The 139074-nt window shown below is 40.2% G+C and overlaps 5 protein-coding genes across 13 annotated transcripts; 1 reads left to right on the forward strand and 4 right to left on the reverse strand.

Annotated features, from left to right (window-relative positions):
• Window positions 1–11411: 11411 nt before the first annotated feature.
• On the reverse strand, window positions 11412–18310 carry COQ3 (coenzyme Q3, methyltransferase). The gene is made up of 7 exons (XM_062488695.1): window positions 18306–18310; window positions 16994–17117; window positions 16473–16625; window positions 16206–16305; window positions 14431–14673; window positions 13069–13228; window positions 11412–11660 (listed from the first exon to the last, which is right to left on the reverse strand). Exons 2-7 carry the CDS (start codon window positions 17005–17007, stop codon window positions 11452–11454), a joined length of 879 nt encoding a protein of 292 aa, XP_062344679.1. The 5' UTR covers window positions 17008–17117; window positions 18306–18310; the 3' UTR covers window positions 11412–11451.
• Window positions 18311–21743: 3433 nt separating this feature from the next.
• PNISR (PNN interacting serine and arginine rich protein) lies at window positions 21744–47363 on the reverse strand. Of its 5 annotated transcripts, XM_062489895.1 has the most exons (12): window positions 47290–47363; window positions 34841–34959; window positions 33421–33606; window positions 31413–31636; window positions 29569–29755; window positions 29107–29297; window positions 28326–28463; window positions 27167–27266; window positions 26406–26459; window positions 24955–25125; window positions 22334–23435; window positions 21744–22090 (listed from the first exon to the last, which is right to left on the reverse strand). In XM_062489895.1, the coding sequence occupies exons 2-12, from the start codon at window positions 34926–34928 to the stop codon at window positions 22060–22062; spliced, it is 2472 nt and encodes an 823-aa protein (XP_062345879.1). In that variant the 5' UTR covers window positions 34929–34959; window positions 47290–47363; the 3' UTR covers window positions 21744–22059. The 5 variants fall into 5 exon arrangements, with proteins under 5 accessions (XP_062345879.1, XP_062345881.1, XP_062345882.1 ...); XM_062489897.1 differs by lacking the exon at window positions 34841–34959 and having other exon boundaries at window positions 47290–47354; XM_062489898.1 differs by lacking the exon at window positions 47290–47363 and having other exon boundaries at window positions 22776–23435; window positions 34841–36239.
• Window positions 47364–53357: 5994 nt separating this feature from the next.
• USP45 (ubiquitin specific peptidase 45) lies at window positions 53358–102259 on the reverse strand. Of its 3 annotated transcripts, XM_062489900.1 has the most exons (18): window positions 102198–102259; window positions 93922–94031; window positions 91655–91824; window positions 90039–90142; window positions 89545–89645; window positions 80795–80940; window positions 79454–79549; window positions 77247–77377; window positions 68664–68751; window positions 65225–65306; window positions 64145–64236; window positions 62117–62173; window positions 60632–60775; window positions 58696–59362; window positions 56930–57027; window positions 56457–56543; window positions 55858–56011; window positions 53358–54471 (listed from the first exon to the last, which is right to left on the reverse strand). In XM_062489900.1, exons 2-18 carry the CDS (start codon window positions 94019–94021, stop codon window positions 54338–54340), a joined length of 2451 nt encoding a protein of 816 aa, XP_062345884.1. In that variant the 5' UTR covers window positions 94022–94031; window positions 102198–102259; the 3' UTR covers window positions 53358–54337. The 3 variants fall into 3 exon arrangements, with proteins under 3 accessions (XP_062345884.1, XP_062345886.1, XP_062345887.1); XM_062489902.1 differs by lacking the exon at window positions 60632–60775; XM_062489903.1 differs by lacking the exons at window positions 64145–64236; window positions 77247–77377; window positions 79454–79549; ... (4 more) ...; window positions 93922–94031; window positions 102198–102259 and having other exon boundaries at window positions 68664–68750.
• A 2227-nt stretch (window positions 102260–104486) lies between these two features.
• On the forward strand, window positions 104487–107012 carry TSTD3 (thiosulfate sulfurtransferase like domain containing 3). Of its 3 annotated transcripts, XM_062489905.1 has the most exons (4): window positions 104487–104565; window positions 104705–104860; window positions 105074–105233; window positions 106599–107012. In XM_062489905.1, exons 1-4 carry the CDS (start codon window positions 104487–104489, stop codon window positions 106660–106662), a joined length of 459 nt encoding a protein of 152 aa, XP_062345889.1. In that variant the 3' UTR covers window positions 106663–107012. The 3 variants fall into 3 exon arrangements, with proteins under 3 accessions (XP_062345889.1, XP_062345890.1, XP_062345888.1); XM_062489906.1 differs by lacking the exon at window positions 104487–104565 and having other exon boundaries at window positions 104574–104860; window positions 106547–107012; XM_062489904.1 differs by lacking the exon at window positions 104487–104565 and having other exon boundaries at window positions 104574–104860.
• A 1540-nt stretch (window positions 107013–108552) lies between these two features.
• Window positions 108553–126126, reverse strand: CCNC (cyclin C). Its single transcript, XM_062488696.1, has 12 exons — window positions 126021–126126; window positions 125031–125137; window positions 121461–121545; window positions 121146–121215; window positions 119675–119726; window positions 116983–117038; window positions 115666–115701; window positions 114165–114256; window positions 113368–113435; window positions 113008–113087; window positions 110925–111043; window positions 108553–110270 (listed from the first exon to the last, which is right to left on the reverse strand). The coding sequence occupies exons 1-12, from the start codon at window positions 126050–126052 to the stop codon at window positions 110216–110218; spliced, it is 852 nt and encodes a 283-aa protein (XP_062344680.1). The 5' UTR covers window positions 126053–126126; the 3' UTR covers window positions 108553–110215.
• Window positions 126127–139074: the final 12948 nt, after the last annotated feature.

Genomic DNA, 139074 nt, shown 5'->3' on the forward strand with positions numbered 1-139074 from the left:
CAAGTTGGATATTTTATTATGCCATTGGGCAAGAGAAATTACCTTATCCTTAACACAAATGGACCAACTTTCAGTGTCCAGGAGGGATGGATGAAGTCTGTGACCAGGACTTTGATGCTTTACCTCAGGATATGGGACAGCTGGGACAAAGGAGGCAAATGAGGAAGAGGAAATCCTGAGCAAACTCATGAAATTAAGATCCATAACTATATGGACTTCTAGTGCCAGCAATGGCCAGTTTTGCATTTAATATTGCTGTGCAATATCAGTGAGAGTTACTTGAAGCTGTCAGGAGAGGTTCAGGTTGGATGTTAGGGAGAGGTTCTTCACTCAGAGCGTGTTTGGACACTGGAGTAAGCACCCCAGGGAAGTGGTCACAGCACCAAGCCTAGCAGAACAAATTCTCAGGTGTGATTCTTGAACTTGTCCTGTGCAGGGCCAGGACTTCTGTGAGCCTTGTGGTCCTTTCCATCTCAGGACATTCTATGATTCTCTATCTCTGCCTCCTGCCTGCATTCGCCAGGGAAGACTGCTGTGCTCTGCAACTTTCCTTCAGTAGCTCCTTGCAGCATTTTGTTTTGTTCTTTGCTTTTCGCTGGTTGTTTACACATATTCAGTAGCCACAGGCTGCCGTGCAAGTATGTGTTTGATACTGTGCTGGTATTGTGCTCTCAGGAGTCGATGAGATCAGAGAGGTCACAGTAAATCTCATTCCACATACGGGCTGTACCCTCCAAAATGCACTGCTGCACTTCTTTGCACTCATCCTTAGCAAGGCGCTGGCTGAGCAGCTTCTGCACAGCTTTTGGGCCATCCCACATGACAGGTGATGCACAGGTAATGAAACAAGAGTGTAAAGTGAGAGCAGCAGCCTTTTCATGCCACAGCTGATCATTTGCAGCATTTGGTTTCGTTAAATTCTTACGACAGGGCAATGAAGAGACAAAGAAGAGAAGTGTGTTTCTCTGCTACAGCACCTGCAAATCTCAGGCTGAAGATTTGTTTCAAGTGGCAGCCTAATAAATCTGGACTGTCACAGCCTAGTAGCTGGTCTCAGCTTTTTTTCCTGCATGGGAATTGCATGCTGTGTTACTGATAGGGGGGATCCAGTTACAGATGGGATCTAAGTTTCTGTGAGGGCAGGGAAAGGTCCTGGGCATCCACATCCCAGCTGCTGCCACTGCTTGACTTTCAGAGACAAATGAGCTATCCTAAAATCTGTGGTTTTATCAATGGCCGGCAGAAGTGGGGAAGACGTGGGGGGAGAGGAGAGAGAGAAGGTCCCAGTGCAGACCCAGAAAAGTTAGACAAACCTGGATGCATTACTGCAGTTTATGCTCTGAAGATCAATGCTTTGTTTTGGTAGTCCATCTTATGCCTGGTTGCCCCAGGATTCTTAGGGCAGGACTTCTGTCTGGTGTTTAGCATTTGCTCAGTAAGGGCACTGCTACCCTTCTTTTGGAGGAGGGCTCTATGCTGTGTTAATCCCATTTTGGCTGCAGTGTTGCTTGGAAGCTGCAAGGTTCCAGAGCACAACGATGCCTCCTAGAACAATGTGGGAAGCCTCAGCAACAGAGCACATGTCCCTCATGGTATGTCAGATGCAGATCTGCATAGAAACTCCAGAAGCCTTGCTGTCCTGCTCATAAACAGGATTTTTAGAGGTTGATTATGACCTGGTGCTTACCAGACATGGCCATTTCAAAGGTGCAGGTCCCAATGTCACAACTTGTTTGCCAGAGTTTAACAGCAAATAAAGAACACGGGCAGAACACAAGTACCCTCATACCTGTCCCACACTAGGTTGTCTTGCTAGTGGTGCTCTGCCAACCTTTCTTCCTTCAGGTTTCAAAGATTTCTGCCAGCAGATATTGAATCCATTCGGCCTGGCAGTCTGGTAGTCAAGCTTATCTGCAGGGAAAACAGCAAAAAGCATATCCTTAGCTTGCCTTTTCCCTGGCTGTGGAAGAATGCAATGTCCATTCCTTCAGACACTGTTGCCTGTGGCAAATGACTTGTATTAAAGAGGATTATTAGCTGGTAGTAGTGCCCATGAACCCGAGTATAGTCTTCTGCTCCTGTGCATTGCAAATGCCACAGGCTGGGTGGTTCTGAGATATGGCCTGATTTTCCAAATTTGCCTCAAAGAGGCTCGCAAATGATGCCCACTGCACTGGCAGCTGCCTCGCTGTCTTGCTCAGGTAGGATGGGAATCTGGCTAATTTAGCATGTTTGCTAAATTACCACTGTTCACTTTTTTGAGTGTGGAAAAAGAGAGCTAACAGTGATACACTCAAAGCCTGTCTGGCTGCAAACACACACCAAGTGCAGCACAGTCTGGAACAGTCATCCCTCTGATACATCACACAGAGCAAAACAAGATCTAATACATTAAAGTACACTTCTATCTGTAATCTGTTCTTGTGCAGCTGCCTAAAGGAAGAGAGAGTAACAGAATAAAATAAGTATATTGTTCTAGTTAACATAAATCTAAGCTTATTATATAGCAAGCCAGATTTTTCTTCTGAAGTCTGCAATTTGATTTGGGGGTAGGAAGGCACTTAAATGTTACTAAATTCTGTACATTGGCATCAAGACTCTTGATCTTCATTACTTTTTTTTTCCCCCTGTGATGTCCTTGAGTTCATTTCACATCTTTAAAAAAGCCTGAGGTTACCATGGCAGACTGCCCAAAAAGGTGGCATCGGGTATGGAAACCACAGTCTGAACTCAGCGGTTGTGATGGGACTTTGCAGAATGCCAATGCACAAGCTGTCCCATCTGTGATTTAGCTCAGAACTAGCTAAGCTTTTTAAAAATCAGAACTCATGCTCTGAGCTCATGCCTGCCACAGGTTTTACATTCATGTACTGCAGCCAGCTGGGTTTGAACAGCAGTTTCACCCACCAGATCTCCCCTGAGGCTTTAAGAAATAGGGCTACCCATTTTCCACTCACTTCCCACACTGGTATCCATCCATGGCTCCTACTTGCTGCCTCTCTTTTTTTCCAAGTGCTCAAAGTTTGGGCAGCACAGAGCTTTAAGCAGCTCCATGAATCAGTGTGGGTTGGTTTTACATGTTCTGCCTGAAGCGAAAGCACCTTGCTGTGCCCTTGCACAGGGACTGGCTGTCCCAGCTCAGGCTGGGCTCTCACTTTGTGTGCTGCCAGGGTCATCATCCAGTGGTATGGAAACGCTTTCCTTCTTTTTGAAGTAGCCCAGACTTACTGAGCCCTTCACTGCAGATGTCATAATTTAATGCATTTTGTGGTGAGGGCTGAGTTTATGAGAGGGTGAAAAAAAGGTTTTTCATCGCCAGAAGGCTTCCAGGATCCTTCTGAAACAATCACTGACTGCTGCCAGGATTGGTTTTATTGTAATATTAATGATCTCTCAGGGCAGCTTGAGTTTCATAAACATGTCTTTTTAATTATTCGGATAAAATTAGTCAAGGTATAGACGCAAAACAGTAATGTTGTGTTTCAGTTTGAATTTAGAAAAGGAGTTGATGATACTTTAATGACCTAAAGATACAAATGCAAGAAAATTAAGAAGATCAAAAATCTAAACTACTTCAGTGCTGTATGAAAGGGTCTGTGTGTAAGTCCACATTAAGTGCAATTCCAGTAGATCTTCAGACTTTATTTTGCACTTGCTCACTTGCTGGTAAACAAAGCCACCTTCTAAGGCAACACATACCCTGAGACTGCCCTAAATGATGTAACTCAAGTTCCTTGCTTTCATGGGGGAGAAAAAAAAAAAGGCTTTGCATGAAACCTTATGTTTTCTGCAGGTGGAAGCACTCAGGCTGCTAGCTGAATATAGGTGACTGCTGCTCAGCTCACAATTCTTTACAGTTTCACAATTCTTGTCTTTACAGTCTCACAATTCTTGTTTTTAATTTTATTATTCTGTTTTACAAGCTTTTTTGGACAACTGACAACCCTCACAGTGTCATGGGGGCAGTTACATGATTTATAGTCAGATCTTTAATATAAAACTTTCTCAATAGAAGAAAAGTGTTGAGAACCTTCTACATACAGATTGCTTGTCATAGCATGGTACAGTGGTTCCCAGTCTTTGCCCATTTATAAGTGCTCTCTGATTTACTACATTCTCAGAAGAAGTAAGATTTGCAGTACGTACTGCCGTGACCTGCTGGGTATCTCAGTTCATATTTAACTAATAATAGAGATGTATGAAGTTTTTGCACAGATTTCTTTTCTTACACCCATTTCCTTTCCTTGCTGTATTTATTTTATTCAAGAGATATATATGGTCTTCAGATTTTACCCTGCTAAGTAAGAACTGTGGTTTTTTTGTGGAAAAATGAGTTGCTTCAATGCATCTGCCTTTAATTTGGTTGTAACTACCTAAAGTGGTAATAGAGGTAAAAGCACTGACTGCTGCAGACACTGCAAAATGGAGCAACTTACCATTAGGGAAAACAAACCCTGCCAGTCCAGAGCAATAGGGTCACAAAATGGGAAGAAGAGATCATTCCAGCATGACACATTTGTCTGCATATAAAGTCTCAGCTGAAAGCAGTGAGAGGAGAATGAGAAGGGATGGGAACAGGGAAGAGGAGAGACCCTTCCAGTGGCCATAATTCTGAGGCCAAGACTGTGCTTTCATCTCCCAAGGGCTTTGGAAATAAAGACAGATGGGAGAGACGGTGGCAGAGACAATGGCCTACAGTCTGCATCCTGCAAGAAGGTGAACTGTTGAGCACTGTAGAAGGTAGGAGGATTTTGGTTTATTATAAATCTGGTACTGGGGAAAAAAAATGCTTGTTAAGTAATCCTGTAGACAGAAATTGTTTTCTTATTCACAGGTAAGATTCAATAAGGGTGGGATGCTGCACATCCCACATGGGAATGCTGTCCTGCCTAGACAGGCCAGGTAAAGTTTTTTCATTACCTGCCATGAAGTAGCTTCCTCCCTTAGTTATCCTTCAAGGGACACCGTCTCATCTGACAACACCTTCAGAAACTTTGGTGTCCTCATCTGGGGTCTCACACTTCCTCTGGAGAAGGCAAAAACAAGGATTCTGCAGAGTACTTTGTCTTCAGCCATAGCAGTGTGACCCAAATCCCATCCTACACGCACATACTTCTTAGCAGACACTTTGGGTTGGCAGCTTTGGCAGGACTTTTTTTACTATGGTGTGCTGAGAAATGCTGCTTCTGGTGATTCTAAATTCAAGGGGTTGTTTTCCTGGCTGCAGAACAGAGGCCTCTGGACAAGTCCATGATCAGAGAACCACCTCAGTGTTCCAAAGCTTTGTGCTCTTCAGAGGTTAGATGGCCTTGCTGTTGGGATTGGGAGGGCTGAGAGGAGGGTAAGGAACACATACCTCTGTTTGACATCAAAAGGCAATCTGGTAGTGCTTTGTTTAGAAAGAACAGCATAGGGTTTTACTGGTTTTTAACATCCCTGAGTGTGGGAGAGACACAGTTCTCAGTGTTCCTGCACCAGTGGCAAACACTGGGTGGCTGTGGACGTGCCCATCCAGGTCCGGACCTCCTCAGTTACAGCTGGGAACCAAGGATCCCCTGAAGGGATCCCCCAAGGGCAGCCAGGTCCCATCAGTTTTGTAAAGTGTAACTTGGAGGTGGATAGAGGAAGGCCAGGTGCTGAGCTGCCACTTCTGCAACAGCTGGAAAACATAGCTGGAAACTAAACCCTGTGTTTCAGTGCTGAGACTATTATTCATCACAGGCCATTCAAGGTAAATCTGCTCACTTACATTTGAGCTGGATACATCCTTCTGAGGTATCCTTTATTGTATGTTTTGTTTACTTCAATAATTTTATGTCTGCAGGTATTATGTGCATAATCTAACTCAGGAAACTAAACACCATGTCATTTTCTCTATCCTCTACTATTGTAAGTTTTTATAATACAATTACCATACAAAGCAATGTTAGCAATTCAGTCTCCAAGTTATCTTGGGATTTTTTGTTTTGTTTTGTTTGTTTGGGGTTTTTTTAACATACCTCATGGGAATGCAACAGAGATTTCAGATTTATTAATGGAACACTAATGGTCATCACAATCCTTTTAGGAAGAAAAAAAAATACATCTTTTTAGAACAAGTGAATATTGATCATATTGCTGGAGTGACTCCATGGGGGAATACAAGCACAGTAAAGTGGAGATCAAAGTATAAATCCTGAATTCCTAATGCACTGAGAGGTGGCTGTGCAATTAATACTTGAATAAGTCGAGACAGGTCAGGTTATTTTACAGTCTAGGTGAAATCCTAGCCCTTCTAGCTAGAATATAACATGACATTTTATATTCCTTCAGTGGAACATGTCAATAAAAATAAGGGTTACTGTCAGCACAAACTTCAAGTGATTAGAATTTTGTCCTGTAACCTGGAGAACACAATGAATGAGACATCTGTCCCCAGTTCACAATTAGTAAGTCACCACCTTTCCTTCTAGGAGCTCAGCAAGGGTGTATGCATTTGGAATGTGGTACTGGAGGTTAATGTGCAAAAGCAAGTGGGAGTCTGTGAACACCTGAACTTTTATGCTTCAGTCTGACACAGAGCCACTCTCCCAACCATCAGTAGTTCCTCTTCAAAGGCACACTAGAACCAGACTGCCCTCTATACCTCTACTTCACATTTCTCCTGTCCATCAGAATCATACTTATCTTCCAGGCATTGCTCATACTCCTTCTATTTCTGGCTTTTGAATGCTCTCACCCATTCGAGGTACTCCTAGGTACCTCTCAAACCCCTGCAAATACAGTATCAGCACCTCATAGTCATTCATGTTCTGTCTCACTTTTTCTCCTCCAGTCTGCTTCATCAGGCTGTCTAGTTACAGACACTGAGTCTTCTCACTTCTGAACTTCTAGACTTCATGGAATTATTCCTTTCAAGCATTTATTTAAAGTGTATGGAAAATAAATTTGTTTGTTGCCTTTTTTTTTAATCAAAGCTGAGATTTCAATGTAGTGAAAAACTTCCAAAGCCATTTTCAGAAAAACTTCCAACAAGATATTCATTATTCTTATCTCAACTCACAGCTGCTGCACAATTTCTTCCCCACTCCTTTCTCTCTCTTTTTTTTCCATCCCCGAGGAAACTGACACGGGGTGTTAGTGGAAATTGTCAAGTCCTGCAAAAATGGCCATGAAATGTCACTGGACCACAGAGGAACAATAGGCAATAAGATAGCATAATGGGAACCATGGAAACTTCAAGTATTTTTATTTTAAAAGGAGATTAAATGCAGATCTCCTCTGAGGCTCTCGTACTACTCCAGCTGGGCTTGAGCACAATTAATGTTTCAATTATTATCTAAATGTGCTGTTCCACAAGTCAGGCTGAGGCAACCTAAAACCCTACTGCCCCTCAAGGAGTTGTTCTGTCCCATCTTCTCCCTGTCCATTTACTCCCAGTGCTTACCTCCCAAATGGCACTAGTCCTTCACACTGGGAAAATTCAGCTCCCTGAATAGCACAACCACCAGCAGCATCCCAGGGAAACATAATAAAAAAAAAAAACAGGAAAGAAAGAAAAAAATATTTACACCTCAGACAAGAATCAGTCTGAGCAGAGCTGGCACCGGGACCATGTGGAACAACGTGGGAGAGATGAAACAACACAACAAGCCAAACCACAGCTGAATAGCCAAGACCACCCAGAACACCATTGTTTGCTGCATTTTTTTATTTCCTTTTGCAGGATCAGCTTCTTACTATGATGTTTTGTTGCACAAATGAATGGCTGGTAACAGGAAAGTCAAGGATATACAACTAGAAATAAACACAGAAAAAGACCAAGCCCCAAATACAGTTTTCTCTATCTCAAGGCAAGAATCACCTCTTGCCTCACTCCTAGTCCTAGGTGCATGCCTGCTGCAATTACATTGCTTTTTTCACCTCCTACCACCACTGTTCCTATAAGCATTGAAGCTGTGGCTCCACAAAAAAGAACAAGTTGCAAAGTGAAAGACAAAAAAGATTTGCAAATTTATTTTGTTTAAATTCTGTCCATTTCAATAGCAACTATGAAATATCTGCAGCAGCTGGGCTAAGAGAGGTGTGAAAATGTCATTGGTTTTCTATGCACAGATTTTAAGAAAAAAGCTTCTGGAGCACAAGTGCATAGTACATATTCACTGGACAGTAGTGAATTTGATTACACTGTGCCAGTTGTACATTTATGAAAAAGGTAAGGATGTAAAGCACCAAAACCAGTTCACAAGTGTAAGATATTTTTGTACTGTTTCTTATCTCATTAAAATTATTTATATCACATTCTATCATTTCTGCATTAAAACAAGGTTGTTTTAAACAGAGGGATAAAATATAGCCAGAATAGTTAGGATAATCCCCAGGAGAAGAAAACTGATGGGTAAGGACTGGGGATGGAGCACATCAGGACATCTGGAGACATACTAAAGTTGCAAGGAGCTGTTGAAGCAGTCCCAATTCATTTGTCCTCAAACCTCTCCCAGACTGAAAGGACTACAATACACATGTAGGAGCAGATTAGGTGCTTGCGATAAGGTTTTTGTCAAAACCAAAGGTATCCATGGATAACCAGCTCCATGTGCCTGGTTCCATGTGCCAGCCATTGCTCATTAGGTACAACTTGTGAGCTTGGACAGAGAACCCAGACAGCATCAATGGCTTTTTGTTCTATGTGCAATAGAAATGACAGTGAAAAAAGCAAAACACCCTTCCCCTCGGTGGTTCACAGTTTAATTAAAAACTACAAGGAAGTAATAAGTAATTAACTTCAGAGTTGGACTTAATCCTTGTGTGTCTCTCTCAATTCAGAATATTCTGAATGAGGTAAAACAGAAAGGATGAGAAAGCCAGGATAACAGTCACACAAATACCTGGACTTAGGCCTCTTAAATAAACTAAAAATCAGCTCTTTCTATGCCAGTTTTATAACCTTATTTTTATTTCACTTGACTCAAACCAGTCTCAAAACAAATCAGTGGCAGGGGGGATGCAGAGAGGGGGATGTTTCTTGTTGGCTACCTCAGGAGTCTGTCCAGGTCTCAGTGCTTTTCAGAGCTGCTGGTGAAATTTGAAACAAGAACCATACAGCTGTAGTAACTTTGATGTTGGCAATTTGGTTAGGGGAACTCGCTGGAGCCACATGGTTTATCATGCCTGAATACAGTTAGGAGGAAAGATCACTTGTTACCTTTTTTGACTCCACATTTTTTTTCCAGCGTCACTCCTCTCCTAAACACTGTGCAGCACACTGCATACATGACAAATGGAACAAAGACTCCTTTGCAAAAGAAAGGCAGACAGGGAATTATGCAGCCAGTTCCACTGCCATGCTCCAGAAATGTTTACCACAGAACTTTATGTGAACTCAGAAATCACATGTAGTGGTAATAGCTGTAAAGATAATCTCAGACTACTTATCTAAGAGAAAATTAAGGGGTGACAACACAAAACTGCAGCTCACAGAGGTACTTAAGTGTAAAAATGAGAATGTTATATCACTGGTGAGATTCCAAGGTTAAACTGCTTCAACTGAAGAACCTTTGGAACGATTTTACTGGTGCAGTTGCTTCTCCATCACTGAACTCTTAACATGATGATGAATCTTCTTCTCAAAGCCAAACTACAGCCAACAGAAATATTATGAACAGAACTTACTGTCATGGAAGTGATCACACCAGATTCTACTTCTTAATTTTTGTCAGCTATTAATTACTATTATTTCCATTATAAATTAACTATATTCTTCTGGGCATCCTGAAATCCATCAGGAAACTTGGACCTGAAGGCAACATGCAGATACAGCAAAGCAGGAAGAATACAAATATGTAAAAAGCTAATTTAACCCATCACCTCTACAGCAGGACAAACGCACAAGTAACTAAAATGGAGAAAAAGAAGAGGGGGAAAAAAGTTTAATTTTCATCCCTGCAAACAAAAACAAGACACCTTTCTAGATGTGTACAAGTTGAAAGAAAAAGGAGAAAGAAGGAAAGAGATTGAGTCATAGACACACACATGACATTTTATTTAGAAAGTTCTGTTCCATTGTAAATGACTTCTCCTTACCCAGGCTGTAGAACATTAAGAATAAATAGGTATGGCACCGCAGTTATAGGATAGACTTCTAATGTGTCATTCTTCTAGCATAGTGCTCTGGTTGCTTAGTAAAATTTTACCTGCAGTTTCTCTTTATTTGGGCAGAGGGAGAAAACTGAATAATAGGCACAGATACAAATATCTTTATGGTGAAGGGGCTTTGATAGCTGAGGCACTCTGGTCTCAGGGACTCTTTTTCCATTTCACAGTTACTTCATGTCAACTGCAGAAACAGCAGGACTCAACAATAAAGGTTTGCTATTTTGTTTCCCCTCCTTAGAAAGGTGTATTATGGAAAAGAAGTGTTTGTAGATCTTAAGTGTTTCATATATTTTTACAGAGTGGAGTATTTTAAATACTTAAGGCATTTTATTTATTGTACAGTGTGGAGACCCATAGTCTTGCCTTGGAGGGATGTCCCTTGAATGGGATGTCCCGAGTGGGCTGTGATTAGCTTATCTCAACTCTCCCGGAAGGATGCTCCTTAGGCTGGCACACCTCTTCCTATCATGGTGAGCTATCCCGAACAGCTTCTGTTACCCCACCATGCCCTAGTACCCATGTTAATCCTTTGTAACCCATTGGCCTTTCCACCTTGGTACCACCCTTGCTCTCCCCCATAAAAACCCCAGTATTTCCCCCAGTTCAGGAGGGAGCAGTCATTCCTGGCTCCCTTCACAGAGCTGCTGGATAATAAAGGACTCTCTGTGGAATCTGCCATACGACACTTCCCATCTCTCTGTCCCTGAGTTGGCCTGGGATAGCCGGGCAAGCAGAGCTGGAATCGCTGAGCTGAAATCACTGACCAGAGCTGATCACCTGTGGCCACTGCCACCACTTGCTGAGGCTTATCCAGTGGCTGGGAGACCAGCCAGAGACCCCCCCAGAAGGCAGTTCCTTGTGGGACTCTCTCTCTGGGAAGGCTGGGGGCTTCCTGGGTCCAGAGCATTGAATCTTCATGGACCCCCTAGCAGCCTTCAAAACAGCACTGTGGTTTTTAACTCACTCTACCTCTATGCCTTTATTCTTATGGAGATTGAGTCCTAGCAGGACTGAAAATGCCACCACATAATAAAACTTCCTCCAAGCTATCAACAGAATAATTTGCATTCCCCTGTCCAACAGTTTGAAACTACTTTCTCATGGAAATACTTATTCTTCAAAAGCTTTGCTCATTTCAATCTTAAAAGATTCCTGAGATAGTGGGCATTTGACTTTTTTGAGACCCTAAATATTTGGCCAAAAATAGCACAAGTATTATTGATACAAACAGGAAGCTTGTTGTTAGCAAAGGTTTTATTGTGTCCATCTGAGTAAAAGCTCATTTTCTGTTCTGGTGACAGTCCATCACCACACATGTCAAACAGTGCCATCTGGAACAGTGCCAGCTGTGGCTGAGTGCTGCTGGATGTCTGTCTCTGGTGGGGTGTCTGTGGAGTGTGACTGTGCCTGAGCCCCAGACTTCACTGCATGCACTGCATAGTTCAGGCTCGTGCTCTCCGCCCAGCTCCAGGAGCCCGAGAGTGGATTATACAACATCCCACTCACAGTCTTGACTGAAAAGCCATCTAGAAAACAAAGAAGCCATATAAATTAACGGATGTTCTTAAATACTGTAAGCCACTGCAACATCAAGCTCTTTAGGACAGCAAGTCTGAAACATGCTTCTTCCTCTGGGCTGGGGAGCAAGCTGGCTTTGCCAGAAACCCCCACATGCAGTGCCACCAGCATCGCTGGTGACAGCAGGTCCTGCTCTTGGCAGTGGCTGCAACAGCTCTGTGCCAGGCCATGCACCACCAGCAGCTACAGGGCTCTGCTGAAAACCCTAGCCTCACACCTCATCTGGCTGACTGGTAATGTTTTCTGTAGGTGGAGATGTGCTTCAGGTAGACATCACACACTCCAAGATCAAAATCTGAGCACATGTTTGCAAGCATTCTTCAGATTCCCTTTAGGAATGGAAAAGTGTAAGAAAAAGGCACATGACCGCCATAAAGGACTTGGTGCAAATAAAGAGTGATTTATCAGTCCTGGCTGAGCAGCACTCAGTTCACTGCATGGATCTGCTGTGTCCCAGCAGGGTGGAAGGCAGAAAACAAACACCCTATCAAATCACTCCACTGCACCTGCTTCTTTCAAAAGAAGAACTGAAAGAACCACCAGTATGTGAACCAGTATTAGTCATATTCCTTATGACATTACTGCAAAGTGCCAGAAAGAGATCGTGCCAAGAGAATAGCTTCACTCATACTTCAGCTTCTTTGCAGTGAACTAGAGCAAAGTGAAATATTTGGTGAGAGGGTTTTAAAACATATGTGGTGAAGGAGGGCAATGGGCAGAAGTCTTCCCAGCTCAGTGCTTTGTCTATTTTAAAAGCAAACAGACCAGGGTAATTTAATTAGAAACAATTAAAGTCAATATCACAGAGTTTCTCAGGAACTGACTAATGTACTTGTGGTAGGTTTGATCTTCACATTTTGGAAGAAATCCTTTAGTAACGTAATATGAATAGAGAACGTGGAGCAGCAAACCAAAAATAAAAACGCCTCCTCCCAAAGGATAGGCAACAAACAATGCAGTGGCAGCAGTGCAGTCCCAGAGTGCCAACACAGTTATTTCCTCAAACCTGACCTAGAGCTTATGAACCACTTCAGAGCATACATTCTGTCACCAGAACATAACGGAAAACAGTGGATTTTTTTATTTAGGCTATTAAACAGAGGGCAGCTGCAACAGTGATTTTGTTCAAGTAATCACTGCATTCTTTGGATTCCATTTAATTTATTTTATGAAAAATCCAGTAAGCAGCAGTGTCTTTAAACCAGGAATGACCCACTCAATATACGACTGTTAACTCAAGCAGGAAAAACTGTGTGTTATTGCTAGCACTCACCCCACCTAACTTATCCCTTTGCCATTTCTACAGGGGCCATTTTGAAACCTCTCTGCATTCCCACCATCTGGAATGAAACTTACTTGATTCCAGGAGACGCTCCAGCTCTTCAGGGGGAACAAATTTCTCCCATTCATGTGTTCCTTCTGGTACAATCCCCATTATTTTTTCTGCAACCACAATTCCCAGGACATAGGACAATTGTGTTTTATTGATTGTCGTAATGAATAAAGAACCTTCAGGCTAATTAAAATATTAAAATGTTCAATTAGAAGAATATTTCTGTTTTTTAAATTGTAAATTTAATCACATTAAGACAAATAATTCGTCTATGTCAAAGTCTAGACAATGCAAGAGTAAGAAGTAATTTCATCCGGAAATTACATTTATCACATTTTAATACAAGGAAGAATATAATCTTCCAACAGTATGTCTCAGGAATCGTCACAGAATCAACATAATCAGGTGTCTTGGGTGGCCCAAAAACTACTCCTTAACCCAAAGAACACCTAGAAAAGTCACTTATAGTATTTCCTGCCCATGAAACTGATAAATAAAAGGTATTAAAGCACACACAATATATATTGTTTAAAAAAACAAACAAACAAAAACTCCCCCCCAAAAACCAAAAATCTCAACAAAGCAAAAAAACAAAATAAAACCACAAACAACTTTTTTAATTGAAACCAAAGTAAAATGTGAAATGCTTCCTTAATTTTTGAGACTGATGAATGCCATGCTATGCTTGTTTTAATGATTACATGGGCAAAGAAATAAAGCCAGAAACAAATTCTAAGTCCTTAAAGGACTGTTTGTTAGAAATAAGGGATAATTTCTTTGTCCCTAGCAGGCTAAAATTTACTAGTACATTCCATTGAAATAACTAAAATTTCTTAAAAAGGTTAAAGAACAGCTCCCATTGTGTGCTGAGCCTACACCATCCTGCTTTGCAAATGGACTAGTATGAAGATGAATAACCACCTGATTATCACCAAAGCTTAACTAGGAACCTTTAAAAGCAATCCAGGATATTATCTGATGTGATGCTAGTGCTGGAATAAAATCTTGTGTCAGAAGCATCATTACAGAGTTCCCATGCAGTCCGAGCCACAGTTGTCCATCAACAGCAGCACCGCCACATTTCCTCTCACCTGAGTGAAATCAGATGCACCCAGATTTCCTGATGCAATGCAAACCTGCAATGCTAGGTAATGCCTTAACACTTTTCTGAGGCTGAGTTGAGGAAATAAATTTCCCTTAAATGTGGTTACTGAACTTGGGAAGATGTATTTGCATCATGAAGAAGAATGGAAGGCACTTCTAGAATATGCTTCTGACTTAGTGGAGAAATGTGTGTAATGTGTTTTCACACTCCTTTTAAAAAAAAAAACATAATAATAAAATAGAATAAATATTCTCTATAATGAAAACAAAAACTGTCTTACCTTTAACACCTGAGAGCAACACTTGATAAACATTTCAAGGTCAGCCACATGCTCCACTACTTCAGAAGCTACAATTACATCAAAGGTTTCCATAGACTCTTCCACAATCTCCTCCAGTGAACTGGACTTGTACTGTACTCTCTTCACCAGGACTGGATCAAATGACTTGTGCTGATCTGCTGTTCTAATGTTGTCCTCCACAGGATCAATTCCAGTAACTGAAGCTCCCAGTCTACCTAAAGGCTAATAAAAAAGAGTGCAATTTATTCTCTGCATGAAAACAATTTACTTAGAGGTTTCTGAAACTTTGCAATGTACATACAAGATGCAGAAAGCATCAACACAAGACAACACTAAATGGTGAGCTCTGATCTGGCAGTTTTATTTTAAATGCTTATTAAAGCAAAAGCACCCTTAGATTTGGGAAAGTGGTGTTAATTTTCTTTAAAAATTATATACTGGACTATGCACACATCTAAATTATCTTTTAGAATAATTTATTCTCAATCCACTTTGTTACACCAAATAAAGATTTCTTTCACTACTACTCTCTGATAGAGGAAAAACAAAGGGGGGGAATCAACACAGTAATTAAAGGGGGGGAACAATGCTGTATTTAATTACTGTCATTACTTTCTTCAACATCCACCTGTAATGGTAAATCCTCATATCTTTTTAATGGTTACTTAATATAGGATTATCTCTGTGACTTTTTCACTGCTGAGAACTAAACACTGATGTTTACTAGGATAGCATCAGCCTTGGCTGTCACTCAGGTTTCTCCAGTGTCTTCTTACTCCAAGGTTAACACCTTAGTCATCACCTCTTCTGAAACTGAAACAGGCTGTAGAACATGACCACATGTATGATATTCCAACCTGAAATTCACCGGTTGTTCAGCCTGAGGAGGTGATGCAGCACAATGGCTTTGCCAGCATTGTTGGAGAGACCCCTCTCACAAGACTGCAGGATTTTGCTCAAAAGAGGAGAAAAAACAAATAAAGAAAACAGGAGAGATTCGGGTCCCTTTGTAACACCTCACTTCAGATGCTGATGAAGTTCCCTGAGTAAGTCAGCCATATCTGTAACCCTAAATTGACAAACCATCCCTAAGCTATTGATAGGACACAGAGCCTGTTTGGAGCCTGTGTGGACAGTGCTTCTCAGTCCCAGGTTTGTGCAGACTTCTCTGGACGCCACTGTAACATCAGGCCCTGTACCACAGCAATCTCTACTGACACAAGAGAGGTATGATTTGGGTGCTTGATGTTATTCCATGCATTTCCCATGAGATCAAATCAAAGGTGAGAATCCCCATCTCCATGTAAAACATTGAAGATGAGCAAATCAAATAAATGAATGTGTAAGAACAAGTTCATAAGAAAAATTACTTCTTTGGTAATGAGGATGTTATGATTCCAAGTATTTTCGCCCATATTCATAACGTGAAAAAAGTAAAACAAAGAAAGAAATATTCAAGGATTTTTCATCATTCTTCCCTTCTCATTTACTTTACAGTGCTTGAAATCTTATTTTCCTGATTTAGAATCTCAGAATTTTAGAATTTCTCATTACCAACTCCCTCATTGTCTGTAAACCACCACCACTATGCTAACCAAACACTCTATGGGTTTTTTCGTAAGAGTGCATTGCACTCTACTCAGTAACTAACATGTCATAGAAAATGTCCTCCTTGGAGGATTAGAAATTAAGCAGCGTAATTAGTACAACCTTGCACACCTTTTAACAAGACAACAGAGTACACTGTTGCTTACCTCACTCAGCAGTCCTCCGCCACACCCCACGTCAAGAATCTTAATTCCAGAAAGTGGATTTCCCAGATGATAATTACTACTCATGCTCAATAGAGTATCTCTGAAAGAAAAGGGATGTGATTGAGGTCAAACCCACAAGGTGATTGAGTAGATGCAATATGTAGTTATCTTAAGTACTGGTAATTGGCTATTTTTTTTTTTTACAATATTTTCTGAGGTCATGCAGAAATAGTACATATTAAAAAAAATATGTCTTCTAAACCATACCTAATAAATGGCACTCTAATATCATTCATAGAATGAAGGGCTGCATATTCTCCTTCTTCATCCCACCACTTATGTGCAAGGAGCTGGAATTTCTTCACTTCCTTTGAATCCACTGATGAGTGTGAAGTGCTGAAAGGTCTCTTCACAGTGAACCTAAATAATGAAAGCTGAATGTCATTAAACCAATACCAATACTTCATGTCAGCTGAAATACGGGAAAAACAAATACTGCACTGGAAAATGCAAAAAGGTAAAACTCATGTTTCTTTAGAGATTTGAGTAACACTTGTTTAATAGCATACAGACATTATACACTGTATGGGAAACATATCTTCCCAAACAGATGGCTGCATGCTGTAATTTTTAAGGTGGCAACTGGTAAAACAAGAACAGGCTACATCAAACATACAAACGTGTGAGATATAAAAATGGCTCCACATGACACTGTCATGAAGTCAAATTAAATTGTTACAGAAAGGGTAGCCCTTATCACACAGGGTTATTTTAGACACAATACTTACATGTTGCTTTTCATTTCAGTCAGAGAGACAGGCAAGCTACTACTGAGTTTCAGTTGTCTTTTCCTGTCGTAGTCCTGAAGGACACCTCTCAGACCTCTCTGAAAAGACAGATCTGCACCGTCATCTGCATAAATAAAAGACAACCAAATGGAAAACATCAGCTTTACAAGAAGTCAGAGGCAAAACACGTAGTTGTAAGTGTGCTGCTCTAGCAGAATACTAACCATGCAAATCTTTGCACATTTGCTCACTATTGCACTTACGGAGTTGGGAATTACATAAAATAATGTATGCTAGTTCACCACCCCTGTACTCCTCAAATTATGTACAATGCTACATTCAGATACTGAAAGGAAAAGAGATTTTTATCTAACTATAATGTTTCAGTTAGTGTGTATTTCCGAAAATGTTTACTCTGACCGTGAGCTACAGACAGACAGACAGACAGACAGACACACACACACACACACACACACACACACACACACGCTCAGCAGCGCTGGGTTTATTATGTGTTAGAATCTGAGACGTACACAGCTGCACACTCATTTTGCATTGTACGAAAAAACCCCTGACGGACGGTGCACAGGCAGGTAATATCCTGCAGTTGCTCTGCACTCCAGCTTAGCCGACCCAGGGCTCCCCCAAGCACGGCGAACGCTCGCTCACATCCAGCTGCGGCCCCGAATGACAGCAATGCCTCACTGCACCCAGAAAAAAACACCCCCGAAGATGATTTTAAGCCACAGTGAGCGATGGAGCTATCTAGACACCTCTGAACCGCAAAGGAGGCGGCAGGGGAACAGCACCTTCCCGACGGGAGGTTTGCGGGGCCCGGCAGTGAGGGAGCCGGTGAAGTCAAACCCCGTCACGCCGCCCCTGCCGCCGGTCGCGCCGGGGCCCGCCCTCCCTCCCTTCCTCCCGCCGTTCCTCCCGCTCAGCCGTGCCCGCTCACCGCCCGCCCGCCGGCGCCGCAGGGCTCCGGCCAGGGCTCGGGTGAGGGCTCGGGCCGCCCCGCCGCCCCACATGGCCGTGGCCGCCGCTGTCGCCCCGCCCCGGTCCGCGGCCGGCGGTGCCGGCTGCCTCGCCGGCGGGCCCGGGAAGGTTCCGCCCGGCGCTGGGGCCGGTGCGAATGGCAGCTGCTACGGTGGCGTTTGTCGCCAGGGCTTCACCGGGAGCAAGTCTCCGCTTAAATGTGTGCCCCCTCATTGCCGTGTCTTGGAACACGAAAAGACCCGCAAGCAGAGTCTCGTTCGGATGACACAGCGACGAGCCCGCAGCTCTCAGTCCCTTTCACTACCGAGAAACACACCGGGCTTGCGGGGCGGCACGAAGTACAAGAGTCCTCGCTTCGGGGCAGCTCAGGAGGCGGCGGTCCCAGCAGCCGGCACTGCGGCCTGCAGCGGGACCTCTGGGCTCCAGCGCGGCTGGGCCCGGGACAGGCTCCTCATGGCTTGCTGCTGCCGCTCTCAAAGGCTGCCGTGTCACGGTTTGCAGGTTAAATCCAGGCTGTGGCGCAGGAAGGAGAAGGTTGCCTTCCTTCCCGGCTCCCTCGCAGGCGGTGCTGCCCAGGGCCCCGAACCGAGGCTCAGGAGAGCAGCCCTGGCAGTTCAGGGCTGACACACACAAACGGCAGAGAATTAAACCGGTTTTATAAGATTAGTTTTTCTGACACTTTATTGACCTGCAGGTTCAACAAGAATGCCCAGTGAAAACCAAAGCTGTCTGGAAGGTCGCAGTGCGGAGCAAGGCAAAAGGAAGCCGTGAAAGCAGAGCTGGCAGCGCTCCCGTGCCTGCCCAGGCAGATGGTCACCGGCTGGGTTCCCTGCCTGGCTGTGCAGATGCTGGCATCTGAAGGCAGGAGGCACGGCCAGCACAAAGCCAGGGGCAGAAGCATCCTCCAGGCTGCAGATAATTTGGAGTAGTATAACCAGTCCTGTCTTGACTTCCCTCTAGTGCCAGCCTGCTTTATGAACTGACCTTGCTTGGTACTACAACCCTTACTGCTTGAAATCTGCCTGTTTCCAGGTCTCCTGTAAATACAGTATAATTCATGTAGTAGTTAGAAGTTTGGATTATTTTCTTTTTAAAGCTAAATAAGGACTGCTGAAAGGGTTCAAAAAAGCTTGTCTTGACAGCAATTAAATATATGGCAAACCACCTTGGTATGTACCTGCCTTGCTTTTCTACTTACCTGCTTTCTGTCCAACAAAGCTCATGGTGCACTGGAGTTATGAATCATTAGTAACATCTTAGAGCTACTGAAAAAAAACAGAGCTCCAACAAATCCTTTATGCTAGGATAGTCTCCTTGAGAGACAAAACTAAGCCTTCCTTCAAAGCATGCATCCACAAATTTATTCAACTTTATTACTTGTCATTCATTTAGCAAAGCAAACACAAAATCTCAGCAAGAGAACTAAACTTTACGTTGCCATTACTTTTATGTTTGTGATTTTAAAATCGGTTACAAACAAGTAAATACATGCACACTGGCAACGTATTCTACTGAACAAGACAAGCTTGTTTGAAGCCAGAAGTAGATATTCTACGAGACAGAGCCTCAAATACAGAGCAGAGTTTTTGTTATTGGGCCATATTTCAAAACACATGTAGTTGCTCAGTCTTGAAAGTCAGAATATTTACTCAACTACTCTTTTTTGGCCTATCCATGGCCACAGCTAATTCCTGTTCTTACATGGTGCAGTGGGCACCTTGGAACACATATGGACATTGGCTTGGTTGTATTCACCTTCTGAACAATTTCCATGAAAATCATTGTCCATTTGATTCCACACCATCCCTTAGTTGTTGATGTTTTCAAGGGAAATGCCTCCAAATGTCACATTCCTGCACAACATTCAAAATCCTATGTAGTGCTTTCCTGTAGTACACTGAAACTTTTTTGCAGCATTCATTTTAAAATTATATATTCCCATTTTTGTATGTATTTGCACATTTTAGGATCACTTTAGATCCATGGAATTAAAAGAGCAGTTGTTATTTCAGCCTCTTCTGGTGAAAGACATTCATAAGGGGAGTTTCCAAAGCCCAAAGTTTAATGTACTGCTGACAAGAGTACCAATGTGTATTTAGCTACTGAGTGATGAGTAGGCCGTTATAGTAAGATTTCTGAAACAGTTAAATACAGAGAACGTATGCTCTTTTTATTGGCATACAGTCACTACCCATATAAGTGCATTTGTGTCAAAAAAATAATTTTCATATTTACAGGAAGTGACAGAATTCCAGTTGTTGGCAGAGTATAGAAAGCTTTTCATACATAATCTTTTTATTATTAGACAGAGAATATAAAATCTGAACTGAAAATCAAATTCAATGCATCCTGGAAACTGTATTCCTCAACAACTTTTCTTAAGCTTATTTCTAGTTTCTTTCTGTCTCTCACAAGATATCCTTCTAGGACATCTAAATGGTTATGCTACCTAAATGCTACCTACATTCCAAAAATTCCTCACTCTTACCCAGAGCCAAGAGTGTAGTAAGATTAGAGCAATACATCATTATTTGTATTCCTACCAATGCATGTCAAAGTTGTGTGTTGTAAATTATGCCTTATTTTGCTAATAAATATGACTGCTTACTGTATGTGAAAGATATAATTGAGGGGGGTGTTATAATTTACAACTGATTATTTATCTGTAACAGTGTTTTGATAAACATGCACGTACTCTCTAGCAATTAGCTTGCTTATTAAACACATAGTTAAAATGCATTTCTTTGCACTAAAGCAGTTTATTTCTGCATCTTATTTATGAAAAAAAAATAGTGGAAAAAAGCTGCACAGCTGAATTCTGATTTAGTTAAATGGATTAATCTGTTCATGAAGACATGCTTTGCAAGTTGCCTGTACTAGTATAATTTTTTCTTAGAAGATACAGCCAGCCAAAGAGAACTTATTTTGATGTTAAGCTTTTTACCTTTTTCACAACTGGTGTCATACCAGACCTTTTAGGCACAAATCGCTCCCTGAATTTATGTCGTCCTGTAACAGTCACTGCCCTAGAGCTGGGTATTGTTGGTTTGTTTTTTAACTTGTGTTATTTCACACTCTTGTTTTTGACAGCAATAGTCAATTTCCTTAAGTAGGTAATCAGTAACCTCTTTCACTTTATGGTAATATTAAAATAAAAAAATTAGTGGTATTGCTAATACATCAATGTATTAGCTTCACACAAGTCATAATTCTTGTGACACTAAGAACCAGCTATTTAATATTTACTATGCATTTAATGCACGTGCCAAAATGTAAACTTAACCTACTGTCAGTTTTTCAGTGTGTACTGAGTGACATTTATAAACATACTCCATAAAAAGATCTAAAATTCTGAAATGTGTGTAATATCCCTGAACATCCAAAGATCTCTCTGAAAACTGGGTGAGGAATATAGTTCCAGAGCTTCACACTGCCACATGAGATCAGTTAATCGCACATACTCCTAATGGGGTTCAGTCTGTTAAGGTATAGCTTGTATTACAGTCACCCATATTTTACACACACAGCATATAGTACCATGTCTACATGTCTAAAGAAAACATGTCTAAAGAAAAATAAGATGTCTTTTCTCTGTTCTTCCACACCCCCAAAAATCTCATCATGTCCATGGATTACAAGTGTTGCACATTAAATCTTTTTCAAGTACTTTAAAAATCTGTTATACCAAAAAAGCTGCCTTTTTCATTTTTTTGAAGTACTTTCTACCATTTACCACAAAATTCAGGTGCAAGAATTTTAAACAAAAAATGAACTAAAGAGCTTTATTGACATCACAGTACATTCAATAGTAATTTTAAGAACATTACAGCTGAAAGAGAATGGCCTGTTTTATAGTCTTAATAAGCACTACCGTTCTTGAAAAAATGTAATACAAAGAAATCCTATAAGGTATTTAATTCTGAGCAGCATTTGGAAAAAATACACCTATTTACAGATAAAAAAAAGGATTCTGGTTTCACCTACATAGCCACAATGTGCCTCTATAATGAGACAAGCCTTTTATAACTCATGGAATTTTTAAACATCATAGCACTGGTGCCATAAATTCCTCAGCGTTTACGACGGAGAGGAGTTGTTGATCTGAAAAATAAAGGAAAAGGGGGAAAAAGTTAATTGGAAAAAATAAAAGACCCCCAAACCCACACACACTTTAGGCTTAGTAATTAATAGTTTTAAAAGATTTTCCAAAGTTACTTTTGCCTAAGACAAAAAGTTTAATAAACACCATACTTTATTTTAAAAGTTCATATGCCGTACACATGAAGACGAATATAAAAAAAAAACTTTTTAAAAGTCAGACAAAATACTTAAAAAGTATACTACCTTGATCGTGACTTAGACTTGTGTTTGCGGCTTGCCTTCTTACCAGACCTTTGAGATTTCTCCATGGAGCATGACCGAATATGCTTCGATTTCTTAGCTTTCTTTTCTTTACTGCTTCCTGGTGATTCGGAACTACTCCTTGCACTAGATTCAGAACCTGATCGTTTTTTGCTATCTTTGGTAGTAATTTTTTTGCTTTCTTGTCTGGAATCCTGTCTTATTATTTTCACACATATTGAATCACTGCGAGAGAAAGTTCTTTCGCTGTCTCTTTTTCTCTTTAATCTACTGTCATCATGATTGCCAGCCTTACTTTCTTTTTCCTCTTTTTTGGGCTTATCTTTTCTTTTGTCCTGATCTCTCTCCCTTTCTCTGTTCTTTTTTTTGTCTTTATCTACACCTCCACCCTGCTCCTTCTTCCTTTCTTGATCTTTACTCTCACTTTTATGTTTGTGCCTATTTCCAGGAGGGCTTCTACGCTGGTCTTCGGCTTTACGTCTGTCCCTGCTCCTGCTGCGGCTCGCACGGTTGGCTCGCCGGTCTCTTGAGCGGCTGCCGCTTCTACGTCTATCCCAGCTTCTCTCTCTCGAAGGACTCCGATTTCTCCGCCTCTCCCCTCTTTCAGCACTGTGATTCCTACTAGACCTTCTCCTTTCCCTTATTTTCTCCCTGCTCCTACTCCTCTCTCTCCTGTTCCTATGGGAATAACTCCTGCTTCTACTGCGCCTAACTTTATGTGACGGCGTCCTACTGCGACTGTGCCTCTTCTTCCTTTTGGGAGAGGAAGAACGTGAAGTGCTGCGACTGCTGCCTGAGCTAGTGCTATATGATGAACTGGATACTGTGCTGCTACTGCTGCTGCTCCTGCTGTTGCTGCTGCTGCTACCACTGCTAGAGCTTCTTGACCCACTCCTTCCTGTCCTCTCTTTACCCTCTTTCTTGAGTTCTACATCAGGTGTGATTGCATTTGGAGATCTCTTCTTTTCATGAACCATATCTGCTTCAATTTCTTTTGCCTCCTGTGATGCTAAGTTACTATTTTGTTCTTTGCTGATAAATTCATTCATCTCTTTTGAAACTTTTTCATTTTGTAGCTTTTCTTCTGAAAAAAAAAGTACACAGAAAAAAAAGCCACTAATTTGGAGCAATAGGTCAGTAATTTCCACACGATTACATTGACAAAACCAAGTTTCCAGGCACCTCTCATAATACTTATAATTAAAACACTGCCACCATACCAACTACTTAACAAACCACTTTTGGGTTTTTTTTTCTTGTAATTCTAGAAAAGTTGTCCTCTTGGTTTAAAAGAAGTGTAGAGTTCAGTCATTTTAGATGTCTTGATGTTATTTCATGTTTTAGTGGTTTAAGATGAAGTTCTCAAACAAATATCCTGGAGTACCAAAACTCCCAAACTGATATACACACAAGACTTTTACCTTCTGCAACCCTTCTGCACACCTCATTCTACTTTGCTCCTTCCTCCAAGACTCCTCATCAGTACAGCAGGATGTACTGATGCTTCCTGCCTTTCTTTGAGGCCCATTCATCTGGGATTGAGGATTACTGTCTGGTCTGAAGAAGTTGTATTTCTCACACTGTGAGACCCTCAAGGCATTTTCCACAGGTTTCCAAAATAAAAGTTATTTTTAGTCAACCTAGGATCCTTTGCATCACTGCCAACTTTATTTCCTCATTTTAAATTGAATCCAGAAAAAATAACTGACATTTGTTTTTTGCCTAAAAATGGCCTTTTGATGTGGGCCATCATTTCCTGAATTAATTTAGGGAATAAAACTGCATCCAGAAACCCAGAGTGGTCCAAATGGCAGCTAATGGTCAAATTTAACCCAGAAAACAATTCCAGCTGGTCCCCCATTTATCAGGCAATACAGGCAGAAGACAGTGTATATTAGAAGACACTGTATCGTCCTTTAGAAATTTTATGCCTTTCCAAAACACTGCTACAAATGAGACTCCGCAGCAGCATTCTTCAGTATTTTGGATGTATAAAATGAGCTGCTTTACATTCTAGTTTTGTATTTCTGCATAAAGTCCCATGGAGATGTCTCCACACTGACATCTGGCTTCCTGTGCTAGGAAGAAAGAGGTCATAGGCCACTGCTCAGTTACTCTCCATATGGCTATCCTTTTATGCATACATCTTCAAACACTCAGAGACAAGAATATTAAGACAACCCAAAGTTTAGCTAGTCCAGCCTTTTATTAAGGGCTCCATATGTCTTATTTTCAAGCCTTTAAATAAAAAGTTAAAGGAGGAAAACTTCAATTTTACGTTCTATCACAATAGCACTTTCTCCTCCAGTCCGTGAACTTCTTAACATTGCATCCATCTCTAGACAGCTCTTCAGCACTGAGAGGTGACTGTGCTACCCTTTTGGCCTACATTATTTGTACAAAAGAACAAACCTTACCTCACTTGGAGAAGCAGAAGTAAATCACAGCGTTTGGGTATTTTTTTAAATTTGAATTAAAAATACATTATTTATAAATTTAGTTTTGCATTTTTTTGCTTAAAATATGTTTCTTTGCCATCAATTTGCATACACTTACTAGTAAACTCCATATACAGTGGCACAGTAAGAAGACATTGTTTGTACCTTCTAGCTGTTTTTCTAGTAGTAGTTGCTGTTCTCTCTCTTTTCTCCAAAATGCTTCCTGTTTTTGCCTTATTCTGTGTCGTAATTCCTCGTCATCAGTATCAGATGATTCAGAGCCTCTGTCACTCCTCTCATCTTCACTGTCTCCTGATCCATAACCACCCAGTCCACCTGCGTGCATAAAGTCCAGTCTATCACGAGGAAAGATTAAGCTTTGTTCTTAATACTTCTGTGAGGCAAAGAGGAGAGTAACATTGCCCTTCCTTCACTTCCTCGTCTCTGAAGAAGTCACTTTATTCTGGTAAGTGCCAGTGCTGTTTGCCAGTGTGTTCAAGGCCCCAGTATCTGCATTGATGGTCACTGTCTGCTTCTACTCCTTCTGGAACAGCTTGTCTATTTTCAGCAAGCAATCACTGTGACCATGGTACTTTTTCCATTGTATGGAAAGGCAAAAAAGCTCCCTGTGGAGACTGTAACAGTGCCTGCCTCTGTATCAGCAATGGGACAGAAAATGCCTGGGATCTTTCCCAGAAGACATCTCTGAAATGACTTCAGCTGCCTCCATAGTCCAAGGCTACAGAAATTCTGAATGCCATATCAATTTTTCCATATGATTTAGAAAACACTGCACTTTGACAGGTAAGGAGATGGAATAGTAACAGACTTTCTTCTCCCCCAGAAATATTTGTAACTATTTGACTGATAAGGACAAAGTCAATTTAAACATCTGACATGGATTTCTTTCAGTTTGAAGTCCTTAGGCTCTTTACTGAGTCAGTTCTGAAACGTGAATACTTGGGATGATAACATTCAATCTAATTCATCAATATTCCACGTAATGAACACATAACTGATCACTGACACTGCTGTAGCATATTTTAGATGGTAAAAAGTCATGCTGGGAGAAAGCTCTTGCAGGTGTGTCTTAAGATGGAATTTCAATCTCTCTTTCCTGTGTTGTTTCTGGTAGTATATGATATGGGAGCCTTTGCGTTTATGTAGCTTTCCAATAAAATAATAATTACAAAGATGATAATATTTTTTATTTGTAGACTTCCACATTACTTTTCTAACAACTTTCCCCTCTGGTTTGTATGGATCAAAACAGAAGAAGTATGAAATAGTATTCCTTTCTTTGAAGGCTGCAGTGTGGTTCTGAAACTATCATACTTTGAAAAGTAATCTAAAATTTTTACGTATTTTCAAAATAAGGGCAAGATTCTCATACACTAAATCACACTGCCTAGTCCTTTACTCCAGAAATTATCCCACTTATATATCAGTAGGATCACCTGTGGAACAAACAAAGGTGCTGATAATGATAAAGTTACCAGAAAGTGACCCATGCTCTCAGGCAATTAAAATCTAGTTTCAAAATGCAATTTCTAGAAACACAAGGCAAAAGTGAAACTCCCCCTTTAAGCCCTCTCAAAAATAAGGAACATACTTACCGAGTCCAGTGAGGGAAGCCAGTGCACTGGACTGTGCCAGCTGTTTTGCAGGAGCTTTGTATCACATCAACAACAGGAACAACATGTTAACACAAATAGCCACGATTTCATAGTCATGAGTCTATGGTATTGTTAAATCTACTACTATTGCTGTTCTTTGGAGGGAGAGAAGAAACATTAAAAACGCATCATCCATTTAAAACCACTTCTAGATTTTTTTGACCATGAAGATTTAGAATTTAACTGCAAATTAAAAGTGAACAGAAAAAGCCCAAATATATACTCATAAATCACTTTCCAAGTTACAGCATCTGCACAGAATTTTCAACTTCAGTAGTTACATACTTAGATTAACTCTGTTATGTTAAAATAATCTGTTCTGTAAGTACAACACATGTTAATAGCGAAAGCAAATTAATTACTAATTGAGGACTCAAAGTTCATCTCTTTTCACTTCTGAACAGCTTTGAGATAAAGATGATAGTAGTAAGGAACAGCTACAACTCAAGAGCCATTGACACACAGGTACCATTTTAACTGAAATGAATTGTATGAAAAAAATGGAATAACTCAAGTAACTCACAATACATTGCACATGACGACAGTACATGGTTACTGGATTTGAACTCTACCAAGTTGGATGCATTATACTGGAATTGTTCTTGAGGGAGAACTATGGAGGTTAAATGTTCTAGAGACATGCAAATACAGAATTTTCGCAGAAGAAACTAAAAAGAAAAAACCTCCCAAACCCGGCATACCTTTAGTTGCTTTACGGTGAACATCTTTGGCCACATAATAGATTTCTTCATTTGTGACATCTAAGAGAATCTCTGTCAGCAGCATTTTTGTCAGCATCATCTGAAGAAAATTGCATATACAATTAAAGGTTAAAAAATCTTGAATAAATGCTGCATTCAAATTATATCTATACAGCTTCACTTCTTTTGATGACCATGAAAGTGGTCTCCTGCACATTTTATTTAATGACTTCTTTTCAGAGACATGACTAAAAAACCAAAAAAAATTGAAGCTGTTTAAATCTGACCTGATTTCACATTAGAGTTTGTATTTTGACTGTGAACTGTGTCTGCACATATCACCCACAGCTATCCAGGGCACTGATCCTTATGTCTAAGATGATATAATAACAAATGAATATGTAAATCAGAAGTGTACTTAGGATTAATTCCAATTATTCTTCCAAAAGAGGAAAGATTGCTTTTCTGACTGGCATGCTGCCTGCAATATCATCAGAGGTAACTTATACAGCATTTTATTATTATATATTTTCTACAAAAATTAATTGCTGGTAGTTATTTCTCCAAGTTGTTTATGTCTGCCCACATGCTCTACAAAAAATATATTCATCAAACTTAGTAGAATTCGGGGCCTTAATTAACTAAGATTCAGCTCTACAATTTTTATTCAACTGTGATTTCAAAGTATGAAGGTTGTGAAGACACAGTGCAACCGTTGCTGATCTAGGATTTAGGGTTGTAGCACTTCCTTGCAAGAATACATTTCTCAAATGCCCTTTCATAGGAACTGAGGTTGAAGTACAGATTTTAAATGGGTGCATTTAATCCCTAAAAGTTTCCAGAAAATTGATAAGTGAAGCAAAAACCACAGAAGTAATAATAATGATAATAATAATAATAATAATAGAAATACCAATGCAAATATTAGTCATTACATTCTTTCACTATTGTGCTAACTATAGGTTATATAACAGATTCTTGCTTCTATTAGAAAGACAGCATTATGAAGAGACATGCAAATATAATCCTGCTTTACTGTACAATGCATACTGTACCTCTCTTGACAGTATCAGGCACAGAAAAAGTGATTTACTTTGACATGCCTGAAAAATATGAGCAATTAAACAGAAATACTTAGTGAGAACTACATCATTAATACCATTTGATACTCCTTTTCTTCTTCTGTCATTTCTGGTTCACTTTGCTCCTCTTGAGGAGCTGGGGATGGACTCCTGCTGATTTTCCCAACACTTACAGCTTCTGTGTTTTCAGCATCTTCATCTTCCTCATCGCTGTCCTACAAGAAGAGCATTATGCACTTCAGGAAAAAACTTAAATATCAAGCTCCTTATTTTCTATTTGTAATAGTCAACTTAATTTACTTTGTACAGAAATCTGTGTTAGTTATCATGAAACCATTTATTTTGTCTCTTCCTAAAATATATGCAGGTACCTGTACCCACAGAAGCTAAGAAAATACTTAGTTGTCAGTTCTTTGCCAGACACGTACTTTGGACTACAAACAAGATAACTGCTAAAATGAAGGCAATGCAAGTTTTCCTAAATTGATTTAGTTTAGTTAATACAGGTATCTGATTTTTTTCAGCTGCTGATTTGGAGTTCTGACTCTCAAAGACTCTGTACATTCCGAAAGGAAGAAGAAAAAAAAAAAAAAACAACCAAAAAAACCACCAAAAAAACAAAGTCCAATTTCATCCCTGTTTCTTTGCTAATACAGATCAAATTATATACTTCTACTTCTTAGCCATTAAAAACTTCAAAACATAAGTAATTATCAACAGAGCAGCAGCTTAACCTTACTTTACACAACAAAACCAATGAGGTAACCAGGAACAAAGAGTCTTTCCTTTAAAGACACCAAAAAGCTGATACATTCCAGAAAATACAAACCTGAGCAAAAAACAAACCCTTCTACTTACAAATTTACTTCTCTGAGGTAACCGTGGGCCATCCCCTTCTTCAGCCTCCTCGCTTTCCTTTTTCTCTTTTTTAGACATCTGTGAACGTTGCTGTTCCATTCTCTCTTTTTCCAATTTTTTCTGTTTTTCTCTTTCCATCTTTTCCAGGCCCTCACGAATCCAGGCAGGCAGAGTTCTACGCTTCACAGCATCTACATAAGCAAGGTTTACAGTTTTGCAAGATGAAAAAACCTTCCCCCCCCAAAAAAAGGAATAAAAATATCCACCAAAACAAAGAAGTAAACCCCCCACCCCCATCAAAACATGTCCCACATCTGATTGTGGGGGAAAAACCATTTATAATGGGCTTTTTCTTTTCCTGCTTTTTTACTTTCAATTAAAAAGAAAAAGGTCTTCACATTTTGAAATTCTTTACAAAACACAGTTTTTACATTCTTTCATTAAGGAGTGGTTAACATGTACCAATCTGGGGAGGCTCCTGCTTCACAGGCATCGCAATAGGTGAACGCTGTCGGTCTCTGAACGAGGGTCTTTCCCTTCGATTTTGAGTAGGTGCAGGAGGTGCTGGAGGACCTGGTGGCCCTGGTGGTCCTGGCTGCCAATAAGGTGGGTGAAATCCACCTTGAGGTGGACCAAAAGCAGCCCCATGCTGAAAGAGTAATGCAGTTTATTTTTCTTCACATGGTAACACTAAATGCAGCATGTGAGTAAGTCTGTCTACAAAAATCCATGCAAGCAGGGATCCATGATTTCTATGCTACTGAGATCTCTCAACCTCTTTTACTGTGGTCCCCAAGAAACAACATTCCTTTAAACATTTAATGACTAAACTTAGACTTAAGCAGGGATACTTAACAAACCTGAAAGGGCTTCAAGCAACTTCCTTTCATATTGTGCTAAACACCAAGCTCTATAATCACTATCTCCACCAGTTCCGTGCCAGCTTAGCATCAGAGCATGCAGTTTAACAACGAGTGTACAAAACCAAGATTTAAAAGTCTAGCTATGTTAACGGTCTTTTAACTACAGCATGAGAACAAATATTTAAAGTTCAGCCTTTTATTACAGAAGAATTTTGCACTGTGTACTTTCCAGTAATCCTACACAGATCTTATTAATATGGCTGATTAAAATATGAAATGTATAAATATGCAATTTTAGTACAGATCCTGGGTCCTGGACAATCTGTATACAATCCAAAAGTTGTAAGTCTTGAGGCATATATGAGGCTTTATTTTAGTATTTACTGCCCAGAAATGCCTAATGAAACTAAGAAAAGAGTGTTTAGGAAAAAATATATAGTATGAAATATTCTGAGTATTTAAGTCACTAGTACTAAAGCACTCTCCACTACAATTTCAGGTTAAGCATCTCTCTCTCATTCACTGTAAAACAAGTTTTCTGTAGTGTTTAGAGAAACTAATTTTAAGAGTTTGTCCCATGACAATAAACAAAAATTATAGTAAACTCATGTATTGAAAAATTATTGTTTCCCTATTTAACAATACTGTTGAACAAGGGAAATGTAAGAGGAAAAATAATCTAGAAGATAAAAAATAGCCTAAAAGATAACAAAGAAAAGATTTCTACCCATTTTCCCTTGTATTTGTTTATGAACAAGTACAAGGTTTTCAAACAGTTAGTTTGTTGTTTACATGAGGAGTTTTAAAAGAAAAATACTGAAAATACAGGGAAGATACAAAACTTCCTTGTGTTTAAAGATCTGTGCAATGCACCCTGCTATTATTAGTGATAAAACCACCTACATGTTTATTATACTACACAACTTATATGCCAGAATGAAGAAAAAAGTAGATATAGTTTGGTTTTTTGTAAGAAATACCATTGTTTATTCAAAGAATCACAGTAGATAGATATGGAAAAGATCAATGGATCATCCAGTCTATCTCCCTGCAAATGCAGGACTGTTTCCTGTGGTACATTATCTAGCATATTTAAGCGTATCTTTCTGAATTTTTTTTCCTTCTCTTTTTCTTTTTTTTTAAACACAAAGCTACATAATATTAATTTATATACTGGAACACAGTGATTCATTTTAATATTGCAGACAACAATTTCTCATTACTACTGTAGAAAAATAAAACCCTTTAGCCTCTGAACAGAACTGAGAACTCTAAAAGTCTCTTCTGTAAAGTGTTTGGTTAAAATGTATCTTAGCAGATAACAGATTCTGTAGATGTTTGTAGAACTGAAGAATGAAAGTCGCCGCTAGATGATATTAGAGGAACACATCCATGGAAGGGACTCTGCGCGTCTACAATATTAAAGCAACAAATATGTTTCACCTGATAGTCAAACTGGTTCACTGGCCCCATTGCAAAGTTATCGGGAGGTCCCCCAAAGTTGTGATTGTTCTGGTTAAATATATGCCTGTTGTCAGGAGTAAATTCCCCACTGTCCTGACTGTTGCTGTCTTCAGACGGAGGAACAATTTCCATTTGACCTGGGGTTGGAGTCATCCACTGCTGATCTGGAGGTGGGTGAGGGGGTTGGTGAGGCATTCCCCATTCTGTTTAGGATTTAGAATACAATTCAATACCAAGTTAGTATAATTTATATGAGTCATCAATCACTCAGTGCTCTTGTATTTATCACAAGGTTCCTCAAAGCATCACAGATGATAAAGCACTGAAGAATCTGCAGACTGTATTATACTCTCTCAATAATTTCTTCAACTAAATGAAAGAAAAACGAATAGCTATAGCTGAACTGAAACATGCAGTAGGGTGACAGAATTGGACAGGCACAGACATCCTGTAAATTTGTTTCTATAAGTTTCTAGTGATAGGTTACCACAAGACTTAAAAATTGCTTAAACTGTTAAAAAACTGGTCCTACCACTTTACATCAATTATAAAAGCCAGGAGCTATTTTACTGTTTTCCGTAACAGACTTGAAGCACCTACTATGGGAAAAAAAGGTTTCATGAGCAGTACAACCACTGAAACCTGCGCTCCAAAATCTTGAATCCTGGTAATGGATGATTTCTTGGATTGCCCAGTATCTAGCAGAGGTCCTAGAATAAGCTATAGACATGAGCCCTCAAACACACATTACAATTGGCTAACAGAGCAAAAAGGGTCTAAGGAATGAATTCATAGATTGTGTGGCCATAATTTTTGACTGACTCCTTAAAAAGACAAAATTTATGTGCACTATACAGATAATTATAGACCATGACAGAGCTGCCTTGTAACTGTCACCAGGAACAGAATTAGTACTTAGCCTCTCAGGTTAATGCCTACCTTCCATCCAGTCCTTCAGTACATTTTTCTAATTTTTACTGTCCTTCCCATCTGCATCATAATTGGATCCATTACTCTAGCAACTAAAAACTGTTGTCAAGCTTTTCTATTTCTGTGAAAATTTCTACTTACTGTACAGAAATACAGCTAGAATACACTCTGCCACATAGAAAAGTTAAAAATTCTTACATGTGCTACAGTAACTTGTAGCCTAGTGCAAGTAGGTGAAACCTGATGGCTTCTATTACCACATATAAGAACTACCAATAACATATTAAGCCTACTTATGTTAATTGTTCAATAAATGCATTTCAATAAATTTGGATAGTGACAGTGAAAACTGAGAGTGTTATTCTTTCAACCATTAACAGAATCAATCATGAAGTGCAGCTTTCCCCAAAACAACTGAAGACATGCACATAGGCTTACTATCTTGCTCATACACTTCAAACTACATTATAGTATAGTGCCATAACTCAGCTTTCAGGAAACCATTTCAGAAAAATTCTTAGCAGAAAATAACCCATTCCTATCCCATTCTTATTACCAGTGGAATCTTGTGAAGTTTTAAAAAGAAAATAAATTTTTGGAAAAAAAAAATGTTATTTTGAGTTAATTATTAAGTTAAAAATTACTGAAAATAATCAATGCTAACAGAAGCGTCCAATCAACTTACAGTGATTGAAAAATGCTAACAATCAGATACCTAAGTTAAAAAGGGTAAATACTAAGTATTTGAAATGTAATAAAAAGATATTTTTATCACAATAATTTTGCTGAATCTCCCTTTTTAGAGATTTTAGGACACCTAAAGCCAGCATCAGTTATTCTGTGAACTCATTCTACATGTCAAGATCATGCCAGAAGCAGGTATTACACTACAGGAGAAGCAACAGTAGCTCTCTGAGTAGGAGCTGTGATTAATAAGTCAACTAGAAGCTTTGCATTTTGAAGACCGAGAGACAGGACACGTTCACACCAAAAAATATCTGACAAGAATAAAAAGAAGAAACATGGAAAAAAGGAATGCACAGGAAGTGAAACAAACCTGGCTGCCACATTCTGTTGAAATTGGGATCCCCCTGAAAATTATTATGGTTGTTTGGACCAGACTCTATTCCTGAAATATCCTGTCCGTTTGGCATCATTCCTTGCTGTTCCACTACATTCTGTTGCCCTGAGGCTTCTCGCTGAGCAATCCATGCTTGAGCTAGTGCAGCCCAGTCAATCTGGCCTAAAATAAACAGAGGAAGTTAAAAAGGTTAGAACTCACATGTCTGAAGTTTAATACTGTTTCTCAATTACATGTCTTACTGCTCAAGATAAATGGGCAACATTTACCTTCACCAAGCACTGTGAGCACCATTTAAACTTATTCACAGTGTACAGTAAAAGCAACAAAGCAAATATCAGTGCACAGACTTGCTGAAGTAGTTTCTCTGCATATGTTCAAAATGTCATAAGGCAGATTATTTTACATTCACATTGACACTGAATGGGTTGCACTAATGCACTTTTTTCATAAGTGAGCTAATTTTGACATCAGACATTAATATACATATCCTTACATTATAAATTCATGAAGATTTGAGAGCAAAAAAAAATACATTGTTAGAAGTAGTTAGAAAATTATTTTTCAATGTACACTCTTTGTATAACCCTAGCCATATAGCATGTTACAGTTCTATCACCCATTTTTTTCTTTACTGCCATTCCTACCAGTAAATAAATAAACTACACTCTCAGGTAAGACCACTGGTATGTCTTCTGTTTCTTATCAAGTCAGGAAAACTCTCCAGTGAACAGAAATTAAAGTGACAGTTAAACCTGTGTGCCTGATCACTTTGCCTTAGTATTAAACACACACCTGCACTTTCATCCATTTCTCTGTTTCTCTTGATATTTTGAATGGTTGCCATCATGTCATTCTCAATTTAAGGTATATTCTGTTCTATTGTTTAAAGCATTTGGTGGTTTTGGTGAGGAAAAAATATTCCAAACAAGAGATCATGCTTATCACTGCTGTAACCCGAATCAAAAACTGTATTAGTCTTCCAGTGAAGTTTTTTTCTGTATACATAATCTGCGTTAATACTTCTGCCACACAGGTACTGAATAAAAAAGCAGATTCTCCAAAACAAAGGATTTAGCTTGGCTGAAGAACTGATAGGGATACAGATCTGGTAAATGAGGCCTAAATGTTGATCTGTATGACAGGCAAAATATTGATAATTTGTGTAGGACAACTCAGGTTTCTTGCTATATTTGCATATTATATATTAACTATGTGAAAATATTTGGAACCAATGTATGTTTTCTATGTTTTCTAGTTCAGAAAAGCATCATAAATGTATTATCTTGAGAGCAGCTACAAAGGCAACTGTGAGTCACACTCTGTTATGAAGATTGAAAAATTTAAATGACAACACATTAAAAGAATTAATCCACAAAGCTTTCTATATACTTACTTGGATCTTGCTGGTGCTGAAATGACTGCATCCACTGCTGTTGGTTCAAAGGCCATTGCTGCCAAGGTTGTCCACCTTGATCCCACATCTTTTAAGTCTTTATATAGTCTATATTTCAACTAAAAATAATAGTTGTATGTTTAAATAGATGCCCATGAAATATCACATAACTGAAACTTACATAACTGCAGATATAGGTAAGCCTTGCAAAGCAAGCTGAAGCAATGCTGGCTTAATATTTTAAGCTGGAGGAAATGGTTCATCCTTTAGAGTAATATCTGAAATATTACTGTGAGATTTCAGGAGTCTAGTATGCTTTCTCTGTATTTTCACAAAGAAATTAACTACCAAATGATGTTCAAGGAGAGATATGACAAGTTTGTAGGACAAGATCTCATCTGGCAATAAATGCATTTAAAGCAAGTCAAAATATAAAATGCATGATTGGTATCTTTGCCTGCTTCTCAGGGAAAAGATGTGTATTTCTCCAAACAAGTGTCATGCAAGGCTGTTAAGCAAGACAAAAGTCACCAAATGATAAAACACATCGTTAATGATTGCACAGGAGAACGGCACAGGTACAAGACAGTGCCCACATGCATGTTATGCATTGTACAGACACATTTTCATTTCTAAATAATATATACCTTCAAATCTGAGAAAGAAAAATAAATATGATCACCCAATTACCACACTGTCCCTTAAAAGCACGAGAAATAATTGTTGCCGTGCCGTATATACCCTAGGTCCAGATGGCAGGCAGCAGAGCTCCACAGCCTGCTTAGAGTGAAGCTCCAGGGCCAGCTCTGTGTGAACTTGCTGAGGCACAGCAGTCCAGGCAAGTGTGCCCACAATGGCACACCAGTTCCTTCCAGTCATCTGTACCTCTGGCACACACCTAACCTGTTACACATGGAAGACCTGAGAGCAGTCACCTGCATTGCTCCAAGCAGTTTTTCCAAAGACAAACACTAGGCACAATTCTGGGAGCACTTCATTCCAGAAGCTGTTCCCAAAAACCAGTATGGGTAGGAATGCACCGAGTCTGACCCCCTCAGTCCTATCCAATCTGTTAAGAACTTCTCAACGGGCTTTCCACTCAGTGAATATATCCTCATGGAATTTCACACACAGTCTCTGAGTTCACACTATTAAACATCAAGCATGTAGGTAGTTTCAAACACTCCAAACCAAAAAGAAAAATTCATTCCCTGAGGTCACAGGACCAGCAAACAAGACCCAGTGGTGGCTCACAGCCAAGTGCAATACAGAACAGATGAATAGAGCCTCTCTGCTTCAGAGCAAACCAGTTCAAAGCAGCCAATGCCACTTGGGTGGCCCTCCAGGAGCAACCCCAGTGACTCTGAGGGAGCAGGACACACGCACCCCACAGACAGAGCCCGCTCTCGGCACACGGGCAAAGCAACTGGAGTGGAAAACCTGCTCGCAAAGGCATCTTGTGCTTGCCTGCTCACACGAGGAACTGCATGACTGCATAGGAAGAGAGCATCCCGCTACAAAAGTGCACCACACAGAGAGCTGCACTCAACGTCAGGGGCACTGGGCCATGCAGAGATGAACAGAAGCTTGTATTTTGCATACTTCTGCCAAATTAAATATTTTATCTGAAAAACTGTAGATCGCCTTTGTTTTGAGACCACTTACTGTCAACACTGTATAAAAATTACAAGTGTGGCTCTGAAATGTTCAGTTCCAAATGCTTTTTGGGGTGGGGGGTTTAAGACCAGATCAAGATTGGCAACAGGGAAAATATTGGGCAAAACCTACCTAATACTTTATTTTCACTATCTTTTCTGGGCAAATTACAGAGGCCTTTTCCCATTTCATGAATACTGTTATGCTATTCAAACCTTCAATAAGTGAAGACGCTGCCCTTTCTTTTGTTTCTTTCTTTTCACATTTTTATCTGTACCTAGGAAATTAACTTTTTCACACCAGGTGAGTGTACAGGTGGCTACTAATGCACTTAATACAATGTTTTAGCTGACCTCTTAAACTAACTCTCCAGATATTCATAGATATGTATTTCATACACTAGGTATGAGCAAGTAACTGCAAATACTATTTTCACACTAAAGGAAGAAAAAGGCAAGTAAATGTTTCTTCCTTCCCTCAGTTATTCTTTCCATCCAGAATAAAAATTCTTTCAAATGTCAAAATAAACTTGTTTACATGTTATAAGAATTGGGGTTCAAGACTACCACTGCACTGCACAGCGTCATGGTGCTGTTAAGTCGCACTACCAATAATAAATTGGTAGCACTTTTTTATTACCTCAATACACAATATGTTGCAACAAGTTTGTGGAATTACACTAAAACTCAGCAAAAGGTTTCAATTTTTTCACTAATAAGTCAGCTTTGCATATAACTGAATGCAAAAAAAAAAAAATTTACACAGTTAAATACCAATTTCTTTTACCAAAGTGTAACAATATTAAGACTACTTCTACAAATGCAACTGAATTGGAACCTCCTACACACAGCTTTTACATGGTAGGATTAGATGAGAATTATTTTTACTGGACTGGCTCTATCTCTGTCCTAAAATCTTCAATATTCAAGATTTTTTTAAAACATGTTCCAGCCAACATAATTATACATCTATTTCTCAACTGAAATAGACACTTTTTATTCTGGCCTTTATTTTTTTTTCCTTTACTCTCAGGCCTTGATCCTCACTATGGACAAACTCAAGCACTTGTTTAGATCAACAACAAGGTCCAAGGCAACAAATGCTTCCACATCTCAGTAAAACCTCCCCTCAAGACAATAACTGCCTTATTATTTTACAAGGTATTCAAATAAATCTAAAATTCAAATAAATGTGGGAAAGATGTATTACCTTGCAGCCTGTACCAACGGGCATCTGAAATAGTGACCAAGGGATAAAGCAGACAGGCAGTGACCTCAGACAGCAGCAGCATTAGCATTCATTCACCTTCTGGCTGCCCTGTCAGCAGGTTATTATGCCCTGGGACACGGAGGCCAAGTCCACCCTCCTACAGGAAGTGCTGCTGAAGGACCCCACCATCTCCCATTAGAGAACAGCACTGACCCAGCCACCTCTCACTCTCTGGATGCTTCCAAGCACATCTCAGGTGTCAGCATGGATCTGGGACCCCACAGGCAGTTAGGACGTGTCCAGTCTAGTTTGGAAGGTCAGAGGCTTTCACTTGGTGCCAGCTGGCTGCAGGGCCAGAATAAAAAGCACAGTTGGGTTTTAGCTGTTAGCAGACACAGCTGCTTATCCACTGCTCTGCAACATAATATGGCCCAGTCTTCAACTTGCCGTAGAGAGATTCTTCCTCCTTACTACTGCTATTCAGGGGAGAGAAATCAGGTGGGGAAGTGCAAAGTAATAGGTCAAGGCATGGAGCTGGTTTCTATTTTGATGCACAACATTATGACAAGACAGCAACAACAGCATAAAACCCCAAAGAACTTCAATAGTTGATTAATTCCATTTACGCCACTCAGAGCAAACTAATTTAAAATTACTGCTATTTGAAACAGCTAATTTTAGTTTGTGAACTGTATTTGAAAGCTTTTAATTCTGTATTGCATTTGTACTATGGTTTTCCTGAAGAAATGTTGATTTTCATAGGCTGGCAACTATAAAATATGCTGGCTTTCAAATACACATATCCATTACCAAATACAGTGTAAAAACATTCTTTATTAATCAGAAATATTTACCACACAAACACTTAAGCAATGACATAATTTTTTCTATGTAGCAGTACATGCAGAAGCTCTTTTTCAAACATGATGTGAAAACTGTCCAAAACTAGTTTTTGTTTCAACCCATCTTCCTTACTGAGCAATGTCTGTTTTACTGAAACAGGAATTGGATATGGAAGGAATAAAATTTGCATCTTAAAATGTTTGTAGAGGTAATCTTAACATACATAGGCTAATAGAGAAGATCGCATGTATTCAAAATTTTTAGTATTGAAGACTAAATATGTGGCTTAGAGCCAATGAACAAGAGTTTAGTTCTAGGGCCTCTTTCTATATGGTGATCTGGAACAGCAGGACAGCCATTTTCTGGGAAATAGAGTCCCCTGCTTTTCGTTTTCCACTTATTTTCCTGCATTTTCTCCAAGTTTTCACCAACTGGTACAAGGTAACCATGAAAAAGGTACTTGGTAAGTTTTTCTTTCATCTACTACAGGGAAGCTACAGACATTTAAAGATGGTTCATTCCCTTCAAAAACTGTTTTGCTAAGCACTGCAGTGTCCAATAGTTTCATCTGTTTTTAAGTTTCAGAGGCAAAACCTCCCCTGGTTTTAGCTCTTCATTTGCAGTTGCCATGTTCTAAAAGGTAACTAAATAGGTACTAACAATATTTGACGTTACCCTTTTTTACATAGAGGCAATGTAACTTTGTATTCTGCCTGCAAAACCTTACTGCAAGAACTTTTCGACAGAATCTCAGGATTGTCCTGTCAGACATCACTGACAGTTTCCTTCCTAGTGATGATATTTTAAAAGTGTCAAAAACAACGACAGATCAAGTCAAGTCAATATAGTAATGATCAAACCAAATGTAAGAGTCACCAAATAACACATTTGAACTTGAGTCCATAAACAGAAAAGGGCACAAACTATTTCACAAAGAACTGACAAAACACAGTGGAGAAAATGTAGCCTTGCTTGCAGTAATTTTAGAATTACTGCAAGGGATTAATCTCCAATACCAAGGTAGAGGAGGAGAAAACAACCCAAAAATCAACAAAAAATGCCTCTCACCCACCAAAGCAGTAACTTAAAGGCTTGAAACAACTGGAACCTCTTGTACTAATGTATGTGAAAAGAAACAACCTGAGACACAAGTAGTAATTAATAACTGAGAAAAGAGACTCAAAGTCCTCTCCCACTAACTAAAGTCTGCACTGACAAAACTAACTTGGATGCTGCCCCACAAATAATAAACAAGTTTTTATTTCTTACAAGTTCCCAAATTATCATCACCTGAAAGAAAGAGGCTTCACCTAATACAATGGACAGCTCTATTTCCCACCAGTGACCTAAGGCCAAATACACAGCAGAGCATCCAAATTACAGTGAAACAAGCTTTACTTTCTACTGAAGTTGGAGGGGAGGAAGATGAATACTGGCTAAAAATTAACTCAGTTCAAATGTTAGCAAGACACTTAGTAACAGAAGGGCACTGATTCTGACATCACTAGTCCATACAACAGGTTTGAAAAGCAACAGGTTGAAAGAATGCATGCATTCTATAGGCACCTACTTACAAAGGAAAATGCAGATACTACTCCTCTTTTACAACGATGGGTTAAGGTTCTTTTACGAAGCAGTTCTACCCTCCAATTCAATTTGACACAGCCTTTTTTTCTTTCCTTCTCTCTCTCCAGCACACACACAAATAAACAAAAGAACATTTAGTGGTGCTTCAAGAGCTGTTCCCTGATGTCAGATCACAGAACAGGAACCTGAATCTATTAAAAATCTGTTTACCAATAAAGAAACAGAAGCCAATTCAGGATTCTTTTTGTTTTATACAGAAGCACAATCACATGAGCAAAACAACCCATCAATTCACATCTAATTTCAGTTACACGTACTTAACAGACTATGGAAAGTTCACATGATATCTCAAAATCCTGCTGCAGTTCTTAAGAGCAAACATGTTCTAAAATATGTTCTTTCACATGGTAGGGTTTTTTCATTTAAAAGTAAATTTGTATTCAAAGGCTGGACCAGAATCTGCTGAAGTTTTATTAAAGCAAATTACTGGTATGAAAATGTGCCACCCTTGATAGGACTGCTGGTGAGGGCACCCCTGCTGATGATGAAAGCTGAGACAGCAACATAGACAGGACTTACCTTGATCACCATCAACCTCTGAGAGCCAACAGCACTCAGAACCATTTAAAGGTGTGTCAAACTCTCTACCACAGTATTTAACTTGTAACTTGTTTGGTAAAGACAAAGAATGTATTTTTAAAGGCACCTTTCTACTCCTCTCCTTGATTGTAATACACATCTCAACTATAAATCACACCTCAATGTTAATCTGTTCTTTTAGGGAAAAAAGGCATTTCCTTCAACCTGTTTGTTAGCATAATAAGTGTTTTCCAACACAGCTGTATGATGTGTACAGACACACCACACACTGAAAGGCACACATCTAGAAGGTACTTACCAGTAAACAGTCTTGAGTGATAATTCACAAGCTCACCTTTAACTCTGGGAAACTCCCCCAAGCACTTCCCACAAAACACAACTATCTTGAAGCAATTTACGTATTTCCACACCAACCGAAACATACCCTGTCAAGGGGAGCATGGTTTCCTGAGAAATCTCCAATGCCACAGTGCTTAGCAATGGCCTTTGATGTCAAAGATGGGGCAACCTTTTAGACAAAGCCACCAACAGAACTTGAGCACTAACAGGCTCACTCAGGTTCCTTGGACAACCCTACCTCAGCAGTTTCATAGTGTAAACTGATAAAATCTGTTACCAGCTCAACAGCACTTGTGCAGAGCTAACCATGCTCTGACCTCTCAGCAGTGGAGAAGAGCAGTCTTAGGGAGCAAGGCCCAGTCATGGAAATGTCAAAAGACAAAAGCCTGCTTGTCATCCTGGAGATACTATCTTCCTTAAATGCCTTATGACACTGCAACAGAACTGAAAAATATCAAAAAACTTCCCCTGGAAAGATAAGCAAGATCTGTCCCTAAACAAAATTTAATACAGCTAATGGATAAATTGAATTGCTCCAATTTATGCAGCTAGTCCAAGACAAGAATCACAGAGACCTAGGAAGTCAGCTCAGCTCCAGAAAAGCATCAGGAAAATAACTTACCATACCAAGCTGTCCTGATGAGTGCACCTTGTACACACTTTCTTGCTCCTTCTAAGTAACTCACATCACTCCGACTATCTGCTTCTTCCCAATATCAATGTTACACACCATACTAACTATGCAGAGAACTTTACAGCTCAACAGCTTCTGCAGCAGATACAGAGATTCTGAATGGCTTGCCAGGAAATTCATGAAAGTGAAATACCTTAGAAATGAGAAAAAAACTAATCTTTGGAATATGAAATCAAGTATTTGTTAGAAGCTAGACTATCTAAACTCCAAGAAATCAGGAGACAGCCTAGGAGTCAAGCTGTCACTAGAAGAAGAGTGGCACACATCTCGTGCTGTGTCATGAGCTGAAGAGATCGAGGTTAGGAACTCCTACAGCAGACATCAGTATCACTGGACCTGATCTTCAGGGCACAATCTGGTGGTGTGGTTTATTTAACCCTGTAGACATGCAGAGTAATGATTCTGGAACCTACAGAGCCCATAGCCAATAATCAAGAGAGCTTTCTAATACTGAGGGGAGGCTGTTGCATCACCATTCTGATCATGCTACTCATCATTCCTGAAGAGCAGGTCATTATATGACACCAGATGGCCTGTCAAGTTTTACTTGCAAACTGAACTCTTAACAGTGCTGCAGGAGGTTGTCTGGTGACTAAAGATCTTGTCTTGCAGGCATTACAAATGGGCATTGCCTTTAGCAAAGAAATAGCCATCATCTAAATAAACAAGGAAGCTGAAAGAGCAGGCCATCATGCATACATGGAGAACCCCTACACAGCTAGTCTTTGTACCCCAGGGTTTAAAGACAAAACACTCTTTAGCACCCCATTCACAGGTCAGGTATTTTGGGGAAAAAAAAAAAAAAACAAAAAACAAAAACAACCAGCCAAAATAAGCAAGAAAGATGTTCCATATTCTCTGAGATAACCTGACAGTGCCATGACTCTTTGACTATATTTAGGTCTACACAGTTGAAGGGAAAGACCCCAAGAGGTAGGAGTCCTGGTGTGTAACAAACTGCCATTACTGGTTTTGAACCAAATTATTATTAAACAGTCAGTGTCATTAGCTCGGTAATCTTTTGGTGTGAGTTTAAGACAATACAAGCAGCAAAGGCACATTAGTCTTTGATGCTCTTTGTAGAACCTGGACTACAGAAGTCATCCATCTTGAAGGATCTCAAAAGCATCATATACTCTTTAGGCAGATTTTCTTTATCTCGTATAGATTTAGGCTCTGAAGGTGAACCGAAAGGATAATGGAGATGTTTCAGGAGCTGAGCTCCTTGAAATCAATAGCCTGATTTCTTGATCTTTCACGTGGGTGTCTTACTCTAATGTAAAGTTTTTACCTTTTATTCAGGGTAGCTGGTATTGATTCTGTGAAGTTTTAGCACAGTGACTGAAAGTTCATGATGAGTTCCCATGATGAATTTTGTGGAACTGTTTAGTTGCAAGCAGGATAGATTTAATCCTACATTCACCATGCCAGGATCAAAGCAGTTAGTAGAATGACAGGAATAAGGCAAATACCGCCAAGAGTTCAAGTTGAACAAGTGTTGCTGGAGGGCTGTTTTTCCCATCCCTTTCCTCCCACTATGCTATTGCTTCAACAGGGTTATGGTAGCAAAGACATCACCAATGAGGTTGGAAGGACTAGTGGATAAATACTCCAGAGACACAACACCAACAATTCACATAGCTCTCCCAAGGAATTAGAAAGAGCAGCTCATCCATGGTATTATCAATATCCAACCAAGCTGGAATCCAAAGTCAATAATGGACACACACTGTAAAAACTCCTAAGACATCTATTTCACAGCAGTCCAAACTGGAAGGAAATGTAAGCTGAGTGCTTCTTCCATGACTACGTCACTGGAACAAAAGATACTTTTCTGTAAGAATTTGTACATAAGAGGTGCAACTGAAGAGAACTGCAAATGAAAAATACTTTTGCATACCCAAAGGAGCCCCCCTGCCAAGACGAAAAATTTAATGCAGAAAGGGTGTCACAAGAATTATCATCTATGGGTGGTCTTAGCATAGGAGACCCAGGTAAGTCAGAACATTTCTATAGTTAAAAAGATGTGGGAGTCTGGAAAAGCACTGTACCCTATGCATCTACACAGGAATGAACCCTGCAAGTTTCTACAGAGTGGCTGCAAACACATTCACTCACAGTCAGAATGAATGCATACCATCACTCAGACAAAAGCATACCAGCTTCAATTTCACTTGGCAGAATTAATATTTACCACTATATTATACTCAGCTGTTGATTAGAAAATCAAATATTTATGGTCTGATTTAAATCTGCAATAAATCAGAAAAAGTTCAAGTCACTGTCTTGCCTGCTACTCTTTTTCACTCATTACATTTTCATTTGGCCAAAGGCTTCTATTCATCACGTAGGGCAGCACCCCAAGTTGTTCCTGGTATTTAATGCCACGATACTATGCATTTCTCCTCTTGAGAGCCAGAAGCCATACCCATGTGCTTGCTGGCATCTGTTAGCATGATGTCAAGTCAAAAAACACAAAGTCTTCCAGCCCACTTATAGCTGCATATCACTAAAACTTTTTAACATCAGAACTGTTCTTCTCAGACTAAAGAACCGAGGCTTTCCAAATGTGTAACCAAGATCCAAACACAGAACTAGAAAAATAACTGATGATAAGAGCTTGCTCAGTATCCATGAAGTTTTCCAGAACCTGATTCACACATCAGTAAATCTGACTAATATTTACAATGCTAACAAGATGAAGCAGCATGAACAAAGGTCAAATTTAAAAAAAAACTAAAAGGGAAAAAAAAAGTGTACTGTGAAATCTTCAGGGAGTCACTCCAGCAGTACAGCTTACAAGGTCTGTCATTTCAAACTTAAATCCACATATTCACTGAGCTGAACACAACTCTTTTTAAAAAGAGCAAAAGGACCAGATAATGGCATCCAGGTACCATTTACTTATTTTTTGTATTTCTAAGACATAAAGACAAACACATGATTTGATTATCAGGAAGTACCAAAATCACTGCTACAACATTACTACCAAAGAAACATTATCATAACTTAGGCAGTTTAAGTCAAAACTCTACTGGGTTTGGGGGCAGATGTCCAATCTAATTTTTCTCCTTTTTTTTTTTCCTGAGGCAGGATTTTCAATTAGCCCTGTAACATAGCAATTTTTTTTTTGTGAAGCGAATGGTCCACCTGCAACTTCCTCCACAATGAACCAATGAACATGCTCTGCACAAAAATTAATAGTACCAGCAACTAAATAAACAACTCCTCTCTAGTCACGAGCAGATATTACCCTCAATGATAAATACAGTTGTCACTTATTAAGAGATCAGCTAATGATCAAAGAAAGAACACCTTAGTAAAACCTACCCAAAATATTATTTGTCACCAGAAGCAGACTTAGAGTCACCACATACCCCAGTCATGAAAAGAAGAGAGACTGGACACTCCTGTTCCTATTGTATTTTTGCATAATCCTGCACCTAACTAAAAATCAAACATGGTTATGACTTCACTCTACCACTACTGCTTGTAAGGTGAGTTAACCACTAAAAATTTGTGGAACTGTGCTAAATTTGTTGACTCTTTAAGCCCTACAACACCTCTGAGCCCAAAGTACAGAAAGCATTCTTACCAGAGCAGGAGTTTGTACATCATATGGGACAAAGACAGTACAGGAAGTCTTGTAATGACATAACAGCAGAGATGACACAAGGTTTGCTGCTACACCAAACAAATTAAAAACCAGGCGCTTGTCCGTCAGCAATCCTAGCAACTTGTCCCCAGACAAAGCCAAGACTTTCAGTTCCCCTTTGTTCTACAGTCAGGGGAGCTGCAGCATCTGTCACCCCCACAAGAGCCATCTTTAGTGCAGCTGGACTCCAAAAAGAAGTTTCTTACTCCTACCAACAGCACAGGTGTTCAGCTGGACTGCACTAGTATTTGTAGCCCTGTCTTTGGAAAATGATGTTAGCATACTGTCTGCTGGTAGACATGCTTTAGGCTTCCAAGACTACCACTCCCCCTCTTTGAAAGGTGGCTGACTGCTTTAAAACAAAGCCTTTAGGGCAACCCTTGTTTCCTGTATCCCACAACTTCCAATACTGTTTGCTAGAAAACATTCACAGGTGTAACTATAAGAGAAGAAATTAACAACAACCAAGGTGGCTGAATACACAATCACTTGTTACAGAAACTTAGTAAATTTTGTCTGGGGTAGCACATCATAGAATTACCCGATGGTTTGGGTTGGAAGGGACCTTTAAAGACCATCTAGTCCAGCATCTTGCATGAAATGTTGTTGCTGAAAGTTCTGTCCAACCTGATCTTGGACATTTCCAATAGTGCAACTTCTCTGGGAAACTTGTTCCACTGTTTCTCCACCCTTAACATAAAAGATTTCTTCCTTATGCTCAGTCTAAATCTATATTTCAGTTTAAAACTGTTGTCCCACATCCACAGCCCTGGTAACAAGTCTTCTACCATCTTTTTCCTATAAGAAGATACCTTTCATGCCCTTTAGGTACTGAAAGGTCACAATAAGGTCTCAATAAAGCCTTCTCTTTCCCAGGCTCAACAATCTCTGTCTGTTTTCACAGAAGAAGGGCTCCAGCTCTCGGATCACTTTGGTGTCTCCATCCTTAACTGTAAAGCCTAGCACATTCCATTAAAATTCACTTCAACAACTTTATGGGATTGTCTAATGAAGTACGGAGAACCTGCAGGGATAAGCGCTGAAAGCAAAAAGGCTTTCAAACCCATCACCCATTTAAAAACACCCTGCCTTTGCCAACCTACTGGTCCAGGTACCTTACAAATGTTGCTGAGTGAATTTCCGTTCTCTGGAGCCCTCCAGTGGAACGAACTCATAGGAGCGGCCACGAAACCCGTGAAACAGCACAAAAATCCCACAAATACATTTCATCCGCAGGAGCCAGGCTGTTGACACAGCCAACTACTAAACCCCAGCGCACATGTTGCTTTCCTAACTAGGTTACCGGCTAAACCAAGGAGACACTCTGCTCCGTGGAACCACGGGCGCTGCTTCCCCGGCAGCCGGCGGCTCCCAGGCACGGCCGGCCCGGCTGCGCGCCCCCAGCATCCCGGGATCGCCGGCCCCGCGGGGTCGCGCGCTCGGCACCGGCCTCTCCCGGCCCCGCCAGGGCAGCGGCAGCGGCGCGAGGCGGCCCCGAGACATGCGCAGTGCCGGCCCCGGGCCCGCGGGGACCCCCGCAGGGGGGTGTCCCGGGGGTCCCCACCAGCCTCCCCCCCCCAGCCCCCCGCGCCCTCGCCGCGCATGCGCGGCGCGCCGCCCCCCCCCACCCCCCCGGACGGGCGGCGGGGGAGGGCGAGCGGCTCTCGGCTCGTCCCTTCTCGTCCTGGCCGCCGGTTTCCGCTGGCGGCGCCGCCGGTTCCTCACGCCCGGCGAGCAGCTGCTGCCGCCGCCACCGCGGCGCGCGACGCCCTCCCTGTTCGGCTGGGAGCGAAGGGGAAGACCGGGTCAGAGACACCCGCCGGCCCCCCGGGAGCGCTGGCGAGCGCAGCCCGCCCCGCTACTTACGCGCTCCCCGCCTCCCGCCGCCGCCGGTGCCGCCGCTCCGCGGCCGCGCTGCCCCCGCTATCACTCCTCGTCTTCACGGACAAGACAATATGGCGCCCGCTGCCGCTCACCCGGAAGTGAAAGTCGTCACGGTGCTGACCCTCGCCTGGCATAGACGGGTGCCTGCCGCCGCCGCCATCTTTGCTGAGGGCGGCTGGGCGGAGCTTCCCGTTCGCCTTGCCCCGGCCAGGAGCTCCGACGCCGCGCTGCCGCCATCTTTACTGAGGGCAGCCCCGCCGGTCCTGCTGCGGGCGGCTCTCCGGGGCAGCCGCGGCGGGAGAGGGAGGCGGGGACGCGCTCCTGCTTGGGAGCGGTGGAATCAAGCGGGATTCACCTTCCCGCCTGCGCTAGTGTGAGGAGCCCCATGGGAGGCTCATTAGCTCCGTGGTTCCACAGGTAACTTCTGGTCAGAGTGTGACCCGTGTTTCCAGTACGGGGTCGACGTGAAGAAGTATATAAGGCTGCATGAAGTTTATAAAGCTGGTAGCTACGCATGTAAGTACGTAAGTGGACAGGCTCTGGGCAATGGCCCTACACTGAAATACATGCTAACTTCTGTGTTGCACAGCTTCAGGGCGTCAGTATTCAAAGTCAGGCCAGTGTATGGCTATCAGGAGCGTTCGTGAAGCAGGACAATTCTCCAGTTCTGGATATCCAAATTAAGTTCTGTGTGTTCTACCTTGAATTTTTCCTTTTATTTTAAGGTATGAAGAAAGAAAAAATCGCCTGCAGTAAAAAGCTCTTCTTGTATCGAAGCTGGGGATGGTTCTGTGGGCAGGGACCGAGTAATTCCATTCCTTTGTGTGGAGCAGAGGTTTCCATTAGCTGGCACATTACTTACTGCTGGGATCACTGCCTTCCTTCAGCATCATGGATGTAAATGCCTAAAACATCCACAGTCTCTCTGATCATTGCATAAAGTGATATTAATACCCACAACGGAGTAACAAGTTAACTCATAAAATCTACAGAAAATTGAAGGTTTCAAGAAACTTTTGTAATGATTTCAGTATAAGATTTGTCAGTGCCACTCTAGGCTACATATTAATGTTGGCTGAAGCATTCTAGACTTTCCCTTTTTTGTGTCACATGAAATGGCAGGATTGAGAATGCTTTCCACGGACGCAAGTGTTGTGGAAGTTTTAAGTCTGTCCAGTGTTGACTCACAGCTGGAACTTTGGAGTCATGCTTATGGATGGACAAACTTCCAGCTGCTACTGAAACCAGGCATGTGAGGGGGTCCCACTCTTGGTCCTGGTCTTACCACTGAACTACAGAACTCAGCTCTTACAAAGGGACCAAACTTTGTCTATGTCCTTTGCCACAGAGAGTAAGGCAGGGGAAACAAGTGGTGCACCCTAAGCCTTTAAGGATATGGATTCATCTCTGTGGAGCTCTTCCACACAGGTGGTGATGATAAGAGGCAAGACAAAAGCAAAAATACAAGAACTCATGTACAACATACAGCTTATATTTAAATAACACCATTTTCCAAATGGCTGGATGCTTTATTTATACATTTTTCTAACGATATACAACAGATGAAAAGACAAAATGAATAAATGGCAAATGCAACTGTTCTCTCGGAAACTTGGCACCTTGGGTAGATTGGAAAACTGATCAGACTTGTGTTCGTTTTTTTAAATACAGTCTGTATGTAAGACCCTGTTTACTTAGTAATATTTGGAATTAGAAATCTACAAATAAAATGTACCATGTATCAGCACTCTAGTCAAGTTTTCAAAATACTATTTGTTATTTAAATACCTGCAGAGAAGAGTCAGACTATTAGTTCAAATAGATGAAAAAAAGAAATTAATGAAAACTAGATGAAACTTTTAACATGGTTGATTTACTGCTCATAAGTATTCTGAACTTAGCAACATGATTTTTGATTACTTGGATTGTCTTTTGTGTGAATGCAAGCACACATGAACATATCAGGGATTACCTCCATGTATAAATGACAGCAGAATCAGAACTCAGCTTGGTGGAATGGCTAAATAGGGAATGGTGGCCGTCAAGATGGTGGTTGCATTACAGAATACACTAAAATTATTTCCAGGTTACACAGCTCAAAAGCAAAAAAACCCTAAACTAGCAAAGCAATGAGGTAATTGCTAAGAAGTCATAAAATCATTCAAACACTCTTCTTTTCTTTTAAAAGCAGTACTGCACCTTTACATTTTGTACTAGAAAAATACTGGAAGCTACAATAGATGTAAGACAAATTCTTGACACTTAGAAGTTGTTTGTTATTTTGTTTTGTTTTGTTTTGTTTTTTACTGCTATCAAAGAAGACAGAAGTATTTGTAACTTCATATAAGTGGAATGTACACCAAGTAGTTTTGAAGTGATTGCAATGCATTGCAATTGTTCTATTATAATATATAAATTCATTTAGACTTATGTTGTGCAAAGAAAGTGTTTTGACTTGTATGAACAGACATCCATCTGAAAATATATTTTATACTCTCATTTACAAAAAAAAAAGATTATTGATAATTTTGAGTAATAATTTTCCCACCATTTCTGCAATTTTTTTATACATCAACAGGAGAGGCACAACAGCTAGAACAGCTGGCAAAATTACAGTCTAGGACATGGTAAATAGACACAGAAGCACAATAATCTGTTCTAAAATTATTAGACTGAAATGGTTCTACTAAAGAATAGTGGCATTTCTTTCACGTTGATATATGAGTCTTTGTACAAATGCATAAATGTGTACAGGGTACAGCAAAAGAGAGTCCAGATATTGAAAACCAAGGAATATCAAATCTTTCTATAATCAGGGCTGCTGTAAAGCTGCTTTCTGAGGTGTGCTACCACTTTTTAATAAAAATTGAACTTGTTATTTTTGTTAACAGAAGAATTGTATTTAAATGCTTTGTTCCCATCTAATTTGTTTCCATTTTAATACATCTTAGAGTTTCTACTAAAGAAATTACTCCTTAGTTTGTCACCAATATGTTCAAATAACATTTTTATAATTGGTTGAGAATGTAGATGCATTAATTTCATGTCCCTTTATGATTCAGTTTGTGTTAGTATAAAAAAGAAGCATACAGAGTAGCAAATGGTTAAGTTAAGACATTTCAGCCTTTTAATGAATTTATAAACCACTCTCACCTGCTACCACTTGAAATCCAAGGCAAGAGCACTTCATTGATGGGCACAGAGGGTGCAGATGTGAAAGGGGAGGAAGGTTTGGCAGACTGCATGGATTTAATTTTCTAAACAAAGGCGATTACAGTGTGTACATTTTGGGCGGCAAAGTTCAGGGTGTGTTTTTCCTTCACCTCTATTTGTAGCTATCTCTTAGGAGAACAGACTAATGCAAACAAGATGTCTGTACACATATTGTAGACATGTTAGTATAATAAATTTCCCCATCACTTTTTGCCACTTTTGGTGTAAATTATATATAAATCCAAAGAAAAGAAAGCTCTTTCTTATAACCTGTACTAACTCCTTAGCTGATGCAGAAGTCTTTGTTGATGCCTCTGTTCTGGGGAAACTTGTAGGGGGTTCCAGCTGTCCACATATGTAAATCACCTTCCCGTAGTTGAGGTTTACTTACTGATGAGTGAGGAACTATTTAAATTGAATCCTTTGTAATTGTTTTACGGGCACTGTCTTCTGATTGTTCAGCAGATAGCTGCTCAGGAGTCACAGCTTCTCTCAGGGGTCAGTATTGCAGCCTGTAGACAGAGCCAGTGTGGTGGTAGGAACAGACCAGACTACAGCTACAGTAGCTCTTCCTGCAAGAGCTTTGCAAGTTAACAGAATAAATAATGAGACTGGGAACCACTATATTATGCTTAAGGATCAATGAAAGCAAAGACATTGACAAGAGGCTTATGGAGACCCCAAAAACATAAAGAACAAATGGGGCTAATGAAGAAAGCAGTGGTGTTCTGGTGAGAAGTATGGGATGAAGGGAGAGCCATTTTGAAGCTATGCCACATGAAGACCCAGGCTACTGCACTTTCTTAGGGTGGGAGACCACAAAAGTATGGTGAAGTTCTCTAAAGAATACATGCTGTAGGCCTGAAGAGATTTTTGTTTGATAACATAAGCCCTTCACTTAAACTTACATGTTCTGAAAACCTATTGGCTTTTCAATTGTGTGTACACATCTGGCAGTTGCAGGAAACTGCCAGTTCCTTGACTCTAGAATCATATTTAACATTCTAGCACATATAGGATGTATACTCTTGTTTTCCCAGAATGCTCCGAGCTTCTTTTCCAATTCCTGATAAAGAATTAGAAGTCTACAGTATATACATTTATGTAGTTTCTTTAGAGCCAACCCTTACACAAAAAACTTATGTCTGTGTAAAGGACACTGTGACTTTCATCTAAAATTGTGTGTGACACCTTGCATTGGTCATCAGTTTTTTTCATTCTGAAGGCATAACTTCACCTCTTGCCTTCATTTTTACAGAATGCTTCCTTCTGTCATATTTTCCTACCTGTTTCTGACTCAAGGCTTACAAAGTTCCTGCCAACAGTTTTTTATTTCAATTCAGAATGCCTCATCCAGGAGCAACAGTGGTGGCTATCTTGAGTAAAGGCACTGGCTCCTTTTCATGGCACTTTCTCTCCATTTTCTATAAAATACGTGCCTGTAAATACAAGTAAATGTTCCCTGTCTGTTAATGAGAAAATAATCCTGCCAGCACCTCTTACAGCATCCTAGGGAGTTATGTCCACTTGGTAAAATTTCAGCAAACAGTTTGCAAATTCTGGTTAAAAAGAAGCAAAGACCACCTCATTCCTGAAAATAGCATTAGCAGTAAGAAGTAACAGGTTAAGAGCCTCATTCTTTTTCTCTCCTAGTTGCCCAGCCTAGGTAAGTAGTTCTAGGCTAAAAAGGTAGATTAATACAGGTACTTAAATTCAGTGGTTTTACAAAAGTCAGCAAAAGGAGTTGGGTGTCAGCTACTCACTCTGTGTGCTTGAGGAGCGAGGATTCACTCCACCTGTTCCTCCTAGCAAGATTGTGTCACAAAAGTGACACTTAGTTGCCATTTGCTACAACTCTTGCCTGGACCTAATTCTGAGTTTTGATCAGCTATGTACGAAGAGGAAAGGTGTTGTGTAGGTGGATGAAGGGTATGGGAAGACATGGAGCTAAAAGAGAATTTGGTATTTTAATCAACTCTTGTCTAAATATTATCTTTCTTTCTTAGTGTAGACTTAGGTTAAGATGTTGTTAGCTGGAACACAGATGGCTAAAGCTGGTTGCTTGGTTTCTCTCAGTTTTACTACTTTTAGGTAGACTGAGACAATGTTAATTTTAATTTGTAGAAGGAAAAAAACCATGGGTTTAGCCAAAACACATAGCCTAATTTTGATCTAAAGAGAGGAGTTTTCCTTTTGAAAATAAAATCCTGTGCAGCCAGAGCCTCACTCCATTATGACTATCAGTTGTATGGCCAAACAATCCTTTAGTGCCTGCACAAGAATGTGCAAGTCAAGATACACCTCAGCAGTTTGAGCAAATGCAATTCTAGCAGGTTGTGCCATTTTCTTATGCAAAAGAGGGAATGCAAGTGGGATGAATCTCTGAAACAGAAGTAGAGAACAGGAGAGTCAGGCAGGTAGGTATGACAATGTGTGGTACAGACAGTAATAGGGACAGCATGTTTTTTCATTAAAAAAACATTACCATAAATGGAAACAGTAAGCATATATTAACATTTTTTTCTCTACCAAAGAGCAAGTCATACAGGATGGAACTGTTACATAAGTAATTTGTATTTAAGCAATTGTTTATTATATAAATTAATTACCACATAACTTCAAGTAGTCATCAGGTCTTGACTTCAGAATGTATCTGTTACTCTCTGGGATGGAAATGAGAAATTACCACAGGAAGTGACACCTCAAAACAGGGCAGTCAAACAGCCTACAGAAACCAGTTCTGCCACTAGGACACCTGCTGTCCCCAATTGCTGACAAAAGGAAGTCCAGACATGTATCACAGGGCAAAAGTCATCATTTACTGTCCAACTCACACACAGTGCAAAAATAATTTATAGTTTATTACTCCTGTGAGAAAAGTATTCAGGAACAGATAAACAAGTTCATGTTTGGAACAAAATTAACAGAATTTACTGAATTATGCCTAAACTCTGTACATACACAAGCTTATATGCTGTACATTGTCATAACTGTGAAGTTGAAAAATTACTAAATACAGAAATTATTTGCAATTCTCTTTCCTAGAAGGTAAAATGACAATATCTATTGATGGCTTTATGGTGTGTGTATATACCTCTGAAGATATACTTATGCACACCAAGTACATATTTATATTGAAACAGGAATACGTTGCTATACCAGTGCCAGTTGGAGACACCTGAAAAGGTACTGGGTATCTGAGGATTCACTGTCACTATTTAGAAGCCATGTTTTCCCTATCTATTCCCAGCTCTTATCAGGAAAGTGCACTGAAGCATTATGCAGAGACAGCTGTTACTCCATTCTGGAAGGGGTCTGCTTTCCAATTGCTGAACATGGAAGTGACACTATTTGACAGACTCTTGTTTGCAGAAATCTTAACAGCTGACACCCAACCCAGTGATGGGAAGAGTCTAGACTAGAACAAAAGAAGTTGAACACTTTGTATTGTTACTGTAGACCAGCAAATCCAGGCACTTAGCACTATCAGTATTTCTATTCTCAACTGTTCTAGAACTATGGGCGAAAGCTTATCTTTATTATAATCAAAAACAAACTCCCTACACCTCAGTAGGATAGGACATCATCTTACATTCTATTCAATTTTAATGAACCCAGGAATTTTACATGTTTGGGAAAGTGCATACTTTGAGAGAATCATTCAGATACTGGTAATAGCTTAACTGAACTTCAGAGTCAAACTATGATAAATTTTCTACAAGATAAAGGCACAATATTTACAGGTACTCTTACCACTGCAGCTTTAAATAATACAAACTAAAGAACACTACCATCTTTGAAATTAAATTGTTAATAATTATAATAATAATCTTTCATAAAAAAGTAGATATGCTTGTGCATTTAGTACTCTTGATTCTGGAACCATCTGAACATGGGCATCACTAACGTATACCCACTGTCCTCCTGATGCTCCCATGGCTTCTTTTAAACCTGAAATGCAGAAGCAAAAGAAATTTTTTTCTTGTCTTTCACAACATCATCAAGCAAATACAGTGGCTATTTCAAAAAGCAAGAGAAGCTTCTAACCTACAAGAGTAATTAATTACTTAGATACAGTCTGCTATTCAGATGAAACTTACATGTCAAAGAGCACTGTAAGAGAAATTAGTGGAAGACAATGCCTAGGAATGGATGCTGCCATGGCTTTTTTCAGTATTTTTAGAAGGCCTAAGACATTTCTAGTACAGCTTGCTGAGTTCCAACAGTAAATTATACTAGAACACAACCAGTTCTGACATAGAAAAAAGATCTTGTTTTAAAAGCTGAGCAGTGTGAAATTAAGAACACAAAAAGATTTAATCTGTTCTAATAATCATTGCAAGACAAGCAAAAGACTGAAGGAAACTTTGATTTCATGAATAATGTAAGATTATCTTTCTGGGAAATAAGCTTCAAATGCAAAATGATACTATATAGCATAGAAAGCATAATGTTTGATTCTCACTTTCCCTCAAGAAGGGAAACAGTAAATACATTTACCTGACTTTGACAGCTTAATGTATTACTGCTGCTGCAGATTTTTTCATTAACAGATTCTGTCCTGGAAACTTACTTCACTTGTTTTAGGGTGACTTTATGATGCTTGTACCCCTGATCACCTGTTCTGTATATCCATCAAGTATTAATAAGAAAGAACTGTTCTCAAAATGCCAACAGAAACCCTACACATAACCTTGTATCTTCCATGAAAAAGATTGTTGCTGTTCACATTAAACCGGAGTATTCCAGATTTTTTGAGTATTAAAAAATTCCCAATCCTAAAATACTTAAGATACATAAAATGCTCAAATATTCAGAAAATGTAATTTAATTTAATGTCATGGATTTGACTGGTGTACAAAACCATTTTCAGATACCAAATATGCCAAATATTAAAATTTTACCAGGCACAACTATTTTTCTGCATGTATTATTTTGAGTAGGAAAGAGGAAAGTTTTCCCTCAATTATCTGTTTAACAGCTGAATCAAAATTCCATTATTCACTCAGCTCTATGTGGGATTAATAGCAGAAGCAGGATGTGCATTCTGTGCAACAACAACAAAAAAGAATAATTAATAGAATCATAGGTTGGTTTGGGTTGGAAGGAACTTCGAAGATCATCGAGTTCTAACAGCTCTGCCAGGGACACCTTCCAGTCGTCCAGGATGCACAGCCCACCATCCAGCCTGGCCTAGAGCACATCCTGGGACAAGGCTTCTACAACTTGTCTAAAAATCTCAGATTATTCTCAGCTAAAAAATTATTTGCTATAAATCCCTGTAGACAGCTACTTTTGGTTTACAGCAGAAGGAAAGGAAGCTCTGTTTGTACATACCCAGAACAGTTTTAGTGGTAGAAATATGCTCTAGCAATTTCTTGGAGGATGTCCTGACTTTCACATATGCCGCATAATGACCACCTCTCATAGAGCCACTGTGCTCCACTATTCCATAAAGACTATACAGCACTCTTGCACCATCCATAACGTTCTTCATTCCCAGAAACACAGAAAACAAAGGTGAATTATTTCACGATGAGTTTTACAGGTGTCTTAAGTAGCTATCAATAGTATAATTCCAAAAGAGGCAAACAAACATCCACAGCATTTCCAACAGCAAAATACTTTTGTTACAAGTACTTAGTAGTCTTACTAATTTAGTTACCATTGAGGCAATAATACTTGTCCTTAATGCTGTTATATACACTGACATCACCAGGGCATCACATCTTAAATAACACCTGTTCTGTGCTATTCTTTATATGAATACGATTGCACACAGTTCTGATCTCAGGACAGTATTTGAAAAATTCACTCTACAATTTAATTTTAAAAGGAGGAAATAATCATCATTATCATCATCATCAGTCCAATTTATCTTGTGGTCAGGATGCCAACTGCTGAAGTACAATAAAAATAAATTTTTGAAATGGTACCTTGCAAGATGCAGCACAAAATGGTGCTAAGTCTAAAATCAGTGGGAAATCCACATGCCTGTTTACTTTCCGTAGACTCAAACCAGCCTTCAAAATGAGAAAAAAAAATACTGTAAAATAAATATTTTTACTAGGAAGCTTTTTAAAGCTAAGGTGTATCACTATACTGTTAAAATTAACCAAATCCAAGAGTAAGATTTTAACTGATTTAAACCTTCTTTGTTATGTTTTCAATACAGTGGCTGCTACACATAAGCATGATGAACACATATAAGGGGTTTCCCTGGATACATCAGGATGGTGAAATGCACTCTGAAGGTGTTAGGATAACCACAACAAACATTAGCATGTTTCAAACAGTGCTTCTCCCAGGTCTCCATCTAAAAAGCCAACATTGGGATCCACAATGACACTTGAAGAATTGCTTGTCCACCAGTGGGGCAGAGGAATATACAAGGGGTTTGGCCTCTTACCTGGTGGAATCTTTTCAGGTGAAGAATAAGAATAGCAGGAACTGAAGAAATCAGCAGCTGTTTCCGAGCATTTGTGTAGACACCTTCCATTTTCTTTTCTGTATTTGTGAATATCAAGATAATTTGTAAAGTGTAGGCAGTTACATGGATTTTTTAAACTATTTTCTAAACATCTGACAGAATAGATCTATGCTGTGATGTTTTTGTACTTGCTATATAAAACACGAGGGAAATTTTGTGGAGTAACAAAAATATTTTCTCATTTTTCTAGTTACTAATAAACATAATCTATGAAATCTGAGCATTATTTTAGCCAGTCTTGTACAAACCAGATCAGAAGCTGGAAGCCTGTCTACTCTCTAGGGCAGCTTGCACACTGAAATACCTATATTGTCTGTTACTAATACCCAACTTTCCTGTTAAAACCTAAAATAAATTGATGATCCCTGTACAAAAACTGGAAGGCAGAAGTCTCTTTATCTATGCTAATGTCCTAATCACTAAGAGTTTAGTTTTTCATTCTTCAGTTCTTTCTGAATGACTACAAACTTCATCCTTATTAAGAGTACAGTCTGAGGAGGGCTGTCTACTTCAGGAAGCTTCCTAACCTGCTGGCTTCAGCATACAGGATTGGGATATATGGCCTCAAAACCCTTTATGGTGCAGAAGGCACAGAACACAGTGTGCTTATCAAAAGTAGCACAGTGAAAGCTCCGCAGTAAAAAAGAACATGCCACTAGCATTTGTTTTTGCTGAAAAAATAATTTACTGGTTTTACATATGTTCAAAAGAAAATAGTTCATTTGAGGTATAATGGAAGCATTTAATGTTTAATTGGGTGACCTCTTACATCTTTTTTTTTAGAAGGAAAAAATAAATAATGATTAGTTTTGAATTGATTTTCCTTTTCCATGGTGCCCACGGAACCCATGTGTTATTTTTTATGGCACTTACGGTCCAATGATGATTAAAGGAATGATTATAAAATACAAATAATTTTTCTGAATTTACTCATGCTTAACTTGTATCTCTCCAGATATCTATAAATGCACAGCAAACAGACTATCTTTTGCTATTATACAAACTCTCTTTATTGTATTTACAAATTATCAGAAGAGCTTAGCTTTTTTATTCTTCTGAATTTCTATGCATAAAAACCCCCAATCCTCCAGTCCTTCTAAAATGTTCATTTTTCATTAAATTTGTTTTTCTTATTCAGTGATCTCTAATGGTCTGCCTGGGCTATACAAGCATTGAGGGAAACATTGTCACAAGAATGTACTTCTTTCTTGTCTCCATTCTTACAAATTTTTTGAATTTTTTTTCTCTCTTCATTACAATTCTCTTTTTTGACTTCTTTTCCGTATGTAATTACATTACTTCCCTGAGTATGTAAGCTGCTGGGGTTGAATATTACAGCACTCATTTCAGAGCTTTGAGGATTGTAAGGAACATAAACAGCAGCAAAGATCAGTATCGAGCAATGCACATACTCGGTTTCCAGTCATCTTTAAATTCTTTATCTTTGATAGAATAAAGATGCAAAATTATTTCTATGTTACATCTACGATTATGTTCTAATATAAAAATTAGTCTTGTTGCCATCACCTGATGAAGTTTTAAGTTGTTACAAGCAAGTTCTGCTTGGGGAGACATTTTCTATTTAACCACAGCAGGGAAGCCCATGCTGGAGCAATGGAAGAGCAGCCAGCACACAGGCTTTGGGAGGCAATGCTGGAATTTGTCCAGAGGTACAAACGCTTTACCTGTGGAGTTGGTTTTCTTCTGATACTTCTGTTTCCTTTCTGTGCAGCTCTCACATAAAAGCTTGTTGTTCCCCATTAAGAGTTCTACAGAGGTGAACTGGTAAAGACAGGACTGAACGGAACATTCCTTTGAGCTAGTTATGTAGCTTTGGGAAAGTGTCTGGAAAGCATTTTGAGGGTTTTGGGATAATGAAGATTTGCCTACTGATAACATGGAATTATTTGATAAACCTAATGCTGGATCTCCACAGCTTGATTTTTTATCTTCTTTTACAGGATCACAGAAGCTAAGCTTGGATATGGCACTGGAAACCACCTCTTCGTTGCTGTCGCTTGGCTTGTGCGGTGTTTTAGGGTTTAAATGGTTGACATGCACACCAGACACACTGCTGGGTGGGCTCAGAGTTGTTTGCTTAGAAGCACTTTCACTTTCTGAGGCTTCACTGTCTGCATCAAAGCTGCTTTCGGAGCGGCTGGCTTCCTTCTCACTGCCCTCCGTCTGGCTTCCGTTGACAGCCGCCTCCACAGAGGGGTCCTTGGAGTACAGGATGCCAGAGCTACCTTCCAGCTCAAGCTTTTTGGCTTTTTCCTGCATGATAACAGGATTTCTTTCTTCTTCCTTTGAGGAAGCTTTTCTGGCAAGCCGTCTCTCATGGTTCAATTGATTCTGTAAATTATGGCATTATTAATTCAGTAATAGAGGGGAGAAACAGGAAGCAGATTTGTAAGCGAACAAATCCTTTGGCACATGACAAATGTAAAGCAAATTATTGGGGGGTTATATTGCTTTTATATTATTCATCTCTCATGTTTAAAATAGCTGATTTCCTTAAGATGTTTTTAAACTAATTTAGGATTAGAAACCTACATCCCAGTCAGCTAAGAGTATTAAACTTATTGTGAGATCAATACTTCCCACAGCTAATTACTTTTACTTTGTGACAGCTGTAGATGGCACATTTGAAGTGATATTCAGTTAATCTAATTTAAGATTCTAAAATGTTCTCAACTTTAAGCTACTCCCCTGGCCTCCCATGAGAGGCCTTAGTTGATGAACAGCTCCAGAAAAAAATCAACTCACCTTGCAGGCATTTGTCATAGAATTAACTAAGGCATCCCTAGGAGGATGTTTGCTGATTGGACTATTACCTGAAGTTGACTTTTTTTAAATCAGGATTGCAAGAAGAATAAAATAGATTGCTTCCACAGAAAACTTTTCCTATAGATTTAAAAAAACAAACCCACAAAGCTGCCATTATTTTAGGTGGTTTGCCAATGTTCATGACTCTTTTTTTTGCCTTCTTTTGTTTGACTACTTTCCAAAAGAAACAAGCAACTTTCCTTCCCCTTTTCCTTTATTTGAATTGGATCAAAATTCCAGTGGTATTTTGGGAATCCTTCCATGCATCTCAATAGTTTGAGTTTGAGGCCTTTTCTTCTGCAACAATCAGTTTCTGCACTACTTCTTTCCATCCTTCCCTTTGTTTCTACCTCATTTCCTTTTTCTACTTCTGTCTCATTCTCTTCTCCTATCATTCTTTTATATTTTGTATTTTATGTTGTACTTTATACACTGTATTTTTTCTTCACATGTGTTTAATGTGTTAGAAGCTGATTCAGTAGAGTTTTTATGGTACTCAACAGAGCACAGACCTTTGCAATAGTCCCAAAAGTAACATGAATTTAAACTAACCTGAAGATATCTTTTTTTTCCTCGTAAATGAAACCCTGTAACTGAAAGCTAAATGGTTACCAATGACTGTCATTTCTCATGCTTCTAATGATAACCTAAATATTTTAAAACAAGTCTATGTCAACTATATGTATACTAAAAATCCCCACTGACACATGTCAAAATTCCCTAGAAGTTCTCAGTCACCTCAGAAACTTGAGTTAACTCAGGATGACTGGTTATTGTGAGTAATTAAGTTCTTACCTTATCTTTTGTTAAAGTGTGTTTCTTGACAATTTTGGGTTGATTATTCAGTGTACTGATAGAAGAACAATTATACTGACCAAGATCTGCCTCCTGTACACTTTTACTTTTACCTGTTCTTCCCAAGGGCACAGGTTTTGCAACCTAAGAAATTAGACAGGAAATTAGGAAAGGTAATATGTCAATTTTGTATTCCTTTGCAACTTACAGGAAAGATGAATGTAGGTGAATTTTTTCCTTTATTTTAGAAAACACCAACCTACATAAAACCAATTAAATGGCCCCCTGGATTGTGATATAAGACTACTTTCTAATATATTTTTTTAATCATAAACTCACTGTCAACATCTCTGAAGGTTCAACTGAAAGCCACAAGGAATAGGAATGATACAAAATTTCTGTTTGCAATACAATACAAAATAATCTATTCTACTATTGTATAAGCACATGCCTAGCTGTAGGAAATGTGACTTTGTCAAAAGGGACACAGGTCCCCCTAAGTCAGTTCCTGGTGCAGCCTGTGACAACAGAACTCCCACCCCCCCCCCATCACATTAGCGGCAGCAGCACATGTCACTTGTAAAGGAAAGTGTTGACTATAAAGTAATGCCCATCCTCAAGTAAGTGCAGTGACTGCTAAACACTCACAGAAATCATTCTCAAGCAGAACCCACCAAGTTCCCTTGTTACAACAGGAGCCAGGAAGCACAAGGGCCCAGACACTCAAAATGCTCTTAAAGCCTTAACTCCCACAGTCATCTGCACTCAGTGCACCAATGAAGATGAAGAATTTGTTATGAAAAACTGGTGTTTGGAGAAAAATACATTTTATACAGAAATAATTATTACATTAATTACTCTCCCTTAAATGTAGATGAATATATGCAGGACAGGGGAAGAACCACTCCCAACCCACCCCACTACTCTCAAATGCAAAGCCCAAGCCCTGAAAAAAACAGCTTATGCCTTCAAAGGAACACAGCTCCTCTGCAGCTAATGGAGGCAACCCATGCAATGCTGAGAACGCCAGAATAAATAAATTCAAATATCCATTTTTAAAATGTATCATCCTGTAGGTAAACATCAGCCCAAGGGAATCAGGTTCTCTAGATGAAAACCAGTAGGTTAGAGTCTGACTCTCTGGACATCAAAAAAACAACAAAAACCAAAAAGGCTTATAATCATTCTATTTACAGAAGTACATACTGTTAAATTAAGCTAATCTCAGACCTATATATTCCATGGGTTGCCATGGGCATTTGTTCCAAGTTTGGACTGATTTAAATATATATGCACCTATAACATTGTATGCCTTTAAATATATTTAAAAATCATATAATGAATAGATGGATAACAGTACATGTATTTATGAACAAGGCTACATTTTTAGGCTTGAAATCAAAGCTATGGATAAATATCTTCATAAGGCTACTAAAAACAATCCACTGGAAGCAACAGTTACTTAATATATATTCTGTTTCTTACCCTTTCCTCTATTATAGGAAGTGAAAGATCAATGAAAGGTTCTTTTACTGTCGAAATCTTGAAGAAAAAGAGAAAATGCACTTAAACACAAAGAACAGTATATGGGTTTAGTACATAGCTCCCTTTATTCAATCAATTTATTATCAAAAACTGTACAACAAGCCAATTACTTACAAGATGCATGAAACTACAATGAAGAACTTCCCACTAACATTTTAAAAAATTTATTAAGTTAGCTCTAATTTTCTTTCTAACACCACACAAAACTTCAGCATGTGGAGGCAAAGGGCAAGGCCATTCATCTGGGCATGAACTGACTTGAAGCAGTGTGGTGCTCACTTTCTCTGAGCTCCAGATGGATTTGCAAGTCACGTGGGCCTCTGTGGTACCATTTTGCAGAAAGCTACCTTTTAGAGTTTCCTGATTCTGGACACGTCTGCACAGGTGTTTGAGCTCATATGCAGCAAGGACTGGTTAATGACAATTAAGTGACAGGTTCTAACCTCGTGCACTCAGTTAAGATTAAGTTACTCTTACTGGTTACAGTCAAAAGCTTTGTTAGATTTTTTTACACCATATACTCATCGGTAAAATAAATAAAATTACAGGGGAAAAGGGATTTTAAAAAAAAAACAACCTATTTTTTTGTACTGAGGGTTCATTTTGCCATGAATAAGCTGGAAATATCTTGCAAAGCATACCTAAAGACAATTTCTTTCAGCACTTTCCATCTGCCTCTATCACTAAGTTCCTTAGGCTCTCTCCCTTGCTGTTCTCAAATCCCTTCCAAAACTGACTTATCTTACCTCTGAAAAGACTGTGAAAAACAAAACCTTAAAAAACAGAAGTAAAAATCACATTGCATATTTAAGTCACAGTCATGCCATCAATTGCTGTCACCATGTCCTTTCTCTTGTATTTGTGACCCCACCTTCCACTGCAATCTTATTTTTACCTGTTGTGCGAGGGACTTAGGAATGTTTAGGTTCCAGTAAAGCAATAAATGAGATCAAAAGCAGGCAGCTCTGGTTACTGACTGCCTGGTGAGCGATGCTTAAACGGGGGTTCCTCCATACTGTCAGCTTGCATGAACAAACATGTATCAAAAATATCTTGCCAGTGCAGGCAAAGGAAATGAATGCTAAACTCTTCCTCAAAGGGCTACAGCTACCATATTCCCAAGTCCTGTGCAAGCAGAATATATGAATCCAGCAAAAATAGATAAGACATGCAAAATACATACAACCTCTATTTTTTATATGGTCAAAGTTCTTCATTGGCACTAGTAGCACACTGAAGTAGCAATCTGCACATCACACACAGGGAAGTTTACCTGGTACTGCAGGACTGTGCTTAATTTTTCAGATTGATTAATTTACTTAATCTCTATAATACGAAATAGAATGTTTTAAACCAAACACAAATGTAACATTCAATTAGAAAAGTCATGCAATTAAGATTTTTCTCCATCAAACTTAAAAGAAAATTATAAGGATCATGGAAAGCAGTTATGATGGAATGTCAGTAATATTAATTATGAAAGGAATATACTGTTCATTCGGGTTATTACGTTAATTATAAAAAATACTTAAAAGAAAAAGAAGTAATTTTAGCATTTTCCCACTCATTCTAATTCAAAGTAAGTAATTTCCAATTTTCAGCTGTATCCCAGAAAAGCAGGCAGGAGGATTTATGTTTTAAATAGGTGTTTCAAAAAAATATCAAATAACACTGGTGTGTAACACACATGATTATAGAATTTGGAACCTCCAGCCTTAAGTCAGATATAAAATCAAGTCCAGTACTTGAATCCTTTTTGAATTCAAAGGATCCCTTTTCTTAGTTTGGGAGGATAATGCTTTAAAAGAAGGAATAAATAATTTCAAATGAGAAATTTTCAAAAAAGTCTTCTTTTTACAAACAAACAAAAAAGTATAAAATTGGAAACACAATTTTATACTTTCAAGACAATGTAATCAAAGCAGTATGTGATCTATTCCACATCAAACCAAATTCCAGAATACCTACATTTTCACATTCCTCACACATGACAGTGCTAGTCAATTCACCAACAAAGATCCTATCTATGAAGTTCATCTTCACACCCTCTCTTCCATATGCTGAAAAAACATTGCCTTTTTTAAATGTGAAAAATAACACATCCAATGCCACACTATAAGTACAACAAAATTCTTTTCAAGATAAATTATGAAAGCACAATTTTAAACATATTCAAAATGTTTTGAACACAATACAGTAACTAATCCATCATATACTGTGTTATCTCAACATTTAAAAATATTTTAGTGAGAAGGTTCCCTTTTATCTTTCCCCTTCCCATCTTCTGTAACAGAGTAACAATATTATATCTCTTTAGAAAAAGCTTTTTAAATCTCAGTTTTCTTTTGAATACATAATATTGCATTACCTTGATATAGACACTGGGATAAGCAGAGAAATTATCACCCTTTCTAAATGGTTTTTGCAACTTTAAAGATCTAAAATATGTAACAAAATCCTTTTCTAATACATTTTTATGCCTTAGCTTTTGCAGTTTGGGAAGGATGATTTACAAAACATCTTAATCATTAGGACTTTAATTAAAACAAAATCCGCCAAATTAGAACTACTGAATAAGCAAAAACATGCAAAAAAAACAACCAACCAACCAAACAAACAAAACCTCTTCTTTTGAAAAAAAACCCCCACCTTCTTTAGAAACAGCTGCCTATCTTGACTTTATAATTGGATTTAGAGTGCTTAAAGTACCAGTCAACTAACAGAAATCAGTTTTATTTATGGAAAGTGTCCTCTCTGAGTACAAAGTAATTATGACTATGTAACAAATATAGAGCAGGCTATTATAAAAAACAAAACTAAATTCTACCTATTATTAAGAGATGGATTAACACTGGGGAGCCTTTCTCCTGGATACAAAGATGCAAACCAGCACATGCTAAGCTCTCTACACTTTCGGTACACACTAGGCGGCACTAGAGTAACACAGAATGAAGTCCGGCCATTACAGCACCTCGCTGCTCGCAATAGGCAGTTCTGAAGATAATGGTATTTAAAGACTAGTGTAGTTTTCAATAAGGAGTTGCATACCTTTGACTTTTCTTCTAGTTTCTTCATCTGCTGTCTTAGTTGTTGGGTTATTGAATGCTTTTAAGATACCAGTTTGTATACGCTGGAAGTAAAAGAAAAATCAAGTATTTAAAGTGTAAACATTCTAAGAAATAGTCACATATGATTAGACTTTATCTTGTCTTATTTCCATAAAATAAACGTAATTTAATATTGTAAAACTACTGTTGTTATTTCCTATGTTAAAACTGCATGAGCTTAACTTTAGTATATAAACATCCAAAAATTTCCTTCCCTTAAAAGGGAACTATCATAGGGCATTTCAAAGGTTACCAAGAAAGTATGAGATTTTCAGTGAACTAATGCTATCCATTTCTCCCACTGCGAATGGACTTACACTGATTGATTAGGATACAAAATACTTGGAAGGTAGCTAGGAGTCTTTCAGTAGCCAAATTCAGTGACTGTGTTTAGGCAGTATTTTTATCACTTCTGTTTATTTTCTAACAGTGCCAATTCCAGAGGTATGTTAGAAAACCTTAGAAGAGAAAGAAAACTTAACGAATCCATGTAAATGTTATCAACATTTACTTAGAGAAAAGCCTAAAAACTACACTTCTGAAAGAAGGATCAGAAAAGCAAATTCATTGAGTTGTAGATGCCCCTCCAGACAGGGGGTGCTTCTCCCTGCTATTTCTCAACTGCCTGGAGGTGAAGAGACATATTCCTGGCAGCAGAACTGCATGGGCTGGTAGAAAAGCCCAACCTCTGACATGCTGCAGAGAGAAGCAGGAGGATGAATCAGGTCCACTGACTCTAGCTAGCATGCATGACCTGTGCTTTCCCTTTTCCTGGCAAATGTCCTGTCTCTCTGATCCACAAACTCTAGTAACATCTACAAGTCTCCTTTGTTGGTGTACGAATTTATAACTAAATTTATAATTAAATAATTATAATTTAAATAAATATTTATAATTTAATACTGAAGTCACACTTAGAGCAAAGTACCACTCTAAGAGACAAATGGTGATACCAAACCTTCTGCAAGCAACTCAAATCCTCTGTCCTGACAGGAAAAGATTAATAAATGGCTCTAGTTTCCAGGCAGCAAAGCACACTTCCAAGCCACATATCACTGTAGTGTGAGGATGACAGACAGTGTCAGAGGTTTGGTTTCCAGTTCAGACACCCATCAGACCAAGTCATACTCCGACCCTATGAGTATGTGACCTGGCTTGTGAATTAACTCCCGCTGCCTGGAGCTCAGCTTTGTTCATCTTAAAGCCAACAATATACTAAAAGGATTAATCAATAGGTAATTCATGAAGTTGAGCACCATAAATGGGTTTAGGGCCATAAGCAACCCTTTTGTTGGGATTAGCTCGTTGAACCATTTATTTAGGTCAAAGAAAGACATAGTCTTTGAATGGGCAGGGTGCTGTGGACAATGGCAGCAGACATTAATCAATTAGCAGCAGGGTTCAGCCACTTCAGGCCCGGTGTGAAACCATCTCCAGCCCACATTGCTGGAGATGGCAGACACTATGTCATCTTTATTGTTGAATGGCCAAGCTTTTAGTTTAAAAGTCCACTTGTGTATACTTTCTAACTTTCTTCCTCAGGAATATGAAAAAGTCAGCAAAGGTGTCAGATAGAAACACAAAACCACGAAGAAAAGACAGAAGTGTAACAAGATTTTTGGTTAGCTCCTATAACTAGCGCTATGTTATGTATTATATGTATTTCTCATCAAAACTAAAGGTTTAAAAACAACTAATCCTGACAGGGATAGGGAAGCAGGGATGGCTAGGCTCCTGCCTGTGCCCAGCAGGTTGCCATCTGCAGACCTGAAACATGGGATAATTTAAAAAAAAAAAAACAGAGGGAGGGAGAGGGAGAGAGCTTTTACTAGTACTGTCGGTGGCAGAGCACCCCGAGGTGATAAAGATGTGTTTGCAGCCATGTACCATTAGGACAGCAGTGGGATGTAATTGCAGGGCAGGGTGGCACCCATGTCTCTCTGCTTGGTGATGGAGTGGCAGAACTACTGCCCAAAAATCACTGTCAATTCTTACCATCTTCCATCACTCTTTTGAGGTAGCTGTCACTGCTCTCTAATAAGAAATTATTCAAAAGGCAAATGCTAATGCAGGTTATTGCAATGATGGCACATCCACTGGTGAAGTGGACAGCAGACTGACTTGAGAGAAAAGCATAAGCACCTCCTGGAGAAGCAACTTAGTTGTTCTAATAATCCTGCTTTCTGTGACTCCTCCTTTGTCAAGAAAACACAGTTCCCACCTTTTATTACAAGAAAATAAAAAAAAAAATCATAAAGTTTCCCTCTGCTGCAAAAATATAACAACAGTTTTCTAACTGACGTCGGCAGCTTCTGTTGTGTCCTGATGAAGACATCATTTTCTAAGCTGGAGTATCAAGGTTTAACTGTTTCTTCTTGAAGTTCAGTTCTGCTTATTATCAAGAATGCTGACAAGACCAATAGATATTAGTATTCTGTCAGGATGGGGATTTGTTCAGCTCTACTGTAGTGCCAGGAACAGCTTTACATCTTATCTGTGAGAGAGCTCAGGATCCTGACATTTATCAGGTTACTAAATGAAAAGGAAGAGGAAGTACTCTGGTCAGGACAAGATTTAAGGCCTCCCTTTACAGGAAGCCTAGAGAAGGCTATTTTTACCACAAAGTATCATCTGAGAAGAAGGGTCCAAGACTAAATCAGACAGATTAATCTGATATGGTCAAAATAGCAACCAAACAGTAGTCCCTTTCTTGCATGAACAATGCAGGAAGCACAAATAATGAAGGAAAAGAAACAATAAAACCTCACATAGGGACGTTTTCAATATAACATCCAGTTACATTGAATTCAATAAACTGCAATTTCAATAAACTGCTTCTGTACTTCACATACTTGGATGCAGATTTTAAGCAATGGAAAGCAGGACCTTATTGATAAAATAAGGAATTCTTCACACTTTCAAGAGACACAAGAAACTTTGCAGGATTTCCCCCAGCCCCAACTTTCAGTGAAAATTTTTGGTTAAAATTATGGGCAGGCCCACAGCTAACAACTGCTACTTTTTGTTCCAAAGCTTTAAAAATTCACTTTGTTAGCTAACACAGAGGTCCTACCTTTACTTTCTTGACATCTCAGATGTCCTTTTTTTCCTCCTTTTTTCTTTTTTTAAAGGCACACAACTTGGATTCCTTAAGTTATCATGTTCTGTTTACCATATTCCTACTAGTGAACTGAAACTCCGATTCCAACCAACTATTTTAACAAATCAACATGAACACAAATAAATATCTTTCCAAAAAAATATTTTTGTCAAGATAATGAAAATAGACACTCCTACTTCATTAAGTACATCTTTAAAACATGAAGAACATTGAAGCAATGACTAGTGATTCACTTTTAAAAGACACACAAAGATCTTACTTTTGTCTCCTCAATCCTGATTGCATCCAATAGATAGTGCAGAAGCTCCTGGCTGTCCTGCTGCTGGAACCCTTTAAATCGAGGAGCCCTATGAAAGAAACAGCAGAGAATTTAAAATTATCTTGGGAAATTCTTAACAAGACAACATCAAAACCAGACACTTGTTTGATGCTGGGGTATAAATAGGCACAATCCCTTCAGAACCTCGTTGGGTTTTAGGAAGCTCCTGGTGCAGCAGGCAATTTCGCCAACAAGGCTGCACTTTAACCAGGCATGCAGTTTGACTCTATGGAGTATGGCTTGACTAAAATATAGATTTGCCAGTAGAGTCTCATCCATTCCAGTAGCCCTTTCCTGACAGACTACACCAGTACTTCTGTATCACCAGACATTCCCAGTGTCATGGAAGAGAGAAAGATTAACCTCCTTTGTTATCTCACCCTTTTCTCAATTGAGGAGAAATCTCAAATGTGCATCAACAGTCCTTTTAGATCACCAGCAGCATCCGCATCACCCCCAGAAGCCAGAAGAGGGAAGACGTAATTTTCTGGCTATGCACCCCTTTACACTGGTGATATTTTAGGCAATTGCACAGGGGAGTTGCATCAGTTCTGAGACAGCCATTCAGTCGCATCAATCACTACTATTCAAAAACTGTTGAATTATTTTTTTACTATTCACAGCATCTAAATGTACTCTAAGCATCATATTTTCAGGTATAGATTACATAAAAAATAGAAAAAATAAACTTATGAGTACATGGATACATCCTTAAGGTGTTCTCCTTACCACAGCCAGAAGGCTTCTAATAAACAGTTTGAATCTTCAGGATCTTGCAACCCCAAATGAGTGACTAGTACTGACTATTAACACATCTCTATTCACATTAACTGTAACTGACCGGCCAAACTGTATCTGTCTTTCCAGGCAGGCTACCCTTTAGATTTTTAATTACAGTCTTGAATTACTTAATCTAAAATGAGATTCCACAGAATTACAAGGAGTTGGAAGAGACCATTGGAGGCATCCAAGCAAGGTCCCCTACAGCAAGTTACTCAGGATTGCAACGGGTAGGTTTCTGAATTTCCAGTAATGCCACCAAATGGCAGCTGTGACTCTTGAGGTGAGCACATGCAGGCCTAACCACGCACACCCCTTCCCAAACCTAGCACGGGGTAATTGGATTAGCACAGCTCAAACAGGAATTTTATCAAACTGGCAGAGCAGCCAGAAAAACCAACCGCTCCTCAATTTTATTAACCCCACACTGAACCAGTTTTCACTCTGAGCTGTGGACTGCATGCCATGGCTAGCCAGCTGCAAATACATATTGGAATTTCCTCTGGCACAGTGATCTCACTTGCCCAGCAAAGCTCTTCAGCTGTTCAGGGTTCTTGAAGGTTAGTGAGGCTTCCATCCCACTCACACACTAAAGCTGCTGAGATTTGCCTTAGGAGTTTGGGCTCAAGGACAGGAGAAAGGAGAAAATAAAGGTGATCAGAAAAGACCCCAGATGTGCAACATGCCTACAACAGTAAAATATAAAGTTGGGCAAGGTGTCAAGATGCCAGGTTAGGGCACAGCAGACATGGGCTACAGGCAGGATAGTGATACAGGGTCTCAGCTTTGAACTGCTCCCTGGAGGCACTTTGGGGTGTAAGTGGAGAAGGACTGAAGGTAACAACACAGATATCTAATAAGCTCAATGCCTAAAATTAAGTGGAACAAATCGGGACCTGCATATGCAAAGCAACATGTTCACATTTACAAATAAAATACTTTCACATTTGCACTTCATATCTAGTTTTTGAAACAAAGTTGACAATAACCCTAGTTAAAAATGATTTAATGGTGCTACTGTACTGTGAGGCTTACCATAAAATCTGGAATCAGTAGAGTAGGTGACTTTTTAAAGCATTCTTTTGAAAATGATTATTTTTTTTCATGAGCAAGGCAACTTCAAAAATTAATTTCAAAATTTAAAATATTAAATAATCTTAAAATTTAAATATTTTGTTTAATATTCCTAAAATGCCATATTTTCTTCTATTAAAATCCCATCTTTTATTTCTAATAAATTTGATTATAAATGACAAATACTTCCTGAAAAGCACCAAACTCTTATTTTGATTCTAATAAAACACCCAATATACATTAAAGTAATAAATAACATATGTAGCTGCATGCACATTTTCATGAACGCACAGTTGCTCTTTTCAATTTGCTAAAACAGTTTTCTCTCATTGAATGTCCATGAATATGAAAAAAAACAGATTACAAAATCAGTTCAATTTTGAGAAATCTGGTTAGTTAGCCACAGTACTATCATTAATTATAAGAAATTTCTTTGAAATCAATGAGTATATTCAGCCCATGTCCTCCAGTATAGGCACATTAATAGCTCCAATACAGCAAGAATACCTTCCATATACACGTGTTCTGGATCCTGGTACTAATAGGGATTTTATTACTTATTGGCAACAGAAGCAAGTCCTCTGCAAGAGACACTATAATAAAAGGGAAGAAAAATTAATAATTACTTGACAAAGGAGCAAGGAAAAACTCCATCACTGTTACAGGAGGGTTTTTTTCACTGCAGAGGCATCTCACAGAACTAAGTCCTCAATACAAGTTGGAAAAAAGCCCCACATGTACTTTTCGTTACTGCAGTGTAATCTCCCACTGATGTATACAAAAATCATTCCAGGTGAAAATTTACTAATTTGTATTTCAAAGTAAAATAATTTACCTGGATGTTCCACACAGTTTTATTAGCTTAAATTAGAGAAGTGGAAATTAACTCAGCCATGGAAGTTTTTTATTTTGGTTTGTTTTGGGGTTTTTTCCATTTTATTAGAACACAGTGCATTTACAAGTACAAGATTATTTAGGCTTCTCAGGGCCTGTACTAAATCTCTATGCATGATTTGAATGGAAACAATAGGATGATAGAATATAACAGCTACCATTTCAGAAGTGAAGTGGCAGGGAAAGTGACTTGGAGAGATTCCCCGTAAGGTTAAGTGATTTATTTGGACTGACAAATGATGCCATTGTTAACACTGCTTAAAATATATTTAATCTGTCATTCATGTACAAAGCATGCCATGTAATATTGCATATAATTCTAAGTATCTCATTTTTTTGGAAAACCATTTGAAATCAGCGCATTTGTTGGGGAGGGGGATGACCACAAGAGGAAACCAAAAAATAACAATAAAAAGAAAGGAGGGAATTTCACACCTCACAATGCATTTACTGGGAACTTCCTACACTCATAAACCAGTATGAGAGAAGAAAAAGGAATTAATCCATGCTGATACACAGAAATGTGACAACTAAAAGATGTGCGCTCTCGTCTCCTTGAAAACATGCTTCAAGCAATATCCTTGGCAAAAGTGGGGGACTTGGAGATGGTTGGTTGAGTTGACCACTCACAGATGTGCTGACATATGGAAGCCAGTGCCAATGCAATACAACCTGTTGTACAGTGTCAGCAGGATAATGACAGAACAGGTTGAACTCCTGCTAATGGCCATAAGTGGTGAAGGACAACTGTGACATCTTATCTATTCCCTCGTTGCTCATCTGGAGACCAGTTATAATTGATTGACTGTAGTTAAAGAAATACTTTTAATGATGATCTGCTTCCTAGAATGCTGTAATAAGAGAAACTATGTAGCAACATAATATTTCAAAGAAAAAAAACTAATATATTTAATTCTTATATTATATTAATTTGAGGGAAATTAAGCTATGCCTTAAACACAGACCTGGGATACAATTAAACTCATTCAATCATACTGCATAGAGCTGACATACTTTTACTGTCTCTAATAAAAATCATCTCCAAAACCATCCTTTCAAGAATTACTATCTTTGTGCAGAAGATAGCCTAATACCTTGGAAAACTTTAAAAATAACAGTAAGCACTTGGAAACAGAAAACAGAAGATACTATTTGATTTTTTTTCCATAAGGCAATATGCATAGGAATCCCTTAATGCATTACATACACTACAGAGTTCTGCTTGGTAGGAGGTTCTTGGGAGGAGCTCAACCAAGCATGGGCTTGCCTCCACATGTAAGTAACAGATAACACCAGGCACAACTGTACTATCTCAAGGGCCTGGACAGAGAGCAGTTAGCTCTTCTTTGGATGTACTCGCTGATCTTGTTTGCCTTTTTCATCTCACCTTCCTCCAAAAGGGAAAATGAGATACCTCTACTTCCTTGCAATGCACCAGATCTATTCTTTCTTCCCTTAAATCCCACTAAGATTTCCAACAGCACTCTGCTCTGACAGCAAGCATTTTTAGCCTATAAAATCTTAGAAATACTCCTTCTTTCCCCCTGGCTCTAAATATGTTGCCTTTCAGTTTCACAGACAGCTCCTCAAACTCTTATCAGGGCAATTAAAGAAGCACAGCTAATTTATAGTTTATTGTTCATTGTCTTCTCTTGCTGTCATGTCTTCTTTTCATGTTCTCTCCTCCCAGTATTCAAGTCCCTGTTGATATAAAGGCTTCCTATTTTTGTTACCCCTCCCTAAATTCTGGTTAACCCAAATGGAGAATACACTGCCAAGGTACCTAATAAAATTACTGGTTTTCTTCTTCATTTTATCTATAAGCTCTGCTTACATAGCTCACCAACAGCACACACTAAAAATATTTGTATTCTCCAAAATAGTACACAGGTCTCCCTCCTGAGCAGAAGGTGAACATAAAGCTCAGGAACACCTGCAGATGATTGCTATCAACACACACTTTTACATGCAATTTGTCTACTTTGCGCTCATACACATGTTCTTCCTAAAATTATGAAAACTCTGACAAAGTTTGCTGAAAAGAAAAAAAAAAGACATGCAATCTCTCAGCTGCTGCTGCCCAAAAAAGCTGTAATCTCCTCTGTCAGAGCTCCTCAACACGAGGCAGCACCACCAGCAAGGCACAGGGAGGCATGACAAGGACACAGAATGATTTGTAACAACTAGTCAAGGAAACATTAACTGTGTGTTCCGCTGCTATTATACTTAAATGGTAAAAGTCAAATGGGAACAATAAGCACACAAAAAATCTTTTCTAAAAAGATATTTTTCCTCAAGCAGTATTATTTCAAAAGAAAAGGCTCAAAAAGGCTTTCTAATTAATGAGAAAAAATCCTGTTTCCTTTATCTCTTATATCTTGCATAACATTACCGTAGTTTTCCTTAGCATTTCCTCTCAGAAGTGATAAATGTGGAATTGTTTAGGTTTTCCCTCCGAAACAGTCCTAACCACACATGACCTCCATTCTGCCAGTCCCACCTCTGCCTTCAGTTCTACTTTCTGCACATGAGAAGGAAGGATGATTAATACTCTTTGGAGAAGGAAGTCCTACGTAGATTTTGTTAACACCAATAAAATATTTGTTAGGGAAATATTTTTTCCTGTAAGGCAACGTAGCAATAAAACACCTCTATTAATAGTTATTTGATGGAGGTTTGAAGTAGCTAAATTCTGTAACTCCCTTTTGGACTCATCACTGACATGCGGCAACATTTACTTGCTACACAAAACTAAGCTTTCTCCCACCAATAAAATTGTTCAATCATAACAAATAAAGGAAATAAAATTTATGTCCTCTTAATACATCAGTGTTGCATTAGTCACTAAGTCTCCAGATAAGTCAGAAGTCTGCAGTCCTGATATTCAGCATAGTGGAAAACCAACAGAAGGGCCCCGTAGCTATGCTCACAATCTGTCCTCACAAAACATCTGACAGCTGCAACACTAACAAAATTAACAGTGGATGAGTTAGTACCAGACGCTAAACAGTTGCTATAGAAAGACTCATCCACTTCTTTTCTTCTTTTCCCCTTCTCCAACCTGGCTACTCCACCACTTGATAAAATTAACACTATCATTTTTTTCTTCTATGATTTAATTAAAAAAAAAAGCACCACTAATGTCCTTTCATACACAAGATTATGAACTTCACACCATGATCTCCTCAGACTCTCAAAGAAGCAGTCTGCAGTGGAAAATTACTGTGTTCCCTGAGTTCTACTGCTTTTGAGCAGTGAACGTGTAGGTTTTGGGATCCCACTCAGAGAGATGCCAGAGCTGCAGCTGAACAAGGCAGTGTCTGCAATCTTTTCTATCCTATACTATCTGTACAATCTCCTTCATAAATTATTTACTGAAGAAAGGTATGGCGATATACTGTATACTTGCACTGAGACAGCAGGATCTGTGATGGGGAAAGAATTATTAAAAAAAAAAAAAAAAGAGGTTTCAACTGGAGTCAGAAAACTTCTATGTAACATATATAAACCCAAAACATTACTATCGGAACAGTAATGTCCTTCTCCCCGGTAGCTGTGTCAGTGAGTTCTTCCTTTTATACATTCATCCTGTCATCTTTTCAGGAAACTTGTTTGCACTTTGCTTGTTGAATAAAAAGAGTTTGTGCTAATGTAATATGAAGACCACAAGTAGTGCCTGCCTCTAGGATTACTTCATTAACATGACCTCTTGGCAGCATTCAAGAAGCAGTTTTACAGAGAATGCTGCAGTAACACAGACTTCTTCCTAGCTGGAACTCCTGCAAACTTGCCCAGCTCTTTCTTGCATTTCAACTTCGATAAAAAATAGAAAGCCAACTTTAAACAAAAGAAAGAAAAAGGCATAGTAAAAACGGCATGACAGAACACTTCATTGATACTGTTAAAGCTAATAAATAATAAATGTATTCAGTTTGCAAAGATAGAGTTCCCATTCTCCTACTTTTACCACTGCACACTGCTGAATTTTCTGAAACCCTCCCTTTCTTGCTTATGTCACCAAAAATGAGAAAACAATCCAAAGACCAAAACCTTCTGTCATACCTGTCCAGCCCCTTGCTGTCCCTGAACATCTAACTTCTCACTAACAGGATGTGGCTGACACTTTTGTTACTGATAGTAGAACTAGTAAAGGATTTGTATCTAAGTGGTGTTCTGAAAAGATAACAAAAGTAAGAAGTAGGGATGAAGGCAAGAGATGGAAGGAGCTGGCAGATTTTTGTCTAAACAGCAAAAGTCTGCTGGCCACATTAAAATGCTTCAATTTTAGCTGCTAGTTAAAGTGCATGCACATCTTAATGATCAAAGGACAACAACAAAAGAACATCTAGATAGCTGAGATTTAATAGTGACATCACTTGATGACTACACAAACACACAGAGCAGATACAAAATACCAGACACTTCTTAAAATACTATGCCATCTGAAATGCACTGCATTGTCATTATTTCACAATGAATTTGCTAAGGTGGGCTTCAAAACATGTTCTACATATTTTTTCTCTTCAATCCTTAATACTTTATGGGAAAAAGCTGCTATTGTTATTTAATAATTTTCCTTCAATTTCTCAGCCAAATTTAATTCTTACACTCACATTTTTTGAGACATCCTCAAAACACAAGGAGTGAGAAAACAATACCATTTTCTTCCCTATATATTTTTCTTAGATTATGCTAAACAAAGAACACTGCTGTTTGACTCAAAAATGCTGTAATGTAACTTTACACACATTTCCTTTTACAGCTCAGAAGAATCAAAAGGAAGGCAAGTACAATAGAGAAAAAAAAATAATATTGTATTTCTGAAGCTGAATTTTGAGAACAAAGAAAAGGCAATGACTTATTTCTTTACAGAATTAAATTGTCCCTGCTCTATTCTAAAAGCTTTTGTTTCTTTCTACCACATGTTAAATCCATTCCTGCTCAGTAAGGTTGTCCTGGAACTCCATGGTAAGAGGCTGCAACTTTCCTCCTAACTCTCATGCTGCAGAATGCTCAAAGTTCCATGCAATAAATTATCATGCAACATTATTCTTTTTTAAATATGAGATTCATGTATAGCATCCTCCAGTTACTCTGCTTCTACAGATTCTGTTACTACTAAGTCAATATTTAAATATTTGTATCAACTTTTAAGTAGGTCTTCTACAGGTGTTTTAAAAAGCAAGATTGTTTGCATCATAATTGAAAGTACCTACAAAGCACCACTGTAAACATTTTCCACACCAAGAAACAGGAGTTTCTTTAGGGCTTGTAAGCTCTTTGCAATCTGGAGCCATATGCCATTTCCGTACTGCTTCAAGTCCTTACTTGTTAGACCCTTTTTAATTTTGAATTGATGCCAAGGTTAGACATCATAGCAGAGGCTCTCCATTTAAAATCTTACTCTCTTTTACAAAACACCTACATACACTTTACAGTCTTAGCACAGCTTTATGCTAACAAACAACAAATCCTGGAAGACAGTCATAGTTTCTTCAGTTTTACCATGCCCTCTTCTGCCCCTTCACACTCAGTTTGAAGTCCACTGAATGTCCATGGTTATGAACTGCACCACACATTACAGGAAGAGCAGGTACAACTGTGGTGTGCAACAAGGAGTCCTTCAACTTTAAAACATGAAGAAGCTGTTTTCTGGACTGCCTGGTAAAAATCTAACAGCTTCTTCAGAAAGGACAACAGACATTGCACACTTAGAAACACATCACTGGAAATTAAGAAATAAGTGAAAGATGAGCTTGAGGACACAATACATACTTTTGACAAAGCTGGCTGAACAGCACTTTGGGAGACAGAGGACCTTTTCCAGCCTCCCTCATGCTGTGAAGGAATAAGAACATTGCTGAAGTCAAAGGTCCTGGACTGGACAGGCTTACCACCAAAGGATCCTTCAAAAACAAAAGTAAATTACACATCAGATTTCAAAAGTAATGACACAAGACTTCTTCCAAGTTACTAGATACATGATAAAGAGCAATGTAACTTTCAGTCTTAAGTGTTTTTCTGAGTGCTTTCTTTAAAATGTTGATGTCACCCATTTGATTGAAATAATTTAAGAGAAGGCTTATTATTTAACAATAATAGTTGTAAAACCAAACAATTCTTGGTGGCAACCAATAGCTTTGAAAACAGGCATGTCAATGAGCCAGTCTGGCTCTCTTGAAGACGGCCAACTTTTGTATTACCTGCTTTACTCTTACCCCCACATGCACCAAAATTCATCTGGAGAGACAACCCAGGTGACCAGCTCCACGGGCGAGTGTAAGATTGTGCTCAGTGGCTCTCTGCTACCCAACTTTAGGAATGGGGTGTCCAGCTTCTCTGATCTGTGAGCTACACTCTGAAACTTTCACACATCTAACAGCCAGAGAAACACACTCTGTTCCTCCACAAACCAGGTGCTGTGAAGGTACCAGCAGTGGTTCACAGCAAGAGTTGATGGCAGATCCCACATGTCCCCTGTGGCACTGGGAGACAGGCACAGGGTGCATCCTGCACAGCCCCTCTTAGTATGACATTCACCCTACCCAGCTTCTGGGTCTGGAAGGATCCAGTCAGCAGCCAATCAAGCCAATTTTGAAGAAGAAGACAGTCCTGGCACTGCTTACACACCACACATCACAATGACCACAGACCACCAGCTCTCCCTAATGCTCCAAGGTTCGTAGGTGCCCACAGTGCTCCCTACTAGCTGACCTGACTCTCAGAAAAACAGATCACAGGTGCCAGATACACACTTGGAGAGGGTGCCTCATCCAGAAAGCAAATCCACAACAAAATATAAGCGCTATGGATATACACGAAGTATTTGCTTTACATGCACCATCAAAAGGTGGGAAAAGGCCCCTTACCAAGCAAGAAGCTGCAGGTTTCCACTAATAATCAGACTACTGTAGCCCTCTTATTCTGCACAGGCATACAATGACCAGAAAACAACCCTTATTTAGAGAAGACCTTACTTACATTGTAAGCATTGTCATGAAACAAAAAATACATCTTTCAACCTCATGGCTGGGCAAGTTACACATCAAGCATAAGCCAACACCCCACTGGCTTGCTAAGCCTTCAGGCAAAAATAAGCTCCTCTGTTGTGGCTCAGGATAACTTTGTGAAACATGTTGCTGCTCAGAACTGCCACTGGAGGAAATAAAGACAGCAATGCAGTGAATTTCACACTATTCTCGCCTGGAGAAGCTATGAACATCACCTACAGCAACACAGTGAAATCGCTGTCATTTCAGAGGTATCTGAAGCAGAATACCACTCCTCTACCCTCACTGCCACCAGAAAGTTCACAGCAAACAGCAGGGGAAAAAAAAGGAAAAAAATAAAAAAAATCCACTGGAAACTGTTTGCTTCAGCTAGCAGAGGGAAAGGGGTATTATCTTTATCGCCAAAAACATATAATGAAACCCCAAGTCTCTAAGGCATGACTGGAACAACAGGATATTATTATTCTTTGGATAATAGCCACAGGAGACACTTTCCCATATGCCTGCAATGAGCCTGAGGACAAGAAATTTGTACCTCACTGAAATTTTGCTTCTCTTATTTTAATCCCCTGGCCTGTGAAGCATGTAATAAACTTTGCAGGCCTTATCAATGGGGCTGGAATAAAATATTTCAGATGCTTTCTAGAGACAAATAGACTATTTCCTGTATCATATGTTCATAGTGAAGAAATTAAATGGCAAATGAAGATAAACCAGCTGCTCTTTCTTAAGGTAAGGCATTATTTGATGCTTCAGTATCACAAAATGTGAAAGCAACTAATTCTTCCTCCTTCTCCAGGGCAGAGTAATCATTTTTATAAAATACATCAGTTCACAGGTAACATAAGTCTGCTAAACAATTAAAATGTGAAAGAAATGGGAGAGTAACAGTGTGCCTTTAATGGAGATGTTATCTGTCTTCCAGCTTCTTCCCACATTTTCCCAAATTTGTATTTCTCAGTGCATACTTACCAACTGAGAATCTGAAGTATGACAGATTTTTAACTTTGTTCCTTTCTCCTTTATCTCATACATCAGTTCATTTAGTACATGAGTCTGTGCCAAGTTCTTAAAGAAAAAAAAAAAGTGAGAAACATGCTGATCATTCAATTACACAGTTTCTTTAGTTATATATTCTAGATTCAGGGGTACACCAAAACAGATATACTTCATAATGTGTAACTGAGATTTAGATCTGAACACTAGGAAAGAGCACTAAAAAAAAAAAAAACTTACTCATCTGACTGTTTCAAAAATTGTATTTATGTATTTTTTTCTGTAATTTCAAAATACTTCACTAGTAATAAATTTGTTATTTATGTTGAATAACAAGATTCATTAATTTATTTTTTTTTAGGATGAGGGCATTATTATCAGAAACCATCTACCTCTTTTAAACTCTGCAGTCCCTCTCATCATGCCCCGTGAAGCACAAAGGCTTTGGCACAATGAAAAGTATTACCTCTCTGAATTTAGGATAGAAACCAACTCAACACATCTCAGCTGTGTTTTTCTTTTTTATCGACTTTGACAGCAGATCACTTAGGTTTCTACAATGCCCTAAGTATGGACAGATAACAATTTGCAGTTTTAGTATCTGTCTGATGAGTTTTATAATCAACATCATAAGCACAAGGTGAGGTCTGCCAGTGCAAAACACCTTTGTAGTAGTTTTATTTCACTTGTTCACTCCTGTCTGCAGACATAGAGAGGTCTCTGCTCAGCTGACAACAGGATGGTGCAATACAAAACTCACTAAGGCTGCTGCTTTTTTTGAGGATGTTGGATTGGTTGTACACTAAATATCAAGAGATGTGCATTAGTGTAGCTCATTCCTCTTACTCTAGTCAGGAAAAAAAAACATCATTGATAAAACTAATTTTATAACTGCATCTATTGTAGGGGTTTAAAATCATCCTAATGAATAGTGCAGACACATTATGTACACAGCCCCACTGTTCACATCACCAGTATGGTAGGTACCCTGCATTACTCATGACCGATAATGTTGAACTTCAAATAAAACCATATGCTACAGTACAACCCACACACATATCCAGTGTGTGAAACACTTGGCATTTCCACTTGTTTCATTACTGTGCAAAATGCTACTGATCCAGGCATTCTTTTTTTTTATTATTTTAACAGGAAACACTCCTTGGACAGCAAGGAGTAAAAAGAATTTGAAAAGAACTTTCAGAAAGCAGAATGAAGACTCGTAATACTCAAAATCTTTTCAGAAGTCCATAGATTATACAGACTTAGTATTTCAAAAATCTGTTAAGAGAAAGTGATATGATCTTTCCATCTTACCTGCATGACAGCATTAAAAAAGCAGGTATTTCCTAAATTATTTATTCCTTTAACTGGAACTGATCCACCATTACCAGAGCTTTTTCCTTTCAGTATTTCGCTTGTTTCACTGCTCTCTTCACGAAGACGTATGATTTTTGATGAACCTATAATTAAATTATAGATAAATATGACCACACAACTCCATAGTTTATTCAATTAAATCCTCCCATGATTATTAATTTCAACATATGTGGAAGATATCTTGACAATACTCTAAAGCTGCTGTATGCAGTCTTAAAAACACCAAAAACCAAAAAAAACCCAGACATCAACACAGATAAAGCCCTGGGAGTAAAAAACTGCCTTCAACAACTACATATACCCAGCAAAATCTTCCATAATAATCATACTGTCCTAGAAGACTGTAACTTCCACAATTACACAAGCAATAAATAAAGTAAAATGAGTTAGTTTGGTAACAATAGGCAGCTGAGATATATGTTCATTAGACACATCAGAAACACCACCTAAAGGCTGCTTTTTGGTGCATTTTTAAGGAGGTAGCCCAAAGTTACCAGTGAACGCTGCAAGACTTTATCAACTATAGTGTTCCATTCCAACTGCCTTGTCAACAGCCTGATTGGACTCATTATCCTTACATTTGCTCCTCAGCTCACCTCCCTTTGTCACAGCCTGAGGAATTATTAATGTAATCCACATACAAACAGTGCTAGTGTTTTAATTTCAAGTAACAAAAAACTGATAAAACTATGCTATAACATCCACATAATTCCCTGTTTCCCTTATTATTTAAATAGATGAGGGGCAGCAAAGTTAGACAGTCATTAACTTATAGCCTAGAGGTAATGGAAAGACTTGAGATAACAATATTTAGCCTTGAATTCTACTAGCAACTTTCATATTGTCATGGTTGCAGGACTAAATGTGAACATTACTGACATCTGCAGTGTCTTAAATATTGATTAACAATGCACGTCAATGTAAACGAGTTATGGACTTAATAGATGCCAAGAACTGTGATGCTACAATCTCTTTCTTGACATATGAATTCATGTATTTGTTCTAATGAGTTTCACATTGAAGTCTCATTAAAGTGTTCTTGAGAAATAACTAACAAACCTATTTACGTTAATGAAATTCTCATGCCAAAAGGTTCTTCTATGTACACTCCTAAATACCTTCTTGATTATAAAATGAAAAAAAATAATTAAATAAGTAAGAAGTCATTAAAATATCTATTGTATCTGGCAACAAGGCTCTGACACAGTCTGCCTGCACCATACAGTGCCATCAAGGCACAATTATTGCTCTTCCAAACTGTATCAGAGTTTTTCAAAACAGAGTTAGAGGTGCTTTGCTGTTTAAAAACACTTTTAAATGTTCTTCTTAACAGTGCTTACACAGCTTTAAATTACTCTCCTTTCCACTCAAGTGGAAAATTAAGACAGTACAAGGGCAAAGTAAAAGACGGAGCTCTCCTTGAAAAAGCAAAGTGGTTTTGAATATAACAAACAAGCAAGCTGCTCATACCCTAAAACAGTCACTGTTTTATGGGCTAAATGAAGCAACACCTTTTAACTGGCATGCTTAGAAGGGCAATGCTACGGTGTCCAAGGCTCATCCATCCACAGAGCTCCAGAACAACCACAGCATGGGAATGGGAGCTCCAAGTATCTGCAATTCAAAGGCACTGCTCTCTCTTAGAAGTTTAATAATGTAACTGGAGATGTTTTCCACTCAGGAGGTGGGCCATCCTGAGTAGTGCTGGGGAAAAGAGATGGTTAAAAAGAGAAAAAGAAAAAAAAAAAGAAAAAAAAATCCAAAATTGTGGAAATAATTTGTGTATTAGTATACCACAGTTGTTGCATTTATCCATCGGCATTCAAAAACATCTGGGACAGCATCTTAAAGTAAACAATGTTCACAGGGCCATCTGGACAAAACTGCAGGCAAAAATTAAAGCATAAGCATATGGAAAAGCAGATTTTTCTCTTCCCTTTAGCAGTACAGGATGACAAATGTCAAACCTAGATCTGTCCACGCTTCACTGTGCTATGCTTTGCAGCACCACCTGGCTCTCCTTGCACAGCCACCAAATATGGACAGCACTGCCACAGCGGACCATATCTGCAGGGCAAACTCAATAAAAGCATTTCACTTCATGGTTAAATGGCAGCTTCACACAAGTAGCAAGGTTCCATTTGCTGAACCTTACATATAAATTATTTCAGGGAGGGAAAACAAAGCTGAAGCATCCAGCTTTGTGATAAGAGCTGGATGAATACTCAATTACAAAACACAATCAATGAGAACCAGACATCCGATTGCCATAAAGCTGGATAATTAGCATAGGGATAAGGAGAAATAGTAGGAAATCGGAAAAATGCTTGGATGTTCGTATCAAAGTTAGGAACCTCCTTTCATTCAGAAGGTTTTACTTATTGCCTCTTGATGTTTTAATAATTTTTAAAACTCAATCCACATGACATATGTTTTTTGGATCTGTGAAGAAGTCCTGACAGAAAAGTGTTGTTTTGCCATTACAAACATTACCTGCTGCCTTGCTTATAACACACAGATATTTTTAAGTACATATACAGAGCCAGAGGAGGGACAGCAGTTTTTAATTTAGCTCTGCTCAATGTCCCCGACTCACTGATAAATGACAGACAGGCCTGAAGGTGAATGTTAACTTGACATGTGAAGAGTTGGTCAGTCTTAATAGAACATGCTGGTAATGACTAATACTTCTACAGATTGAGGCTGGAGGGTCCTTCTGCAAGATTAACCCAAGGCTACAAGCATGTTATTAATCACAAAGCTAATATGTAATTTTTTAAAGTGAATTTGCACTGAACAACTGTTTCATGGACCCTTGCCGACTCAATCTTGCAATCCTGTAATTTAACAGGCGTGCTGTTGGGTATGAAAAGTGACTTTTAAGCCAGAATATACACAAGGATCCCAGCTGAAGGATTCCATCAAAATGGCTGTCATCTGCTGATGTCCACAAAGACCTTCAGCTCCCAGCCTAACAGAATAAAAGAAGTAGTCCAAATCATTCATCCCCATACAGTAATATTTGGTATAAAGGACCTTGTTTACATTAATGAGAGCAAGATGGGTGAAAAGCACAGAGGTAGTTAAATTCAGACAGATTTCTGTCATTAGTTAATTCATCTTTTAGAGAATTGACATGGTGACCCTTAAGCTCTCTGCCTTTCTCAGGTGGTGTGGACATCAGCCCTAGGCAGGCCTGTCCATCCACAGCAGGGACAGAGTATCCCACCGTGCTTGGGACTCACATTCAGACCATGCCCCTCTGTCAGACTCTTCCTGCAGTTTTACTGCAGAGATGACCTTTCTGAAGCAGCCATACAAGGAAAACTCTCACCTAAGCTGTGCCTTGATCACCAGAACCTTCTCTTCCTTTGACAAAGCGTATCTGGCTACAGAGACACTCTACTTGAGCACTCTGCCAAAACCCACTGCCTAGCACTCCATCCAGACCATCCCACCCTACTGACCACCTCTCCATAGGCACCTGGTCAGTACCCACCTCTGGTCCCACCATGATATCCATCTCCAACTCTCAGACAGTTGCTTCTGCACATAGATACAGCCTCACGCTTGGCAAAGCTTCCCAACACCACCCTGCTCTCCCCCATGCTAGAAAGCCCCCTTCCCACCACAGCCCTGGGAAGAAGGGCAGCAGAAGCTGCTACTCTGCTTCAGCTCTTGCCTGCAAAGCATGCTTTTCTTGCTGCTCTTTTCTTCAGCATTTCTTGTGCCTGCTCCGCTCACCTGTGCTCCTGTCCCATAAGCTCTCCAGAGGGAGGGAACTCTCCTTTGTCCCACAGCTGCTCAGCACCAGCCTCGTGGGCAGTGACTGAGATTCCTAAGCCAAACCTTACCATAGACAAGGATTTATTCCACAAAGCAGAGCCACTTACTGCACCAGGTGTACAAACACACATGGTGCCAACACTTCCCCTTGCAAAAGGAAACTTATTGTGAGCTCCCTATGAATTTGTTCTGCCATCATTTCAAACATTTTCAGCACACATGGACTTCTGTACCGCCTTTGCTGAAAGTGAGCTGTATCTGGGGGTGCAGATGGTGTGCAAGCAAGATGATAAATGACATCGAATTTTTTTTTCAGCCAGGGGAGTAAGCACTTTTGCTTATCTTTTCAGTGCAACTTTTTTAATTAAAAATAAGGGTTCCAGGAATATGCACTTTTATTCCAAGGTCAAGCCTTTTCTATTGAATACAATTCTGGTACTTCAGCTGAAGGTTTTCACAGTAAAAGCAAGGTTAATAGACTGCCTGTCTTTTACCAAGTTCTCATCATGCTGTACTATGAAATGCTACTAAATTGTCTGTCACTCCTGTTTTTTATCTAAAACATCTAATTTTTTTTTCAACACTGTACAATAATGAGAATCCAACCTTTAGTAAAACAGCCTGGTTCTCTTCTGAAATAGTCACCAGTTTTACATTTTAAAAGCCCAGTTTCTCTGGGCTTTTACAACCCAACCCTACCCTCTCTCTTTTACAACCCTACCAATTCGAAGATTATAAACTAATTTTAGGATTTTAAAATAATTTTATTAGTTTTATTTCTCTGAATCTTGTCACAATGTTATAAACTAGAAAAGACATCTGCACAGTATAGAAGAGCAACCTATTCAAGGACTGCTTTTGGTCCTCTGTGTTTAGATGACTTGTGTTACACCTCACAAGAAAATAAGTACATGGACAGGAAAAGTAAGAGTCCGTGGTTAAAAATGACAGAATGCCTAAAAAAATTTTTGTCAATGACGCAGTTTTCATTCCTTTGCAAGGAACTTACTAGCAAGTAAGCAAATTTGAAAGAAAATTTCCACCCAAAAACAAAAGTCTTTTGCCAAAGTGTATTTCAGATTCAGAGAATCAACATAATCTGTTTTCTTTTGATAGTTAATTTTAAGTAGATCAAATGGTGTTTTATGATTCCAAACTACATGTAGTAAAAGTCACTTAAGAAAGAATATAATTTTTTTCAATATAATCCTTTGTCAACTGCTAATATCCACAGCAGAATGACAATCTGCAAAGTTATCATCACACTACCTGTATTTCCATACAAGTCTGCAACTCTCACATGTGCTGTAAAATGGTATCTATTTTATACATCAGTTACAACCATCAAAACAAAAATCAAGTTTTTAACTTTCACTTATTGGCAAATCCAGGCAGCTGAACTTACTAGCAAAACCTCACTCCTCTGCTTGCCCCTCCCAACAAGAAATTTAACTACAGAGTTCAGGAATATATCTTCTTCCTTCTCATTCTATTGCCACACAAACCAATTTAATTAACTGCTCTAAAAAAGTATGCAATCTTACTTTTCCACCAACATATCATTTGGTTTTTGCAAAGGAAAATACGCATAAGATTCACTTTTAAGTCTGCAAAACAATTTGTTTTCTCCAGTAAATGAGCAGACACAGATTGCAATGTCTCAGCATGGTTCCTGTGTACTACATGTGCATTATGTCCATGTGAAGCTCACAAGTGTGCCACATGGACAATACTGCACCTGCCTTTCTGTGGAAATCATCATGGCCTGCTAACCTTCTCCACAAAACAAATTTCTGGGTGGTACACCCTAGAAAGCAATCTTGCTTTTTTCTTCCAGCTTGTGCCCAACATGACCTCTTAACCAAACAGACTCCTCTAAAAAAAAAGGGGGGAAAAAAAAGAAAAGAGCAGGCATTGCTGGGTACAACAAACCATAGGATCAGATGTGAAAATCACACAGCTGCAAGCATTCTTTTGGGAACCCAGCACTGGGATTTATCTCAATCGCTTAATGTAATTACAAAAGTCAGTCATGTAGTAGTAATGTAATTTGCACATTTTTACAGCTGAAGTGAAGTTGAATCTTTATGAGAGGCCGAATAAAATGCAGGGATCCTGCTGCCACACTATTCCACCACATTAGTACCAAATGACAAGCATTTTGCTTTTGTTTATTTTCTAAGATGCATTAATTAGGAAATCTATATAACCCTCCCTCACATGTTTTAACTGATCATTTTATCTTTAAATGAATCCTGCACTTTTGAGAACTGAAAAAAAATCCTAGCAGCCCTCATTTGCTACTTAATCCATGTTCATACTGCATTTCTACAGAAATTTCTACACAATGCTATTTGAATTTTAATGATGCACCATGCCAACCAGTTGTTACAACAGAAAGAAATCCAGGCATAAGATGAATTCTTGTTATAGTGCCACATTCTGCTATGAGAACTGTCTTCACTTTGACTGCTTTTTTAGAAAGAAATGGAAAAGCAATGGGGAAAAAAAGCACAAGGCTTATTTTTAAGTGAGAAATATGAATTAATTGTCAGTTTTACACTACTTGTTTTTATAAGGTTTTTTTTTTAATTAGCTTATGTTTTTAAGGGGGAATATGCAAAATAATTTTTTTTAAATCTACACTAACTAATAATTTAAAGAATGGTAGTTACACTGAAAATACCAATGAAACATGAATTAAAATACTACACTAAAAAAAGTTAAACCAAAACAAAAGTAGAATTAATTTTCACAATAATACATCATGCCCTGTTGTGTTCTGGACAACAGCATGAATTACATTTCGATTTCAGATTTTATTTTTTCAGAATCCCTAAAGGTAATCTAATTCAAAGAAAAGGAAAAAAAAAACCTTAGATAGATTTTGGGGAAGTACCAAGTCTGTCATTTATCAAAATGAACTAAGAGTGCCAATTCTGGTCGGGAGCTCCCTGTCATGCACACCAGTTATTTATGAATACACGGCTGTTTTCCAGCCTCTTCCAGCAAGGAGCCTGGCCCAAAGCAACAGACAGTCCCAGGCAAAGAGCTCTTCTGACTTTTCCTTGCCACTCAGGAAAAACCAACGAATCATCTTTGGGCCAACGTTCCCAGAGCTTTCAGGAATGCAATCCAAACTGCTCAACACAGACAGAGTGGAGAGGGTCACAGACTTTCACCTTTAAAACATCACTGGAAGTACACACACATGCTTTATGCATGAATCCAAGCCTGCGCTTGAGCCTGAACCCTTTCCCAGAATGGAGCAGGAGACGTGACTGCCCTGCAGGAGCAAGCCTGGCACGCTCAGACCTCTCACTGCCAAGGCAGGCACCCTGCAAGGCTATGTCTAAGCCTTAAAAAAAAAAAAAAAGAAAAAGAAAAATTTTGGTTCCAGTTACAGCAACATTTTTCCAGTAATACCACCAAACACTTAGATGAAATGCAAGCATTTTCAAAACAGAGTATCAAAATTAAACACAAATGCATATACAGCAGAAACATATGCTGCCCTGCTCTGCTATACATACACTTATTTTTCCTGAATTAGTCCAGAATTTTAGTTGTTTAACTGAAGATATTTCACAGAAAACTTCTAAACTTTTTAATCTGAAAGCTTTAGATGTTTTGAAGTTTCACAAATCAAGACTCTAAACAATGAGACACAGAGTTGTATCACTCAAAGTCTTATCCAGCAGTACAATAATGGAATAAAATTGTTTTCATTACATTAACTGAAAAAAAAATCACCCCAGCATTTTCATCAACAACAAAGCTGCAACACCCATTTATTTCATATAAATTGGAAACTAAAGTTGTAAACCAAAATCACATGCTGTATTTTCACTTCTCCAAGAAAAAAAAGATGCAAAAGGTAGCAATATATCATTTATTGAAGTTGAATAATTTAATATACAACTTTTGACTAGATGAAAATATCATATTTTTAAGCAGCCCTTCATTTTTTCCCTCAAAAAATATGCAACATCTCTTAAAACCGGTAGGATTTATACACATGCAGCTAGAAGAATAATTAGTGTAATTCTGTAAGGCAACGATTCTTTCTTACTTCTAACTGGTTGATCATCTCTGTTAAAAGATGCAACCAATTGTTTTAAAACTCTACTCAAGGTGGGTTTTGAGAAGCAAATGTGAAATTCAATGCACCCTCTAAATCACAAGCCAGAAATGCTGCCAAGTGTGTTACAGGAGGGATGAATAACATCAACATTATCCAGAGTTAGACAGCTGAGGGGCACACATACAACGTTCTGTCAATTATCACGTATATTGAGAAGGCATAGTATTCTCCTAATACAAGAAAATAATTTAATACTATCTTGTTTTAATAGAAATCACCATTCTATCAATTAAAACCAAACAGTAAAAATGGACATGACATCCAACAAGAGAGTACTAGAAAATCCACTTAAACAAATCTAGCTGACTGTGAAGAACAAGTTTAAATGAGAAAAATTTAAGCTACATGATAACAGCCATACCAAGGAAATGAAATTCTTTTATAATGAATGTACAGGGTACACTTCGGTATATTTTTATGCTTTCATTTATGATTAATTTATTAATTTATATGGCCTTATCCTATTTAAGGTAGCAACTCCTCTATGGTAAACCTTCTTTGTTAAAGGCAAAATTTGGGAAAGGCGTCCTACAGTGCCCAAAATATTTTTAAAATCTAATACTGGAGGAAAAAAAGTGACATTATGTTTTGACACGCATTACTTCCTCAAGTAGCTTTGCAATTATAAATTATATCACAGTCACATTGTACATAAATTTTCATTTGTATTTTTAACATGACTCAGAATCTGAAATGCTTATTTTTAGAGACAGTACATTACAGGTGTCTCCAGATAAAACTATTTGTGCAAACTTACTTGGTTCAGCCCTGGCACCATGTTTTTGAAGGAAGTCAACTATCTGAGCCAGAACCTTTTTGTTGCAATGTGTTGACAGCTCTTCATCACATTCATAACACCTAAACAAAAGAAGAAACCAACTGGAATTCAGAACTATCTGCTAGCAAACCTCCCAAACAAACTTACACAAATTACTTAAGCTCTCAGTTTCAATTTTCACACTGAAAGACAGAACAGAATTTAATTCCTCCATCTCATATATGCTCTTCTATAGACCAGTCCCACTTCACTGTCGTCCTTACAGATTTAAATAAGATTTAGAGAATTCTGTATTCTCAGATTAAGAGAATACAAAGGACAAATACATATTGCCTCTAGAAAGCTTACCACCTTTCCTCTAGAGAAAGCATTAATTTTATCTGTCAGAATGATTCTTTATCATGAGAAGATAAATAAGTTTTGTGAAGTCCTCGCATACAGGCATGCACAAACACCTGCATACTGATTCTTACCATATGATCCATGTGCTGAGGTTGATAACGATGCAATGAGGTTCTGTGCGTGCAGTTTGGAAGTGTTTCAGAGAATGCTGGCCTTCCGAATTCTTACTGCATCCCTAGAAAGGTACACATCAACCCAGTCAGGGGGGGAAAGGAAGAAGGAAAAGACTGTATTATTAGTAAATAAACTACAAAAACTCCACTTTTCAAAACAAGAAGCTATTCTGCCCTACTTATGTAGCATTCGTAAGGACTGAGAGGATTTAACATTCTCATTTTTTCGATTTGGAAAAAATCACTTAAAAATACTGATATTTATTAAGTTTGTTCTAATTGAATATAAATAATTCCTACCTTTCAGATAAGTATTGAATAAATATCAACTGACAAAAAATTACACCATTCACAAAAGCAAGAATGCTCTACTAATTGTGAATGAAACAACTATGTAGCATTTTGTTACAAAATATCAAGGAAGAGGACAGCATAGGTAACCCTCACTGCTCATGAATGTCAAATGCATTCCAGACAGCAAATGAAAAAAGTACATGAAGTGCTTTGAGCTACAAAGCTGCTTAGAACACACCATTTATGTATAGCAATTTCAAGAGAAAGCATTTGCAATTGTTCAAGTATGAACAGAATGGGACTTAGACCCAGGACTGGTCTCTGAATAGGCATGAGTTTTAGAAGCTGTTAACAGCATGAACATGAAGAAGCACACAGAATTAACTCCTTTTAAAAGCCCTCCTTAACACAATTTTTTCAAACAAGGTATATGAGTCCTCCTGAGATCTAGTTAACTATCTTCTGAACCTTGCGAATAGCATGTTTCTTTACAAAACCAAATCTGTTTATATTATACTGGTAGGAGCTGGCTTCTACAGTAAAATCTACTGAAAGTAGTTTCCTATAGTAGAATCTACTGAAATTCCAAGAAAATTGTCAAGTGCTTTGTTCAGGCAACTATTGACTGAACCAAGCCTGACACTGCCCATAAACTGAATTTTGCTGTATATCAAGCAAAATTTTTTCTTTATTTCACTCCCAGGGCAGAGATCTGTGAAAGCCCTTGGGGTCAGGACCTGCCATTTTAAATTTTTGATATTATAACTGATCCAATCTAATGGCTAGTTGTCACAGGAGCAGCATTCTCACTCCCGCACAGTCCTTTCTCCCTGGTTTCAACCAAACCTAGCAATTGAGTGTCCATTGCACAAGCTCATTCAGCAATATACGTTTGGTTTTTCATTCATTCCTATTTATGGGAGCTTCTGCCAGAGGAGCCAGCTGAACGGATGCATTTTGCAGCCACATAGTTCCCAGAGCCAATTCTCTGTAAGGGGCAAGAGGATGCAGATAAGAACAGAGAAAAGGCAGGACTGTCACTAATCATGATGCCACACCACACTGTGACACATAAAGCTAACCCTTAAACACTGCCAAAAACAAGACAGGAACATAAGGTCACATGCCACTTCCCGAGGAAGCTGAAGCAGGGACTGTCACAACTAAACACTTACGTCACACTGTCCCTCTGGAGGTAATGAGATGCCAAACAGACAAGGATCCACAACAGTGGTGTCCTTTAGAAACTCCATCTCCACAAAGAGAGTGCACATGCTTACCTGAGAGCCACATTTGAGACACAGCCAGATGTCTGAAGGTGCCACGGGCTCACCATCGCTCATCCGCCTCTCCTTCAGGCATTCTGCACAGATTGACCACACGCTCTGAGCCACCGCTCTCTTCACATGATGCACGTCCACGGCTTGGCTCACGTGTTGGCAGGTTAACCCTACAGAAAATAACACAAACTCGCTTTTATCCATCAAAAATAATAGCTATGAAAGAGAGCACATGTACACTGAAAGACAGTAACCTCCAATTAATTCAGCATCAGGAAAAAAAAAAAAGCAAAGAATTAAAGTAGCAAAGATCAGCCAGCTGCTCCCCACATACTTAATTTTATGGAGGAATCTCTTCCAGTCTTTCCGTAATGGAAATTCTTTTCAAGTCAATAAATGCCACCTCTTAAAACCAGATAAACTACTTTGTACAAAAGTACAAGGATTACTTTTGTACAAAACTAATTTCCGCTCTTTTTTTACAATAAAATAATAGATAAATCTATTTTTGCATACAACAACAGAGGCCATTGACCGCTTTTCAACCCATAAAGAAAGATTTTCTAATACCCGTGCACCCCTACTACAACTGCTCATTCTGAATGTGAATATCAACCATTCTTCTCTGTCATATTTTTTGCACAAATTCCACTATATCACAGAATTAGCTAGGTTTGGAGTAACCTCTGAAGGCCATCTTGCCCAAGACCTCTCTTAAAGCAATGCCAAATACTAATTTAGATGTGTTTGCTCATGGTTTTGTTCAACTGAGTGTTGAGTACCTTCAAGGACTGAGGCTTCACCAGCTAACAAGAAAATCAGGTTTCTGTCTAGCTACCCTCAGAGTGAATATAAATTTCCTCACACTTAGTCAAATTTGAATGCTCTAAATTTCATCTGTTACCTCTAGTCCTCTCATTGTGGGACCACCTACAAGAATCTGCTTCTGTCTTCTTTTCAACTACCATCAGCCAGTCAATGAAAAAAAAAATTATACTTTCACTCCTTTGGCTAAACAAAGACACTCCCTTCAGCCCCCCTTCCCACATCATATTCTAACCTCCTTAAAAACGTAGAGGGGGTGAACCACTGGCCTCACTGACAAGTCAGCCTTCCTCGTAAGAGGGAGCCCAGAACTGGGCAGCTCTCCCAATGAAGTCCCACAAGTGCAGAAAAGATGGAAAGAATCACCTGCCCACCCTGCACTCTCATTAATACAATCCTGCCTACAACAGGCACAAACAGCACAGCTTGATTTTATTCAGTGTGTGCATTAGGACCCCCAGGACCTTTTCTGCAAAGCTGCTGTAATTCCCACCCTGTAATGGCATGTGGTTATGCCCAGGTGCAAAACTCTTCACTTGCCGTTGTTGAACACTGAGAAGCCTCTGTCTGCCGATTTCTCCAGCCAGTCTAAGTCACTCTGAATGGCAGACCTATCCTCCTGCACATCAACTGCTCTCCTCAATTTGTTGCCATGAAGAGATGGCAGAGCACAGCCTCACAATGAGATCAACTAGTTTTCTCAGCACCTTCAGATGCATTCCATCTGACCCCATGGACTTGTGTGCATCCAGTTTGTTTAGCAGTTCTCAATCTTCTACTCTGGACAATGTTTATATCTCAGTCTGCTGTTAAGGTCAGGAGCCAGGGAGGATAAAGTGCAGAGCTTACATGTGAAGACAAAAGCAAAGGAAGAATTGAGATCCTCAGCCTTTTCCCACACCCTGTGTCCCTAGAACCCCTGCTCCCTCACACAGCAGGTTTGCACCTACCCTAGTTTCATTTTACTGCCACTGTATCCATACAAGCCCATCACACTCTTTACACCCCTCACCAGATCCTTCAATTCTAATTGAAGTTGCTTTACCTAGTCCCTAATCCTGCATACTCCAGACCTTTGCAAGGGCAGCCCAAACCTGCCTCCATCCTCTCTGCCATTCCTTTTTCCTTCTGAGCTCAGCTGGAAGCTCCCTGTTCAGCCACACAGCCTCCTGCCACGCATGCCAGTGCTTGACCTCACATGGAGAGGAAGGGACTGTTCTACTTTGGAGAGGTTGTCATCAAAGATCAAACAACTCTCCAGCCCTTCAGGGAAGTCATGTAGTGTGACAACTGATCATGTCATAAACACTTCACTGGGGATATTTCTGTTATAAATTCAAGCAAGGAAAGTATTTCATGGCACCAGTGATTTGTGATTTTCATCAGTCAACATGGAAGTTATTACCCTCAGCCTCAGGACAAACATTACTCTATGTACTTACCTGAAATATCATCTGAAGAGTCTTCATCCTGTGGCCTGTTAGGCCTTTTGCTTCTCTTCGGCTTCTCAGGGTTGGCTCTTGATGGATCTTTCACCCGCATCTGTTGCTTACTAGAAAAGACAAACAGCGGTTACCTTATTGTTAATTGAAATGTTTCACTGAATGTAGCAAGTTTGAACTCTAGAAGCACAAGATCAAATCACACATTGGAACATCACAAGACAGTTTTAGGTTGGGTCTAGCATCAGCTATTGTGTAGCAAGGAGTATGAATGTGTCAGTAACAAAGTCTTAGAAATGTCGCAATACCAGTCACACTGCAGGACACTACGAATTGTAGCTGTAGGAAAAGGGGACACACACACATTCATTTCTAGGCAGTGGTGTTAAATATTTGAGGTATTTTCTTTATTTTTGTTATTGCAAAGTAAGTTATTACAACCATAACATACCAGAAAAACTTCATCAAAATAAATGTTTTTCTTCCTTAACATATGTCCCTTATGAAAGGTTTCAGTCATTATTTATCCTTGGCACATTCCCAAAAGCTTTTTGAGCAATTTCAAACACTTTAAGAACATAAAAAGGTCTTCCAAATCCAATTAATGTGTTCTATCCTACAAGGGATGACGTGATGGAGTGCAAAATGACCCCTTTATTAAACACTGGAGAAACCAAACAGATGAAGTCTCTCATAGGAAATTTGTGTCATTAATCAAGGAGTCCTATGAGGAACAGAATCAAAGCATAGATACTTGCCAGCAAACTTTAAAAAAACTCCTGAGAGATTTCAGCACAACAGCCATTTAATCAAAATCCAAATGTGAATCCACTGAAGGACTGTAGTTGTGCATCATACAGACAGCTGCTGTGGCTTAGTTTATAGCTTGTCTTTTAATAGTATGGTTCACAAAAACAGATTTTTGTTTTCACATATGAAGCATATGAATGTAACATAGTCAAATACTCATACACTGCAAACATGAGCCATTCTGTTCAGAAACAAAATGACATCTTGTGTACCAGAAACAGGCTAGTAATGTCATCTGAGTCACCAGGACCAAAGATTTTCAACTGTGCTACTACATTAGGTATAGGAAATCTCTAAAATGCCCTACATTTGGGAATGGCAAAAGGGGTATTCTTATTACAGATCACTTAGTTAAGTTTGCCAAAGTCTAGCAAGTTTGTCTACTTAAGATTTTTTTAATCTTTTCTGTATATGCATTTAGACCTTTGTATTACTGAAGCTCTGAGGGACACAGGAATCAACCAGTATATTGAATTCAATATTTCCTCTCCTTACTTATCCACTAAGCCAATGAGCAAAACAGTCATCAATACTGATATTAGAGCAGCACCACCACCGGTATCTGAACAGCCTTCCCTGAAGCAAAGCAGGCAATCTGTACAACCGAGCTCCAGTTCCAGGTTCCTACACATTTGGATAGATGTCCCTGTATCTGCCCTCCACCCCTACATACTGTCAGTGCTAGAGATTTTCTGCATGACCCCACCCATTAGAGATTTGCTTTGGACAAGTCAAATCTTTGTAGAGTATGAAAGAAATCTTTACTTACTGCTTCCTTGCATCAACAGCTTGATGTCTCCTCAAGCCTTAAAAACACGGGGCATTTTTTTGCAAAATGCTACATTTACACAGAAATTAGCTTATACAATATTAAATACCATGATGTTCTTAAATTAATGATTTCAAATTTTCTTATACTTATGGTTATAAAGCCTAGACATGCAAGTGAACAGTGCCACTGAAGTCAGCTTTGCTCACTTCATGGGTTCACAATTCCTGTTCATACAGTAAGAAAGATGTATATACTCCAGCTCTTGACTATATATTTTCAACAGATGTAAGCACACCTAATGTCCATCAATAGCCATGCAATCTGGGATCCCTAGAACATGAGGAGGCTCAAACAACTTCAACTGTGTCTTTCTTCCTTGGCAGCTTCTCATATATACCCAGGTTTCATGTGAAACTACCCCTCACCATTTGTCGCACTGCCACTTAACTGAGCACAAGATTCATCAAGACATTCATCAAACAGTAGGGCCTATAGAGCTGCTGTGAAGGAAACACAAGACCTTACACTAAATTATGTAGAGTCAATAGCAAAGACAGAAAAAATGTCCCCCCTAAAGGAACATAGTTGCGTTTAGGTGATTCAACATTGACATAAACAATCTATGAGTTCATTTCAGCATAACAATTTTGATCTCTTTGGACAGATTATGTAAGATTGTCCAAACCACAGACTTCACCCCAGTGAAAGTCATCTTCATATCAGTACATTTAGAGAGCTCCAATAAACAATTGTGGGCCCAACCTGCTGAAATACAAGCAAGACTTTCCCACCTGCGAAATCCTGTGGCCCATAGCACAGGTAATACAGATCAAAGCAAACACAGTCCACTGCTGGATCTATATGTCCTAGAGACCCTCAGGACACGGGGAAAAAGTGTCAGCTGATACCCACAACGACTGAAAGCATGGCATTTAAGCCCAACCTAATCAACATGGCATTAGAAATGAACACTGGCATAAGAAGCTGCATTCACACTGCACAGCCCAGACACTTTTCAGTCTCCTTTCACTAAGAGGAAAAGACAACACAGACCATTAGATTAATTACTTTTCATGGACACACACATAGACGGACATCCATCAGACAATGTTTACTGACCTGTGAGCTCTTGGAAAAAACAGAGCATATCAAGGACTTAGACAGGCAGGGTTTGTGCCTGATTTTGAAAAGCACAGAAGTGTGACAGAAGGGTAAGAGCAACGAGCTACTCCACATGATCTACGATGCAGGTGTTTATGGAGTACTGCCTGCCCTTTTCCAGTACATTCAGGGACTGGGAACATTACAAATTAGAGATCCCATTTAACAAAGACATGATCAGCATCAATCAAAATAATTTCAAAATCAAAATGTTTATGCTAGGAATTTGATTATTATATTTAATTGAGTTAAACTCAAGGAAGTAACTTAGGGTGCTTCAGAAATAACTTCTCAGAAATATTTTAGTTTACAGGAAATAAAAGATTAGAAATTTCATTGGAATTAAAATCCTGAACAAACAGGCTCAAAAAAAGCATAAAATACAGCTAAGGAAAAAACAAAAGGGATGCTGTATAGCTTACTGTTGGCCATAGGCACAAGCTACTCAGGACAAGCAGGCAAAAGAGAAAATAACAACTCAGATTAATAAAATTAACAAATTTAACAAAAATTAACAAAAGATTAACAAGTTAACAAGATTAACTAAATAACAAATTAACAAAATTAACTTGACACACTGAAGATTAAAAACCATGGTAGTATTCCCATGACTTGCATCTTTCCAACCCATTCTCATATTTTTTTAATTTGTCCAATGAGAATTTTCTGTCTACAGTCACCAACTATGGAGTATCCTAAAGGGGACAGGCTCTCGTCCTTTTCCTATGAAGAAGGAGGTCACCATGAAGTTTTCTTTTGTGATGGAAAAACAAATACATTTCAGTTTCTCATTTCATTTACATAAAATCAAGTCAAGGGGCACATGACATTTGACTAATGAATCTGACAAATAAAAAGACACTGATTTTTGTGGTAGGAAAAACTGAATTTAGAGGGTATGTTAGCTCTACCCTCATCTCTACTTGGCACACAGTAAAAATGTTAAGTAGAAATTATGCAGTTTCATTGGGAAAAACCAAAAAATATAAAAAGTTAGATTAGAAAAACCTAAACCTTTCCCTTTTAAAAAAATAATTTCATACAAAACTAAAAACTAATCCTTGCCAAACATGTTCAGATTCTTTGAGCTCAGCATACAAGAGTTTGAAGTGCAATCATTACCTAATAGCTAATAGCTAGCTATTCTCAGTTGACTTTTTGCTTCTTAAAAGACTCCTAATGTCAATCTTCCTACAAAAAGCTGATTAAGATCAAAACCTTCTCACTCAACTGCTCATTCCCACCATTCTAGAAAGAACAAACCACTTCAAAAGCAGCAGAACGATCTGTCTATCTAATTTTAAAAGCTTCAGATTTGACAGAGTGCCAAAAATCAATGTGCTAAATTTGTTAAGTTAAATCTACGGTGTGCCTAGACTATTTTAAATGTAAGATATGCTTGAAGTAGTCTATATTTAACAATATTAATATTCCTATATTTATAAATTTACCCTCTTAATAAAGAATATATTTAGGTATTTACAAGAGTTGAATGCAGTTCCTAAAATAAATAACTGCTATTTTTAAAAATTTTACATTTTACAGTAATTCAGTAGAGCTAAGACAAATAAAAATTACAAGGCTATTATGAACTAAAAATCATTTTTCCTTGGGAAACAAAACCAAACCAACCCACCAGGTAATTCCTCTTCATAACAACTTTATGGAAGAGACACTGTAGAAGCAAACTGTCTTCACTGTCTCCAGTTCCCAAAACCTTTTCCCATCTTATCATCTTGCACTTCTCACTTGGAAGATGAGTCCCTCCTCCTGGAATGTCTACAGTTCATTTGCTAAATGTTGAAAGGTGTCACCTTAGCGAGTCTTCCCATGCACCTTCATCATGATGCTTATAAGAAGCACAGACCAGACCACCAGTACGTTAGAGAAATAACCTGCTGCACTGATTAATATCATATCACTGCTTCCATCTGCCTAGATCCACTTTTCCCCTCCTCTTATAATTAGGGTGCAAGCTCCTTCAGACAAGCGCCACATTTGTGTTCCTATCTGTGTAAAACCTACGACTATATTTTCCTGATTCTTGATTAACTAGAAAGATTACAGTTGCATTACTAGAATGCAAACAAGACAACAAATATGCAAAACCCACTAGCCTATCTAAGCATATGAGCCTATGAAATGCAGCCAAGTGAGTCTACAGATAATCTCCAATATTTTGGATATTGATAATATTATCCCAGTAGGACTGTCCATTAGCTGTGAAACCACTTGTTAGTTATCTCATCAGAGAGCACCCGAATTCAAAGAAGCTGGAGCAAAAAATTTACCACAATCCCTCAATTCATCTGAGGTAGCCTAAATTCCAGCTGTCACACAACTTGTTGTCAAACTTTCAAGTTAAAATTGTATTATTTTATGTTGCTAATGCAAAGAAAAAAACATGTCACACTGAAAGGGCAGAGCACACACTGAATACTGGGAAAAATTTGCATTTTCATGTGACCTAACAGAACTGTCCAGCTGTGAACAGCAGCCTTGCAGCAACGGGGTGAAGGAACAGCACAGATGTGCAGATCAAGTCCAAAGACACTTTGAAACACATCTGTGAAAGGTCCCTGTATGGATCATAATGCCAGATCCTCCACAGAACTGCTACATGTTTTGATGCAAGACGCAAGTTGATATATTTTGGACATCTGTTCTGAGCATTACCTGTGGCATTTTACCTTGCTTGCCACTAGACCAAGTGTCACCGAATCAAAACAGGCACCACATCCATCACAGTCAGCAGCCAGGGAGTGTCACCCATCAACAGACCAGAAGGCTTAATGCTCTGACAGCCACCGAAACCTTTGCGGAAAACAAGCCCCTGCTGCCTGCAAGAGCAGTAAAAGGACCAGAATTGCTGACTGGTAGTGGCAGCGAAGCTTCTTCCCCTGGAAAATGTCATCTGAAATTCTGAGAGCGTCATCTCCAAGATTTCCTAGCCCAAAGGCACATCACACATCCTACACTGTCACTGGAGCTCAAATGCCAATCCTGACATTGTATTACAGTCCTAAAAAGGGTGAGATGCTGATGTACTTTTTGAGCAAGGAGTGAGACAGAGGCTTTGGACCACTAGATGTAACTTTCTAAGTGACAGTAAACATCTCATAGCATCTCTCACTCTCAGTAATCCACTTTAGCCTGCTGCCCATGTTAAGCATGTTCTATCAACTTTCATGTTCATATCCTCCACAGTCCCCCTCAGATTTCTTTCTAAAACCACCTGACACAGAAAAATTACCTCTAAGGATGAACAGAAGCCAGACATGTCCAGAAACAAAAATGAAAAGACTCTGTAACTGGGTTTATGACTAGAGTATATTAAAGTATTGAGTGGGTAAAAACAGTAGCATTTTGATGACATATTTTTGCTAGTATCTTATAGCAAAGTTTTATGGAAAATTTCAGATATACCTGGCAATATCCAGCCCCATAAAGCAAATTGAAACTTTTGTTTATGTTGTCCATCCCACATTAAATGTCTGGGGTTCTTTTATAACATACCAAAAGAAGAAAACATCTGGGTAGATGCATGTGTGGTCCAACATAGATCTTTCTAGAAAATTCATCCTCTAGAAAGCAAAACACCTAAGTACCATAAAAAGAGCCATAGCTTGTAACTAATGACATTGGCTTGCAAGTGAAAACTTTGCATGTGAAAAGGTAGCCAGGTGACAGACTGTGCGCTCCCATGATACAAACAGCAGTGTTACTGTACCATCCCTACAGAAAATCTGAGGGTATAAGAACTGAAACAGCTGGAAAGTAACCAGTGAACTCACAGTACCTTGCCAAGATCACCATGTGGCCAAAAACTGGAGAAAAAGCAGTCCAAAATGTCATAACAGAAAATAAAGGGCAATATGAGCAAAGGATGAACTTTGGAGAAATGTTAATTCTGTGAATTCAAAGAAATAAAAAAGGAACTATGGTTGCAGCATGTGTGTGAGACAGAAGGCTGAAACCCACACAAGACAATACTTTAAGCTAAGACTCCTGCTGTACCTCTGCCTAAAGGGCTGAGTTGGAGAACATAAAGGAAGACAATGGCTGCCCATAACTTCCCATCTGTTCTGGAAGGGTTTTGTGGGAGTTGGTTAAGCAGTGAGGGTAGAACAGATAAAAGTAAGTTACTACTAGCTTGAGCTCTTTGAAAGTCTATGTCTTGCCATCAAGAACCAAAAAAATTAATTCCATTTTCTTCCTCCACACAGACTGCCCCAGTTTGCTTTGATGCCATGTCTGAAGTGGAACAACTTGTCCTCGATCTACAACTGATGCTCAAAACAGAACCCCTGAGACACTAGCAGCAGTTCTGTGAATCGCACAGAAATAAAGCTACAGAGCACCAGTTCTTCAGTATTTCATTAAGAAATCTGACAAAATATTTACAAATGTAGTAAACATGAGAACAATTATGCCCAAAGGCATAATCTGCTTCAAGATTGCATGTGCTTGTGCCATTAGTACGTTCTGTTTTAAAAGCTAGAAAACAAGAGCAGAAATAATATTTTAAATACAAGTCTGTTATTTATGCTTGTATGAGAAGATTATTTAATGGACTTGGGAAGTATTTGTAGTTAAGGATGACATCCAACAAGACTACAGTGCTACACCTGCAGCTATTGCCATCTGTTTCTATGTTCTTGATGTTTTCATTCTACTAACCCTATATTTAATATATTGTGCATATCCTGTTTAATAGTGCAAGTAGCAACACAGCTAGGACAAAGCCCTTAAAGTAAAGGACATGACAGCAAAAGAAAGAAAGAAATTTTTAAAAAGAAACAGGAATCCAAGCAGAGAATCCCGATAATAAATAAAACGTGGCGAGTTGCAGCTATGGGTCTAGAGTACCAGCGGTCTCAGGCTAACCTCGAGGACCGGCACCGAGCTGTCATCTGGAGGCGGCGGCGGCTGCAGGCCGGCACACGCAGCGCGGAGCCGGGCCCACCGCAGTCCCGCGCCCTACGCCGAGGGACCGGGCCCTGCGCTCCACCCGGCCGCAGGCGCTGCTACCGACTGCCCTCAATCCAACACACCGAGAGACGCGCTGCGGCTCACGCAGGCGGCCCGGCGCTGCCGTTCTCATCCCTCGGCAGGGTTAACCCGCTCCACGCCGACAGCGGGAGGTCGCCACCAGCAGCTCGTCTCCGGCACCGAACACGAGCCGCACTTGGCCGCCAGCCCGCCGGGAGAAGCGCCGGACAGCGCCGCCGCCGGCGCCGCCGACAGCGGGAAGGGGCGGCCCGCCCGGCCCGGGGCCGCGGCGGGGCAGAGCCCCCTCCCACTGCCCCCAGCCCGAGCCCCGAGCCCGCCCGGCGCCTCCCGGGACGCGGTTCCGCAGGCCGCGGGCCCGGCCGCCGCCATGGCGTGGCCGATCGGCCCGGCCCGGCCCGACCCTCCGGCCGCGGCCGGGGCTCCCCGACCCCACCGTCCCCAGCTGCGCAAGTCGGGCCTGGCATGGCCCCGGCGCCCCCCGCGCTGCGCCGCCCGCCCCCTCCCCGCGCCCCGCACTCACGTTGCGGCGGGCGGCGGCGGGCGCGGCGGCGGCGGCAGGAAGCGGCGGAGGAAGCCCCGCTTCGCTCCGCTCCGCTCCGCCCCCGGCCTCGCCGCGCCGCTCCCCGCCCCAGCCGCAGCCCGGGCGGCCCCGCGCGGAGCCCGGGGAAGCCTGACGAGTGGCAGCGGGGGTGGTGCTGGTTCCAGGGCACAACGCGTCTTCTGGCTGGGAAGGGCGGTGGGGAAGCGGGGCCACCCGGGAGAGCATCCACTGAGAGGCAACAGGTAGCGACAGGTCTGGCTGCGGGACACTCTGGAAATTGGGCAAAGGGTGGGGTGACCTTCACTTCTGAATTTTGCTGAAAGGGCTGGAAATGCCGCGCTGGGTTTGTGCCCGCGGTAAGAGCAAGTTTGCCAGCGCGCAGGGCTGTGGACAGTCGTGCCCTGAGGTTATGCAGCAGGGTCTGGGCCTCGCGTGGATTTTTCGAGGCAGCCACCGAGGAAGGAGAACAGCATCAAATGAGCATATCCACACCGAGGACAGGCAGAGTAAAGGTTATCCAGCACTCGAGGGAGGAGCTACTGGAAACTGGGTTGGGTGCCACTGGGTTTGAGTGTGTGAGGCTGTACAGAACTGGAAAGTCAAGTGAAGAGGTGAAATGAAGGAAGCTGCTGAGGAGGAGTTGAGTAAGTGCAGCCGTGAAGACAAAAGGAGAACTGAATGTGCTGCTTCCCACCTTTCCACTAAGATGCAGGAGTTTGCCAAGTTGATCTGTTCTGACCTCCAATTCTCAATCTTTCACAAGATGGTTTTGTGAATGCTTACTATTTCAACAAACAAGCTAGTGTGTTCTCTTTTTTTTGTACCTAGTATAATCTAGTATAATCCAGGGTCAAATCAAAACCATAAAAATGCTTCTTTCTGTGACTGTGCATTTCATATGACAAGTGTTCTGGTGCTTCATATTGAACACTTTTATGGTCCTTATGGTGATACATGCAGTAAGGGGAGATTAACTGTGGTCATTATTTTACTACAGATAAAATATACAGTAAATTATACTTCAAAAGATAATTTCTAGAAGTAGTGTATTCTACCCTTACCTTGTGGGAAATGGAAAATGTGTTAAACCTCAATTCATATATAGATACACTGCTTCAGACAGACAATTTGCAAATGCTTGTCAGGGAGGCCATATGGAGTGGCTGGCAGAAGGGCAGCTAGTGAACCAGTTATATGTGCCAAGTTCAAATTGTCACACTTTACAGTACGAAGAAATATTCTGTTCTCGTTTGAAAAGGAAAACTCTGATTAGTAAAGATACTCCTCAAAACGCATCTTTTATGAAAAGATCCAGCATGCCTGCTTTTAAAGACTAGAAGTGCTGGTATGTAACATATCTACAAAGGTATGCTGTAAATACGGAATACTGATTTTAAATGTACGGAACAGAAAGACACTCATTTCTCCAATCACATACATCTTGGCCATTAGTCCTTGTGGCCAGAAGGCTGACAGCTTTCAAAATTAAAACTAGGGTTTTGGTTCAAAACTGAAACATTGAAAATAGGGATAATCAAATCATAGAATATCCTGGGCTGGAAGGGACATGCAAAGTTTAAGTCCAACTCCTGACTGTGCACAGTACAGCCACAAGAATCACACACTATGTGCCCCAGAGTATTGTCCAAACACTTCTTGAAGTCTGGTGGGTCTGGGGCCATGATCACTTCCTTGAGGAGGCTGTTCCAGTGCCTGACCACCCTCTGGATGAAGGTTTTCCTAATATCTAACCTAAACCTCCTGTGATGCAGCTTCATGCCATTTCCCTCGCATCCTCTCCCTGGTCACCAGAAAGGAGGTCGGTGCCCGGACCACATCTCCTGGTTGTAAGGGGACAGTGATAGTGATGAAAGTGGTGCAGCCCAGTGCTAAAATGACCTTTTCTCTTCGGCTAACACTCAGAGCCTGAGTTTTTTTTAGGTTGGATTTGGCATCAAAATTCCTCATCTCTGTTTAATCTCCCAGCCTTTGGTACTTTCAGGCGTCTCAACAGTTTGGGTCGGCTGGTAGAATGCAGGGCAAACCCTGGATGGACCGAAACGGGAGGCGGTGTCTGTGTGACCTGGCTGCCTGCGGTGCCGGCAGGTGCCACGCGTGGCCGCCCCGGCCGCGCTCCCCGCTCCCCTGCGCGGGCCAGCGGCGACCGAGGCTCCGAGCCCCCGCCCCTGCGGAGAAGGCGGTGTCTCCTCCCCGCCGGCGGGGCAGGGCAGGGCCTGGCTGGGCGGCCGCCATCGCCGGGCGGGCGGGATGGGGCTCGGGGGCTGGTGGCGGGCGGCGCGGGCCCTGCGGGCGGCGGGCAGCGGCTGGAGCCGGGCGGCAGCGCCGGGTGAGCGGGGAGTGGGGGCGGTCGGGGATGGGTCTGTCCGGGACGAGCTTGGCCGACGGCCGACGGCCCGCGTTCGGCGGCGCTGCCCCGCTCCGAGCGGGTCCCGCGGCCGGGCTGACCCGCCGCGCCTCCCCGCCAGGCCCCACCTGCCGCGGCCTGTGCGCCACCGCGGAGCCGAGCCTCTCCTACCAGGAGCTCAAAGACCTGAAGAAGGCCAACGTCCTTCACATAGACGTGCGGGAGAGGTGGGAGATCGACAGGTTTGGAAAAATCCCGGAGTCCATCAACATACCGCGTAAGTTGTCAACGCCTCCGCGTGCTGGCGTCGCGTGTTCCGTGTTCCTCCTGGCTGGAATGGTCAAGTGGCGGTGACTGAGCAAAGAACGGTGCTAGAATGCTGCTGGCGTATAATGAGGCTGAACTTTTCCTCCAGAGGAATTAGAAGTCCTGCAATGTAAACCTGTTTGTGGATGAACAATAAATAATAGCTTGTTTCTGTATTTCCCAGTGGGTGAATTAATGGAAGCTCTACAAATGGACCCAGCGGAGTTCAAGCAGCAGTATAATCAAAAGATGCCGTCCAAGTCAGACCCTGTGGTTTTCTCCTGTTTGGCAGGAACAAGAAGTAAACAAGCACTTGGTTTTGCCATGTCCTTGGGTTTCAGCAGGTATGACTTTGTGCGTAAGGATGGGATAAATGCTGCTTCCTCCATGAAGCAGAACACATAACTCACCTTGTGGGCAAGGGTAAAAATTTACATGTGGAATACGAACAAAACAATTGGTATTTGAGTTAGACGTGTCCTCTTGTCTCCAATGAACCTTGAAGGATGTCATTGGGCGTTGCAGCAAAGTGAGATATACCACGCTGAAACAGCCCCTCAGTGGCTCTCTGTGTGTGTCACTGATGACACAAACTGCTGCAAGACCACGCTGCCACTGAAGGGTCCTTCTGCCTTTTAGGGCTCCCTTGCTGAGATGTTTCTTCCTTAGAGAGCTCCATAAGCACTAGTCCTCAGATGCAGGAAGATTGGAAGGGTGTAGAACTGCTTGCTTTGGTAGTAGTACAATTTTAAATTGTTTAAGAAACCACACCCTTTGTTGAATTGCAGTTCCACCCGTGCAGTTCACTGTTGACAAAGGATGCCTTCACTTCCTGTAAAGCTTTGGATTATTTGCCAGGAGTAAAGCACTGAAGGCAATAGCTAACAAAACGAGATGATGATAGAGTGAAATGCAGCATTTGGTTTGCAGAATTGTTAAACCTATCTTTGGAAGGTGCCTTGCTGTCTTGACGACTGCAGATAAAATTTAAGACATTGGTTATTTGCTCAATGTTTTCACTGAACTTTAATTCAGGAACTGGAACATTCATACTAATTCCAGTCAAAAGTATGGAAGCATGTTCTCATTTCAAAGTGAAAAAATCCTCTGCTTCCTGTTTTTTCCTGCTGCCTAATTGAAGGAGTCAGTATTGTTTTCCATAATGGATTTTTGTTTACAGAGTTCAGTTTTGCACAGGTTGATGTCAGACCTATAGAGCGTGTAGGTTTGCAAGGAAGTAAAGGTCAGTGTGCTGGGTTTATTTGGTGACAACTGAAGCATTAGACATAATAAATAGACATGTCTAAATCTCCCACTGCTCTGAGCCTGTTCTCACTCTTTTAAAAAAGGACTGGTAACTGTTTCATTGATCCAGCTGCTATTACTTGCTTGATGTTTGAACTCCAGCATTGTTGTTTAGGAGAAAAAAGTTACAGAAGTCACTGCATGGAAGCAGGCAGTATTAGAGTAAAAGGAATATCCATCTGGCTCATTGAAGCTATGTACAAGTATATATGCTTGCAGAGAATTTCTGTGTTTTTTTTTTTTAATCTGTTTTTTGGTAGAGTTCTTTTGTTTGTGGGATTTTGGTTCAGGTTTTGTTTTTTGGGGTTTTTTTACTTTTGTTTTCGTTTTTTTTTTGCTGTGTCCTCTTAAGAGAATAGTAAGAAGGCCTCTTCTTGAGAAAGGTATCTTCTGCATATTTTCAGAGTCCAGCAGTATGCTGGTGGCTTTGACGACTGGGTAAAACATGAACCTGCAGAAAAGAAATGAAGATGACAGTCCCAGCCCGTACCCCATCAAGACATCAGGATGGTTTGTAGGTTTTAGCAAACCGCATCCATTCCACTTCCATAATAAAGCTCACTACTGGCTTCTTGTGTAAATGGACATTCACCTTCAAATTGCCATGCCTACCAATTGGTTTAAATTATACCTGAAGACTATGACATGAACAGAGGACATTAAATTTGCTCAACCTTTCAGCCTTTACTTTGGGTTATGGTTCTGGTGAATGCATGTGAAGAGAACCTAAGTGCAGGTTATGTTTACTTTCTTGTGTGATGTAGTTTATGACTGTTTAACTAATGATGATAGGACAAATAAAATCATTATTTCTCAAATACCCGTGTTGGTTATTTTGTTAAGAATAGTCAAACTGCAGATATTCTAGTATTGAGGGGTCAAGGGGACAACAGAAACCCTGCTGGCTGTGTTGTGCCAGGCCTCACCAGGACTGGCGATGCCTTTTAAATATCATTAAAGTCAGACTCTATAGAGAATTTCAGAGTCAGTGAAAATATTTAGTTATAAATGTATAATTTATCATGCTTAGCTGTATTTATCAAGCCACCAAACTTCAGCATGCAAATGAACAAAGCATGGCAATCTACCAAACTAAGTCAGTACTTACTCCTGAGCAGCCAATGCTACCTTTTGTAGCTACATTAACGTTTGTTTGGCACACCTAAAACTACATAACCACAAAAATAAACAAGTTATTCTGTGTTACACCAAGATATACCTGGCCCATTATTTCCTGTTTGGCAGCAACTGGTAATAAACATCTGAAGAAGAGCATAAAACAGGATTAGTATGTAGTGATACAATTTCCAGGTTGCTCTCATTTACAACTCTGAGTGCTTCAGGCTTTGCATGTCTTTCAACAGAAACTTCATTCAGACAACAGTGGTGAGAACTCTTTCCTTTTGTTGCTTCCCAACTTGCCATGTATTCTTTTCATCAGCTGCTCTGTCTTCTGTCAGAAGTGAGGAGTTGTCACCTATCAGTCTTCACACCACCCATGATTTTTCTAGACCTCTGTCTTTTCTGAACTGAGGAGTTCTGGGTTGGTTTTTTTAATAACTGGAAAATTACTGTATACCTCTTTTTTATTTTCCTTTTTCATTAATCATGGTAGTTTTTTGCAAGATGTTTCTCAAACTATTTGTAGTTTGTCAGATTAGATGATCCTTTCTAGTTTGCTTGCCAAATGATGGGGTTTAAGTTAAATAACTTGTCTGATCCAGTTTGTTTCCCTTCGGATTTTTTCTTAAGTCTTTTAGGCATAGATGGTTTGTGTTTGCTTTGACACTTTTGCCATATAATCTGTGAAGACCTTAAGCTTCCTCTCTTTCAATGAGATACCACATTTTTATTCACCCCTCCTCTGAAGTGAAGCACAAGAAAGGCGATTTTATTTCTGCCTGCTTAGTAGCAAAACTGTTGAATTCACAGCATGTTCCATAACCTGTTGTTCAAAATTGCGTCTTTTTTAAATCTGTCTTCACTGAATCCAGCTCTTTTGACTGCACTTTATTGTCTTTCACTGTTTTTACTGGAATCAAAACTGGTAAAATTAGCCTCATCCTCTCAGTAGAGAAATGCCTTAAGAAACTTCTAGGTACCGTCATGAAGTGTCTGACATTTTACCTCTGAGATTTAGGCCCCTTTGTGCTTTAGGTGTGAAGTAAAGTCTGCCAAGACTCTTTAGCAGCAAGAAAAAATTAATCACTCTAGCCAGAATTCTTCATTAAATGCCCAATTCCAAAACATGAACTTTCTTGGCAGATTACATGGTACATGTGAGAAGACTGATGCTTACCTAAAGAACAGTTAAGAACTCCACACAACAGAGGTCAAGTTGCTTTGATTTATTTCTATTCCCCAAGTCCACGTTACAAATAGCACAGTTTAGACTTCAAGAAATGAAAGCAAAATAGCCAAATTCCACTTCATCAATCAAGTGTCTATAAAAGGTATGGATCAAATGGCAACCAAGTAGCAAAGACCAAAATGTGTATTTTTTTCCACCTCATCAAAGTGTTTGGGGCTGGTTCACATAATGGTTTATGGAAATAACCTGAACAAAAATAAATGCTAGTAGCCTAATGGGCTACATACAAAAACTCTTCAGTTTTATTTCACTGAACAATTACAAAGACAGGTATTTGCAAAAACAGGTAGGGGTTTTTTAAGGGGCCAGTTTTTTAAAGCAAAGCACATCACAGAGCACATGTTTTCAACAATCTCCCTCCAGTATTTCAGAGCAGTGAAATGTGTTGTTTCAGGAAAACAACAACAACAAAAAAGAGAACAATGTTACTAAACTTTATCATTCAACTTCTATTCTTGGGCAAGTTGGCATTAGCATTCAAAATAAAGTTGTACAGAACTTAATTAGAAACAAAGTTATCTAAAAAAAAATCAAGAAATCAATTAAGGCCAATTCCTGTCTTCAGTGGGATATCTGCCTGAGTAAGGAATGCAGGATATGGCCTTCTGTTTGAAGAAATCTCATTTTCTCCAGCACAAAGGTAACCAAGGAATCCCATTTCAGTTATTCTAGAGTTGTTCCTAACATCCCAATTAAAATTAGCCAGTATGAAGCTCACCAAACACTTGATGCTCTTAAATAAACTCTCTAATGAACCACACAAATTCACACTAACAGTGAAGGCAGACTAACAGTGTATATTTTTTCTACAAAAAAAAAATCCACCATAAAATATAGCAATAATATCCAGATTTGTACTTGATTGTGAAATATTCCGACTGTACCATACACAGTACATTTATCTGAAAAAAGAAATAATAGTATGTTGGGTTGTCCTAATTCCTAACACTTGAAATGTTTCAGAAAACTGCAGAATCACTATACATATTGCACTTCTCTGGTAAGCTGGGCTACTATGTATCATGGCAAAAACAACCAAGTAGATCTACTGAGGAACAGAACTTTTTAAACGCAAAAATAGAAACTGACTTTTTTTTTCCTGCAGCTTTCATTAAAACTGTAACAATATTCTTTACAGGCTCTTCTAGGCATTTGTTTCTGAAGGAGCATGTGTTACTTGTTACAGAATCTGTATTTATTTTTTAAAATCAACAAATGGAAGGTAATGGATAGATTCAACAGAGAGTACACTATCTTCCTTCAGTCACAAACAAAATGAAGACAACACAAGTCATTAATACAGTTACACTTAGGCCTTGGATTACTGTCACTCTAAAAATAGTTCACTTCAACACAAATAAAACCAATAATGAACTATTTGTTTTGAGTGAAAAAATGTTAATCTTTTGCATCTTGGTTTGAAGTTTGATTCCTTACACTGAAAAATCTTAGCACATTTGCTCCAGCGTCAGAGAAAATGATGTAGTTTTAGAGAAAAAGCTTTCAAAATGCTTGACACAAACAAGCTATTTATTCTTTGAGTTCTTTGTCAGAGATGTTACTAAAACCTTCTGTCCATTTCATGAACACAGGAAATATCCTAGGATGTCTTGAGTCAAAGTGGTCCATAAAGAAATTCTTTGGAATGCCTTAAGACTGGCTATAACTAGAGTTCTGGCTACCATTTGGACCCTGTTCTCCTTCACTGTTGAAGAAAACAAAAACATGTCTCTTCAATAACAAGCATCACATTACATTTTTATCCATTTTTTAAATTAAAAAATACAGTATTCTGAAAGCAATAAAAACCTTTTGAAAGAAAATATTTCAACATATACATAAACAGGTCAAAATATTCTGCTCAGTTTCATAAAATAATGCAAAGGTTATTCTCAGCATGCATAAATAACTTCACCATATTTATGTGAATAATAATTTCAGTATATGGCCATGAAGCTGCCTACTGAATATACTTCTGAAGTCAACATTGTGAAGCTCACATTACATAAGCATGTTCAGAGGAATTTGCATGTGCAGATTCCCAGCAGTGATATTTAATCACAGTAATTAAATACATCAAGCAGGCCCAGTTCCATTGAATCTGGCCCAGCCAGGGAGCCTCACACTGGGTCTCCTTATATTTGCTGAGCTGTATCGATCACATTATAACCACATTAACACTCTACATAAGATAATGAATGTTATGCTTCCCACTAGGTCCCAAACAATCAGGCTGGTTTTGTATCAGAAACATCTGCACTATAAAAACATGCACTATACCTTGAATTAAACATTTACACAGTCTTAAGATCATAGCCTAGTTTATTCAAAGGAAAAGTGCAACGAGGAAGTACCATACCTGTTTGGAGGTGGTTTTGGTTTAGGCATTTTACTAAGAATAGTAGCCATCTCTTTCCTCTCATCAAAATTCTTCCACTGCTCATACAGCTTCAGAATAACCCTGATTATTTCTAAAATCTGCATTAGAAAGAAAAGAGATCCTAAGGTCAGACATGATAGTGATTTTATCTTTGTCATAGCCCATTTAAGTGTGCAATGAACTAAAAAGATCCCAAACTGGAACTAAACAACACAATTTTCATATTATAAACAGAACTGTCTCACAATTAATCTGGTCATATAAAAGCATTTATTTAGTTGGGTTGGTTTTTTTTGTTTGCTTTTTGTTTGTTTGTTTTTGTTTTGGTTTGTTTTTTTTTTTTTTAATTGTGAATTGAAGCCTGAACAAAATACTTTCCCTTTCAACTGTATTTACTGTTTCTCTTCCGGTGCAAACTAAATACCTTTTTTTTTTAATTTATTTATTTGCAACTACTGTCACAGCTTATAACTAAGTTTCTGGGAAAATACAGAATTAGACAGCATGACTGCAGCTATATGACCATGCATCATCAATAAAGTAATAGATGATTATCAATGTTCTATATATATTAGGGGCACAGTGTGGGAAAATAAAAGCCCCAAACCACAGAGCATTCATCTGAACCTTTTTCTTCCAAGATACAAAGCCAAGGAGTTTTTAAATACTTCTTGTATTCTTATATACATCTAGTAAGAATTGTTGACACTTCATATTCTGCTTCTGGAAGCATAAGCATTCCATACCAGTTTGGAAACCTTCTATCTACCTTAATTTCCTATTAAACTTCTAGTGCAATACTCTATATAAAAGCTGGAGAATGTTTCATTCATAATATGTTTCATCATTCTCTAAATTCATAAAGTAGATTTCTTTCTTCTTTTTAATACATGATCTTTGATTAAGTGTTAGAGCAATATATTTTATCCTTGAAATGGAAGTCATAGCTGGTGAAGAAGTCCATGGTGTTCATGTGAAAAAATCAAGCTTAGGCTTTATCACTGACATGAGAACCAACACCAATAAACATTCAAAGATACTCAGTATCGAGCTTATGGGAATTTTATCTATTAAATATAGGTTGGTTCTCCTTTGCTGCCAGTTTATTATCACCCTGTCTTTAAATGTATGACAGCATAATTCACAGAGCTCTCAATGCAGCACAGCATCCACATTGTATTTAAATTTCAAAACAAATCCTGGAATACAAACATAATGCCATAGCATCACTGGGATAAAGGGCAATACCAAGGTACAAATGGTACATCTCAATCATAACAGGCTATTTAATTCCAGACACTCAGTTTCAAAAAAAGACTGAAAAAATACATGCTAAGTGAAAGAGTGTGATAAGGAATATGAGTTCTACTTCAATTTGCTTGCTGGAGCTAAGTAAAGATTAAAGAAACCAACCTAAAACATAAAAGAAACTAGTGAGGATGAAGAACACTGTTAGTATAAGCAAAACTGCGCCCTGAAACCTACTAAATTAATAAAGGGGATTATTTGACACAGAATTTGCATTAGCAGGGAACTCAACTGAATGATCTTGGTGTCTCCCTGTTTAGCACTGACTGACATCACAGTGCTGGGCATCCTGAAACTGTCAAAAATATTCTACTCTATGCTATATTCTGCACATGTATAGGGAGAAAATGAGACTGGTGTGATGGCACGATGCTGAAAAGTGAATCGGAAAATCACATGCACTTGAACTTAAAAGTCAAACTTGTGCTGATAATCTTGTGTGATGGATAGACTGGGAATTCATTTTCTGGCAAACGATGTAAAAGATACTGGCTTTATATTTCTGTCTGGAAAATGGCAATACCAGCAATGCTCTTCTGTTAGGCAATGGTTTTGTCTTGATTTTCAGAGCAGGGTGATAACCAAATAACCTGACATTGTCGCCCTTCCAAAGAGATCTGCCTAACTGTAACAGCATCTAAAAAGATCACTGAATTTTAAGTTCAAATCAGTACTGCGGATGTGTAAGACAACCATTGACTACCATTTCTGGTCAGTCTATAACAAGTGGTGGGAATAAAAAAAACAAGAGTACCTTTTCCATATCAACAGACAGCTCAGCAAACCATTGCCTTGCATCCTTCTGCTGGACAACACAGGCCACGTGTAGGCAAGCTGCAAAGATCAGGTGACATGGACACTGAACAAAGATACACTCCTAATACAGTTAGAAACATTCTTTTTTTTATAAATCCTATACAGTTCAACAGAGAAAACTCGGGATTAATTATCTGACTTTTCTTTAAGGCTTTTTAAGTTGCAAGGCTACAGTGTCAGTGCTGTATGAAACACAACTTGAAACACCTTATGAGGGTACTCCAAGGAATGCTTGTGATGGGACAGTGCACAGAATACATCCAGTTAAACATGACAGGATAAATTACTTGTTACTTACCTAGAGCTATCATGAAAGGAGGGTACAGCAGACAAAGATCAGTTCTATATGTGTCATTCACTATCCTCCTGTGCAAAAAAGAACTTGTAAGTATCTTCCTATTCACCTTTAGACTATATTCCTTCAAAAACTGCTGTTGGTTTACAAATATTTTGTCAGTTTTCTAGATGGTCAAGGCAATAAGGCTGCAGGGCAAAACATCAAGGAGAGAGATCTTTCTCTTGTAAAAATCTCTTAACTTCTTTTTATTCCTTGTAGTCACAGCAGAAGTTTACTTGGAAACATTCTTTTAGTACATAAATGTCTTTCTGAAGTGGACGTGTATGTATACCATTGAATAATTATCTGTTTCACAAATAAGTAAGGGCTAGCATAAAAGTAGTACTTCTAATGTCTTTCTGTATTTGAAACAGTTGAAGAATAAGAGTTCTGCTAACACAGCTAAAAAAGCCTATATATTACTTCTACCTCCTGTGACATGCTACAACAAAAAGACAATGCTGACAGAAAGAAATTTCCTCTACTCATAGCCATCATTCAGTAATGTTACAACTGTGCTATTAGAGTTAGTTTACAACATACAAATTAGACCACTGCAAAGTAAAATCATTACAGGGTTAAAGACAGAATAAGCTAAGTCAGGGACATATACCTGCATAGGTTAACTAGGGCACCCTTTGTATTCAAATATGGTTAAGCCTGCTTGGTTCAGCAAAAGCTTAACCACCTTTGAAGCATAACTATTAAACACTTGCTTTCTTCATGAAAGGAGAAACTACTTCCATTGTCTTCATTACCATGCAAGAGGTAGCAGCATGTCTTCTTGGCCCATATCTTGCACATATTGGAGCAAAGGTCTATAAGGATGATATACTATCAAACAGCAGTCCTAGGAAAAATGTCATCAAGACAGAAGTTAGATTCCAGTGCAGAGCATGTTGTCAGTTTGTATTAAAACATTTGGTTTACAAGTCAATTACTGATTTTTTTTAACTAGCATTCTAACACCTAGCCCTGCTCTAATGAGGGCAGTGCTCTCTCTAGAATACCATTACACAGCACAGTTGCCAGTCTGTCAATGTCCTTCCCCTAAGAGACACAGAAAGTCACATCTGCAGCACACTGAAACCTCATTTGCTTACAAACCCGTAATTCCCACTTGGAAATACAAAACGCTGCCAGAAAACAGTCTGCTACTAAATACCATACATGCAGAGCATGCCAAAATAACTGATGCTGGTTTGGAAAGAAAGAAAAGAAAAATTCCACTGCTCTCAAATACCCTCATTTCAGGTCCAGGTAAACAAGAAGGAATAATCCTCTTGCTAAAAGCAGCCAACTCTGTGGATACTGCAGGAAAAGCTGCATTAAGTTACATGTGCTGAACACTTAAGTGAAACACTGTTACTGTACATGCTATATATTACATAGCATACTGGAAAAAAAAGTGAATCCCCAAAACATAACTTCTTGCAAATGCAATTGCTTGTGCTAAAACTCCTGTATACAAAACTCGAGAGTTACTGCCATGTATAGCAGAGGTATCAAGGACTAAATCTAAACAGGAATCTAAAAACAACTGTATTAAAACAATTTGTAGGTACCAACAAAAATTTTGATCTGATCCCCTCTGTGTTCAGTTCCCAAAACATACTCTCTCATCTGCCGTCTAACTCACTAAGCTGCTCCCTAGTTTCTCTCTCCTTCTCTCTGCACTTAAGCAAAACTACTATAGTACAGTAGTACTAGAATTCAGTGCTTAACGCATCCAAGTCCAAGCCATGTGCAGAAACTAGGCACCACTTTACCCAAGCCCCCTAAGAAGCCTGAGTTGCCTCCTTTCAGCTACCTGAGCAAACATAGCAATGGGATAAATACTCTTTTAAAAATCAGGTGTGGTTCCTTTCTTTGAAAGGGTACGAAGAAAATGTCCCACTGTGCTCCTTTCATCCAACAGCCTAATAGTTACAGCACCATCTCAGAAAATGGGAGGTCTGAATTAGGTTTCTTCCTTATAGGATTCAAACACACATCTCACTTCCTAGAAGATCATTCTGATTATTAGGTTGTTCTCGACTAGCCTAAATGGGATAGTACCCACACCTTCTGCTACAACACGTATGTGTAGCCCCAGATTCTTCCAGGCAAGAACAAGAGGGCATAGAAAAGAATACAACTCTTCATGGTCATGACTGGCCATTCCATCCAGGGAAAAAAGGACACTGACATCCCAGTCTCTGCATTGAGTTAGATGCAGTTACCTCTCTCACAAGAACAGAAGCAGAAGAACAAACCTACCATTAATTCTAAGAGATAGAATTCACATTCTAGTATCTGTAAAGAAGCAAAATCACAGTTAATAAGCAGCAGCATGTTTCAGGCAGCAGAAAGAATTAAATGACACACAGTTTAACATCAGAAATGCACAGGAATTCTCAACAACTATTTCCAACAGTCCTAAATGCAGTTTACCTGAAACTACAAAATCAAGCCAAAATAAACCTATTATTGGTTATTGCCTTATCACTATTTTAACTTAACTCCAGTCATAATAACAATGAACTTAAATATTTTGCATCAAGTTTGCTATGAATGACTGCTTCATTGGCAGCACTTGTCTGATTTGTTTCAACACCTGGTAGCAGCAGATTGTTCCCAGTGCATAAAAACTTCACAGCAATAGAGAAGTTCGTCTGTAGAATCAGTGTTTTCATCAGCCCACTAACTTGTCAAATAGCCTTTCAAGATATTTTCAGATTTAATTTTACATTAAATATTCTGTCCAATTGCAGCAGTTAAATCAGCTTTCTCTCTCAACAGAGAAGGTGATGTATTGGTGACAACAAGGAAAAGACTGGACTACTTTGGCTATACGAAACCAGTACTCCAAAATGTCCTTCCATTTGCCTTTATCTGTAAAATAGCACTGCAGTTTTATTATAAGGTCGTGGGTATTTTATATTTTAATGTATCATTTGGCTTTCTAGATTGGGTGAAAAGCAACAAAAAAGTAGTATTTGTTACAGCCAATCTAAACCTATTTAGATGTTTAGCTTTCAAAATTTCAAAATTCAAATTTCTACAGCACAGGTCAAAATTGGTTTTAAGAAAAACCATAAAACTTCTCAGTATTTTGACTAAGAATACCTTGAAAACCACTGGTAAATTTAAATTTTAAGTATTAATTAAAAACTACTTTTCAAGAGTCATTAAATTTTACAGCAAAAATAAAACTGCTTTCTGTAAGCCAACTGCTCCTGTGTGCAAGCCTGGAAGCATTCCAGGTTGCAAAGGCCATTTACTTTCCCTGGAGCAATGTACTTGTAACCAAGAATATTCAAAAAAAAACTAAATCTCTTTGCTCATCATGCTATAGAAAAACTACCATTTCAGTCACCCTATCACATCACTTGTCTTTCCTGTCAGCAATTTAAGGAAAGGAGGTTACACAACATTTTTATTATTTTTAAACTTTCCCAATATTCCATACAAAACCAATCACAAACAACCCTAACATATGAGAATGAAAATATTTATTTCTTAGAATTTAAAAGAAAGATTTTCCTGCTAACAATTATTAATTTGATCAAATTCTATTTCAAATAGAATACTTACATGGTTCATCCTATAAGGAAACTCCTTTGGAAAGGCATATGAAAACCTAGTTTTCACTACAGTGAACAGAAAAAAGTATGTTAAAAATAATGTAATTAATACTTTTACTTCTTTCCCTTTCTATTAATTCATCTGTATATAGTCCTTCAAATCCGTCTGGCAGCACAACTTTCAGTTTATGGCTTTCTGTACAAATGGTTTGTATTTCAAAGAGAAGAGACAAGTTACAAGATTTAAGATTCTGAAAAGGAGAGAGAAATACACCTGAAACCCAGATTTGCACAGATCATCAGCCAGACATTCGACTGCTGCTTTGGACACTATTAAGTCTTCTGGTTAACCACCAACTAGCTCAGGGATACCTAACTTCCCATAAGTTATTCACAGAGCTCTCCAGCTACTGACATTCAGGATCACAGTTCCAAGACTAAATCCAAATTAAATTTTCATGTGGGATTTTTTACATAGGTCTGATCCTTCAGCATGGAAGATTTTAAAAGAAATAATGAAGTCTAAGAAAAGCAAGCCCAAGGGCAGGGTAAGGGAGCTCAACCAGACTTCCTGCAGGCCTGTAATGTAATGATGATCTCCAATTGAGATATTTAATTAATCTTTGTGTATTTTACAAAGAGAATGAGTACAGTTAGTGCACTGGTAAGGAGCATGTTAATATGCAAAAACAGAGTGATTTTATGTTAGAATGCTTAACAAAGAAAAACAAGAACACTTGAAGATGTGGATTTGAGACCTGTACAAGTAAAACATTTTAAAATCTATTTTAAGTCCTTGTCCTCTAAGGAAAATGGGCAACATTTAACATCCTGGAAGTGGACAATATTCCTTATATTAATGATAGACAGTGTGTTATTAAATTATACTATCGATATTACTTCCAGAAAATCAGTATGACATTCATTTCAAAGAAAAGACAGCATTAGTCCTCTGGACCAAAGAATTCACCATTTAGACCTATGGAGAACTTCATTAGAAAAATTGTTGTAGGACACCAAGACAGGGCTACTGGTCAAAAATTTTAATTATTTCAAGAAAGAGAAGAATTAACAGAAGAGTTTCTCAAGATGTATGCAAACTGAAGAGGTACGTGGTAAAAAAATAAAAACAATATGAGAAAGAAGACAGGGAGAAAAAACATTTTGCCCACAAAGCAAGCTGTTGATACAACCACTACATGGAGCTGTCATTTTAGCGAGATGTGCTAACAGAAGAAAAACCTTTTGAAGAAAAGGAAAAACCTTTTCAACAACCAGGCTAAGATTATCTTCCTTACAAAGGAAGCAAATGTTATTAACTTTGTAAGTTAGAATAAGTTACAATAACATTCATAACTACCTACCTAAAAGCAAGCAAACCTCTTAAACCAGCCACTATCACATTAGTCACCCCTTTTGTTAGTTTGTTTTTCATTTTCTTGTCTTGCCTCAACTTTTCTTGCCTTTGGTATTAAGACCTCCCAAAAACTACCGTGTGCTGCTGAAGCAATTCTGGTAAAGGAAAACCAGGTAGAATAAAGGAAGAAATGTTTGGAGAAAGCCGGGTGCATTTTGCCTCCACTTCCATGAAATGCACAGTACTTATCAGGGCTGACAGGACTTCTAGTTCTGAAGGCAGAAGAGCTGTGGGGGAAATCTTCTATAGGATCCTGAGACTGGGATTTTAAGAAACAGCATAGCTAAGAACTAGATGTCCAAGTAAAATCAGCTACTGCGTATTTACCAAAACCCATCGAACCTTCTCACTGATGCATCAAAACTTCCACACAGTGATGCTTCTGATGTAAAAATATCAACTCTCAATGCTAATTCCAGTACTGGTCTTGGTCATGCTGGCATCAAAGATGTGTTTCAATTCCTGGTGGCAAAACTGTCACACGGCCAGCCCCATGGACTGATACACTCTATGCATCTGCAGGCTACAGATGCAGCCAGTCACCTGTTCCCTCAATGGCTATGAGGGATTTTGAAAGCGCTGACCTATATTTGGAAGAGCACAGCCAGGAATTGCCCATTGAGAGCAGCTGGACCTTCTGGGTCAGATAATAGCATCCAACTAAGGAAGACATCACATTAAGGGTTTGATGATGAGATGAATGTTACATGAACTGGGAAATACAAAACAAGTGGGAAAGATAGAGAATTAAGTAACTACAGTGTAATTTTATTGAACTTATTGTGAACAGTAAGTTATAAAGTGTAATTTTAGAAATAAGTATCAGGTGCGAAGACTGATTTTATGTGGGGAAAACAGAGTAAAAAATTGTTGAAGGTATACAGGCTACCAAAAATTCTTAAAACAAGTACTTCCACAGAGCCATACCTTTTACTAAACAGACAAATACATAAATTTCCAATTCTATCTTTGAGCAGTTCAGAATTCAATTTAATACTCGAGGCTGTTTATAAATTTCAAATAGTTTTGTTTTATTTTATTACTTTGTTTTCACTTGTGCCTGGCATAAGTTCCAACCACAATCAACCAAAACTAATATAGAAAGCACCCTTCTGTCTCTGTATTTGGAAACAGGAGCTATTTATTCTAAATTGTTTTAACTGGTTCATATAGTCCTCCATGATTTGATAAAAAGCTACATTTTTAAAAAAAAAAAGCAAAGAAAGCAACTGATCTCCCTACAGAGATACCTAACTAGAGTGCAATGAAAATTACTAATACTTACATACAGAAGTAGCAGCAGAAATCAACCTTGTATTTGAAACAACACCAAATTCCTGAAGAAAAAGAATGGTAAATGAGGTGAACCACCTGAAACACCATACACTCACACTGTTATCATATTAAAATAATGGCTTCTTAATAAACTGGGCTTCTTTTTTGCAATATTATAATATTTGGTTCTTTCCCCCACCCCTTTTTTTTTTCCTTAAGGTGAACAGAGTTAAACTCTTAGGTAAAGAGTTACAGTTTCTTGGTGGTTTGCAAGGAACAGCAAATATTTACGAAAGGTACTAAAGTCACAAAAGCTAAGCTGGCTAACATTCTTTATATAAAATAGACAAGAGGGCTTCAAGATGGTTATTTTTTCTTTATCCCATTTTGAGAGAAAACTGTCTTTAGAAACCTGCCATTTACTACCTTTTTTAGTTACGTTTTCATAAAATCTTAGCTCCTGTGCTGAGACAGTCAGCAAGCTGAAATTTTTCTGCAGACAGTGTTCTTTCAGAGAAGTTCATAGCTTAATCAATAGTACTGCCCCCTAAAACTGCAGGAGCTTTAGGAAGGCTACACAGACTTCTAATTTAAGGTACATCTATGTATAAACACTATATCTGTGCCTGCTTAAAGGCTTATTTAACAGGTTGATAATAAAGCACTCTCTCCAACACTCTCTCTCTTTTCCTTGATGTCGTCCAAACACTGAAAAGTGTCACAGTATTTCTACAGACAACAAAATCACATTTCACCACTAGTTTAGTAGGAGTGTTTCTACCATCCATTAAGTATTTGAGTTCCTTCTGTAAAAATTCCTTAGTGCTGACATATCATAAATTGGCCAATTTGACTTTTTTTCCATTATACAGACACTTCTCAAACAGCTGTAAAACTTGCTGCATAACAGAGGACTAACAGCAGCACCCAGCAGATGCTAACTCTTGGCCACATTCACAGGGGAGTACCAATGGTGGAGGCATGGAGCCCTGTCACCACAATCCCTAAGGGGTCAGTTTCTTATGATAATTTCCCAAGGACAGCACATGAGCTACAACATACTTTTAATTCAAGTAATGAAAGTGTGGTAAACTCTGAGGATCCCTTGCTATATGAAATAGAACAAGATAATTAGGGAAAAAATTCCAATTACGTTTTAAAGTTTGAGTAAATATAAATAAGGAGAAACACACCAGAAAGGAGACGCTACTTAAGATATATACAATTTAAGATACAGTGTATGTAAATATGTAAATAGCCTTTTTTTTTCCATTTTCAGAGGCACTTCAGTGTTAGTAACTCAGACTAATTTTGAAGGCCTTCTCTGTCTCCTTTTCTTACATGCTACAGAAATCTATGCAAAAAAGAGAAGGTTTCAACCCCCAAAGCATGAAGAAAGACAAAAAATTTTAAAGTCCTAAACGTTTTCTTTCTCTCATACATCACATAATGTTACATTAAAAAATTGTAATACTTCATACCTCTACTTTGGATGCCAAAAACACACACGTAGGAGCCATTAATACTGGATCTATACTTTTTAGGGAATATCTGAAATGTTACAACAAAATTATAATATGTTGTTTCATACATGTAGAACGATTAATCTATCAAGAGCACCACACTTCCTTTTGAAAAAGCGAAGCTTAAGTTAACTTTATTAAAGCATAAAAGCTTTACACCATCCAGAAAACAAAAGTGGCACTGTTTTTAATACAGAACTGCATTTTTAAAGGGCTACCAAACTGTGCCTAGCAAATGTTTTATTCTTGTACCATCATAGTAAACAGTCCTACCTGGCATAGAATCTCTTGAAGTAGACTGTAGCAGTGGCAATAACTTGTTGTCTTAATTTAAGATGTTCACCTAAAGCCTGGATAACTTAAAAAAAAATGAACAAAAGCTTGAGTTGAGTTTTTTAAACAATTTGACACCAAATAGCAAAGGGTCTCAAAACACGGCTAGTGTTGGGGATTCTGAGGAGCAGCACCACAGTCTTCTCTCTCAGCTCAGTTGCTCTAGAGAGACAACACGCTGCTTAAACCTACAGACCTGCAGGTGAAGAACTGCTGCCTCCTGAAGCTTGGGGACACCTTCAAAAGGAAAAGGTACCTTGACTTCATTGTGTACAAACTGAGTATGACCTTTAAGAAGATGACAACACAAATCTCAGAAGGGTAAAGCTCAGGTATTCCATTTTAAAGCAAAAGAAATTCAGACACAGGAAATATAAACTCTCAGCTCTTCAGTGCCACACAAAATGGATGGTTTTTTTTCAAACAAGTAAAGCTGCCAACACAGCCACGGTCATTAAATTTGGCAGAGGCGGCAGGTGTTAAAAAAATGACATATTTAGTCTAGGGAGAGGGGGTGGGAGACCAGAGGATGCAGTCAGCTGCTCCATCACAGTGGTCCTCTGCCAGTTGGCCAAGAAACAACCCTGGTGTCATCTGTGCAGGTAGCTCTTGTTTGGCCTCCCAGGCAAAGGAAAGGTGCCAAGCAAATTAGATGCATCGAGCTGGGATTAAGAGCAGGGGTTTGATGTAAAGAATGGCACAGTGAAACATAAGGTTGTTACTTGTTATTTTTCCCATACTTCTTCGCCGCCATTATTCTGAGCACGGCTCGGCTGTGTGAAGACTCCCTCTTCTTTTTTCCTCCCTCATGAGAAATGTCAAAAACAGTATTTTAAAATACACTTAAGTAGATATTTTAATATGTACAGCAAGACCAAGACAGTGACCATTGGTGGGAAAAACAATTTTGTTGTCAGTCATCACTAAATTCTTAGTCTCTACTCAAACACACTCAAGTAGAGAGATTTTTACCCATGCTCTTACCACGTACCCCCTGCGAATAGCCAGGATATACATTTGTCACCCACTGGCAAGGCCAAAAGCAACACTAAATCCCTGTCTGTGTCATATCATTCCTTTTCTAGAGAAGAATGCCAAATTTGGACTAGTTCGACAGTGACAGTAGGACAAGCAATAGTTCTGAATAGGGTGTCAAACCCAGTATGCAAGGTCTGTACAAATATTAAACATTCTATCAGCTTATCTGGGGAGGTTGGAAAGAATTTTTGTCTTTAATTTGACCATGGGGCTAAAAAGGCTGTACTTCTACTAGGGCATCAGAAAAATTCAAGTATTAGGCTAAACAGAATTCTCCAAATATGTTTCATACTCCCATGGGATTTTCAGGAATGGTTAAGCCATCTGCTGTCAGAGAAAAATCAAGGGTGGTTTAGAAGAAAAAAATGGACAAGAGCCTAGAGACTTAATGAAATGGAAGCTTGTATATTCTGGAGGAAAATCCACTGCTTGTAATTATTTTAATATTTGAAAAGAAACTATAAGATAATTTATTCCTGTATGTTTATAAAGTAAGTGGTTTCAGTGGTTTGGGTTTTCTAAATAAAGTTTTTTTTAAATCTGAGTATTTTGAGTAGCCGCTAACATAAACACTACTGTTTCTGCCCAAAACCAAAAAGGGAAAACAGCTAATACATTTCTCAACCAAAACCAGCAAGCATGGTGATCCAAACAGAGAAATCAACATCAGTTTCTTTTTTCAAACTACTTTAGAAGATCATCTTTTTCCTTCTGTTCACAGCTGCAGGGAGCCATACAATCACTTAGTGATCTACTGCACTTTTTTCCCAACAAGGAAGCAGCAGAAAATTGCCCCTCTCCATGCAGATTTTAGTTGCTTTAGGGAACAACCATCTCCTGGGCTGACACACACTGAATGTGACATGTTGTGGCCGGGTCTCATCTGCTCTCAGGTAGTGCAGATGGGAGACAAGGGACCCAAAGCAGGGTCTCTATTCAGAGGCAGGCGAAGACACAATGCATCAAGGGCTTGAACTCGGCAAGCTCTGCCTGAGCACAGAGCACCCCTGACTGTCCTGCCCTCTTTGCTAGAGAGGGGGACAAAACCCAGCACCACTCTCTCCTGCAGAGTAGGTTGTGTTCCTACAGGCACAGGGGAGGTGCTGGCAGAGCTACTCTCCAGCTGCCTCCAGTCACTCACCTACCTTCAGGGGAGGCATGGAGTGCCAAGGAAAAGGACCCTGGGAACCATAAACCAAAACTAACAAACTAGCTTGTTTACCTTGTAAAGCTTTGTTTACTAATGAAAAACAATGAAGCTAAACATTTAAAAAGCATATTTTACAGTTCAAATTAATACTCGTGAAAATTAGCATAGAAATACTGTTTTAGAAATATCTATAACCCTCCTTTTGTTTCTTCTTGTATTATGAAGTTATGACACTTCATTTTAACCTCAAGAAATTTCAGGAATGGATGAAATTACTTCATTGCTAGCTTGATTTCCTGATGCACTATAAGCAAGAACACAGAGGTATCCATAGTGATCATGTTTATAGCACATGCAATTGTTACAAAAATAACTAAGCCAAGACAGAAGCTGGGATAAGAATCTTTCACAGATATCATTCCAGCACTGACGTAAGATCTTCCAGTGGCTCTGTGAAAGTGACTTCACTTCTCTGTCTCAAGTCTGACCAGACAGCTGAAAAAAATAAGCATTCTGTACTTTGAAAGACTGCTGCAAATATATAAAGAGCTGCTTGCAAAAAAGTTACTAGTTAGCAACATCCTTTGCATAAGGAGATTTTTTAAAATATTGAACAATTGTACAGAGAAAATTTTAAGTGCCTTTGTAATCTGATATACGCAGGTGTGGTCATTCGTATGGATAGCTAAATGCTCTGCAAGACCAAGTAAATCTCAGACGACTTCACATACAAGTCCCAAATTCTTTGGGAAAACAGGCTGCCTGCCAACAGCTCTCAGAAACTTGTTGACAATTTGAGAGCCACCTGGTACTGGGAAATCAGTCGTAAGACAAAAACATGGGCTGTTTGCAGTTTTCAGATAATCTATATGAACACAAAGTACAAGTTTCCAAACTCTGCTGTTTAACAGGACAGCACAGATCACCTAAAATACTTTCACCACCCTAAGAACCCACCAAAAACCCAGGATGAGTACTAATGCTTGACATTGAGCCTTTAACACACTAGCTTAGCAGTTTCTGTTCACTTCTCCACCTTTTATGATTTGATAAGAACCTCTTGAAAATAAAATTTACTGTTTCATCCTCTCACAGGTTAAAATGTTATATATGCAGCTAATTAGCCTGCAAGGTCTCCTAGAATTGTGTTAGTACAACTAAAAGGTAATGCTGCTATTTATATTCCACGTCTTTGTTAAAACAGGCTGTGAAAGTACATGTAATACCACAATGAAATCATTACAACCTCCAAGCAATTCAAGCTTCCATTTAGACATGGCACACACTGCACAGATTTTATGGCAGAAATAAAAAAGTTTTACCATTAGTAAAAAATATCTGTAGCTTCCAATATTCTTCTTCAGTCAGAAATTTCAAGTCTTTCTGGCGTTCTTTCAATAGATCTTGTTTATCCAAAATCCATTGCAAGCTAAAGGAATGGAAAATAATTTCAGCAACTTTTTATCAACATTATACTGTCTCCTGTACAAACAGACTGTGAATTAAGGCTCAGGGATAAAGTGCTTGTGGCCTTTAACAAAGCCACAAACAATCTTCTCAAGCAACTGTTCAGAGTTTTCAAAAGTTAGACAACTGAAAAAAAACAACAAAAAAACAAAAACCAAACAACAAAATATGAACTACCAGGGGCTGAGATTACCTCTACCACTAACAAACTGAGCTGGCTGTACTGATCTTACTTAGACCCTGACGGTCACTAACAAGGTTTATGCTGCAGCCATTTCATTACGGGCCAGCATTCTAACCTTGACGCGTTCAGCATGAGGTGTTTCAGGGCAGAATCACAGAATCCATTAGGCTGGAAAAGACCTCGGAGATCATCGAGTACAACCCATGACCGAACGCCACCCCGTCAGCTACACCACGGCACAGAGTGCCACGTACAATCTTTCCTTAAACTCCTCCAGGGACGGTGACCCCACCGCCTCCCTGGGCAGTCCCTTCCTAATGACCAACCCAAGCTGAGCCCCGGCTGCCCCACCGCTGGGGACGAGCGTGTCAGGGACCCAAGCTCCCGCACTCCGCCGCCGGAGCCCGGGCCGGCGCGGGCACCGACACCGGGACGCGGCCCCTGTCCCGGAGCGCCCAAACGCTTCCCAAGCGGCGGCTGAGCGGGGCCGGCTCCCGCCAGGGTCCCGCGGCGAGCAGGCCCGGCCGCCCGCCCGGCGTTCCCTCGGCCGCCCCGGGCCTCCCTTCAGCGCCGTGCCCACGCCCGGCCCGGCAATGAATGGGCAGAGCGCGGCGGCAGCCTGCAGCAGCCGCGCCCCGCGCCCCGCAGCCGCGGCACCCACTAGTGAGAGCTCTGCCAGAAGTTCCCGGCCATGGGAAGGAGCGGAGCGGAGCGGGGAGGAGGCGCCCGGGCCCGCGATGCCCCGGCCCCGCCGCCACAGCGCCGCCGCCCCCGCGCCGGCAGCAGGAAGGAGGAGGCGGCCGCCGCCGCCGCCGGCCGGCAACACGCGGCACTGGGAACCGTTCCCCCGCGCGCGGGTTCCGCCCGCCCCGCCGGCCCCCGCAGCCCCGCTGGCTGGCACCGGGACACGGACCGGGAAGGGCCGGGAGGCGCCTTCCAAACCACCCAGGCTAGCCCTCGCCGTGTGCAGGGACACCTTCCGCTAGGTCGGGTTGTTTAGCGCACCGTCCAACACGGCCTTGAACACTGCCAGGGATGGGGCGGCCACGGCTGCTCTGGGCAGCCTCTGCCAGTGCCTCACCACCTTCACATGGGAAGAATTTCGTCTCTGTATCCAGTCCAAACCTGCCCTCTGTCAGTGTAAAACCGCTGCTTCTCCCAGTAAGGTCCCTATTGTAAGCAGCCAGGAAGATCCAGAGCTTACTTGTCTCGTGCTGTCTCCGCCTCACCTAAATTTCCCTTTAACTTGCCTGTTCCCAAGTTTTCACGGCTCAGCTTGCTCCGTGCCGGAATTTTTTCTCATTGGAGAGAGCCTCTAGAGTTATTTACTTAATAACTATAAATTTATGCGATAAACTGGAAGTACATGGGCCTGCTTTATTTCCGTGCTCTTTCCTGTGGTAGCTCTCAGCGTCCTAGTGGGATCTGAGTTGTATCAACAAATGTATTGAGATATATCAATGTCGTGCACTTGAAAACTTGGGAACAGGGAAGTTAAAGGGAAATTTAGGTTCTATTTAGGAACTATGAAGCAGAGAGGAAAGATGCACAGGGTAAAATGATGTCATGCTTTAGAAATGATACTCTCAAATGTCATGTTCACACTGAAACACACCTCCCCGTCCCCTTGTCCCTCCACTGTGGGTGGCTGGAGAGCAGAACTGGAGGCACAAAAGGTAAAGATCATGGACTGAGAGAAGAATAATTTACTGGAATTAGACAGCAATGAGATAAGAAATGAACAGTGACATCAACAGTACTAATGACAGAGCGTACAAGAAAACAAAAGTTGTCGCTCACCCTGTGGAAACCCCCATCAATACCCAATCGCTCCCTCTGCAGTGCTATCCCAGCCTGCACTGCAAGCCTTTTTCCTGCCCTGTCCCTGGAAAATGACATGAGGTGGCATAGAATAACCTGTAGGTCCTGGCCCTGGCCCCTCCTGGCTACAACAGAAATTAACCCAGCCCTGGCTGGAACCAAGATTGATGGAGAAAGTGATGTTTCTAAATGCCTTTGCTGGCAGAATGAGGAGACATTGTTGTGACATGCCAGAGAGGCACGAGGTTTTAGGTTTGAGGTTTGAGACCCCGTTTATACATAGGAATGTGGAGGAGGGAGGTAAAGAAAACATATTTTGCATATCCTTTACCTTTCCCTTCTCAGTGCAAGCAGATGCGATGGAAACTACAGGTTGGGTTTGTGGGGAGTCTGTGGAGGCTCTCTGACCTGACACCTTTCTCCAAAAAATATCCAGAGTTTGCAGGGTATGGGAAAAGGAACTTACTCTGCTGTGTCAATGTCACAAAGAAGTGGACCAAATTGCCAGCAAATGCCCTGGATCACAGCCACTGACAACCACATCACACACAGCATAGCACTGCACTAAGAAATCAGCAGAGAGAAATACAGGGGCTGCTGTATCGCAGAGAAGTGTGTCATCTCCTCACTGAACATACTAGAGCAACCAAAATAGCAGCAAACCTCATGCTTCTGGTTATCACATCAAGTGAGCATCTCTTTTTTTTTTTTTCCCCCACCATCTTTCTTTACCTGACCCCGGCCTTTTTCTTGCTCTGATTTACTACCTGTGTTTTTTTACCTCATGGTCATGATTTGGGCTTCTGCACGGTGAACAGCTGGATGAATGTGAGCCAGCCGTGTGCCCAGGTGGCCAAGAAGGCTGGTGGCATCCTGGCCTTTATCAGAAACAGTGTGGCCAGCAGGACCAGGGCAGTGATGATCCCTTTGTACTCAGCACTGGAGAGGATGCACCTCAAGTGCTGTGTCAAGTTCTGGGACACTGACGTACTGCAACTTTGTCCAAAGAAGAGCAGCAGAGCTGGTGAAGGCTCTAGAGCACAAATTTTACAAGAACAGCTGAGGGAGCTGAAGTTGTTTAGCCAAGACAGAAGGAGGCTCAGGGAAGACCTTAGCATTCTACAGCTTCCCTGAAAGGAGGCTGTAGCAAAGTAGTGTCAGTTTCTTTTCCCAATAAACAAGAGATAGAACAAGAGGAAATGGCCTCAAGTTGCAGCAGGGAAGTTTTAGATAAACTTTCTTTACCAAAAGGGTTTTCAAGTGTCAGAACAGGCTTCCCAGGGAAGTGGTGGACTTACTACCCCTAGAGGTACTTAAAAGATATGGGGATGTGGCACTTGGGGACATGGTTTAGTAGTGGACTTGGCAGTGCTGGGTTAACTTGATGATCTCAAAGGTCTTTTCCAACCTCAGAAATTTTATTTTTTTTACACTGTAGTATGGAAGGAAATAATTAGTAGGGATTGGCCAGGAGATTTACCATAACTATGATAAATACCAATGCTGCACTGCATGCTGGGCATGGGAAACAGCTCTGCTTGCCCTGTATCTGGCACCATGGTGGCTGTCTAATACTGCTGGAATGGGAGCACTTGGCACCACAGATTCTTGCCAGCTCCACTCCCAGACCTTCTTTTTCCCAGCAGGACAGACCTCATTGCATGACCCCATTTCACAGCACTGCAGCAGACCACACTATTTACAAGAGTTATGGAGAAGGAAACTCTCCCTGCTCCACAGACCCAAAACCAGAGAGAAACAAAGACTCCTTGGGTACACATTACCCTACTCAGCCACCCTCCTGGAGCCCTACAAAGGGACTCCCTGCCATGCTGGAGTTCTTCCCTGCCAAGTGGCACCCAGGGTGCTCCCAGTGCTTTGGGGGAGAGTCGGGTCATTCTCAGCTCTGCAGCATCCCTCGAGCAAAAAGGCAAAGATTCCTCAAGACTGGGGCATGCTGGGGATGCTCGTTGCCAGGCCAGGAGGCCTCCAGCTGATGTGGACCCACAGTGCAGGGGGGCTGATCGCCATGTGTGGGTGCCACTGTGCCACTACAGCTCCATCTCCCAGCTGGGAGATGCTTTCTTGGGCAGGGGCATGGCAGGGGGCAGACAGGGCAGAGCTTTTTCCCCTTGATATTGCTTTTGAACCTTTATTTTCCAGGAGCTGTGTGGAGGATTGCTTTATTTACCATGTCGTGTGTGTGTGTGTGTATGTGTGTGTGTGTGTGTGTGTGTGTGTGTGTGTCAAAACAAGCAAACAAAGATTTCATGAAACAGATGTTCAGTGCTGCTGTGTGTGCTGATGTCTCCTGCTCAGCCTCAGACCTGGCTGCTGCTCTGAGGGACATCCAGATATAGGATAAAAAAATCGCAGCCAAGAACCTGCAGGTAAAATTATACTTTGTCATATTTGTGAGATGAAATTATCTGTCAGCTCTTGCTGATCTCTCCCCCCTCTGTCCCCCTAATAAAAACCATCACAAACATATTGAGTATACTACATTGCTAGATATAAATATACACAGGCTAGTTGGATAGATTCCCCCCCCCCCCAAAAAAAAATGCTTCTTCCAATCCACATCTTATAAATAGCATGATAAATAGGATCATACATGGTCAGCTTTTTGTTCATGGGTCCCCCTCCACAATTGGAAATACTATATTTTCTTTATCTCTTTCCCTTGGATGCACACAAAAACAGTCTTTGCTGATACTCTCAGGTTTTTCACATGTTTACATATTCATCTAATAGCTGAAAACAGTACATATCTTTTCACAGATCTGACAATAAGCATTCTTGTTTGCCCTCTGCTGTTTAATATACCCTCAGGAAATGAATGAGTGGTACAAAACCAGATTTACTGACTTTAATCAAGCTTCCACAAAACATGCTGAGAATGTGAGACATTTCAGGGAAAGAACAGGGATAAGAAGCGTAAGTGGAATTGAAAACCCCTTCCAGCTTATGTTATGTCACTTCTAATGGAAGCCTTTGTTATGATTTCACTAAGTTAGGTAATGTGACAGTTGTCCGATATTTTTCCCAATAATGGAGGTCTTTTAGGCTATATTTTGCAACAAGCGAGGTGGATTGAAGGAGTGGTGACCCTGGATGCGACCCCGTGTCTCAAACCAGCAGGAAGTAGCCACAAATAGTATTTATACATATGAAATAAAAACTCAGCTGCTCAGTAATGCATGCATCTAAACATGAGGATCCTGTTGTTTTGAATGACAGTGACAGGCACAAAGGATTTGTATTGGAGAATTTGTTTATTTGAAGCACCATCACACACACTTCTTCCACACAAAACACAGACTCCTGCAGAAGTAACCATTTAATATTTTATGTAGAAAATGTTCAGGATACTTGCATAAGATGAGGGAAAGACTTTAGAATAATGAGGGCTTGGTTTACAACATGAAGATAAATGCCAAGGGACTGAGGTGTTATTAAAACCATCAGCTCTGTTGTGAGAACCTCTTGATGAGGAGAGATGGTTCAGCCACCTCCTACTGACCTTTGCTTAAAATAATTTTAAAAAATCAGCATTCCCACAGAGTAGCCTGTTATTTCAAAAGGTTTTACTTTCTGGGTTACAGATACTGTCATTTAACCCCACCTCCTCTCAGTAAAACATGCAGCAGGAGCATATGCAGGATGGAGTATCAGATCAATGTTATGTTGGTTTGATTTTTTTTCCTCTTCTGATCAGATTGAAACGCATCCTCCACTCTGATTGCTCAGGCTTTCCATGCAGGGAGTATGGGTCTGGATCCTAAGCAGCCCAATCTGCCCAGGCTGAGATGGTTATTCAGGCTGTCCTTCAAACCCTGGGGGACACACAGATCAACCTGCAGGCCAGACACCCATTCACATGGGGTATGTGTCCCATCAGGGGGGGCTTTGCCTCCAGGAAAGACCAAGTTGGCAGGGTCTCTCCACTGGAGTCCTCTGCTGGGACATGAATAGTGGACTGAGGATCTCTCAGGTAGCTTGCATCTCGCAGGGAGAGTTTCTCTCTCTCTCACCTCTTCCCAAACGTTCAGTTAAACAAGCTTTAAGCAGTTTTGGGCAATGAAAGGCTTCCTGAGCAGTCATGAGGCTGACCACAGCTGCTGCCCAGACAAGACAAAAGACCTCTCTATCCTACCCGCCTTCCTGGATGCCTCTCTGCACCCTAAACAACTTTTAATAGAATCATAGAATCATTAAGACTGGAAAAGACCTCCAAGATCATTGAGTGCAGCCTTTGACCAAATAACACTATATCAACAAAACCATAGCACAAACTGCCACATCCAGTTGGTTTTTTAACAGTTCCAGATATATGATGACTCCATCACTTCCCTGGGCAGTCTGTTCCAATGCTTAACCACCCCTTCAATGAAAAAAATATTTTTTATGTCCAACCTCAACTTTCCCTAGGCCATTTCCCTTTATTGTGTCATTAGTTGCCTGGGAGAAGTAACCAATGCCCACCTTGCTTCTACCACCTTTCAGGCAGTTGTAGAAAGTGATATGGTCTCTCCTAAGCCTCCTTTTTTCCCAGGCTGAACATCAACCTCTCCTCATTATTTACTCTCTAGACCCTTCACCAGGTCTGTTGCCCTTCTCTGGACACACCCCAAACAAGTCAATGTCCTTCTTGTAATGAGGAGCCCAGAATGGAGCAAGGACTTGAGGTGTGGCCACACCAGTGCCAAGTACAGGGGGACAATCACTTCCCAAGTCCTGTTGGCCATACTATTGCTGGCACAGACCAGGATGCCATCGACCTTCTTGGCCACATAGACACATGCTGGCTCATGCTGATCCAGTTGTTGACTAGCACCCCTAGTTCCTTTTCCACTGGGCAGCTTTCCAGTCATTCTGCCCCCAGGCTGTAATGCTTCTTGGGGTTTTTGTAACCCAAGTACAGGGCCCAGCACTTTACCTTATTGGACTCCATAGAGTTGGCCTTGGCCCATCAATCCAGCCTATACAGATCTTTCTGCAGTCAGCAGATCAACATTCTCACCCAGCTTAGTGTCATCCACAAGCTTACTGAAGGTGTACTTGATCCCCTTGTACAAATCATTGATAAAAATATTAAACAGGAGTGGCCCCAGAACTGAAACCCCACTACTAACTGGCCACCAGCTGGATGCAGCACCATTCAGCACCACTCTCTGTGCCCAGCCAACCATCAGATCTTAACCCATCAAAGAGTGCTTCTATCCAAGCCATCAGCTGCCAGGTCCTCCAGGAGAATGCTGTGTGAGACAATATTGAAATCTTTACTGAAGTCCAGGTAGACAACATTGACAGCCTTTCCCTCATCCAGTAAGTGGGTCACCAGGTCATAGAAGGAGATCAGGTTGGTCAGGCAGGGCCTGCCTTTCCTAAACCTGTGCTGACTGAGCCTGCTGTCCTGGTTGTCCTGTATGTGCCAAGTGATGGCACTCAAGAGAATCTGTTTCATAACCTTCCCTGAAACTGAGGCCAGGCTAATAAACCTTTAGTTCCCCAGATCTTCCTTATGACCCTTGCTGTAGATGGGCAGGCATCACACTGGCCAACCTTCAGTTGTCTGGGACCTCTCCAGTTATCCAGGGCTGATAATAAGTCATGGAGAATGGCTTGCTGAGAAGAGAAGGAGAAAGCAAGTCTACCTCGAGGGTGTAGATTTTTGCACTGAGCTCTTGGCCCTTCCAGGGGAAATTATACTGCTGTGAAATGGAAGTGGTTTGCAGCCCACCCCCCTACAAAATAGCTGGGATGCTCCTTTGCTACTTCAGGCTTGCACAGGGGCTTTGGTCACTTCCGTAGGACCTCTCCTTCCTTTCTCATTATTCCTCCAGGTTTTCACTCAAAAACCTGCCTGTCCCCCTGGAGAGCAGCTCCTCCACCTTCAACCCAAGCCTCCCACCATGGGAGCAGTTCTGTCACTCTTATTAACTCGAATAAAATGAGGAACACTTATTTTCTTGCTTGACTCACTCCTCTGGGACCTCGGGAGTTGGATTTTCTGCACGACTTCGTGAAGGTATTGGGTAACCTTGAAGCAACCCGGCAGGCGGGAGGGGGTTGTGGCTCCTGGTGAGCACAGCAGAGTCTGGCCCGGGGAGAAACGCACTCCCTTCCTCAACAAGCCTGTGACATTACAGGAGAGAAATGAGCGGAAAACAGATAAGCGAGTTAATTAGTTGCATCTTCACCGGATCACGCTTGACAGAAGCTTTTACAACGGCAGGCTTCACTGCCTTGCTCTGTCTGGTAATGAACAGTTTCTCTCTGAGCCAGAAACTCAGGGGGAGTTTCTGGATCTATATAAGTAAAGAAAAACTGTACAACCAAAGAGAGAAAATCTATCCCTGCCCCGTTATATAATTCTGTGTCTCTATTCCCCCAGGCAGATTTCATATATGAGAAACGCACATATATATCTTATATCTTTTCCACCCGGTTTTGCGGGCTCCCAAAGGGAGTTTGAGAAACTGCTTTCTTCTCGCCCCAGGTTGAAATGGCCTCCAAGGCAAGCCGCCTCTGGGGCCGGGCCGGCGGGGCCGCGGGACGGGGATACCGCCGCCTGCCCCCCACCAGCATCCCGCAGTCTCTCTGCACAATATGCGCGGCTGCGCTGCGGCCCCGCGGCTCCGACCCGGCTTCTCCTCCCACGGACAGACTGCGGGGGCATCGCCGGTAAGGCTGATATTTACAGGAGTTGAAAAAGCTGGGCTCGCTTTGACCACTGGCACAACGGGGCGGGGTGACAGCTTCAGGTGGGCTGTGATGAAATATCAGATATTTCGTCTCCTGGGAACTCATCCCAGGTGACAAGCGTATTTTTTATTTCCCCAAATTCGAAAAAAAATACTTTTTTCTTTGCAAGGTTAGGTACTGGAAAATTTCAGCACGCCGGCTAAGGGGCACCCAGAGTGTAGAAGGGTCTATTCTTTCTCAAATAAAAGCTGGAGTTGTAGGGCTTTCCACAAATCGGGCAGGTCAGGGACTTAGCCCGCAAGCCGCAGTGCCGGTGGGTGCAGACAGTTTGGTGTGGCCTTGGCAGCTCCGTACCAGGAGGTGCGGCCACCTCGAGGGGCTGCCTGGAAGGCAAGTATTCCTTCTATGAGGGCTTGCGTTTGCAGAAGGTCCGATCCCACAGTCATCCGAAGCACTTTCTGTACCTGGGGGTGAACCCTAAAGCCCGGGGGACCGCTCTGACACGGACTATTGAAAACCTTTTCTCAGCGGTAACTCAAGGTGTGCGGTCGATTTTTTTTCCCCCCAGCTACCTCGGGACACGGGTTTAGAAAGAATAGTGGCAAGTCCTTTCTCAGGCAGAATGCCTATACTGTGGGCATCCTAATTCAGCTCTAAAAACAATGACACAAAAGAAGGGATTAGTTCGACTCTGATATTTTGAGCTGCGCAAAGCTCGATTCAAATCCAGTTTAAAATGTTAATTCCACAAATAATTTAAGGACGTCATCTTATTAAAAAGACCTCCACGCCAAATACCAAGCTGTGATAGAAATCTCCAAAGATAAATAAGATTTTTCCCTCCTAGCTCTGGAGGAGCTATCCCTTCTGTATATGTGTGCCCGAAGTGTGCCCTTGTTTTTCCGTGTGAGAGACGCAGACTAAGACAGAAACTTTGAGGTTAATCTGTCTTCTCCTTCTAAATGCACATTTGAATATTTAGACTGAAAGATCATGACACTGGGGGAGCTGAGGGCAGCGGTCCACAGGCGATTGGGCAAAAAATACTGAATAATTTTATTTAGATTTTAATAGCACAAACAATGTATAGAAAGAACAACATTGCATCTGCAGGCTGTTATGAAAAATTGTTTTGACAGATGACACCTACAAGTTTCTTTGGTCTCATAACTCCAAATCTGTCAAAAATAATGCATATTTCAGCGTCAGAATATACAATGGCAAAATAAACAGAACAAAAAGAGCTGTTCTTCGTGATATACTTGATAAGCCCCAGATAATGTGGGTTTAACCTGAGGTATTCAGCATATGTAAATCAAATACTTTCTAGTATTGCATATCTTTACTGGGTTGAAAAAAAAGGGAAAAAGTTAAAAGTAAAAAAATAAAGAAAGAAAAGAAAAAGAAAAATTAAAAAAAGCAAGAAAATAAAAAAGTTAAGTCACAGGGACCAGAGAAAGACCTTTCAGTTTGTCAAATTCATTAATTAGAGAGCTGCACATACTAGAAGATGCGTTTTCTTGCTCTGTTTCCAGCCCCCACCAACAATTTTACCATGAGGGAATGTTTACCAGAGTGTAACGAACAGTTTCCGATGGCTGCATTTTTGCTAAAGTTCTATTTTTTCTTCTTGCTGATAGTCGTATCTTGAAAAGTCATATCTTCAGCATAAAAAGCTGAAACCCTTAACAACATTATATGCGCTCATTAGGAAGTCAGCTCTCCTACAGCCCTTTCTCCTACTCGCTGGCAAAACCGATCTCTTTCTCCATTTACACCAGCCAGCCAGCAAGCTCTGCTCTGCTCCCTGGTGCCACTGCACTGAGAGATCTTCCTTCCAGCAGCTACCATTTTTCCATCCCTTTCTTTCTTCCGTGCCAGTGATTTATTTCCCCTGCCTCTCCTCAGATCAAGCGCTGCATTCGGCGGGAGCCCAAGAGGCGAAACCACCACCTCCCGACTCCCGAACCGAGGGCATCCGCCGCGGGAGCGGGCATGGCGCCTTTTCTCCGCCGCGCCCGGCTCCCCGCTCCTGTCCCGGCACTGATGGCACTTGCTTCTCCCGAGGTCTTTGGCATCCACCTACGATACAAGCTCCAGCTCTGTCTTTGCTGTTACGGTACTATTACTGTGCCCCTCGAGGAGAATATTTACAGAAATTAAATGTCTTGTTTTACAGCTGCAATTCTTCTGTAAACACAGATCTGATCTTAAAAGAGATTAAGCACCCTCCCTCGCCTCCAGCCCCTCCCCCCCCCCCCCGTAAGCTCTTCAGAAAAATGCAACAAAATCACATAAGTATTTTTTCGCCTTGAGCCGAGCTGAGCACGGCAGAGAAGTCCTCTGAGGATGAGGAGGGGAGCTCTGCGGGATGGGCTCTCTGCCTGCGTGCTTTGGCTTCTCCTGTCGCTGCACAATTTCATCCCTGGAAGAGATTCAGGGTCTGGCTAGAATCTATCAAGCTGTCAGAACGGATAGAGACAGTCTATGGAAATGCTCAAAGAAGGGTACTCCCACTGTATATTTAAAAACTCCAAACAATTAAAGCCTAGGCTGAAATAAGAAGTCGATGCTAGGTTGCCTGCCTAGAGGTGGAGGGAACCTGATTTATGTGTTACAACCGCTGTCTTTACAAAGCCTGACTCAGAGAGAGCTCAGATCAGAATATAGCTCCATGAATTTGATTCTGGGGGATATTTGATGCTGAAGGACAGGGAGGGAGGGAAGCACCCCCAGTTTCCTCACCCTGCTGCTCCCCGGAACGCAGAAACAACTCGGAGCCACGCAGATTTTTGCATATGTTTCCTAAGGCATCCGTCCTGTATACGTCGGTAACCTTTGGCTTTTCCGCATGCTTTTCAACAAATAACAGTCCTGTCTCTCAGGGACGGTCAGGAAGGAGAGGAAGGGCCTTCATCCCTGCGCTCTTATCACGAAAACCATGGGAAAACAGGATCACAATGACTCCAGCATATCAATTTATAAAAAAATCCTGATGTGTGTTTACATATAAACATACTCGGGTGCTCGTGTTTTGACTCGCAGGCAAACCCGCATCCTTGCTGTCTCTGAGGTGCCTGCGACACTTAGGCATGCTGTAGCTGTAGACGGCTGCGCGCAGCTCCATTTATAACCGGAGGAGCAGCCTCCAGGCTGTGGGGCCTCCTGGACATCCCTTCAGCAGGCACCTCGGGGGTACCAGAAAGCCGGAGGCAGAGTTCCTGTTCCCCGCCGTGGCCCTGGGCCGCGTTTTTCTCCTCAGGGAGGGGCCAAGGTTTGGCTCGGCAGGGTCAAACATGGGTTGCCCCGGCAGGGCTAGGGCTGTGCTGGCAAACCCACCCGGTCCCCCTCTCCGAAAGCTGGGGCTGCGCTGCCGGCTGGCGCGGGGATGCTCTTTCCTTTTTCATTTAAATATCGTGGCCGTCTCGAGCGGAGGCACGTCAGGGCTGGGCTTTCCCCTTTTCCTCCGGCCCTTAGCCAACTGAAGTTGCTGCGAAATTATGTCAGGGGTATGCCGGTAGAAACCGGCCTCAGCGGCGGCCACTGGACACGACCGCCGTGCCTCATCCCCCGCACAGCGCCACGCACGACCGTGCCCGCCACTCTTTGTCTTCCAAGAATACCAACGTCGGGCACGCGGCGGTGCGGGACGAGACTGGGAGCAGTCTGTCAGTGTCCTCCAAACCAGATCTTCCACTTTCCAGGAGCGGTATGCAGGGGCAAGCCCACTCTAGAGAACCGACTTCAGTCCTTGATCTGAGACTAGAGCAGTATGTGCTGTTAAAGAGTCATAGCGCTGCTTTCCAGGCCAGCCTCGCCTCGCAGGTCACATACCAAGCCTTGTTCCACGCTGGAAATGGGACACCATGCCCAGGAGACTCACGGGACACCCCCCATTTCCTCTCCCCCCCCGGCCAACTCCAAGGGATGTGGGAAGGTGCTCGCATAAGTGACCAGTGTGATCAGGTGGCAGTGGCAGGACCTTTCCCACCGCCACGAGCAAGCCTACAGGTAGCGCCAGGGCATTTCGAGCACGGAAGGGACATCCAGCTCAGCATCGCCACAGAAAGTCGTGTCTGTATCTCCCCGGGGCTGCCGAGCTCTGCTGGGCGCTGCGGGGACACGGGCTGTGTCTCCGACCGGGTACCCGAAGAAATGGCCCCGTCGGGGCGACGGCTGCTTTCCAGAGGAGAGTGGAGAGGGTGAGAGCAGCAGGCTGCTCACCAGCCCTCCGTCATCACATTGGCACGGATTAGCCTCTGCAAACAAAGGCCGGTGGCGGTACAGGCTCTTTTCTGTCTGACTGTTATGGGATTAAACATCTTCTTTCTGATAACTGACAGCAGAGTTTAGAAATCACCTAATTATTAATTGTTTTCTCGCCACGTGTTGGGCTACCACACCCCAACGACCTCATACACAGGGTAGTCACGGTGTGGAGGCCAGGCCTGAGCTTTGGAGGTTGCCTCTCGCTGTGGCCCCACTAGCACAGAGTCCACAACAGCGGCAGGATGCTTTGCGGTGCCAGGGCTGCTAGGGCACGGCTGACGTGCAGACGGACAGACAAACAGGCAGGGCAATAGGTGGATGTGGATGTGGATGTGGATGTGGATGTGGATGTGGATGTGGATGTGGATGTGGATGTGGATGTGGATGTGCAGCAGCTTTGGGTTAGAAACACGGACTGACAGAGTGGTTTAGATTGGAAGGAAGCTTTAAAGATCACCCAGACTGGGCCGTGGCATATTCCACTAGATCAGGCAGGCCCGAGCAGGGAGTGCAGCCCTAGGCCATCCTGGCCGCAGCAGGATGGCATCCCAAAAAAACTCATTTCCTTGATGTCAGCCTGGCCTGAGCAGGCAGTGGTGTCTACCTGAGACTTGCATCTCCTCTTCCTGCCTCCCTTCCCCTCTGGGAGCCCGTTCATTAGGCTGGAATCACCCAAGGACATTTATTTTTTTTTCATGAGCTTTTTCACTCCCGTGTAACCCCCAGGGTTTCTAAACCCAAAAGCAAGCCGAGCACGAAACCTGAGGCTGGCTGCCCTTCTCTCCGAAGGGAAACCCGGGGCCGGGGCTCTCGCCACTGCCCACCACTGCCAGTCCTTGTCCCCGGCAGTTTCCATGCTGGCAGCCTCGCAGAGAGAGTCTTTAGACCGGTCATTTTCTGAGTCTCCTTTATTTCCT

The sequence above is a fragment of the Cinclus cinclus genome, chromosome 3 (assembly GCF_963662255.1).
Source record: "Cinclus cinclus chromosome 3, bCinCin1.1, whole genome shotgun sequence".
In the NCBI taxonomy this organism is placed as follows: Eukaryota; Metazoa; Chordata; class Aves; order Passeriformes; family Cinclidae; genus Cinclus; species Cinclus cinclus.

What these genes read in the sequence shown, in the direction of transcription:
- COQ3 (XM_062488695.1), bottom strand. An exon ending in ATTAGAGTGCCATTTATTAG is followed by an intron (nt 16,306 to 16,472) that starts GTATGGTTTAGA and finishes CTTTTCTTTCAG; the next exon opens with AGATACTCTATTGAGCATGA. An exon ending in GTTGCTCTCAGGTGTTAAAG is followed by an intron (nt 13,229 to 14,430) that starts GTAAGACAGTTT and finishes TATTTTAATTAG; the next exon opens with CCTGAAGGTTCTTTATTCAT.
- PNISR (XM_062489895.1), bottom strand. Translation starts at nt 34,928, where the DNA reads ATGTGGGATCAAGGTGGACAACCTTGGCAGCAATGGCCTTTGAACCAA. An exon ending in TCAGCACCAGCAAGATCCAA is followed by an intron (nt 33,607 to 34,840) that starts GTAAGTATATAG and finishes TGTTTATTTTAG; the next exon opens with GCCAGATTGACTGGGCTGCA. An exon ending in GGCTTCCCTCACTGGACTCG is followed by an intron (nt 25,126 to 26,405) that starts GTAAGTATGTTC and finishes TTATGCACGCAG; the next exon opens with GTGGACTGGGTGGTTATGGA.
- USP45 (XM_062489900.1), bottom strand. Translation starts at nt 94,021, where the DNA reads ATGCGGGTGAAAGATCCATCAAGAGCCAACCCTGAGAAGCCGAAGAGA. An exon ending in CTCAGCACATGGATCATATG is followed by an intron (nt 89,646 to 90,038) that starts GTAAGAATCAGT and finishes TCTTTTGTTTAG; the next exon opens with GTGTTATGAATGTGATGAAG. An exon ending in GAAGAAAACCAACTCCACAG is followed by an intron (nt 57,028 to 58,695) that starts GTAAAGCGTTTG and finishes TCACAAATACAG; the next exon opens with AAAAGAAAATGGAAGGTGTC.
- TSTD3 (XM_062489904.1), top strand. Translation starts at nt 104,593, where the DNA reads ATGGGTCTGTCCGGGACGAGCTTGGCCGACGGCCGACGGCCCGCGTTC. An exon ending in GGAGTCCATCAACATACCGC is followed by an intron (nt 104,861 to 105,073) that starts GTAAGTTGTCAA and finishes TGTATTTCCCAG; the next exon opens with TGGGTGAATTAATGGAAGCT. An exon ending in ATGTCCTTGGGTTTCAGCAG is followed by an intron (nt 105,234 to 106,598) that starts GTATGACTTTGT and finishes GCATATTTTCAG; the next exon opens with AGTCCAGCAGTATGCTGGTG.
- CCNC (XM_062488696.1), bottom strand. Translation starts at nt 126,052, where the DNA reads ATGGCCGGGAACTTCTGGCAGAGCTCTCACTA. An exon ending in ACAGATATTTTTTACTAATG is followed by an intron (nt 121,546 to 125,030) that starts GTAAAACTTTTT and finishes TTTTTTTTTAAG; the next exon opens with TTATCCAGGCTTTAGGTGAA. An exon ending in TTCAAGAGATTCTATGCCAG is followed by an intron (nt 121,216 to 121,460) that starts GTAGGACTGTTT and finishes GTAACATTTCAG; the next exon opens with ATATTCCCTAAAAAGTATAG.